We start from the raw sequence: 142092 nt of genomic DNA on the forward strand, positions 1-142092 counted from the left end.
GTCTCCCCGCCACCCTTATTATTCTATCCAATCCCCCTCTACAAGCTTTCTAAAGAAGGGGACTTAACTTCGGTTATAGATGTTTATAGTCATGGATTCTTTCCCTAGAAAATAAACACACATGCAACATGTTTTGAAAAAAGAAAAAAGCAATCAGTTTTCCAAGATCCTCTTCTCCAAATGAGAACTCCCCCTCTTCTGACCAAGGTACCATCCAGCCCCTTCTCCATGTGAATTCAGGGGTCAACACTGCTATCTCAGGTGTGGTGATGCCCCAGAATTCTGACCTGTCCTTGTTCTACACTAAAACCCAACCACCTGGGCTGCTTTGTAAAGCACTTCCACATCCACTATTCCATTGGCAGCCTCTGACACTTGGTTTGGTTGGTCATTCCCCTCTGAGGGGAGACCTGATTCACCTCTCCTATGCCCTGAGTGAGAACCCAGCTGGAACTCTTAATGGCAACTCTTGATTCCAGAGCCCTGTTCCATTCTCTGTACCTGAAGCTGATTTTTAAATTCTCCTAAATTTAATCCCGCAGGGCTGGGCACTTAAAATGTGATTATAATCTAGATTTTTGTACAAGAATTTGAGAACCCAGGGAGTTTCACCTTCAGGGTGAAAATCACTTTAAAAAAATAATTCAAAGCATTCTTTGGCATTTCACAGCATAACAATAAATACTTTCAGAGTACACACCCTTCTCTGTAGGCAGGTTTTAGAAAAATGTGAACTTTGACATTCCAATAGGAGGTGGCTTAGTGTACCCTTCAACATCCCCTGAATTGCTGCTCACCTGTGGTTATTCTGCCTCTAGAAACAGGATGTCCCAAAGGCCTAAACTTCAGGCAGGCAGGAACACTGTGTACCATGTTAGCAATTGGAAGTTAACTAGCAAGTTGCAAAGTTAAATCTCTGGTTTGTTCTTTTTACAATATTTGTAAGAAAGCAACTTCAAATAAATCACTTCATCTCTCTAGAATGTTTTCTCCATGTATATAATGAGCATGACTAAAGAAGAGGTGTGGGGATGATAGAGTTCTTCAAAGGTGTACAAAATTTCTGAGCTCCTGGGTGATGGAGTGTGTATCAGGGCCCCAGGGCTGCTGTAACAAAATGGCACAACCCAAATGGCTTAAATAAGAGAAACTTACTCTTTCATGGTTCTGGAGGCTAGAAATCCAGGATCAAAGTTCTACTCCCTCTGTATACACCATGGAAGTACTGACCTACCCCAGGGTTCTCACCCAGCCTCTGGTCATTTCTTGGTTTGAGGCAGCCTAACTCCAATCTTTAAGTAGAGTTCTCCCTGTGTGCATGTCTGTCTCTTCAAATAGCTATTTGAAATAAGCCATATTGAATTGGGGTCCATCCTATCACAGTGTAACCTTATGTTAACTAATTGCATCTGAGCTTATTTAACTATTTTACTATTTCCAAATGTAATCCCATTCTTTAGTACTCAGGGTTAGGACTTCAACATGAAATTTAAAGGGATGTAGTTCAACAGTGAGCAACACTGTGGTTGTCCACAGAGGTGATCCTGTATCTGTACATATCTGAAAACAGAATCAACTGTATGGGCTTATACTAACTCAGATTCCATATTAGGTGAAAAAACGAAAATTGTCATGTAGACTATGTGTGTGTTTGTGGACCTGTTGACATTAGAGTAGGCATCAGAGAACATGTCATGCCAAGTTTCAAGGCACATACCCATGTGCAGCTTTACCAGACTCTTGATTCTGTTGGCTGCTGACCAACAGAACCCAGGGCAGCACAAGCTGAGGTTTACAGAGGCACCCAGAGAGGGCTTGAGAGGTGACTAAGGGTGATCACCAGTGGCCCTCAGCAACTGTCCATGTTCAGAGGCTTCCTCCCCACCCCTAAGGTTCTCAGCTAGGAGAGGCTGACCCAACTAACACCCAAGTATTCAAATCCAAGCTCCAACTGGTTCATTTCTACTGAGGGATTATTTCTTCCCTTGATAAAAATGCCTTCAAAGGCTTGGGACACATCTAGGATGTGTCATGAACATGCAGGAAGCCAGCTGAGGCCCCATGCATTCTTCTCATCTGGCCCACAATAATCAAGGCCTGTCCTGGAGGTGACCAGGCAGGGTGCCTTTCTCCTGTGGACATGCCACCTGAAATTGTCAACCTTTGCCTCTATCTTGTATTGGCTGGGCCCCAGCTGACCACACTCTTTTCTCCACAAAGGCCATAAGGAAATCTCATGAGATTTCACCTGCATGTCCCAGAGGGAGTCAGGGAAAGAGGGGGAATGGTGGTCATTTCTAATCTTAATAGAACTAGGGAAGGGTTTCTCCTATGTGTTTGAAGAAATGAAAAAATCCTAGGACCATCTCCCAGTAGTCCCAGACCCTGTTAGCAAACCCATCTCAGGGGATCCTTTGCTCACCCTAAGAATGACCACAGCTGCTGGTCCAATATCAGGGAAATTCAAGGGACCACCTGAGATAAGACTACAACACCTTCTTCCTTCCCAGCTAAGCTCGCGCACACACACACACACACACACACACACACACACACTACTACCACACAGAAACATAGACATCACAAAAACACACCACACACAAAACCCACAAATACTATACACACTACACACAGACACACCAAACACACACACACACACACACACACACACACAAATACACCACACACACACATCAAATGCACACACTCAATCACATACAATAAACAAAACACCTGCATTCAAATGAGACAGAGACATACATGGGTTGTCCTCTGCTTCCACGCTAAGGTTTTGGAGCCCCCTCAGTCTGACATCAAGATCATTTTCCAGAAAGTTTCGACCTGCTAAGATTTGGAAGAACACAAAAAATTAATTTAATGATTCTACTTCTGAGATCATACTTTTAGAATATAATTGCATATTCACATACATACACAACATGCATACAAAGGTGGGCATTAGAACTTTTCTATTATTATTATTATTATTATTATTATTATTATTATTATTATTATTATTATCATTATCATCATCATCATTTTACTGGGGAGTGAACCAAGGGGTGCTTTACCACTGAGCTATGTTGACAGCCCTTTTTATTTTTTATTTTGAGATAGGGGGTTGCTAAGTTGCTGAGGCTGGCCTGGAACTTGTGATCCTCCTCCCTCAGTCATTGGGATTCCAGGTGACACCACTGTACCTGGTGGAACTTTTTTTTTTACAATAGGAAAAGTTAAAAATGATCTAAGTACCTAGCATTAGGAAATGCTTAAATAATTTAAATCTTATCCACACCATGAAATATGAATTGGCTGATTTATTAAAAAGATATGATTTTGCATATATTACAATGTCCTTGGAAAATGCTCACAAAATGATTGTTAAGAGGGAAAATAAAGCAGGATATAAAACTATAATCAGATGATGAACTTCTCTAAAAGGCTAATAGTGCATACCCTTTAATGGTGGTATTGAGTGTTTTAAATTACTTTGTTAGACTTTTCTGCATTTTTCTAAGATGTCCATGATGAACATATGTTACATTCGAAATGAGGAAAAAATAAAAATAATAGATGCACAGGAGGGGCCCATGGCTCTTTCCTTCCTACACCGTCACACTTCTATCTCGGTCCTCCTGCAATAGGACATCAATTTCTTTTTCCTCTGCCTACTCCAAATTAAACAGTGCTGGATCCCAAAGCCAGCACAGGTCAAACTTGCTTTTCTTCAATAAGAGATTGATACCAGGCACCATCAACTCACATGTAATCTCAGCTATTCAAGAGACTGAGGCAGAAGGATTGCAAGTTTAAGACCAACTTAAGCAAATTCAGAGAGAATCTATATCAAAATTTAAAAATTAAAAGGGCTGGAGATGTATCTTAGTGGTAGAACACTTGCCTAGTGTGCGTCAGGCCCTGCCAAAAGAGAGAACAGAGGGAGAGAGGAAAAAGTAGATTCTGTGGTCAAACTCCTCTCCTCTTTCTCCTGTTGCCCCCATGCTCCTAATTTCAACACAGAGCCTCTGCACGCAGCAACTCCATCCTTCCCTAAACCAGGGCCCTCGAAGGTCCAGACTATCTTAGCCAGAGTTTAATTTCAACAGAGAGGGGTAGAGAATTCCATCTGGGACTCAGGCCTCCTGGATGGAGTCCCTTCAATTCAGGCAGTAAGGACCAAGAAATAAGGGCCCTTCCCACGTGTTTGGAAGCCTGGCCCCGAGCCCTGAACTGTGCATTCCATTATCCTTTTTGTGGGCTGAACAGATGAAATTGCTTTAGCTGAAGGAAGTGGCACGAATTTACTTATTTATTAGATTCGCAGGATGCATCCATCACTCCGACCTCTGGATCAACCCAACCCGTGAGACAAATGCACACCAGGGCAGACAACAGTGCAGACAGATGTGCGTGTGCTTCTAGCCAGCAGGGTGGGCAGCAGCGGCCATAGTCAGTGCCAGATTGGTGCAGAGCATCTCCCCTTCCTAGATGTATGGTTAATTGTTTAAAGACGTAGGTGAGATCATACAGCTAAAAAGAAGGAAAGCTGGCTTTTATGACTCAAATTTCCACCTTCCCAGGCCTTTCTTCCCACTACCGCTAGACAGGGAGTTAAGGCTGCTGCCAAAGGTTCTAGCAACCTCGAATCTCTAGCCAAGTGTACGGTGTGAGACTCAAGTGCACAGGGTGAGACTCAAGTGCACCTATCTAGGGCACTTCTTTTTATTCTTCTGTTTCTTATTTTTCTTGCAAAGCCCAGCATCACTTCTTAGCCTCCTCCTACAGACAATAAACCATTAAACACAGAACATGGCTCTGTTCCACTCCTCACCTATTCTAATACGTCTGGGGCCGAAATGCCAAAGGGCTGTCTCCGCTGAATACTAACATGAAGCATCTCTCCCTCCCAGAAGCAATCTCTCCTTTCAATCCTCAGAAGCCAGTCTCCCCTCCCCCACCTGGCTGCTCCCCTCTTTCCTTCCCACACCCCCACAGGTTTCCTTTCCTCCCTTGCCTACCTCCTTTCCCAGACAGAGGCAACATGTCCCCACCTGAGACAAAGAAAGGAGGCTTTGTTATACCTGCAAGATCCTAAATATTATCATCATTTAATTACTGCCATTCTCCCAGGCTAACTTCTTGGCAACGACTCCTCTCTAGTTAAACAGGCTTTTAAGTTTTCCCAGGAAGGCGGCATCTGAGATAATTTGTGAATGGAGACTAATTTGGGGTGTTACTGCTGGTATAAAGAGGTGACTTCGAGGTAACTGAGCCTTAGAAGACAAACTAGGAGAAAGGTTATGTGCTTCTTTCAGGCATAGATCATCTTTTGGAAATGGATACAAGATTCAATGTCTTGGGCACAAACCAGTGGACTGCATTATTAACTGGCCCATGTTCAATTCTTCTCTCTCTCTCTCTCTCTCTCTCTCTCTCTCTCTCTCTCTCTTTTCTTTTCTAACACAAGGAGAGTAGGGTCACATTCACGATGCTGTTGGTTTCCAGGAATTGTTCTCTCGGTTGTGTGTTCAGGCAAAAGGACAGCTTGACTTCAATCTTCTGGAATGTTCCTTAGCCAGGAGTGCCCAGTTGACCCACAAAGGTGTCAGAAACGTTCAGATTTTGAAATCCTGCTTTCATCTGTAGAAATGAGCAACATATAACACACCTGAAGTGACAGCATTGCTGGCACAAGTGGTCGGTTCCCAGCCTTTGCAGAAATTCTGATCCACTACATTTGCTAAATCCATCTCAGGTTATCCAGATGTTTCCAGCTTTACCTGCTAGGATCATAACCTTCCATTTCCTTACGATGTTCTCATGGCAAGTGCCTGGATTCCTTTCATGCTCCCAGATATAGTGGTTTTTCCGTCACACTCAATTTTGGCCACTGAGATCCGGTGGTGTTTTAGTCAGCTCTTTCCACCACTGTGACCAAAAGACCTGACAAAAACAATTTTAGGGAAGGATAAGTTTATTGGGGGCTCACGGTTTCAGAGGTCTCAGTCCATAGGCAGCTGACTCCCTTCCTTGGGGCTCCAGGTGAGGCAGGACATCATGGCAGAAAAGGGTGGGGGAAGAAAGCCGCTCAGGACGTCATACCAGGAAGGGGGGAGACAGAGAGAGAGAGAGAGAGAGAGAGAGAGAGAGAGAGAGAGAGAGAGAGAGAGAGAGAGAGAGAGAGGGAGAGCGCTCTATTTAACAAGGACAAAAATATAAACCCCAAAGACACACCCCCAAATCCTACCTCCTCCAGCCACAGGCACCACCCAGTTAATCCCTGTCCAGGGAATTAGTGTGCTGGTTAGCATAAGTCTCTCATAACCCAATCATTTCACGTCATCTAAACTATCTTGCTTTGTGAGCTTTTGAGGGAAACGTCACATCTAAACCAAAATGGGAGGAAAATCAATTCATTCCATTTACTGTTCTCCACATTAAAGGACTGTAGAGATTTAACACCCAGAAGCCCACCTTCTCTCTCTCTCTCTCTCTCTCTCTCTCTCTCTCTCTCTCTGTCTTTCTGTGTGTGTGTGTGTATGTTTTCTAAACATGATATAGAATTAAGGAAAATTGTATCTTGCAAGTTCCAAAATTAGAAATTACTTTTAGGGTATTAATTGGTTTTAAACTCTAGAACAGCTAATGAGATCGTAGCAACAACCAAGAAAATGCTGTCACCTCACTTTTGGTGGTGTCAGGGGAAGTGGTCAAATCTGAACTCTGCAGATAGAAATTAATGACAACATGGCCAAACAAGAAATTTTAAAAAGGTGGCAGGGGAGGAAACAGATCATGTGGCCCTGTAGCAGCATAACTTTATCTTTGAAAAAGAGAAATTATCTGTTATCACACTATTTTTTATCTCTTTAAGGTATCTCTCAAAGAAATCATTTGTCCCATGCATTTTTCTACTATCAGCTCCAAAATGATCATAATTTGTAAACATTTGTGTTAAATATGCAAAAGGTGCTTGCTTGGCAGCCAGTGCTCCTTTGGAATCTATGTTCATAAGAGAGTTTGAGGATTATAGAGAACAGAGGTAAAAGACTCAAGAAAGAGACTTCCTGGGTGTTTGGGACATTACCAGAAATAGTACTCCAAGAGGCACAGAAGAGAAAGGTGAAGTGGGAGACGAGGGCTGCCTGCTGGGAGAATTGCTCCCCTCTGGATTCTTTAGAATTTATTTTACTTTCCAATAGTTCATCTTGACCTTACCGTCTTTGTTTTGGTATTGAAAACACCATATGGACCTTATGGAAGAACTCTTCACACTATGCTCAGTGAGCCCATATGTATGGGTGTGTTTAATGAAGCTTTCTGATCCTGGTGTGTCTGGGTCAGAATCTGCTGAGAGCCTGAAGTCATCCTCTCTCCTCTCCTTGAGCAGGCTCACAGCTCCTGGATGGCAGTGCCACAGTTCTGCCTCTCTGGGCCATGCAGGTGACCCTTTCTTAAGGAAATCCATGTGGTTTAGATATGACACATCCTCCAAAGGCTCACATGTTGAAGGCTTGGTCCCCAATGCAGCCATGTTCAGAGGTGGGGCTCTGAGGAAGTAGATGGACCATGAGGGCTCTGGCCTCATCAGTAAATTAATAATTTGATAGCATTATTGAGAGGTGATGGAAAGTGTAGGCAGTGGGGCCCAGCTGAAGGAATGAGCTCTTGGGGATGTGCCCCCAGGGATTATATCTTGTCCCTTCCTGGCCACCATGAGGTGAGCAGCTCTGTTCCACTACATCTTCTCCACCACAATGCTCCACCTCACCACAGACCCCTAGTGGTGGAGTTAGCTGATCAGCTGTGAAGCTGTAAGCCAAAATAAATCTTTCCTTTTCCAAGTTGTTTTTTTCTGGTATTTTGTCACCATGATGCCAAGCTAACTAACACAGCATCATAGCCCATCTTCTGCTGCTGTAAAGAATACCTGAGCCTGGATGCTTTATAGTGGATGGACATTTTCTCATAGTTCCAGTGACTGAGAAGTCCATGATCAAGGTTCTAGTAGGTTTAATAGCCTGGTGAGGGCACATTTGCTGAATTCTATGTGAGTCCTCTTTTATTTGGTCCTTCATGGTCATTCTCCTCACATAAAAAATAATCCATTATTTGACCACTTGCTTACTGCCAACTAACGGGGCTGGTGACCTAGGCTGGGTTCACAAAATCTGGCTACATCAATAACTGAGAAAACGAAGAAGAAAGCACGCAAGCACACAGAAATACCTTTTCAAAATCCAGGATGGCTCTCAACCTTACGAGTCTGTTGGAAATCGAGAGCTTGCATCTGGATTCTTTATTTTTAGGGGGGTCCACACAAAGGCAAGTTCGATGGAATGTTCTTTCCAAAGAAGGCAAGGAAGGTGTCAAGTTTCAGGGGGATGAGTCTAGCTTTGTCATGCCTTGTGGTAGTAGATTGATTGACATCTTGGCAAGTCACACCCATCTCAGGTGTTGTGTGGGAACACAGGCAGAGGGAGAGGAAAGTACACACATGTGTTGCATGGCCCAAAGAGCACACAACCCCAAGCCAGTCCTCTCATATGCTCAAATGCACACAGCTTCCACGCACAGTCCATGGCTAGCCTGCGACACTTGCTATTTGCCAAAAGCTAGGCTCTCTTAAATTTACTAGAATGTATCGTTATCGTTTAATGTGTTTAATCCATCTTGCCAGTTAGGTATTATTACTACTCTCATTTTACCAATAAGGAAGGCATCTCTAAAATTTAAAAAACAAAACAAATATATACCTAATTGTAAGGTCACTGTTAAGAAGTAGCAGATTTGGTGCCATGCTTTTCTGGGTCCAAAGCAACACTCTTAAATAAAAGCAATAACGACTACTTAGCTTATAAATTCCTTAACTTCCCCTTAGAGGGGAGGTTTCAGTTCCTTTCTGTAGTTCAATCCAATATGTTAAGTGAAGTTCTCTTAAGCATTAAAAATATTCTGCCACATTTGCCCCAACCACAAAAGACTCCTAAGGACCCCCCCAAAATAATTCAGTAAATAATATTTGTACCTTGGAATAATTTCAAATAACTGAATATGCTACTCCTACATATGTTAACAAAGCCATGTGCTAGAAAGAAGTCAACAAGGGAGGTGGTTACCCTCTGGAGAGATTAAGAATTGGACTGGCACAAAATCTCTCAACAACTGGGAGCCAGAAGATAATGGAGCAAAGCCTTCAAATTTCTGAGGGAAAGTGATTTCCATATCCAGCCAAATTATTAATTGTGAAAGTGCATTCAAAATATTCTCAGACACACAAGATCATTAAGGGTTTACCCTCCTTTTATCTTTCTTGGGAAGCTACTGAGAGCTCTTGAAAGGTAGATACAACAGAAATATACCCAGAAAAGGGTAGACATGAGGCCCAAGCCTTAGAGGAACCAAGAGAAGAGAGAAGCAATGACAAGCCCAACATGATGGCCAAGAGAGAGGTGACAGGTAGGTGGAAAAACTAGAGGGTTGGAAACCCAGATTGGCACAGGTTGGAAGGCTCTGAGGGGAAGACTTCAAGAATATGAACTGATAGACAGCAGATTTATACCATTGGGGCACATTTAGGATTGGATATTATTCACAGTCATGCATGACTTAAAAATGGGGATACATGGTGAGAAATGCAATATGAGGTGATTTTGTCATTGTATGAAACTTATAGAGTGATTCACACAAACCTAGCAGGAACAGCCTGTGACACTCCTGGGCTCTGTGGTATATACCATCATTTGTATGGTCCATCACTGACCAAAACATCATTATGAGGAGCATGATTATGAGACACCATGTGATTGTGTGTGTATATATGTTAATTGTATGTGTATACTATTATGACTAATGTATTTTGCATAGTTCAAGCATTAAAATATACATAAGGAAAGGATGCATAAAAAGAGATACTAATAAAAGCTCTAGAATATTCTTCTCTCACCCCAATGCATATTTGGTATGCCTTCTGCTTGCTCCACCACAGTACACCCACACTACAAGTGATAATTTCCTTATATTCATTGATCAGAGGAACCAGAGACATGAGATCTGAAGGAAAGGAGCTACATAAAGGATCAACGTGGACAACTGAAGGAGAAGCCATCATCCAATATGGTGGGTCGTATTGAGCACCATGAGGTGGGTCCTGGGAAGCTCAGACCAGCAAGAGGCCCTGGAACTTCAAAGTCCTAGAGGCTGGGATCAGAGAAGTATGAACTCTTAGGAAAAGCAAGTGCCTTCATGCCCATCTCAGTTATAGCTCTCATTTTACCAGTGAGAATAATTTCCACTTTAGAATCTTGTCTATGTCTAGTTCTACATCCACAGAACTTATTTTCTTTTGATGGTTGCCCAAATCAATGCATGAAATATAAATCATGGGACCTTGTTTAAGTTTAATTTCCTGTACCGATTGCTCTCCACTACGTACCCAATGCTGCTAACTTATTTGCTGCCTTCGGGATATAAACAATTCCTATCAGAGCTCTGAGCCAGATGGGGCAATTTCTTCAGAGAATATTCTCTGAAAGACTTTCAAGAGCTTCACAGAGTCTTTATCTGATAGATATGCCAAAGCAGAATGCAGGCATATTCCTTTTTTGTTGTTGTTGTTCTATCAAAGGAAAATAAAGATGAAAAGCCTTTTATAAGTACTTATGCCTTATTAGGAAAATTTTTAAAGTAAATAGCTTTAGTCATAGGTGTTAGAGGCAGTCTTCCTAAAACAGAGGGAGATGTATATTTAAGTGGCCACATTTAATAAATTCTAACTTACAAATTGAGGTCTTTGACCATAATTGCTTGCAATATTGAGCACAAAGCACAGAGATGAGCATAATTATGATCATAACTGCTATTAGCACTTATAATGTAATTATATTCAAGTAATGTCATGCTGGAAAGACTACTGAAATTTCTCTCTTGAGAACATGAGAGGTGTGTATCTTTCCACTAGGAGATAGCATTAAAAGCAGAAGCTGGACTGGGACTGAGGAGAGGCCCCTCAGTGTCTCCGTGTCTCACTTTCCCATTGGAAAAGGTGGGGTAACAGGGACAGGTTTTTTCCTTTTGTCTGAAACATACACACTCATGCACCCAGCAATGTGTATGAAACAAGCCGGGTGTGGTGGCTCACACCTGTAATCCCAACAGCTCAGGAGGCTGAGACAGGAGGATCATGAGTTCAAAGCCAGCCTCAGCAAAAGCCAGGCACTAAGCAACTCAGTGAGACCTTGTCTCTAAATAAAATACAAAACAGGGCTGGGGATGTGGCTCAGTGGTTGAGTGCCCCTGAGTTCAATCCCTGGTGCCAAAAAAAAGTGTATGAAACAACAATTTTCCAGACATTTTCCAGACCATGGAAGACAGCAAATGTTTGGTAGGTGAGAAACAAATTAGGGGAGCCTTACTCTTATCCAGGAAGGGGGTACCCAGGCAGAGAGCAGGAGAATCCCTGAGGCAAAAATGGAAATACAAGTCCCAGAACAACAAGGCAGCTAGAGTTTACAGAACGGAGACCACTGCACAAAGAGAACCCTGGGGTCAGGAAGGGTTTCCTCAACTCTTCATCAGAGGGCTGCTATTACCCGTCTGTGAAGGTGCTACTCAGTGCCAGAGGTGGGGGAGGGTATCTCAAAAAAATATTTTAGATAATACCCCATTGTTCACGAGGGCCATGAAGATAGCTTGTCCCCTCTCAGTAGCCTGCCTGAAAAAAGTCAAAATTTGGGGGACACTGGGGGGAATATTGATGAAAGTCAGTGGGAAATAATTAACCCCAGACCAGTCACTGCTTCTGATTTACCTCACAAGTCAGAAAATCTCAACTTGAAGGGCTCAAACTAATTTTAAGTAACTTAATTGCATCCTAGAACAAAGCTCAAGAATGTCTATAGAAAAACAAAGTACCCAACATTCAAAGAGGACAACAATCACCATGGCTTGAGTCCAATCAAGATCACCAGTCAATCAAAATACAAAAAAAAAGAAATATATATATATATATATATATATATATATATATATATATATATATATATATAGTATTTTATATGTATGTTATATATAAAATCCACATGGGGAGAATAATCAACTAATCAAAATTTACTCAGAATTGATATTGACACAGATGTTAGAATTAATAACAGGCACATTAACATAGTTGTTATAACTGTATTCAAATATTTAAAAGGCTAAGTACAGAAATTTTTTAAAAAAATGTTTTTTATAAAACACCCAAATTGAACTTCTACAGATGAAAAACAACATCTGAAATGAAAAACTAAATGAATGGGATTAATAGTAGATTAAACACTGAATAAGAATAGATCTGTAAATTTAAATAGATCTGCAAATCTCAGAATTGATATTGACACAGATGTTAGAATTAATAACAGGCACATTAACATAGTTGTTATAACTGTATTCAAATATTTAAAAGGCTAAGTACAGAAATTTAAAAAAAATGTTTTTTATAAAACACCCAAATTGAACTTCTACAGATGAAAAACAACATCTGAAATGAAAAACTAAATGAATGGGATTAATAGTAGATTAAACACTGAATAAGAATAGATCTGTAAATTTAAATAGATCTGCAAATCTCCTAAAACACATTTTTTTTTTAATTTAAAAAGTATCAACGAATTTTGAGATAACTTCAAGTGGCCTAACATATGTACAATGGTTTTGCCAAAGAAGAGGACAGAGATGACAGGATGAATATTTTAGAAATAATGGGTGAAAATACTTCAAACTTCATTAAATCTGTAAACCCACAATCCAAAAAGCTCAGTAAGCCTCTAAGCAAAAGAATCATGAAGCAAACGACACCAGGCTTATCATAATCAAATTGCTGAAGAAACCAACACAAAATCTTACAATAGCTAGAGGGGGAAGAAAAAGATGTTACATAAAGAAAAACAAAGACAAAGAGGAGAATGGATTTTTTATAGGAAACAAAGGAACTGAGAAGACATCTTTAAAATACTTAAAGGCAAAAACTGTCAAACAGAAGTTTATATGAAACAAGACTATCTTTCAAAAACAAAGATAAAATGCAGATGTTTCCAAACATACAGAAACTGAATTGATTCACCAGTAAACCCCTATTAGAAGATGTTTTAAAGCAGAAATAAAAATAAAACCAGATGGAAATCCAAATCCATGCAAATGAATAAAGAACACAAAAAATAGTGAATACATGTGTTTTTTTTTCCTTACTAGATATTTTTATAAGATAATCTATTTAAACAAAAGTAATAACAATATTGTGGAATTTATAATACATGTCTAAGTAAAGTATATGAGAATAGCACAAACAACCAGCATAATTAAGGAAATATTTTAAGATTTTTGTACTATCTATAAGGTAATAGATTATCACTTAAAGAGGACAATGACAAATTTAAGTTATATCCTACATGTTATACACAATATACACTACAGCTTTCCACTAAAATATCAAAATGAAGATGTATAGGTAATAAGTCAACAAACAATAGAGAATAAATGAAATAATTTTTAAAGTCATTTAATCCAAAACATGATGAAAAAGAATAGAAAAAAATGAAAAAGAACAGCGTTTAAAAATCAAATACAGTAATTCCCCCTTATCCATGGCAGGTACATCCCCAGAGGATGCCCGAAACTGCAGAGAGAACCAAAAAAATCTGGTTTTTCCTATACTTCTCTACTTATGATAAAGTTTAATTTGTAAGATAAGCAAAGTAAGAGGTAAATAATAACTAATAATAAAATAAATCAATGGAAGTGTAACTGATGTGATAAAGCAATCTGTATACGGGGTAAAAATGGGAGTTCATAACCCACTTGAATCAAACTGTGAAATATGATATATTAAGAACTATGTAATGTTTTGAACGACCAACAATAAAAAAAAAGAAAAAAAAAATAAAACAATTATGACAATTTGCTGTGATAACACTGCCAACATCACCAGTCTTTCCTTCTAGGGCCATGATTAAGTCAATTAAGGGTTACCTGAGGGCTGGGGATGTGGCTCAAGCAGTGGTGCGATTGCCTGGCATGCATGCGGCCCAGGATCGATCCTCAGCACCACATACAAAACAAAGATGTTTGTCCGCTGAGAACTAAAAAATAAATATTAAAATTCTCTCTCTCTCTCTCTCTTTCTCTCTCTCTCTCTCTCTCTCTCTCTCTCTCTTTCTTTCTCTCTTTCTCTCCTCTCTCTTAAAAAAAGGGGTTACCTGAACCCACACACTGCGATACCATGACCATCTCGATCTGATAACCTGGATGGCTACTAAGAAACGAAAAGGCAGATAGCAGATACAGTGTGGCATGAGGATTCCTCAAGCTATGTAGAACAGTGTAAACTTTAAAATGTAAAAATTGTTTACTTCTAGAATTTTCCATATGATATTTTTGGATTGCTGTTGACTGCAGGCAACTGTAAACTCAGCAAGTGAAACCCCACATAAGAGGGTACTGTTGTAGCAAGATAATGAGCTCAAATCAATTATCACATTAGCTGTAAATAATCTAAATACTCTGGACTAACAAGCAGAGATTAGAAGAGTGGATTAAAAAAATCAAGACCCAAATGTACACTATTAGAAATGCTCTTTAAAATTTAAAACAAAAGAAGCCAGGAGTGGTGGGGCACGCCCATAATCTCAGGACTCAGGAGGATCGAGAATTCAAAGCCTGCCTCAGCAATGTAGTGAGGCACTTGCAACTCAATGGGACCCTATGTCTAAATAAAATATTAAAAAGGGCTGGGGATGTGTCTCAGTGGTTAAGCACCCCTGGGTAAAAGTCCCAGTACCAAAAAAAAATTAAAACAAATATTTCAAAATTAAAGGGATAAAAGTAATAGATAATACTAATACAACTAATCAAAAGAAAGCTTCAGTGGCAATAGTAACCACAAAGGGGCACCTAATAGAACTTCCAACCACAGGAAGCAAACATCTATAGAACAACAAAGAGCATCAACAAATCCAAAATCACACTTTGCTGTTTTCATAATTGTCTCTAATAAGTGCTTGAACCTGTGAAAAGAAAATCAGCAAGTTTGTCAAAGATTTGAAAATCACTGCTATCCAACTGATATGATTGACATTTATAAAATACTCCCTTATAGTAAAGCAAACATTATGGTCAAATGCACCCGAAGCATTTACCAAAATAGATCATATTCTGAACTATAAAATAAGGTATACAATAAATCTAAAAGCATTCAAGTCATTCAAAGTATATAATCTAACTAAAGTGCCATTTAACTAAAACTCAACTATGAAAACATCCCTGGGAAATCCTAATGTCTGAGTAATGGAAACCAAATAATATGCTTGTAAATACCAAACAGATTAATGAAAAATTAGAAACATTTTCAAATGAATGAAAATGAGCATATCAAATCTGCAGGATGCTGTTAAAGCAGAACTTAGAAGAAATTTATAGCACTAAATGCCTAGACTGGAAAAAGGAAAGTTCTTAAATCAGTTTCCTCAACTTGCACCCTAAAATGGTAGGGGGAAAAAAGACCAAATTAAATCCAAAGCTACAAGAGTTTTTGAGCCTGCTCATTTAAGTACTTTTTAAATAGCTGCTTTAACTATGGAACATTCTAGTATGTGTATCATCTAATTATTGTTGTCTATTGATTGTCTTTTCCCATGTAAGTAGAGGTGCTTGTCTCTTCGTGTAACAAGTAATCTTAGTTTTGTATCTTGGACAATTTGAATAGTGTGCCGTGATACTGGGTCTTCTTTAGATTGCTGGTTTACAGTACTTGAATTTTGGTGCTCTTCCTTGACTTACATGCTGATGTTTCTTTTGCAGAGATCTCAAAGAGGCATCCTTATGTTCTGTCTAGATTTTTTTTTATTTTTCCATTTTGTTTTGCTTTGCTTTTTGTGGTGCTGGGTGGGGATTGAATTCACTTGCACTGGGAAAGTAATTTGCTCCACCACGAGCTACATCCCCAGCCCTGTCCCAGATTCATAGTTGAGTTTAGTGGGTGCCGAACAGAAGTGTGGGTTTACTTCATATGGTAGACAGAATTTTAAGATGTGTCCCAAGATTCCTGCCCTCTTGTTTAAGTGCCCTTTATAATCCTCTGCAGGATTTGTAAATTCTGCTAGAATGTCACTCCCATGATCTTGTTACTTTATAAGGCAGAAGAGATCTTGCAGATATAATTAAGAACCCTAATCAGTTGACTTTAAATTAATAATAATAAAAAGAGTTATCCGAGATAGAACTAATCTAATCTGATGAGTGCTTAAAAGAAGTCTGAGAAATTCAAAGCCAGATAGACTGCATCCTTGAAGAGGCAGTCTCCATGAGCTCTGCAGTGCATGGGAAGGGATTCTGCCGATGGCCTCGTGATTGAGGAAGAACACTGAGTCTCATGTGAGATCCCAACCTGAGCTGATCCCTTGACCGAAGTCTTGTGAGAATCTGAGCAGAAGAGGTTGCTGAGCCCTGCCTGGACTTCCGACTTACAGCAATTGGCCCATTCAATGATGTTGTGTAAGTTTGTATGTTAGCAGTAATTTGTTGTACTGCAAAAATCTACTATCCTTTATCTTACCTGGAGCCTGTGTAAGGAAGGAAGGAAGGAAGGAAGGAAGGAAGGAAGGAAGGAAGGAAGGGAGGGAGGGAGGGAGGGAGGGAAAGCAAACAAGCCTAAGCACTCTATTTTTTAGTAAATGTGGTCCCAAAAGTGACAAGATTTTTTTTTTCCTCCCTGAGGTTTTAAATTAACCTCAATCTAATTCTAATCAAAAGAATACTGCAGTGGCAATATTAATAGCAGAATGGCATAAACCACAGGAAATAAAAACATAAAGAACTATAAAGAGAGAATGAAACAAATCCAGTGTCATCTAACATGGAACTTCGTTAATTTTTTTTTCCCTCTGAATTCTCAATATAGTATTGGGAAAAAATCTCAAAGTTTCAAATTGGTTAGCATCAACTCCCCAGCAGTATTGAATCCCATGACTCATCTCTGCAATTATAAGCTACTCGATCACTTCTTTGTCCTTTGTCCCTCTTGGTTCATCAAGCTCAACCTTTTTATGGAGGAAGGGTTAATCTTGCTATGTTATTGCATTAGTTATCACCAAGTGAATCACTCAACAGGAACGAAAAGCAAGCCTGGTCTAATTAGTAAACTAGAAGAAGTATTCATTTATAGCCACCCATCAGAGAGGCCAAATTAAAGTCACCATGAAATGACAGGTTGTTTCCCCCCCAAATCTGACAGTTGTCAAAAGAAAGTGTGATCTCCATGTGAGACATACAAGGTATCATATCCATCTAATCCACATGTAGGGACACAGGACACTTTGAAACAAAGCAGCATATCTCTGGAGATAATCCTTAAGGGAAAAACTAGCTGTAATCAGACTGTTTGAACAATATTAAATATAAATGGACCTCTCTTAGAGATTCATAGTGCTTGAATGTGACCCAAGTTTGTGCAATTAAAAAAAAAGAATTTAACTTAGTTCATCTCAGAGTTTCTGAAATTTATTTGGTATGTATTCTGTCCAAATTTTATAGTTGAGTTCAGTGTGGTAAAAGAAGGTGTCTGTTTACTTACTTTACATGATAGGTAGAATCACTTTTGGGATACACCTGATAAGATTCTTGGAAGAATAGAGCTCAGACTCAAATAAATAAATAGATAAATAATAAGGAGAGAGAAACACCCAATTGCCCTGATTTGATTAGTGCATGCTCTCAATACTGCACCCCACTAATATGTACAATTATTACATGTTAATAAAAATTTTAGAAGACATACGTTATGATTTATTTCTGGAAGGTCCCCAAAGTCTCATTGTCAAAGACTGGATCCCCAATGCTAGGGGCGGAGCTTCTGGAAAGTAGTTAGATCATGAGGGCTTTGACCTCATCAGTGGATTAATCCATTGACAAATTCATAATTTAATGGCATTATCGGGAGGTGCTAGAAACTGCAGGATGTGGGGCCTATTGGAGAAAGCGGGTCATGGGACATGACCTCGAAGGGTACATCTTGTACCCAGCCCCTTTCTTGCTTTTTCTCTCTCTGCTTCTTGGCCAGTAATATCACCTGGAAGATTTTTGGTGGTGGGTTTTTTTGTTTGTTTGTTTTGTTTTGTTGGTGGTGCTGGGGATTGAACCCAGGGCCTTGTGCATGCCTGGCAAGCACTCTACCAGCTGAGCTGTATCCCCAGCCCCTCACCTGGAAGATTTTTATCTGAGCAGCTTTGCTCCTCTACACCATTCTGCCATGATGTTCTGCCTCACCACAGGCCCAGAAACAATGGAGTCAACGGATCATGTCCTGAAACCTCTGCAACTATGAGCTGAAATAAATCTTTCCTCCACTAAGTTGATTTTTCCGGGTGTTTTGTCATAGTGATGAAAAGTTGACTAATACAATAAACAAAAATGTGAAAGGATAATACTCTTTTTAATCAAACTGTTTTCGTTTTGGAAAAGAAAAAGTTATATCTGAAAGTAAAATGGTTGCCAGGGACTGGAGGGAAGGGCAAACAAAGAGCTGTTGTTTAGTGAGTATAATTTCAGTTTTAGGAGAGGAGAAAATTTATGGAGGTGGATGGAGTTGATGGTTGCATTATATTATGAATTTATTTAATACTACTGAACAGTGTACTTAAAATGGCTACAATGGTAAATTATATATATATATATATATATATTTCTTAAAATATTTTTTTAGTTACTGATAGACTTTTATTTTATTTATTTACTTATTTATATGTAGTGCTGAGAATTGAACCCAGTGCCTCACACATGCCAGGCAAGTGTGCTACTGCTGAGCCCCAGCCTCAGCCCTTAAAACAATGGGAAAAAAATCTCTACGTGGAAAATATTTTAGGAAATGTGGCGCTATGATTTAAATTCCTACATGTTTATTTATCTTGTCCCTTCTTTCTGATGCTATTGCACTCTAGGTCAAGAGTTGACAATATGTCCAGCGGTAAGAAAAATTCCCAGCATAACTAATGGAAATTGCCACCCCAACCTTACCCCAGCTGATGTGAGGCACTAATGCCTCACACAGCCACTTCAGATAAAATGCGTTCTCAGTAACTCAGTCATTTCAGGCCTTACTGATCAGTTGTGGCTTATCTCTCCAAAATGTTCAACAGATATTTTTAATGCTTCTATCTTGTGCTAGGCTCAATTCATTACTAACTAGCAGGCATCCCAGCCAGGATGGTTTTACAAGCTCCCAGAAGTGTAGTCATGCCATAGAGGAATCCAGGAAGAATTATAACTTGTGAGCTTCTGAGAAAGATGAGTGCCCAGGCCTAGAGGGGGGACAGGCAGCTCCAGGAGAGAGACCCTTAAACAACAAGATCACTGGGAATAAGAGCTGCCCTGATTTCTCAGAGTCCCAGGATCTGGGTGGGACCCGATGGGCAGAGAATTCATCCTCCAAAAACACCCATCCAAATTGCAGCAGCTATTCAGTTTAATCAGTCCCTGCAGGAAATCTCTTCACGCTGAGAACAAAGCCAAAAGTAGGAAAGGGAGAAATATAAGGAACTGAAAGAATAAATTAATTTTCATTTTGCATCGATTCTAAGATGCACATTTTTTTTTCCCACCTCAACATCTCTGAACTCTCTAAAACTGCAATATATCTTGTGATCAAAGCGTCTTGCAACTGCCGTCCTTCGGGCATCCACGTGACATCCTTGTCATTGCTTGCATGTGCGAAGCTCACAGCTGTTGCTGTTGTCATCACTTCAACAAAATTATGTGCGTCGTTAGTACTCCGTGTGCTGGGCTTAATTGCCATGTAAAATGTCTTCAGAAAGATTATGCAGCGATTCAGCACTGAAAGGAAAACTCACAGCACACTCCCGGGGAGAGGCGAGGAGACAAAGCAGGGGGGCCCACATTTGTTATTGGTATAGTGAATATTCATTGGATGAGAAGTGAGTATAATTCCGTATTTTCTTTCAAAACAAATCAACTGCTTTACAGCCTTGCTACTTGAAGGGTACGTGGTCCAGGAGACATAATGTCACCTGGAAGATTGTTAGTAATGCAGAATCTCAGACAAGGCCCTGAGCCTAAGGATTCAAGATTTGCATTTGGGGCAAAATCCCCAGGTGATTCCTACGTAGGTTAAAAGTGGTGAGCAGGACCTTAGAGAATATATAGTGGAGGCAAGTCATGTCAAATGATTGAGGTATCTGAAGGAGACGCTCATCACACCAACAGTGCAGGTGAAGGGAGGGTGGGTTGTGAAGACCTTCGCAGCAGATGAAAGAAATCGCATGGCGATGAGAGGTCGGTGTGACCAATCCACGCATCAGGCAGGGCTGTCATTAAGACACTGTGCCACAGTCTCACTGGCAGAGGCTCTTCCTATCTTTGTGTATAAACTAATGATGAGACTTAAAAATGAGGGACATTTTAGATTCAATTAAATATGGGGTATCATAAGAAATAAAAATAAAGCATCTCCTTCAGTGAGGGGGGCTGAAGGGTAGCAAAACAGCAGAACAGAGATGAGGTCGCTGCAGTATAAATGGGAAAAACAAGGACAAAAAGAAGTGGCCAGGGCAAGGGAGGGACAGAGAGGGGCCGGAGGTTCAAGAGGTGTTACTGGTTGTGGGCCATCGTGGCTGGATACTGCTATAGCTGAGGGTTGTACGGTTACATAGGAGCCCCCAAATAATAATAACATAATTTCTAATTTTTCTCAATTTTTTTTTGCATTGCTGGGGAATGAACCCATGACCTCACACATGCTATGCAAGCATTCCACCACTGAGTGATACTCCCAGCCCTCCAATAATTTTCACAGGCATTACTTTGTATTCTTTTCCTTAATAACTGTTAGGTTTTAGCCCCGTACCATTGAGACTCACAACAAACCCCAGGGAGAAGCAGCATGAACTGATGGCTGAAGTTTAGGTGATGTTATTTCTTCTATAGAGATGAGGAAAATGTGCCCACAAGTATCGGCAGTAGACGGCAGAATCAGGATTGGAACCCCAGGCTTCTGGCTGTATGCTGAAGTTCTAAGTAGGCAAGCAGGTATCATTGGCAGCATTCTATGCAAGCCAAAATAGAGGCTCAGAAAACTCAAAAGTGTCCGAATTGGGGTTATACTATAAGGCAGTTATTCTGGCATGAATTCACTGTTCTTTCTTTGACTCCCAACTCCTTGGTAAAAATTTACAGAGCTATTAATGTTTTGAAGAGCTTTAAGCTGGTGCAGCTTTCAAATAAATGATTTAATGATTATGTTTACTTTATTAAAGAGCATACAGATTATGTGAAAATAATGAGGGTGACCAGGGAGGCGAACCACCCCCGGGGCTCCTCATAAGACTCCATGTGAGGAGTGTAGCCAGCAGACAGTGTACCCCTGTCACAGCTTGGCTCCAAAGCAGATTTCATGTCAAAACTGCATTGCCAGGGGGCGCTGGGGTAGAGCGCTCGCCTAGCATGTGTGAGCACCATATATAAATAAATAAAATAAAGGTATTGTGTCCACCTACAACAACAATGACGACAAAAATGCATCGCTCCCAGTCGGTGTGGAGTTAGGCTAAAGTGCAAATCCTCTGATGATTGGTCTTTACTCTGGGGCTCCCCAACAACCTGGCCAAGACTTTCTCAGAGCTACAGCACAGAGTGAATCATACTCCCCACCCCACTTTCCTTCTCTCCTCCCCTGGCTGTTAGACCTGCCCTAGGCTCTGAAGTTCTCTGCCCTTCCTGCTTCCCCCACGTTTCTCCTCCCCATCTCTTTCCTCCAATAAATCTGTTTCACGTATAATCACAGGAAAGTTATTGGAGTGCAGCCATGCCCATCTCTTTTCTGTCATCCGAAGTGGCTTCACTTCTATGTGGCAGAGTTGAGTAGTCGGAAGAAATGTCTGTCAAACCCTCTTCCATTGCATACTCCTTCCTGAGTTGCAGATCTTGGTGGTCTCTCTGGATTCCTTTCTGTTTCATTACAGCAACATCCCACACCCTACACTTCTGCCACCTGCATCTGCTGAGCCAGGCAGGTCCTCAAAACTCTGAACACATCCTCTACCTGTTTGGAGGTCTAGGAGAGATGATGTCAGAACCTCTGCTCAAGTAACCTGACTTCCCCCCACATGTCTGGCAACAAATGACAAATTCTCTGATTTCCTTTTTAGTAGGTGAAAAATAGTCCCCCAAAGATATCAGGTCCTAATCTGTGAGATCTGTGTTCCTTTACATGATGACGCCTTTCACAGGTGTGATTAAGTTAAGGGTCTTGAGATGTGGAGATGATCCTGGGTTCCCTAGATGTGCCCTGAGTGTCATCAACATACCACATAAGAGCTCCAACACAGAAGGGGAGAGGCCACAGGATGGAGATAAGAGAGCCACCAGCCAAGGAACGCCAGCAGGCTCCAGTAGTTGGAAGAACCAGTCAACAGAGGTTCACCAGAGCCTCAAAGAGAGAACAGTTCTACAGATTTCAGACTTCCAGCCTCCACAACTGTGAGAGAATACATTTCTGTTGTTTTTTAGCCACTGAATTTTCAGTAAAATATAGAAAACTAACAGTCCTTCTTTTCATTCCAACTCCGATAGGGTCAGACACCTTCTCAAGAACTACCCAGGGCAACAGGTGATGGGAGGGGAGGGGAGGGGAGTGGGGGATAGGAAGGGCAGCAGAATACAATAGACACTAGTATGGCCCTATGTAGAAATGTGGCTGTATAACCAATGTGATCTTGCAATCTGTACACGTTGAAAAATAAGATTACGTACCCCATCTGAATCAAATGTATGATATGTCAAGATCATTGTAATGTTTTGAGCAACTAATAAAAAAAATTTTAAAAAATTAGCCTCAGGGGGAAAAAAAAAGAACTACCCAAGGCAAGACAAGACTCAACTTGGAAGGAACAAATCTTTGCTCAGTTCCCCTGCTTTTACCACCTGAGAAGAGAGTTTCTAGGGGGTGAGCTGTATCTTAGGTCACTGCACCAAAGAGACTGTCCGAGGATGCTCCAAAAGACCATATACTTAGAAGCACCAAGAACCTTCCTGAAAACCAAGAATGTTATGTACCTTATTTACCCGAAATTATTTGGATCTATTTGCACATAGGCTGTCCATCAACTTTTTAATATAAATTGGGCTGGTGTCAACTGAAGAAGCAAGAAGAGGCAGTATCCAGTGATGTCTCTCATCAAAAATTATTCACTAATGCTCTATACTTCCAAAGAGCACCAGAGAAGTTCATAAGGAAAGGTAACATATTCTCTCATACTTCATCCTGAGAAGTTGGTACAGTTTTGTTCTTGTTTTTGCAGGTGAATCATCTGTGGTTCAGAGTGTAAGCCATTTCAGTAGCAAAAGTGACAAAGTACCCGAAAGACAGACATTGGTATTCAGACCGGAGTTCAAGGGGTTTCTCAGGGTGACACTGCCTCTTTTAAGGAAGCCCAAGAAAACTCTGATGTGGGCATCATTTGTAAATCACTGTAGATTTTCTTGGTCATTCTCCTGCTCACCCCAGCCCCAACGTAGTGACAGAAGCCTGCATCTCGTGGGGGTGTATTTTACTCTCTGGCATGTGCTGACACCTGCTGACACATGTAAGGACAGCACTCACGGAAGCCGGTTCCATAAAAGGCTTTTGTGCTGCTCCTGGGCAGTGGCAGCTCTCAGTAGCCAATCGGAACTTCGCTAAGGATGAGGATGAAGAGGAAGACAGGGAGCGTTAGAGCAGATCTGAGCACATCGCGGCCTGAGACCACGCAGCTGGATGCTCGGGACTCCCGGTTATGCCACACAGACCTCTATGGCCTGAGCAAGACCTTCGACAACCTGTGTTCTGCGCAACAAGCCTGTAATGGGTGATTAATTTGCACCTAACAATGCAAACAATAAAATTATCAGTCGGTAATCCTCCTGCTTCAACTTCCTTGTAGTATTCATCTGGGACATATTCTTATTAATGCAACGTATGTTTAAGTTAATAAAAATAAACATAAAAATCCATAATCCCTTTTACTGAAAACAATTGGATTTAGAAAGGCAATCGATTTCGGGGGAATTTAAAAGGATGCAGTACCTACCACCTGGGTCCATTAGGTGGCGCCAAAGGATCAGGCCTGGATCATAGTGCTGCTCCGCCAGGCTGGGGGCGGGGGCTGCCAGTCTTTCTGCAGAACCCCTCCACCTGCCCCCGCCCCTGCTGGTCGTCCTTAAACTTTAAATTGGCTGGGATTAGCGTGCAAGGTAGTAGGGCCTCTTTCTATGCCCCACACATTTTCCATCCTCTATTCCTAAGGCATCCTTCCACCACAATCACCGTGTTGTGTGTAGATGACACTCTGACTTCCAACACTTCCTCTGCTTCTTAACCAGGCAACCGCCTGTCTCTAATCTCTCTCCAATCTCAGGCCTATAAGTGGGCATCAAAATGCCAAAAATGCTCCACCTCACAGAGCCAGCTAACAAAAAGGGAAAGAAACTAACATCTATTGACTACCTGGTATATTTGAGGCATTTTTGCATGTCACTTGATTCTAGTTACAGTGGTAATAATATTGTGTTTGTTGAGCAGTTACATAGGTCAAGTGCTAGACTGAGTACTCATTTAATTCCTAAGATCACTGTATGGGGGGCTATTAGAGAAGAAGAAGGGAAAGCAAGGGTAATGGAAGGGCAGATATGTTCAAATTATATGCATGTTCAAATGCACCATAATGAAACCCAATATTCTGTGTAATTAAAATGCACTTATTTATTTAAAAATTAACTGTGAAATTATGTCTTTATTCCTACTTCATCACTTTGGAATCTGAAATTCAGAGAGGTTAATAAGCACAAGAGAGCCCAGCTGACTGGGATGTGACTTGGTGGTAGAGTGCTTGACTAGCATGTAGAAGGCACTGGGTTTGAGTCTCAGCACCACATGAAAATAAATAAACAACTAATAAAAATATTTTAAAAAATCCCACCTGGAAGGCACATCAGGATTCCCTTACATTTCATAAGCCCCTCCATCTCACCTGTGCTCCTATCCAGTCTCTCACCTGTACCAGGGTATCAACTTCTGGAACCACAAAAGTAAGACACTAAGAATCAATTTTCTGGGAATATAGGTGTGAGGGAAGTTGGTGGTAAAGGGAAAGAGAGAGGGAAGAAGATTGTAACTCCTTCCCCTATTAGGGCCGAAATGTTCAGGGGTCCCTGGTCTACAGCTTAAAGCTGTTCCCATGGCAACAGGTTTTTTTCTTTGTTCATTTTTTGTTTGTTCATTTTTTTGTTTGTTGGAGGCTATAATCCTGCTGATAACATTATTCAATTACTCTATAGGTTAAATAGTATTTCTCAACTATACCGGAAACTAATCTTCATCTATAATACTACTTTAATAGAAAAATATTGTTGAGCTTTGTGTAAAAGTCTTTTAACTTTTTAGATTGCCAAATTATAGACCACATAATGCTACAAGTATGAGAACAGAGTTTGCAATTATTTTCTTTAGAACTTAAATGAGGGCTGGTGATAATAGCTCAGTTGGTAGATTGCTTGCCTTGCAAGCAAGGCCCTGGGTTCAATCCCCCAGAGTACAAAAAGAAAAAAAAAAACTTAAATGGATGGATGGGTAGATGGATGAATGGGTAGATAGATATACGGATGGATGGATGGATGGATGGATGGGTGATGGATATGTGTATAGGTAGATGGCACTTTGGGCAATAAACAGAATAATATTAAATGTGGTGCCACAGGGACTTGGTCTCATGTAAACCAGTCAATGTCATTAGTTCTTGGAGCACTTTATACCTATAGTTACTCAACCAGCTATCTCAGAAAGGGTTCCATTAGTTACCAAGAGAATTACGTAAGCATATATAGAGTAGAATAAATAATATCTGTCATTACCAAATAGCTGAAAATGTGTGCCCCATTGTGATGGATCAATAGAATCTCTTCACATTCTAGTTCTTAGACATTCCATAGCAGCCAGTTCGATTCTCTTTTATTTCATCCACAGCACAATATGAATATCAGCCTTTTCTTGTCCCCTCCACAACTACTAGAATGGCTATTGCAACAAATACGAAAAGAAGCCAGTGTTGGTTAGAACTGGAGAAACTGGGATTATTGTTCATTGCTGGTTGGACTATAAAATAGTGTCTCCTCTATTGAAGAAAACAGTTGGCTCCTCAAAAAGTTAATCATTAAACTACCCAGAAATTCTACTCCTTTTCACATATCCAAGAGAGTTGAAAGCAGGGTCTTTGATAGATAACTGCATACCCATGTTTACAGCACCATTATTCACAAGAGCCAAAAGATGGAAACAATCCATGTGTCCATCAAAAGGTGAACAGATAAATTTGATATATACATGTAATGTATTTATTACTCAGCCATAAAAATGAATGAAATTTTGGCATATGCTACAACACAGTTGAACCTTAAAAATATTATACTTAGTGAAATAAGCCAGATGCAGAACAAATATTATATGATTCCACTTATATGAGGCAAATTCATAGAGACAGAAAGTAGAATAGAGGTCATCATGGACTATGGGAAGAGGAAAGACAGAGTTTATGTTGATGTTGAAGAAATTTTTGTGTGAAGAAAATAGTGATGATTGTGCAACATTCTTAATGTACTTAATGCCACTGAATTGTACACTTACAAATGGCTAAAATGATAAAGAATATATATATATATATATATATATATATATATATATATATTTGATCACTATTTTTTTAAAAAATCTATTTTTCTATTTTAGTCACTAGATTACAACTTCCAAAGGACCAGATCTTGTTCATTTTGGTATTCTCAACTTTAAGTACAGAACCTAACACACCATGATAAAGGGTTTCATATTAAGAACATACAAAGAGCCAGGCACAGTGCTATAATCCCTGTGGCTTGAGAAGCTGAGACAAGAGGATTGCAAGTTCAAAGCCACCCTCAGCAACTCAGCAAGGCCTTAAGCAATTCAGTGAGACCCTGTCTCAAAATAAAAATGCAAAAAAGGTCTGGGGATGTGGCTCAGTGGTTAAGTTTTCCTGGGTTCAATCCCTGTACCAAAACAAACAAACAAAAACATACAAAGAGAAATAGTAGATTTTAAATTACACACACATACACACACACACATACACACACACACAGACAGAAACCAAATCTGTTAGATGCTTTGCTGTTAGCATTTTAAAAATTTCACTCAATCTACACATAGCTAATGAGCATGTCCTCTCTGTAAGGCACTGGAAACTTATATCAGTGAAGAAGGCAAAGTCTCTGTCTACAGATGTGAGGCATACCACTGACACATGAAGAGATAATATCTGGGTGAGGTGGAGCTAGGTTCTATGGGGCAATGGGAAAGTGTTGGGTGGGGCGGAACACTCCACCAAGGAAAGTCTCCAGGAAGCTAGTATCTGAGCCCTGAATAATGAGAAGGAACCAGAGTATAACAATCTCAGGGAGCAAATACCTGGAAGAGGGAGGAGCAAGCACAAAGATGTTATGGAAGGAGCACATGTTGGAGACAGGAAAATGGTCACTGAGAATGGACCACGATGGACAACAAGAAAGATAGAATCATAATATTGGAGAGCAAGTTGGGGCAGATCCCAATGGAATTGAAGCCGGGCTGAGGAAGTTGTATTCTAAAGGCATTAAGAGTTTCTGAGGGTTTTCAAGCATGATCTGATTTATGCTTTTGGAAGATAATCTAGCTTCTCTTTGGATAATGGGCCACTAGGGTACAAGAGACCAATAGGAATCCTGGCGAATGATGGTGGTGGCGTGGATTGCCAATAATATTAGTGCCATGCAGACGGTAAAAGTGGTTGGATTCAAGATACATTTAGGAAGCTTCGCAGAAATAATCGGATGGATTGTTTATGGAAAGGAAAAGAAAGGAGTCAAGGATGATTTCTGGATTTTTGTCTGGGCAACTCACGGAAGATGGGCCCAGGGAGGAAAAAGAAGATTGGTCAAGAGGTGGAGTGGGATGAAGGCTGGGGGAGCTTGGCAAGGATGATAATTTCAGTTCTTATAGTATCACACAATGCTATGGTTGTCTTTAACATGTGAGAAAATTAAAAACAGAAGAGTTCATTTCTCACACATCAAAATGTTTAAAAATTAACCAACAGCAAATGCAAATATCATACAAGACCTGAATGATTTCCAATAGACTCCTTCTGTTTCCTCTTTCAACTAACACACAAAAGCAGAAGCTAAGTACTTTTGTTTTCCTGCTTAAGGAAATGACACATTTGTATAATGGCCTTATTTTTATCTTCATGTTACTTGATGACTTAGAATCTTTAATTAAACACAGGAAGCTTCTCGTCACTTTTAGTCATTATTCAGCCAGCATACCTCCTACTAGCTGTACCTCTCAAATCTTACAAAATGACTATTTTAGGTTGCTATTGCTGCTCTAAGTTTTGTTTTGTTTTTGTGGTTCTGTACATCAAACCCAGGGCCTCACGCATGCTGTCCATACTCTCTATCACCGAGCTATATCCCTGCTCTGCCCTGCTTTAACTCTTAGAATTGTTCACCTTACTGCTACACAAGATTTCAAGACCTAGCAAGGCTGGCACAGTCTAATAAAAAGTCAAAATTTGTCTTTAACTGTGACAGATTGCCCTTTGAAAGGGATATACTCAGATCCATTAAGATAGATATTTATTAAGCGATCTCTCTGTGCCAGGAATTACTCTTATAGAGGCAGAATGGTGGGCACGAAGTCTCCAAGGCTCTAGCTGTGTGGTTCCCATGGAGAACCTATGAGAATGAGCCAAGAGAAACCCTGCCAAGGCAGCAGTGGCACCAACTGTAACCTACTTGTCATGGACTGAGAAGACTCTTCTTGAATCTGTTTACAAAGCAATCAGTTCATTTTATACACTGAGGATAATGGCATTCTCATTCATTTGGAATTATTCTAGAATTATAGTTTTTTAAAAAAAAAAACTTATTGAAAGTTTTTATAACTATTTTATATTAAATACTACATGTATTATTATATGTACCGTTTAGAATACAATGTACATATCACATACTATAGCTATATTAGTTTTAAATTTAGATAAAATATGTTAAATTATGTATAATATGTAAATATACAACATATAAAAACAACATGTTCATTAGTTTAAGTTTTAGATAATGAACCTAGTCAGTTATTCTTGGAGAATGCACTCTGCCACAAATTCTTTTTTTTTTTAATATTTATTTTTTAGTTCTCGGCGGACACAACATCTTTGTTGGTATGTGGTGCTGAGGATCGAACACGGGCCGCACGCATGCAGGGTGAGCGTGCTACCGCTTGAGCCACATCCCCAGCCCAATCTGCCACAAATTCTTGGTGCTAGAATTGCAGTTGGTTGTGGATGCCAGATTTCCCTTGGCTGGTTTCTGGATGAGAACACAGTTTCATTTTGTTTGTTTTTGGTACTGGGAATTGAACTCAGGGGCACTTAACCACTGAGCCACATCCCCAGCCCTTTTTTGTATTTTATTTAAAGACAGAGCCTCACTGAGTTGCTTAGGGGCTCGCTAAATTGCTGAAGTTGGCTTTGAAGTCATGATCCTCCTGCCTCAGCCTCCTGAGCCACTGGGATTGAGAACACAGTTCTAACTGCTTTGTTTAGCTTTCTGGTGTGCATCTCAGTAGTAGTCTTCAGGGGTTGACAGCCAGGAGTACTTTTATGCAGCTCGAACTTAAAGAATGGTCAGGACCACTTTGCTATTTCTCTAAGAAGCAATGCAGAGAGAGCCAAGGCGATCCACGACATTTTTCTAACATATTCCCACAGCAGTAGCATGGGACAACTTCCTCTCGATCATTTCTGCTCCTTTCTCTCTTTCTCCACATGCCCTATCCTGAAATTCTTTCCACTCAAGTGAAATTGTCAATATTTAAAAAGTAAAGGTTCTAGAAGAGGGAACTGTCAAACAACTCTGGGCTAGCGATATTTGACCTATCTTGTATGGATGGATGTGTGAAATTCCTCATGTCCCAGTGGAGAGATTTGAGAATACCAGGTTGTTGAGTGGTGGAAATGGTCCCAAATCTCATTGAAAAAAGAAGACAGACTTCAAAGGTAATCTTAGCTTTCTTTATGAAAGTGCCTTTTGGAGGTGTGGGGCTTCTGCTTCCAGGTAGATGGAAATACAATTGTTGTTAAGAGTTGAAATATGTCCCCTTCAAAAAACACAAATATTGAAATGCTAATTCCCAGGGCCTCAGAATGTGAACTCATTTGGAAATAGGTTCCCTGCAGATATAATTAACTAAGTTAAGATAATGTTATAATGGAGTAGGGTGGGTTCTTAATCCAGTATGACCACTGTTCTTCTAAAAATAGGAATTCAGAGACAGATAGAGAGGGTGATATAACCATGGAAAGAGAGATTGGAATGAAATTGCCACAAGCCAGAGAATGCCTGAGCCCACAAGGAGCTGTAGAGTCAAGGAAGGATCCTTCCCTTGAGCCTTTGGAGAATGCAGGCTCTGATGACAGCTGGGTTTCTGACTTCTGGCCTCCACAACCGTTAGAGAACCGATATCTGTTGCACTAAGCTACCCAGTTTATGTCACTCTGGTGGACAGCAGCCCTAGTAAATTAATATGAGTGTCAACCAAAAAATCAACTAGCTCCAAAGGCCAACATTACACAAGATCCATGCAAGAAGAAAAGGTAACTAATGTTTTAAGCTTCATACTACCTTTGTATGTCTTATTCTCCAAAGATTTTAATAGTAGGGTCATTCCCCACTTTCTGCACTAACCCTATTTATCTATTCAGATGGGAAAATAGATTTTGGAGAGTGTGGGTTATTCTGAATCTTTGTTCCAAATTCTGGGAATCAGAAAGGTCCATATAACCTTGGGTTTTATAAGAAATAGAACTTCAGCCTTAACCGTGAATCACAGGCCAGGCCAGGTGTGAAGCGGGTGTGAAGCTGTGTTCTGGAACATGGTTTCCCATTACAGCAAAAAACTGCTGACTGAGCCCAAGTCATATCTCCCTTCCCTCCCCCTCAACACTTTGTAAACTCACTGGAGTCTGAAATGATGAAAAGGCAATTAAGCAGAATTCCCTTTCATTATGGGTTGGTCCTACAAACTTGGACAGCCTATTGAATCTTTCTGAGGGTCAGTTTCAATATTTGTAAAAAGAAAATAGTAACTCCTCAATCCACCGGTTAACTTAAGAAGCCAAGGACCCCGAAACTGAGAACCAGAAGTATCAAGTACCTCACGTTCCCAATCAGGCTGTCGGCCATTTCTGCAAGACCTGAAGAGTTATTCCCAAACCCAATTGCCAATGTTACCCTGTTACTCCACCACTCTCCTCAAAATTCAGAAGAGGAAGTCAAAAGTTCACTAGAGAGCCTGGTAGAGAGTTATGGGGTGCTACGCAATCCCCTTCAGCCGGAAGGGGAAAAGGGCTTCCTCCTCTACAACTCACCAGCTTCAGACCAAATGGGAGAGAGAGAACCAAGAAACTATTAGAAAACCCGAAGCACAAAGACTGGCACCCACCCCTGCTTATTTTATCAAAGGACTAAAAGTCTGAGCCTGTGGTTGAGCTTCCTGAAGGCAGAGGGAGGACAGGAAGGGCCTACAGTGGAAGCCGGGGGCACTGCATGGAAGGCATCACGGGGGTGGTGGCTCCCGAGGCCCAGAGGGTACCCAGTGGAAGGGCACCAACCTTGGTTTCAGCTGAAAGAAAGAATGAGACTATACCCAAGAAGACCACCTGGGGAGGAATGGACAGTGGCTGCAGCAATCCTGAGCTCAGGGAGTTCCAGTGGGTAGGAGTCAGAAGGGGCCACTATTGGCTATGCCTATTGGCTGTCTCCACCATTCCCACAAGAGGACCCCAAAAGACAAATAATTAGCTACCTCTTGTGCTTAAGCCAGTAAATTATAAATGTCTCAGTTGGATAAATCCTTTCAACCCCTCAATTCTTCTCCCCATCTTTTCTTGAGTCCCAAAGAAACATGGGAGTAGGAAAAAAAATAGAGAAGCAAGATGTCACTGTAGCCTAGCCACACTGTTGGGCCCCTAGCTGAGGGCAGGAAGAACCTAAGAAAGAATGTCGTAAGGCCAGTATGTTGGCATTGTGATATTGGACCATCTGGGCCTTTTTTGATATCTGGAAGGGACAAGAAATGCTATGAACTCAATCAGAACTATATGCAAGGACAGAGAAGAACAATTCTATAGAAAAGTAGATGAGGCAGAGTTGATAAAGAACCCAAATTGCATTCTACTTGAGGGAGTCCCTTAAAGTCCAACTTGCATGCAGGGCCTTGGGAAGGGGGACTCACCAGTGGAGGAGGAGCAGGTACATTGGAAGGAATCTGCTCTGCCCACCACTTCTTAAGGAATTTTTCCACTTTCTCCTAGGGAACTTTGGAGGTGAGTGATGGGCCAGGATGGTGGTGGAAGAACTGGTTCTGCATAGATGGTCTGGCTCCTGCTGTTCTCAAGAGATGAAGCCTGTGCCAAACACGGACGGTACAGGAAAAGTCACATTTCACATCCTGGTACAAAAGAACAGAAGCAAATGTGAGCTAGGTATGTTGCACAATGGCTGTCACCTCGTAGGTGCCCAGTTGATGGTAGCAACTAGTGTTTCCTCCTGAAAGATGCAGCAGCCTCATTCCATCATGGGCAGAATGATGGCTAAAATCCACCCCAAACCTTTAACTGTACCTACAACCTGAAACTCCACTCTCAACCATAAAATTGGCTTTAAGATGGTGGTTTTTCATTATGGGAACAAAACTAAATAGTGAATAAGAAACTCCAGTTCATCCCCAGTCCGAGGAGCATCCACTGCGTTTTGCTCCTGCAGTGGTTTTCTATCCAAATGGCTTTTTCATTTGACAGGATCTTAACTCAGAAAGAAACGGTTGTCAGGTCCCCGTCATTGGGTAGTGGAAATCTGGAAAGTTCATCAAGGGGAAATAATGTAGACAAACTTTAATCTGCCTCAGGTGTATTGATCTGATGCCTAACCACAAACAGGTAACCTGATTCACTTGAATCTCATTAAAATAACATTGAGGGGCAGGAGTGCAGCTTAGTGGTTAGAGCAATTGCCTAGCATCTAGCATGCACAAGGCGCTGGGTTCCATCCTCAGAACTGGCAAACAAACAAACAAAACACAATGAAAAACATCATCACAGCATTGTAAGAAATAGCTAACAATCATGTCACTATGTAGAAATTCCAATCTTTGTATTGTATGCAAGTAATACACACTAATTACAAAAAGTACCTCCAACAGTCCTATCCACTGAACGTAGATGAAATATTATTAGAATCTATTTTAATGAGCATGTGTTTTCTGGCTTGAGGTATTCTCTGTGAGGACTTCTTTAATTTTGGCTGTGATACTCAAAATATCTGTGAGTCATCACGAACTTTCAGCATGGTACAAATTAGTTTGGAAATCAAGACTGACATGATTATTTTGTTGCAACAGTGGTTTGTAATGAAAAGGAGGAGTCATGGAATTGAGAAATACTTTTTAATAATTTAGATATAATCCATTCAACACGTATTCATGGAGACCTATTATGTACCCACAGGTAAGTGCTGCAATAGGAAGCAGGATTTTTTTACTCGGAAGGTGTTTTCTGACATCTTTGGCTAAGGTATTCCTGGGATACTTTCGTTACTGACATCTTTGGCTAAGGTATTCCTGGGATATTTTCATGTATCTCTCTGGTTCAAACTCTGAGAGTGGGACTGTCATTAATTGCAGTGCCCAAGGATTTCAAGGAGTTGTTGGGGAGAGGCAGAGTTAATTTCCTCCATCACTGCCTCCTAGGTAGATGGTAGGTAATTGACCATGCTAAATACACAACCAATGCTCTGAAGATGACCAGGGAAAAGGTCAGAATAGTCACTGCTTCACTCTAAATGGGAAAAGAATATTGGAACAGAAGATGGGAGTGGATAAACTATGACATATAGTTATAGAGACAAAAACAGAGCAAGAGAGATAGGCAAATAGGGGGAATGACAGCCATACTTTCTTGGTAAAAATATTCTATGACAGATGGTCTGTTTTATTTTCAAGTGGGTTGACCTGACATCCTGTTCACTTTCACTTTAAACATGGGATGAGTACATTCCAACCAAAAGAAGAAGAGGAAAAAAGCAATGTGAAATTGTCATTGTTGTAGGTGGAAAGCGACACTGAATCAAGGGGAGGAAAGAGCACCCAGGTGGGTGGAGGAGAGTCTGTAAATGTGAGCAGACCCAAGAAGCAACCCAGCAAAAGACATCAGATCTACCAGATCTCATCCATGGAGTGCTTCTCTCTGATTTCTCCAAACCATCAAAGTCAAGGTCATCCACTCCCATCCACCAACACCCCTCTTCTCACCCTCTCGCTCTGAGCTATGGTTTCTGCCATTCACCCAGTCACCAGGCTGATCCACCCCTTCACTCACCACGTCCACTTTGCTCTTCTCCAAGACTACACTTGATGGTCCCCAATGGTTTGGGTCCATTGAGGATTAAACCACTGACCCTCCATGATTTTTCTCCTACTCTCCTCCACCTGGATCCCTTCTCTATCTACTTGGTAGAGGCTCATTAACTGGCATCTCCTGTACTCCCTTCTTTCCAGGAAGAGGGCTTCCCCACTGTGGCTAGCCGTATTCCTCCCAAGGGTCCAGCAAATACCGGGCAGTATAACTATGTGTGTCTGAAGGGGAGGGCGGGTTATGCAACTCAAAAATCAAAGAGAGCAGGGGTATAATTTTAAAGGCATACAAATGAAACTGAACTAAAAAGAAGTATGAAAATAATCATCGACTTGAGAAGAACGAAGCATGTCACAAAACAAGGAGATAAGATTGTTTTAGGTCCTGTTTTACTTTCAAGTGACTTGACCTGACATTCCATTCGATTTTGCCTTGAGCACCGAAAACACTACAGTCCATTCTTTTTTTAAAAAAGAGATATTTATATCCACATTCACCAAGAGCAAAGTGTTTTGAAAAGAACTTGATTTTCTTAATATTGTCAACAGTGCAACCTCTGAAAGAGGATGTGAGCTAGTAAAAATAATATACCTTTTTTTTCTATTTACCTCCAAGGATAAAAAAAAATAGCCAGATGATGGATTGGAATGTTAAAACTCTCAAAAAAAAAAAACAAAAACAAAACAAAACAAAAACAAAAAACCCCCACCTTTCTTTGGTTACATAGACAGATAATGAAGAGCACTCAATTCTGAGCCAAATTGTAATAAATGATATTCCGATGTGCCATAAGGAAGTGAAATGGTCTATTTTAAGGGCAAAGGGTATGTGGTGAAGGAAACCAGTTATAAACTAGTAGGATTTTCTTATTGCATCTTCTACCAGGAAGGGAGATCCTTCAGTTCATGTCACTAGTATAGGCCCCTTCACCCAGATGTCACCTGGAGAGTTGTGGGAACCTATTTGGATAAAACTAATCTGCAGTGACACTAAGGACATATTACAGAGAGAACAGCAGAAAGGAGACCAAGGGAAAATCCTGAATTTGTCATTTTCAACTTAATAGTTCCCAGTTGGAATTTCTGGGGGAAAAAAGGTTGTGTGAAGAGGTAGCTGAAATCAGGATTCTGTAGAGGAAAGCATTCATGAGTGGATTTTCAGAACAAAGTCCACAAAAGACAAAAGTCAAATCAAATCAATTCCTCCCATAGCCTGGCTGCTCCAGAGCTCCAACAATTTCCCAGACTTGACTTACATGCAAGCATTCCTGAGCCCCTTCGTCTCTGCCTCAAAAATCTTGCTAATCCTTTATGACCCAGTATAAATCTTCTCAACCTTCTCTGACTCAAAAAAACATCTTGCTAATCCTTTATGACCCAGTATAAATATCACTTCTGTGACCTTCTCATTTTGGTCCTGTGTCCCTGGAAATAGCACCCTGCACATACTTTTATTGTAGTGTTTATCTCTTGGTATCGTGACTGTATTTAAAATGTCTGTCTCCCCCTCTAAACTGAGCCAGTTTCCTTTCTGTCACCTGCCCTAAGCTCAGTGAGTGCTTAAGTTATGCTCAGTGAAAGAACTCATACATCATTGCACAGATGGAGGCCAACTCTGGACATCCTGGATTGGTCAGCCCTCAATTACCCTCTCTGCTCCTAGTTTCCAGTATCTGTTACAAGAAATCACTATTGGATGATTTCTAAAAGATTGATGACAACTCTAGGATTCTAAAGCAGTTTACTTGTGTATCAGTTAATTATTGCTGCATGACAACTCCCAAGAATGGGTAGCTGGCTGATATTTTTTTCTTCATAGAAAAGACTAGCATGCCCCCGCTAGTCTTGTCCAGGCACTTGGGTGTGATTATACTCAGTTGGCTGAGATGGAAGGTTCAGGATGAACTTGGCACCTGCCAGAGGACTTGGCACAAGTTGTCAGCTGGGTACTTTTGTTCTCTTCCAAGAGTCCTCTCTTCCTCTGGACACAAGACAAGCTTACTTACTTGGACAAACTCCTGTACACAGGCAACTATCAAGTTTCTGCTTATGTCACACGTGTGAGATTCCCATTGGCCACAGTTAGTTAATGAGGGAGGAAATTAGACTCTACCTCTTGCAAACAAAGGAGTAAAGAACATGTAGTCGTTTTTAATCTGCCACAACTTCACATACACTCTAGAATTTAATTTTGTTGCCGCTGCTCCTGTGAATGGGACTTCTTTTTTTATTATTATTATTTTTGGTTTTGCCTCTTTCTGCCAATATGTTTACACTTAATTATATGTTCTCATCTAATTGCATGGCTTGGCCCTTCTTGGTGAATATTAAAACATAGTTCTGAACTTACTAGGAATGGTTTTGCTGTTTCACCACTTCAAATGTTGAGTATTGATTTAAGCAGATATTCTTTACCACTGAGGAAATATCCTTCAATAGTCATGAGCCACGTAATGGCATTTGTGTCAGAGACAAACCACATGTATGACAATGATCACATTAGATTATGTAGCCTAGTGACATCATAGGTGTTTTGTTTGGTGTGAGTACACTCTGTGAAGTTGACACAATGATGAAATTGCCTAATGATATATCCCTCAGATCTTCTCCCCAGTGTTAATGTTGAATGACTGTATTTTATTTCACTACAGGTTTGGGTGGTGGTTGTTGTTTGTTTCAATCAGTAATTCATGTTGAATGCTAACCAAAAAAAAGGGATATTTTAGAATGAGTATTTGTTTCCATTTGATTTATTAATATAGTGGTTTATATTTATCAATTTCCTACCACTGAGTGTTCATTCTATTTCTTATACAAAGCACCCTCCTCCACCTCCCATTCTCTACTGCCAGATGGATAGTCCCAGGGGGGAGGGAGCGACTGTTCTGCATAGTTCATCAATGAGTTCCATTTCTCTTTCTTCCTCACCTGTTAGCATCTTGATATGTGTTGCTCAACACACTGGCGACTAGTCACATGAAGCTACTGAATGTCCAGAGTGTGGCAAGTCTGAATTGATGTGTGTACTAAGTGTAAAATACATTAGTTTTTAAAGACTGAGTACAAAAATATGCAAAATCTCTCATCAATAATTTTTATATTGAGTATATGTTGAGAAGATACTCCTTGGGATATATTGGATTAAATAAAATATAGTACTACAATTAAATTCACATGTTTCTTTTCACCTTTTTAAATGTGGCTACAAAGAAATTTTACATTAGAGTTATAAACTATTATACTATATACTATACTATATACTGTGTCCATCTTGTGTTTCTATAACAAAATACCTGAGGCTGCATACTTATACAGAAAAGTTTTTTTTAGCTTCCAGATTTGGTGGTCCACAGCCTTTACACCAGCACCTGCTCAGCCCTGGTGAGGACCTGCTGTCTACATCACAGTATGGGAGTTGGCCTCATGGTGAACATGAGCAGGAGCAGAAGAGAAAAAATATTACATGATGAGTCAGGAAGCAAGAGATCAGGGAGGAGCCAGGCTCTCCCTTCCCTTCCCTTCCTTTGTAGATATGGCCCAGGTTGTCTCAAAGGTGTCAGTCAATCAATCTTCCTGCTGCAGCTTCCCAAGTGCTAGGACTGCAAGCTCATCCCACCATACCTGACTAGGTTCATTTTTTCTTTTATATATATATTTATATTTATATTTTCAAATGGTCTTTGGAGAAAGGAGGCCTAGGGTTTGAACCCAGGACTTCATACATACTAGGCAAGAACTCTTACCACTGAGCTTCATCTGCCCCAGTCTAACAACTCACTCTCATGAGAACAATCCACTCTGTGAGATCAGCATTAATAATCCCTTCTTTGAGAATGTTCGCAAAGGTCTAATCATTTTGCACTCGGCCCCACCTCTTAAAGAGCTAAAAAGGGCAATGTTCTCAAAGATCTAATCATTTTGCACTAGGCCCCACCTCTTAAAGAGTCTACCATCTCAACACCACCACACTGGGACCAAGCTTCCAGCACATGAAGATTAGGGGGACTCACTCAAACCACATCCAAACCACAGCACATATGTAACGACACATACCTCCATTCAGCAGCACTCATCTACATGAATTCTACTCTTTGGTTGTACACATTCCTAAGAAATATTGGTATTTCTATTCAAAGATAGTTAAACATCCTTTTGATGAACAGTAGCAATAATAGCCCAAATTTGTTCTCATCTCTTTCTGTCCATGCCCTGGATAGTCCCCCAATCCCCACTCATTCTGGATTTAGCAAATGTGTCCAGAAGATTTAAAAGTGCCTATGCAACAGCCCTCTCTTGCTGCTGGAACCCTGAAACACAAGCAAACTGCCAGGCCAGACCCCTAGAGGATGAAAGGACACAAGGAAAGAGAGGCTGTGCCATCTGACACATCGCAGCTCAATTGCCACTTAGTCTCAGCCGCAAGACCAAGCCTCAGCAAGACCCACAGAAGCCCTACCCAGCCAAGCCACAAAATCAAAAGTAATAGTTATCATTTTAAGTGATAAAATTTTGATATAACTTTTATTTAGAGGGTTGGTTACCTGGAAAACTGGTAGAAAAAAGCCAATGGATTGAATACTTTTTGCCCTTTTTTTTAATATTTATTTTTTAGTTGGTCACAATATTTTTATTTATTTATTTTTATGTGGTGCTGAGGATGGAACCCAGGGCCTCACACGTGCTAGGTGAGCACTCTACTGCTGAGCCACAACCCCAGCCCCAACTTTTTGCCTTTCATAGAAATTATGGCATATATATATATATATATATATATATATATATATATATATATATATGTAAATGAGGATTGGCTAAACTCAGTTTAATTAGTAAAACCATTCTGTATTCTCTACTGTCCCTTGCAATAGGATATTTAACTAGCTACAACTGTCACCTGCATGTCACCCTTACTCTCACCTGCTTATCATACAGTTCAAAATTCACATATGCTAGGTTTCTCTCAAGAAACTTCCTCCTCCCCTAACCATTTATAGATAAGGACTCTTGCCTCCGTGAGGTAGGTTTTATTGCCTGTACAATCAGTAACTTTTCACAGGTAATGTGACTAACGTCATTCCTTCTCCTGAGAGTTTTCCAGCTAACTAACCCTCTAAATCCAGCCAACCTCCTCCCTGTGGGATCAGCAGATGTTCTCTGCACAAGAGAGGGAACCACATCTTCCAATTATTTAAAGCTGTTATTTAGGAGGTCAGCAGTCAAGAAGCACTGTGACCATAATTGGTCATGAACTGTATTCCAATAAAAGCAATTGTCCAAGAGATTTTAAATATTTAAATCAAAACACAAGTAACATTTGGCACAGAGTGTCAACTGGCCACCCTTTAGGAGAGATTCCAAATCCTAATATATTCACTTATGATTTTCTGTCTTCCTCCTTCTACCCACTGAACTTTGTATGCCCTTAACAGTATCATTTTATTACCCCAATTTGACATTTTGCATTCATGTTTTTCAATTAAATACAAATACTAGAATTCAGGAATTTTGAATTCTATTTTGAATGACTGAGAAAAAAATTAAATTAGTTTTAGACTTCTATATCAAAGCTGGCCAGTACCAACTTCCAAGGTTAATATAAATCCTTCTATAAAACTAACTCAATTTAAAAAGTGCCCAGGCTTTCAACACTTGAACTTGATTTTGAAGAATAAATAACTCAGGTCTAGACACAAAAGGAACGAGAGCTAAAATCCAGGTTATTGATAATAATCCCTGTTCCATATTAGTTAGTGAACTGGAAACACTGGTTTTAAAGCCAATCATATGTTGGCTCTTTATCTTATCTCCTACAGCAACACAAAACTAGATAGATATGAATACTGGCTATAATTGCAAATCACTAACCACATCATCAATATGAACACATTATTCTCAACTATACTCTTGAGAATTATAGGCTGCCATATTTAACCTACAATTGTTTTATTATAAGTTTTAGAAACAGTAGCTGAAGTGTTTAATGAGGTTGAAATTCAAGATTGCTTAAATATAGATTAATTCAGTTTTAAAAATATTAATAAAAGTACAATTGGAAGGGCTTACTCTGTTTTACATATTTAATAAGAGTTATCTCACCTATCCCTATAGCAATCCTACTGAAGAGAAACTGCTCCATTTTACACTTGAAGAAAAAAGATTCCAAGAGTTTGATTTGCCCAAAGGTAAACAGCAAGTGGCAGAGCCCTGTTCATGCCCAGGTCTGCTCCATGCCAGAGCTGGCACTAATCACATCCACTTCATCAGTCTGAAAATTGCTTTCCCTCTCCATATCTCAGAACTCACATCAGGAAAATAAGAAGGTGAGCTTACAACTTCTCTGAGCTTCTTCCACCTCCACCATTTGTTTATCTGAACATTCCCATTCTCTATTATTGGGTATTTGGGGTTTGTCCTAGTTTTTTTGACGAGGAACAGTCAGGAACCTGAGGATACCTGGCCAATTGTTCATACTGTGGGTTGCTATGGCTCCAAGTGAACCAAAAAACTGATAAAATGCCTTGCCGATGGCATCAGGTTTCACAAACAAGGGCCAAGCTGTGCAAGTTTAACAGGTTCCTTTTCAAATGGCTTTGGTAATGTGGAGGGGGCAGAGAAGGCTGCACTGATGAGAAAATGGGTTTTCTCAGAAACTTTTGCTTGGAAATTTCTCTATTTTACAAGATTTGCTTTTCACTTATTACATTTTAAACAATTCTCTTGCCAACCATAAAGTGAGCAATATACATTTCTGCATATATCAGTATGATGTGGTTTTAAAATCACTATGTAAGTGTTAATCATGGGTACCTTCTCTATTCAGGACAATTCGTCCCCATTTCTGTCTGGGAGAAACTTAAGTGAGAATAGCAGCAAGACAGGAAAAGAGCTTTCCAGCACAGATCCACACTGTTTCCCACTCTTATCAATGGGCCATACTGAATAAACCTGTCGTGCTACTCAGGGGTACAACAAGGGTACTATTGTCCAGGAAGGGAGTATTATCGTGATCTAAAAATAAGGACATAGACACTTGCTTTTGTACTCCTTTTTCGTTCCCAATCTGAAGAATTTATCCATCAAAGCTGCTTATTAATTTTATGAATTTTCACTTCATCCAAAATAACTAGATTTCACAGGATGAAGCAATAGTTCCTTTCAAAGCCACTATAGCTCTATTCCTTTAGGCTAAAATTTGCACCTTTAATCTACTTTAAACTGCTTACTAAAGATTATGGACTAGCCATATACCTCTTTTGCCTATGTTACTAGGCTCAGTGCATCTCTTTCTCACACATATTCAGAATTCACATAGCATGACATTGTAAACATAACATTAGGTCATTCATAGGATTGTCTTATCTGCATAGCAACCATAGGAAAGGGTATCCAGAGTTCCAGGAAGAAAAATGAGAAAATATGTTTCCTAATATTTCTCAGTACACTGTCCTCACCAGAATTACAAACATAATAATATAAAAAATAACGAGCAGAACAAAAAATAATAAAAAATGAGAAATCAGAACATGTGGCTATTCTACTTACCAGTCTACAGTACAATTGCCAAATACATTCTTAAAGTTTAAAATAAATGCCAGATCTGAGTTTTGTGTTTCATGACTGATTTATATGTTGAATCTCACAATTGCTGTGTTTTCATGTCATCCATACACATGACAAAATTTAGAATTATAGAAAATGCCACCTTATTTTTTCCTAGAATATATGCATATCATTTATTGTACATGCATTTCTGTGACTGCCTTGATGTTACATCAAAATAGAATTTAGCACTTATAATTTTTCACAATATCTGGCCTAGTTATGAACATAAAAATTGAATATCCATAATTATGGAAGAAAAATTTGTGTCATAAGAATGTGAGATTTTACTCCAAAGAAGTGGAGAAGCTTCACTTAAAAATGATATTCTTCCTTTTTTAAGTTTTAGAGAAAGAAAATGTGTATAATGCAAATAAAAATTGACTATAAATCCTATCACTCTAAAAGAACCAGAGCTAACATTTTGGTATATTTCTTTTTAATATTTTTCTATACATATATATTCTTTTAACCTAATTCACTTCATACTACAACACTGTTTTTTTTTTTTTAATAAAGGGTATTGTGAACAAGACCTTCATAAATCTTTCCATATATTCTGTTTATTGAAACAAAATATCTTACAAGTAAATTGAGAAATTAAAGGGAAGTCACAGTTAAGAGGTTCTTTTTTTTTAATTGTATAATCACCTCTGAAATAATGCACTATTTATTCTACTTCCAGCAGTAATATATGAAAGGAAAGCGGGGAACTGGGAAATGGGCCAACAAGAAATGAAAGATGGAGATCAGGCAGAGATACACATGAGAGAGTTTATTTGTCAGAACTGACAAATAAAGGCACATCTCTCCATAGACTGAGAGGCAATACAGATTTGGGATTGGAGACTTTTATGGGGGTGGCTCAGGGATTAGAGCCAGGTGGGTCCTAATGTGGGTGGTTTAAGGGTGGGAATGGTATGAAGGAGTGGTGAGCCTTTCCTGGGCAGGAAAATGGTGGCTGTCACTTAAGATGGCTGCCCAGATGCTAAGCAAGGACATTACAATTTTATCCCTTTGTCCCCCACCATGTCTGCCCAAAAGAGGTATATTTTTTTCCCTTTAAATACTCCAACTTAAGAATAAAAAAGTATCCTCAGTTTTATTTTATACTTAGGTGAATAAAACAGTCATCTAACATATTGCCTTTAAGCATGTTTATTAGATATTTATTTTCTTCTGTGATTATGCACATTCTTTGTTTTTCATGGTGATGCTAAATTTTCTAGTTGATTTGCCAAATGAGTGAATAAGAAATACTAAACTCTTTTCTGACACATAAACTAAGAAGATTTGCCCTAATTTTGTTTAGGGCATTTTGAAACCAAAAGATTTTAAACTTACATATATTTATACGTTAATCAACTATTTTTTTCTCTACAATTATCATCTTTGATATTTTGCTCAGAAAACTGTTCCATATTCTATTGATTTATCTTCATTTCCTCTTCCAATTCTTTCAGTAATTTATTTCTTATGTCACTATACCATTGTGTTAATCAGATTTCTGTTGCTATAACAAAATATCTTATAAAATTCACTTATTTCAGAAAAGGTTTATTTCAGCTTATGGCTTTGGAAGTTCAACTCCATGAACTATTGATCCTGTTGCTTTGGGCCTGTGGTGAGGTCACACATGAAAATAAGAGTCAACAGTGTGGGAGCATGTGAAAGAGATAAACCACCTACTGATAAACCACCCACCGAATGTCCAGGAAGCCAAAGAGAAGATGAGAAAGGGGCCAGGGTCCTATCTCCTAAAGTTTCCACCATCTGCCATTAGCACCACTCTGGGGCCAAGTCTATATAATACACGGACCTTTGAGAGACATCCAAGATCCAAACTAGAGCAGCAATTCACCTAGACCTGGGGCTGACACATTTCATGATGTATGGACTGACATTTCTGCTTCTCCCCAAGCTAACAATTGCCACAACAATACTGGATTTTCATGCTTTTCTCCATGATTCAAAATCCCATTCTTATCATAACTTTGTACATAAGCAGAGTTCACTTCTTTACCTTTCTAGTCTAGTGCTAATATCATGCCATTTAAATGATTATAGCAACGAAAATATGCATACCCTCCCAGGACTGTATTTTTAAAAAACAGTTTCTTGATTTGTTTTCACTCGTTCATTTATCCTGCTGAACTTTGAAATCACCTCCGCAATCCTAGTTTCAATTTTTATTTTTATGGAGTTGAATCTATACATTTATTTGGAAAGCATGAGTTTTTCCATTAGGATTTTACCCAGTGGTTGACAGAGTAGTTTGTTTAGTTCATACCAGAGATTGAACCCAGGGGTGCTTAACCACTGAGCAACATCCCCAGCCCTTTTTATATTTTATTTAGTGACAGAGTTTCACTGAGTTGCTTAGTGTCTCACTAGATTGCTGAGGCTGGCTTTGAACTCACAATCCTCCTGCCTCAGCCTCCCAAATGTCTGGGATTATATGCCTATACCACTGTGCCCAGCTTAACCATGAAATTTTTTAAAAAAGATAAATTGTGACAAACGGAAATGCTTGTGTTTTTTTTAAAAATATCATATTATAGATGAAAAGTATCTCAAAGACCTAAAGGAACTGATCTATGGCATGATAAATATTTTTGTCCCTCAGTAGACAGGATTGATGGAGTTGAAGATAAGCAGAAAGGTGAGCCAGTAACAGTAACTGGCCCCTGACAGCAGCCCCATCCCACCTTATATCCCCACCTTTGCCAAGGAGGCAACTGTGATGTCAAAGCTGAGAAGAGGTGGGAGTCTCCAGAAATTAAAACTTGAACATATGTTTTAAGGTGGCATGTATGAGAGGGATGGCAAATTGATTCTTGCTTTAGATAGCCAACCACCTCACAAGAAAATGAAATACAAAAGGTAAAAAAAATGACATATGCTATCATAGCAGCATTATTCACAGTAGCCAAAAGGTAGATTGATGATAGACTGAATATTGATGATAGACTGGATAAACCAAGTGTGGTACATAGACAGAATGGAATTATTCATCCCTAAAAAGAAAAGAAATTCTGAAATATGCTGCAACATAGATGATACTTGAATACATTATTTTAAGTGAAGTAAACCAGTCACAAAGAGATCAATATTGCATAATTTTGCTTATATAAGGTGTCTAGAGTAGTCACTTTCATAGCAATGGAAAGTAAAGAGGTGGTTGTCAGGGTTTGGAGGAGGGTGGAGAGGGGAGTTAAATAAAGTGTAGATAGACTTTCAGTTTTGCAGGATAGAAAGAGTTTTGGACAGTAGAATAAATCAGACATAACTTTCCTATATTCATGTATAAATACATGACCAATGAAACTCCACATCATGTACAACTGCAAGAATGGGATGCTAATCAAAATAAGTTACGTTCTATGTATATATAATATGTCAACATACACTCTATTGTCATGTATATCTAAGAAGAACACATTTTTAAAAAAGAAAAACAAGAGTTTTGGACATTAGAATAACAATCTGAATGAGCTTAGCATTACTGTACGCTTAAAATGACTTAAGATGATGCATTTTAAATTACATGTATTTTAGTACATTTAAAAAAATGTATGCTAGCTCCTCCTTTTGTGTTATTATGTAGGAATTTTACAGAACTTCTTTCATTTACTTGACAACTATTTCTTGAGTACCTGCTAAGAGCTAGGTACTAGTCTAAGGGCTGAGATGTGGCCACAAACAGAAGCGGTAAGGTATCTAGTCCTTAGGACATACAGTGCACAGGAGGAAACAAAATAAATGTTTTGTAATGACAAGTATTATGAAGAAAACAAATTAGAATGGATGTAACACTGAGCTAATTGGAGGCAACTTTTAATTGGGTGTCAAAGGTTATTGCAGTATTAGGTACGTGTGACTGAGAAAACAGCCGATTAGCCATACGCCAACAAGAAAGTAAAAGCTATTTTGAAGCACTCTTCAATTCAGGCTGCTTCAGTGCGATTTAAAAATACACAACAACCATAGTTTAATTTTTTTCATGGTCTAACTTTTAATACTTACTGAACTAGATTTTTCATAGGAAGAATAGTGGTAGTATTCAGGGCTTTATTCTCTGAAGAGAGTAAAACACAAAGGCCTGGGAAAGGGACCCTGGTGGGTCCCCCCTGTTGACTTGCCAAAGGTTATAGTGTGACTTTTTAAGATGAAACCGTTGCCAATGATTGCAGCTCTGTGCACAGCAGTACCTGGGGCCCAGTGTGGGCAGGTTAACAGGACTCCATTTGTCTCTTTAAAATTAGTTGCTGGAGGCCCTGAATCCAACTAGAGCAAGGCCAACTGACTCTTGCACTACCTCCACTTCCCTCTTCATAAAAGAAAGCTGTTCTGGGATCTAAGGATCCGCTTACAAAGGCACGGATCTCAGCAATCACTTGTCTTTGCCCCATTAGATCTCATGCTCTGTTTCTCAATCAGCCTTACCATGAACTTGGAGCCCTGGAAAGAAGAGGCCAGTTCTAAAATCAGAGGCCTTTCTTAGATGCCATAGAAGGAGATCTCTGCACAGCCTGCACTTCTTTATCATTAATTTCTGAACTTAAACCGTACTTCATTATCTAGTATGCTGAGAAAACAAACATGCTCATGGAGGTGTGTGTAACAATCTACCAGGAGCACAGGACAGAAAGGGATAAAATTGATATATTGAGGGGCCCAGACACTAGAACACGTTTTGGGAAGAAAAACAGAATAGGATGAACCTGATCCCTGCCCTCAGACTGGCTAGAACACAAAATGAATCAAGCACTAAGGAATCGTGGCAGGTAGTCTGCAAGAAGAGGGGTTATAGAACTACAAAACAGGAAACGTTACCTTAAGGAATGAGGGAAAACTTCCAGAGAAAATGGCATGCAAGCAGAGATCTGAAGTGTTCCTTGAGGCTGGGAGTGGCAGGCAGGGCATAACCCATTCAGGTATAGAGTGTGAGGAGGTGGTGGGAGGGGAAGGTGAGACCAGGCTGAATGCAGGTTGGGGCTAAATTTTACAACATATTTATTCATTTAGTAGCAAGCAGACACAAATACAGTCCTTCAGTCTGTAAATCTGATAAAAATGTCCTTTATCCATTAGATGCTCCAACAACCAGTAAAAGTATACCTCTGTTTTCTCCATTCTTTCTGAAAATGTCTGGATAAAACTAAGGAAAACATCACCATTCCAGTCCTCATCCTTTGCATCAAAATAAAGATCAAAAGACATTTTGAAAAGTTCTTTACAAAAAAGAAATACGAATTCAGTGAATATACATTCAAAACAAAGGTAGTCAGAGGAATTGGAACATTTGTGCACTGTTGTGGGAATGAAAAACGATGCAGCTGCTATGGAAAGTATAGTGGCCCCTCAAAAAAAAATTAAAATAGAATTACCACATAATCCAACAACTCCACTTCTAGGCATATACCAAAAAAAGAAAAGACTAAATGTACGGCATCAAAAAGATTTTAGTGCAATCATGTTCATAGCAGCATTATTCATAAGAGCCAAAAATTGGAAACAACCCAACCTTGAGATGTGACTGAAGAAACACAAGTAATATATACATAGTGTAAATATTATATGGTTAAGAAACAAGGAAACACTGAGACATGCTATAGCACTGATGAGGACATTATGCTAAGTTAATAAGCCAGAAATAATACTGTATGATTCCACTTAGATAAGTACCTAGAGTAGTCAAATTCATGGAGATAAAGAATCATGGTTGAGAAGGACTACAGGGTTAGAGAAGAATGCAAAGTTCACACTTAATTGATAGAGTTTCCATTTGGGAATGTTTTAATCGGCTTTTTTTTTTTTTGCTGCTGCAACCAACTTTACTTGGTCTGGTCATAACCTTCCATTTCCTTACAATGTTCTCGTGGCAAGTGTCTGCTTATGGATTCCTTTCACACTCCATGATGTAGTGGTTTTTCGGTCACACTCAATTTTGATCCCTGAGATTTGGAAGTGTTTTAGTCAATTTTTTTTTTTAGCCACTGTGAACAAAATACCTGAAAAGAACAATTTTAGATGAGGAAAAGTTTATTTTGGGGTTCACAGTTTCAGAGATCTCAGTCCATAGAAGGTTGACCTCATTGTTTGAGACAGAGTATCATGGCAGAAGGGTGTGGTGGAGGAAAGCAGCTCAGGACATGACATCAGGAAGTAGCATCAGGAAGCAAAGAGACTGTTGCCCTGGGCAGGGACAAAATATAAACCCCAAAGGCACACCCCCAAATGACCACTTCCTCCAGTCACACCCTACCTGCCTACAGTTACCACCTAGCTAATTCCCATCAGGGGATTAACACCCTGATTAGGTTAAGGCTCTCATAACCCAATCATTTCACCTCTAAACTTTCTTGCATTGTCTCACACATGAGCTTTTGAGGGACACCTCATATGTAAATCATAACAAGGAAGATGAAAAGATTCTGGAGATGGATGGTAGTGGCGGTTACACGCCAACTTAAATACACTTTAAAATTGTTAAGATGGTAAATTTTATAATATCTGTACTTATCACAATTTTTTTAATCTTTTTTTTAGAGTGAGAGAGGAGGGAGAGAGAGAGAGAGAGAGAGAGAGAGAGAGAGAGAGAGAGAGAATTTTTAATATTTATTTTTTTTAGTTCTCGGGGGACACAACATCTCTGTTGGTATGTGGTGCTGAGGATCGAACCCTGGCCGCACGCATGCCAGGCGAGCGCGCTACCACTTGAGCCACATCCCCAGCCCACAATTTTTTTAAGTTAAAAAAGAAATCGCAAAGCTTGTAATTCCCATCCCTGGGATTGTTCCCTTCAGAATATCCAAAATTATTTCAAAGCACCTCTGAATTAATTTTGACTTTTAGAAATAGTTTTTTTTACTTTTAAAATATCAATTATTTCAATTACTTTTGAAACAAAAATTCCAAATATTTTTAAACTTTGAACTTGACCTCTATAATAGACACATACCATACATGATTGCCAAACCTTTTAATATAATTTCCTACATTTAGAGTGCCACTTTACCAAAATACAATTCCCACACTTCCTTCCTTTCTAGGTTGAAGGCGTGTAAAAACTAGTTTCCACCTATCAGACCCACCCTTGTGAGACTTGGATAGTGAAGTGTGCAGTGTGAGGTGGGAACCATTATGTGGACATCAATATTCCTTTTTTTTTTTTTTGCTTGTGTGTGTATGTTTTGTTTATTTTTATAATATTGGGATTGAATCCAGGGGTACTCTACCAAGGTTTTTTAAAATAATTATTTCTTAGTTTTAAGTGGACACAATATCTTTATTTTACATTTATGTGGTGCTGAGGATCAAACCCAGTGCCTCCTGCATGGTAGGCAAGCACTCTACCACTGAGCCACAATCCCAGCGCCTAGAAACAGTTTTATAATTCTAACAAATTATAAGGACAATACATTTCCATGGTCCATAATATGAGACGTACAGAAAAAAAAATTGTTAGAGAATAATTTATAAAGTAAAAATCATGAGTTTCACTCAAACATAAACTGTGCATGTGTCAAATATTTTAATTCAATATTTAAGGGGAAAAATACTATGATGTTAAAAGCAGTTCAAAAGGACAACGCAAAGAACACATACCTAAGGCAAACAGCAATGCTAACATGTTAACTAGTCAGTATCCATTGGGCAATGATCAATGATATTCCATCTGGACAAACTCATTTGCATACTATGGACAAAAATAATTTGAACTATTACAGGTTTTCTACAATTTACAGAGATGGAAATAGACAAAGCCAAGGAAAGGCCACAGGACGCTCTGGGGTTAGATAAACCTGCAAAGTGCGCCATAAAGGACACTCAATAATCCGTCCCGCCCCGCCCCGCTGCTTTTTCCCACCTCGAAGTCTTCCACGATGCTGAAACACCCTGGCTTTGATCCTTTTGAGTTAAACTTAGTCGGGAAGGCGGAGCATTTACTAAACAACTTGATTGCAACATTTTGGGGCGCGCTTCTCGCCCAGGGCTTCTTTGGCGCACACCTGTCCCGCGCATCCCAGGCAGCTGGGCGCGTGCGGTGCCGCACACTCTGCAGCTAGTGGCCGCAAGTCGACTGCGCAGAACTAGGGGATCATCGGATAGCAGCTGAGAGTGCAGGGAGAAGCTAATCTGCAGGGGCCAAGCAGTGACCAAAGAAAACTCTGAGAACTGAGATCCGCTGAAAACCCGGGAAACTGCGCAGCAACCAAGACCCGTGGGGCTACCCGGCGTCACCGCCTCTTTCCTTCCCCGCCCATGGCCTGCCAGGCCCCAGCCAGGAGCCAGGGGCGGGGCGACCTTTGCTCAGTCCAGGAGCCATCACAGCCGGGCGGGTTCAAGCGGTCTAGCTGAGGGCTGGGTGTCCGAATCTCCCCGAGTCCGAGGTCTCAGAGTGCCAGGTGGCTCCGGAGCTTCTCGAGCTCACCTCCTGCTCCTCCCACCCAGACTGGGTTTGGCCACCCAGTCCCGCACCTGGATCCGCGGTTTCGGTCAGACCCGCCCGCGAACTGGTTTCGATTAGGGACAGAAGCGGGGCGGGAGGGCGGAGCGGCCAGGATGCGAGGAGGCGACTAGGGCGAGCCACGGAGTGGGGACAGACCCGTGCGGGAGACAAAGAGCGGCCGGAGAGAGCGGGGCGCAACGCCGCGGCCCAAGGAGCGCCCGAGCTGACTTCGGGGGTCAGAAGCCGGAGGAGCTTCAATACAGAAGGCAGCAGAGAGCCGTCGTGCGGCGGGTCTCCCCGGGATGCCGACGCCGGTGGTGATGACGCTGGGCATGGTGCTCACGCCCTGCGGGCTGCTGCTCAACCTGATCAGCACACTGGCCCCCGGCTGGCGACTGGTGAAGGGCTTCCTCGACCAGCCGGTGGACGTGGTGCTGTACCAGGGCCTGTGGGACATATGCCGTGAGCAGAGCAGCCGTGAGCGCGAATGTGGCCAGCCGGACCAGTGGAGCTACTTCGAGGCCCAGCCGGTGCTGGTGGCGCGGGGACTCATGATCACGTCGCTGGCCACCACCGCCGTCGGGCTGCTGCTGGCGTCGCTCGGCGTGCGCTGCTGGCAGGAGGAGCCCCAATTCCTGCTGGCGGGCCTCTCGGGCGTAGTGCTCTTTGCCGCGGGCCTCTTCAGCCTCATCCCGGTCTCCTGGTACAATCACTTCTTGGGGGACCGCGAAGTCCTGCCCGCCCCGGCCCAACCGGTCACTGTAGAGGTTAGCTATAGCCTGGTGCTGGGCTACATGGCCAGCTGCCTATTGCTGTTGGGAGGCTTCTCGTTAGCGCTCAGCTTCGCGCCTTGGTGCGAGGAGAATTGTCACAGCTGTCGCAAGGCGCCCCCAGCCGGGCCGCGCCGCAGCAGCATCAGCACAGTCTACGTGGACTGGCCAGAGCCCACACTTACACCGGCCATCAAGTACTACAGCGAGGGCCAGCACCGGCCGCCACCCACCGAATATGGTGCCACTCGCAAGCCCAAGGTCGGTTTTCCCATGCCGCATCCGCTGCCCAAGGCTTACACCAACCCGGTGGACGTGCTCGACGGGGAGGGGGGAAAGGCAGCCACCTCCCAGGGGGCATCCTCGCGCAGCACCCGGCCCTGTCACAGCTTGCTGCCCTGCGATTCTGATCTGTAGACCTCACCTCCTCCTTCCACCTGCACGGCGAAGACCCCGGGCTTGGGAATGCCTGCACCGTTCTACCTTGAACTTGCCAGCTGAGAAGCAGTCTGACTGGGGATTGGAACCCCCTCACCTTCCTGAAACTGGTTGGAAGGGCGATCTTCCTTTACTGTGACCAAACTAGGCTCTTTGGCTCTTTGGACGTTTAGTTCAGGTTAGGACAGTTTTTTGTTTGTTTGTGTGTGTGTTTGTTTTTAGAATTTCATTTTTCTTTGCTGAAGGAGAGAAAGGTATTGTTTGTGTTAACAACCAGGGACAGTAAACAACAAGAAAAAGTTGAAATCAACAAAAAAAGAGGCTCAAAACTGGTTTAAGTGTAACTTGACACTATAGTATTCTAACACTAATGAATCTTGGATCAGTATAATCATTGCATTTTATTTTTCCTTTGCTTTTTAACTTCTTGTCATGCCAACTCTGGAAAGGCCAGTGTATTTCTGGTTGTATATGAACCCAGGCTCTTCAAGAGTCATGAAAATACCAGCAGCTTTAGTGGCTTTTATTGAACAAATAATCTGGTTAACTCATGCATACGTCTCTTCTTGTGTAGATAGGATTTATCTTTTTTATCACTTGTTTTGGTGTGAAAGGTCATTCAAGAGCTTCTCTTCCAGAAGCAAGGTAAATGAAGGCATGCACACAATACTGTTTTCTTCCTTGAATACCTCACCCTGGACACAGAAGACTCTAGATTTAATATTTTTTTACAAAATGGAACCTCATAGCCAGATATGTATATATCTTTTATTTATAAATAAAAAATTTAAACATCAGTTTCAGTAGGCCATGAAAGCTTTCTATATCTCCAGTACCACTTTCGATAGTTGCAGCATTCTTGACTAACCATTTCCTGGCTACCTAGGCACTGCTTCTGAAATCTAGCAGTCAGACCTTTGCACCTCTCTGCATTAGATTACAAAAAGAACACCCCCACCCTCCTCAATCCCTGATTGCTTTTGTTTCCAGGTTTGTGCAGCATTCTGTACCAAGCCAAGGCTATTGTTGAAAAAACTAGAAGCACAGGTTTCCACTTGAAGTGAGAGAAATCTTTTCCTCTTCTTGAAGTGGTGCTTAAAGTCACAGGTAGGAAGTTCTGTGTTCCACTAAGGGGACTAAATCTCCAGGAGGGCTGGCTTTCATTCCAAGTGGTTGATTTAAAGGTACCTTTCACTGAACTGAATCTCTTTTTTAAAACATGCAGTTTAAAAGCGGGAACCATCAGTTCAGTAAGCACTGACTATACCGAGAGCTATGATGGAACCAATAAAAACATAGCTGCTTGTGCAGTGGACACAGACATGCCTTGACATCCCTTGTGATTCTGTAGGGGAATCACCTGGGTTTTTGTTTGTTTGAGACCCAACTTGAAGGATGGGTAGCCCTATCACTTTGGGATCCTTTTCAAATTCAGATTCTGATACTATAGGTCTGGGGACCCTGAAACTGATTTCCCAAGTGGCTTCTAGGAGATGTCAAGGCTGATGGTTCACGGACCCACTTGGAGTTGCCAGGTTTTAGTTAGGACTTTGCCTCAAATTAAGTTTCAGTCACTGCTGGCTGTTCATAGACCTTTGAGCACCTGCCCAGGTGCATTTGGGGACTTGCTGTGGGAGCTGAATCAAAATGGAGCAAAGGCAGCTGCTCTTTTCAGCTAACACTTCAAAAGGCAGTCATTATTGCCTCTGGGAAATCAGGACCTTGCATACAACATAGAGAGCCCGGATTTCTGGCAAGTACTGAATCTCACCTGCATCCTAATTCCAAACATTTCTAAGGAAACCTTCGTAAAAGCAAAACTGGTGCTTTGTATGTTTCACTTTCCCTCCTCTCTCAATTATTCCCTACTGGCTTATATGTGAAACACCCTTTCTCTGATGATTAGGATTTGATTACTGAAGAGTTAAAATTCTATGTTTGCCCTATCAACAGAAACAAGTCCAAAACTCCATTTTAAAAAAATGAAAACTTTTGGATATTGTCATAAAAGTGTTCAGGATGGCACGGAGAGAGGCTCCTGCATCCTGCTGGGATCTGTTTTTGGACTGAAGGTCATTCTCTGCCAGAGCAGCACACACTTGACAGGGGCTTTAGACAAGGTGTGGGAGGAGGTGGAGTCTCAGGAGTCCTGCTGTGGGTGAGACTAGAACTTGAACTTGGTACTGGCTGACCTAGCAACTGCATGGCAGTGACCAACTAGTGTAGAGTAGCACTGTCTCTCACCCAAGCTCTTCACACCTGTTTGTGATGTGCCATCACAGCTCATTTTTAACCCCCTCAATCAGTATACCAAGCACGTGTCCCCACTTAATGCCTATAGGCTTTCCAGGATTACTTACATTATGCCTAGAGGACCAAGAGATCTGGGCAAGTGGAGCAGAAACTGCTTTAAACCAGCTCCTGTTCTTCCTGTCCTCCAGTCTGCTCTCCTGTGAATGCCCACATCCTCATTAAGAAGGGCTGTGGGTGGTGCTGTCTGGGTGCTTCAGCAACCACCCTCCTCTTCTTTTTTTTTTTTTTAAAGAGAGAGATTTTTTTTAAAAGAGAGAGTGAGAAAGAGAGAATTTTTTAATATTTATTTTTTAGTTTTTGGCGGACACAACATCTTTGTATGTGGTGCTGAGGATCGAACCCGGGCCGCACGCATGCCAGGCGAGCGTGCTACCGCTTGAGCCACATCCCCAGCCCAACCACCCTCCTCTTCGTTGCATAGATCACTCACCCAGTAAGTTTTGGGGACACCTGACATTTTGCCAGCACATTTGTGGGCACCATGGAAAACAACTATTTCAGGTCCTGTGGTATTCTAGCATGAGAGGTATTGTACAAGTGAAAGGAAAAGTGGAAAACAGGGTCCAGAGATGGAGGAGAAAGGATGATAGGTTAGGAAAAGTGTTGAGGGAGGAGGTGAGATGGGAGATGGGAGCAGAAAACTGTTGAGAAGAGAATGGGGAGCCTTCTAGGCAGAAAGTGCAGCAAACCCCAAGTTCCCACATAAAGTACGAGTAAAACACAATGCTTTGCTCATACTTCATTCTATAATAGTGTGGTAAAAACGGGAAAAAAAACCAATGGAACAATTGAGTAAGACTGAATAAATAAAAAATTCACCCTTTACCAGATTAGTTTCTGTAGAAGTAAATACAGTCTGAACGATTTCTGAAAATGCTCCAGAATCAAATATAAACAATTGATGTGAGAGTAGCTGATGGAATCCTCTGTTCATCAGGGTATAGACAGCCCCACAATCCAGTTGACAGGTAAGTAATTAGAACCTGAGAGCCTCAATCACATTCTCAGGGGTGCTGGAAAAGTTTTTCAACCAGGGTCTCTCTCAAAAACCCACCCATCTTCAGTCTGACCTTCCTAAAGTGAAGTCTTTGTCATTCATCTCTTTAAAGCCTTCAGGATCTCCCTTAAGTGCCATTCACTTAGCTCAAACTACTTGACTTGGCTGAGGCCTGAGTTTTCACCCTGGTTACCTTCCTGAATCAGTTCACATTCAAAAGGACTCCCTTCCCCCATCAGCTTAGAGGTGTCATATTTGAACATATCATTTACATGTGGCTTAACCTTTGGTGCTTTTTTGGGTTTTACCTCTAAATTGAAGGTAAAAGCATGAATAGTTCCCATTTATCTCAGTGTCTATGAGCAATGTATGAGGGTTACCTCTTAAAGCGTTTTCTGTACACAAGAGCTTCCTCCTCTCATACACACCTTGCCACACAGGTGCAAAGTGATATATAGCCCAAGGCCACTGGCCCCAAAACCTAAGGGTGGAGTCACTACCGATGAGGTCGGTCTCCCCTGGTGGGAAAGAAGGAAAATAAGGGACTCAATTATTACTTCTTGTAAAACCTTGTTTGAAATTCTCACCCAGATGTCCCAACAACCTCCACCCACATTCCTCGATCTGGTCACAGGCACAGTAGAATGACCTCCTCCCACCATTCTTCATTAAGGACTGAAGACACGGAAACAAGGTTGAATTTGCTCAAATCAAGGAAAACATACACAAGACTAGGCATGGGGCTAGTGATGAGTAGGGGACTTGATTCTTCAGTGGGGCGCATGGAGAGAATGGCTTCAGACTTAATTACGTCTTTACAATTCTTGTCCAACTGGTCTGCCCAAGTTACACAGACTGACAAGGAGGTGAGCCAGCAGGCAGTCTCACTTAGAAACCAGAGTGACTCTAAGATGGAGAGAAAGCCTACAAGGGTACGTGTGTACATTTCACACACTAAGCATATTTGTGATTCCTATGGCAAATGTCCCTGTCACCTCCCTTCTTAAACCACCATGAGCACCACTCATGCCAGTGGCTGCATCCATCATTAGGCTGAAGGAGGCTAAAGGAGGTTATTTAGATGTTCCCAGAGTTTAAATGACATATGCCTTTAATGTAAACCTTGCTCTTTCTGGATTTTCCCTTCGTATCTAGTACTGGACTGAATTAGATATCATCAGAGGGCTTCTCTAACTTCAATACTCTGAAGGTGACCATTAAAAATTAGATGAGGCCAGAAGAGAAATGAAATTTGAACAGTGGAGGCTGGGGAAGCTGATTGACGTACATAATTCTGTTGTCGGTCTGAAAGCAACAAACTCCATATTCTAGTTCTTGATTTGTCTGAATTCCATAAGCCCCCCCAGGAGTTAAAAATAGTAGAGACTTAATATACACCCTCCCACCATGACCTCTTCCCCCTTGTGTCCTAAGAAGAATTAGTATAAGTTCTTGGTTTAACTCTTAATTGCTAGCAGCAGACATAAAAAGTTTTGTGTAGGGCTCTTTGAACCAATTAGCATTTATAATTCTAAAAAATTCTTATTTTTTTCCAGAAGAAAACCAAAACCTATCACTGTGTTAGACAAGTTGAGTTTCTAGAAGGAAATTTGGATTTTACATCTGCCATAGGCTTACTGCTCCACCTATTAGGTGTAGATAAATTAAGAAATTAAGAGAGATCATCATAAGAGAAGGCTCTTGTAGTTGATAGCATGCCTGCCATTTCTACAAACATAGAAGATAAAGTGATGAAATTGGCATGCTAAAACCAGTTCAGGGAATGGGAATGGCTAGGAATTATTAAGTATAAAATCTGGAGTATTCATTGATAAGATTAAATCTTTTCATGAACTATTCAGAATGTTCTGTAAATTCTTGAATGGGGAAACAGAATGTCAAACTAGATTCAGGTGAGATAATACACTCACAGGAGATCAAAGATAAGAATAGGTATAAATAGACCAGGGTGGGGCAGGGAGGAAAGGTGATACCTGCTATACTTGGAAGATTTGGCTGCCTGCAGTCAGCTCCATTTTTCCCAAGAGGAGGAAATGGCAGGTGTTTCTGGGTCCCAGACTGGAAAGGGAGCCTGCAGAGTGGGGCTGAGAATAGCATTCCAGCTCAGAGCCTACAGAAGCAGGCTGAGCCAGGTGGAACACACACCAATTGATGTAGGACTTAAGGTCCAAAGGAGACCAAGGCAGCAACTCAAACCCGTGCAGAGAAAGAGGTAATACTGTTGTACATGCTTTTGAGTTTGATCCTTTCATGTCATTTTTATGTACAGGAAAAAGGCAAAGACTTGCCAACCACAAAACTGACGGCGAGACTGACTTTTGGAACAGGGATAGTAAGAAAAATCTAATTTTCTCCATTCCTGAGAAGGGCTGAGAGTGCTGTGGTGCTGAAAGTCTTTCTCAGGCACAGCTGAGCACCAGCCAGAGACTCAGCCTAGTCTCAGCAGGAAAGGGGGTTCCTGGGCATTTGTTGTTCAGGTCAAATTGATCTTTACTTCAAATTTTTTATGTTTCATTGAGAACACAGTTTATATATTACCCAGAGTAATATATATAAAATATAAAATTATACTTGGGGATCTACATGAATTTATTCACCAAGACACTAAATATGAAAAATCTAGATCCAAGCAAGAAAAATTTGCCAGATAAAGCTGTTTATTACAATTTAGACTCGTGTTATTGGGTAAAAGTGCTATGCTGTGTACAGACCTTTTCATTTTCACTCCATGTTCAATTAGCCTATTGATACAGGTTCTTGTAATCCCAATTTCAGCACTGGAAACTGGTTCAGGACTAAGTAATTTGTCCAAGGCTGCTACTATCCAATTTTAGACAATACCCCATCTCCCATCATGGATTCAGTACCCTTGGATTCCTCACATGGGTGTGGAGTCAGTAATAACCCAAGAAGACAAACAGAGGTGTTAGCAGTCCAAGTACCTGCATGTTCCCCCAGCAGGTAAGAGCTAGTTGAGATGAATCCTGGGGCACAGCTATACTCTGTTGCTGACTACAGTCTCCATCCACTTTAATTTAAATAAGCCTTGGACAAATCATGTGTCTGAGCTACTACATCTGTAAGTATATTAACCTGTTCTAGTATTAGTTTCAGAATTGAATAAAAGCACAATAAAAACAACTTTTATAAATCTTAAACAAAAATGAGTAATCACTTAACAAAAAATTTATCTGAAAGAAGAAGTGGTAGTAAACTATCATTTGAGCATTTGCTATTCTGCAGAAACTTGGCCTTTATCCTAAAAGGCAAAGAGATCACTATCTCTGGTAAAACGGGAAACAAGCCAGAGGATTAACTAGAAAAATCCTTTAAATCAGTGTTAGAGCCAAGATTCCAATGCAGAACTTCTGACTAGTACTGGGCCAGATGCTGTGGGATTCAAAAGGCTCTGTGTTTCTAAAACATATTAACAAAACCAGACAACTTTTTCTAATTTAAGAAGCAGTTATTTTAATAAGTCATTATGATTTACCATAAGCTGTTAAGGAGGTTAAAACAGTACACAACAAAATGTATAAATGATTTTCACTGGAATGTTTCAGTTCCATTTTTATAAGGTCAGTCAGTTTGTAAAGAGGTGAGCAATTCCTAGGGGAAAGGAGAGTTGGAGTTAGATAATATACATTGCAAGAGCCCAAAGCAAAGATCAAGAAGGTTAAACTAGGCAGAAGTCAGCAGAGATTACAAGGGGACCTAAGTTTTAAGGGTAATGCAAACCCTCATAACATCCTACCCCACCCCATCATGTGGAAGTCCACTAAAAGCTATTTTTTTATTATTATTACATTTATGTTTCACCTTGTTCAAGCTGTAAGTTCTTTTTTAAAAAATATTTTTATTTTATTAAACATTTTTTTTCATTATCAGGGGTTGAACCTGGGGGCACTCAAACACTGAGCTACGTTCCCAGTGTTTTTTGTTTTTTGGGTTTTTTTTTTTGTATTTTATTAGAGCAAGGTCTTCTGAGTTGCTTAGGGCCTCATAACTTGATGAAGCTGGCTTTGAACTCTCGATCCTCCTGCCTCAACCTCCCAAGCTGCTGGGATTACAGGTGTTCGTCACTGTGCCCAGCTCAACCTGTAGTTCTCTAAACCAGAGTCTAAGGACAATAGAGCCAACAGACAATAGCTTGAAACATAACAGCAACATTCACCAAAACCAAGAATCCCTTTAAATGGACATTAACTACTTTCACTGAACAGGAATTTTTTCAAAAGGACATTTCTTTAACCACATTTCACAATCCATTAGAAAGAGACTTCCCAGCCTTCCTCAGCATACCTGTTCATCGTAGGCTTCATTGACAAAAATCTCACTATTCATTAGATTTTCTTCTTCCTGGTCATTTTCTTTATTGTAGGTCAAATTTCTTGATGATGCTGTGCTAGTTCTAGAAATCAAAGAAGCAAAGTTGAAAGAGCTGTTCCTTGAGATAGAAGCTGAGATCGGGGTATGATTAGAAAAGGCCGCTTATCCCCTATCAAAGATTGTTGCTATAGAAACTATGCCTCATTTTAATTGAATGCCCACTTAAAAGTAAATGATCAGGAGTGCGCAATACTTCAATTTTGCCTTGTTACAGGCATGCCCTTAGCTTCAAAAATGGCATCTCTGCTCAACTGAGAGAAGCCACGTGATTGAAGTCAACCAGAACTGGATGCAAGGACAGGCACATGGTAGGTGACAACAGTGAATGAGAAAGCAGGTGAATGCAGCAGAAAGACCTGAGGTGACAATCAAGAAGCCCGAGGGTTACATCTCAGGTCGGTGATGTTAACCAGTTAGCCATTAACCAGTGTTGCTTTGGGCGATGGCCTTCTCAGTCTGCACAAGGAAGGCAGGACAGAGAGGTAGCTTTTAAAGCTTCCATCATATTCACATTTTTTCATCTGTAGGTCTTTTTTTTAATATTTATTTTTTAGTTGTAGTTGGCCACAACACCTTTATTTTATTTATTTATTTTTTATGTGGTGTTAAGAATCGAACCCAGGGCCTCGCACGTGCTAGGTGAGCACTCTACCGCTGAGCCACAACCCCAGCCTCTGTATGTTCTTCAGTGTCCCTTTCTCAATGTGTTTAGTCAGTGCCTTCCATCACATCTTTTCTACTCTTACTTTTTCTGAAACCTCATTTTTTTTATTCCTGCTGTATCTTCAATGACTTTCATGCTTTGGGCCCAAACTTAGCACTTGTGCTTTAAATAATTCCTGAGTTTATTTCACCTCTAGTTATGGACTAAATGGCGATCCCCCAAGTGCCCAGCATCCATATGTTGAAGTCCTAACTCCAAGTAACCCAGAATATGACTGTGGGGTCTTTAAGGAGGTAATTAAGTTAAATAAGACCACAAGGGTGAACCCTAATCCAGTATGGCAGATGTCTTTGTAAGAAAAAGAGATTAGGACACAAACACACAGAGGGGAAGACATGAGAAGACACAGGGAGGAACTGGTCATCCATCTGCCAGAAGAAAAGCCACAGAAGAAACCAATCCTGCTGACACCTTGATCTTGGGACTTCCAGCCTCCAGAATGATGAGAAATTAAATTTCTGCTGTTTAAGATACCCAGTCTCCGGTATTGTGTTATGGCAGCCCTAGCAAACTAGTACACAAATATTACCTCCAATCACTGGCACTGACCTTACTGCCTCACTGAAGGGGAATTTTATCACTTAATTTCTCAGACTCTGCCACTGACCATGGTTAAGACAGATTTTTAACTGCATAAATACCTCAGACCTCATACAGTAGTGCTTACCTCAGGTCTCAAAGACATGGTCCCAATTATTGTTTCTCCAGGGTATCTATAGGTAAGGCTTCCTTACCACCCTAAGTCCTTCCTCAAAAGACAAATTTCTAGTGTGGACTTACGTCTTCAACTCCATTAATATCAGAAGCTAATACAATTCTCCCGTGGAAACATGAGCTGATACTTACCGTTTTAATTTGTGTTCTCTTCTGAAATGTAGAAAAGCTCCCAGTGCTACCAGAACAACTGATAAGGCAGTGGTTACGCTGAATGCTATGTAGCCAGGGGTGGGTCCGTGAACTGCCTCCTCGCAAAACTCTCCACCATATTCCCTCAGACAGCTGCATTTTCTCAACTTTCCTTCTGTTGTACAGATTCCCCTCCCATTACAGAAATCACGGCTGCAGGGCACATGTTTTGCCTTCTGAGAGTCCTCGGACTGAACAGAAGCCCCTCTTTCCTTAGTTTCCGGGGTCTTGCTCTCTCTGGCAGGCATCAGAGTGGTTAGTGGGTTTGTGACATGATCTCTCATTCTTTCTGGGCCTGGGTATCCAGGTGTGTTGGACTTGGTAGCCTGGGGAGGTCGGGAAGCTTTTGGGGTCAACCTTTTGCCTGCTTCTGACTTTGTAGGTATTGATGTTGAATGAGCTTTACCTGGCTCAGTACCTGTAAACACAAGAGGTATGTGATATGGGTAGAGTTTACACACACACACACACACACACACACACACACACACACACAAGTGCCCTTTTATTTCTTGTGGCAGGGACTCATTACATTGCTTAGGGCCTCACAAAGTTGTTGAGGCTGGCTTTGAACTTGCTATCCTCCTGCCTCAGCCTCCTGAGCCACTGGGATTACAGATATGTGCCATAGCATCGGGCCTACCATTGCTTTTGATTAAACAAAACACTGTAAAGTCATACAGATATAGAGCTATGAGGTGTTCCCCCAAAAGCTCCTATGTTAATGAAGAAATATTTGGAGGTAAAATGATTTGACGGTGAGAACTTTAACCTGATCAGCCCATCCTAGTTTGAATGGACTAACTGAGTGGTGATCGTAGGCAGGGTAGGGCACAGCTAGAGGAAGTGACCACAAGGGGACATGCTCTGGAAGGGTTCATCTTCCTTGTAGCCCCTTCCCCTTCCTCTCCCTCTGCTTCCTAGCTGTCACGAGGAAAGAGGTTTCCTCTACCACGTCCTTTGAGCATGATGTTCTTCCTTACTTTGGGCCCAAAGCTATGAAGTCAGCTCTCTGTAGACTCAGACCTCAAATAAAATTTTCCTCCTCTAAGTTATTCTTGTCAGGTATTTTGATGAAAGCTGACAAAAAGCTAATGGTAGAATCAACTCTGGGAATCAAAATTCATTTTCTTTCCTATTTAAGAGAAAGTGACTAGGGTTAAAATAGCTATTTGTTCTTCCAGATAGTCAGGTTTTAAGAAGTGAATTTAGATTGAGAAGTGAGTGAGAACTCTTCACTGTAAGATTCCTGATTCCATTTCCAAATCTTTTTCATTAGTGGTTATGACCAGTTTCAGTAGATCACTCACTTCCCTTCAATTCTGTAGATTATGGGGCTTAGATACCACTGAAACAGTAGCTATGGAATGTCAGGATGGTGATTACAGAATTATACGTATTATGGTCACTCAGCTAACTGGCCATGGCCTTTCCATGAAGACACTATTTGAGATCCATCTACAGTTAGTATTTAAGTACCAACATGACAGTACTGAGCACCAGCAAGACAGATTTATGTAAGTTCTCTTGCATTTCTTAATAAACCTATGAGCTAAAAATAAAGTTGTTACCACTTTAAAAGAGGGAAACCAAAGACAGGTCAAATAGTTTTTTTCTCAACCTCCCTCCACTAGGCTATGGTTACCATGTCATCAATTTAAATCGACTGAATCAAATCTAGGTTAAATAAGGGCCCTTTTAGACGACATAACTTGCCCTTTGAAGTTCCCTATCATGTTGCTGTCCTGTTGTCAAATCAGATTTATGCAAGAAATACAGAATAATCTATATGCAATTGCCCATAGGTAGAAATTTCATATTGTTCAAGTTTCAAGAATCAGGTGATAAGAAGGTAACAATGTAGAGGATAAAAACTTGAGGAGTCCTATACAATGAGATGTAATTGAAAGTCATGTAGGCTGATGCATAATAAGTCTTGGTCTGTAGTTAACTCACAGTCCATCTCATCGGATCCATCCAGACAATCAGCATGACCATCACAAACTTGCTCCGTGGAAATGCATTTCTCACCATCCTTACAAGATTTTGATGACTCCGAGCATCTGGCAGACTCAAAGCATTTGTTTGCATCAGCCAAGTAGTACCCACTGGGACACTTGCAAGTCTGTCCCTCAGGATTTGGTAGACAGATATGGCTACATCCTCCATTGTCCTTTGAGCAGCTGTTACTACCTGAGGATCCACCCCACCCCCAAACATATTGAGTTAGATTAGGTTTCAGAAGAATCTGTGGTTAATGAATTGAGCCCACATTGTTGACATTAATCTCTTAATTTTCTCTTCTTACTTTATTAAACCCATGATCACCCTCCCAAAGTATTCAGTTAGGTATTCCAATTGTGTCTATGAGATAGGTAGAGAAAAACACATGAGCATTCTCTTGTTGAAATTTCAAGTCTCAGTTAACATGAAAAATAGATACTAGTGTCAAAGAATAGAATGAAGACTAGCTCCACGTTTGAGTTAAAGTGGTATTTCAATTATCTTGTTGTTGTTGTAACCCAGTGCACAATAATAAAATTAAATAGAACCCAAGTACTATCATTTGGGTCACAAGTGTCCCCTAAATGTTTCTAAGGTAAAGGCCTAGTAAAGGCCAAAATCCACAGTGTGACACTATTGAAAGAGATGGTGGAAATTTTCAGGGGAGTTATTTAGCTTTCTGGAGACATTCCTTTTAAGGAGACTGTGGGACCCTGGTTTCTTCCTCTTCCTCTGTTGCCTCCAGGCCATAAAATGAACAGTGTTGCCTTGCCACATGTTCCTGCCATGATGTATTGCCTTGCCACAGGCCCAGAAGTAATGAGACCAAACCAACCATGGACTGAAACTTCTAAAACTATAAGCCAAAATAAACCTTTTATCTTTATAAGTTGATTATCTCAGGGATTTGTTATAGCAATGAAAAGCTGACTAACACACTAATTCTACCAGTGCTCAGGCTAGTGAGTTTACTACTTGATTGTGAATGCTACATAAGTAATGGGACTAATTATGTACCTTAACCAGTTTGTATAGAAGTGCATAAAGATAAGAGATTTACACAGATCTACAGGAATTTGCCATAGAAACATATTAACATTTAATGGGAAACACAAAGATATTTCCGAGAGATATGGGATGATGGAGTATTTCAAAGTATTTCAGTAGATTACAGCACTGTCATAGTCACTGCAAGTTTACCTACCTTGTTGACTAAATTTACTGTAAACTTTTAAGTCCACAATCTTCTGGTCTACTTGGAACCACCGATTTTCTGAAAGTTCTGTTTTGCTGTACCAAACTTTAGTGATTTGGGCTGAAACAAAATCCAATGAATAATCATTAACAAAAACAAAATTTTATCTTAAGGCAACTTCCTGGGCAAAGAACATGGTTCAGCATGAATACTTTCATTCATTGGCCTAAATTCCAGTTGAGTAACAATAATTTTACAAAACAGACACGTATTTTTCTAAACCTTATTTCTGGAAGAGAATAAAAACCACTACAATACTTTCCTCCTAATAAATGTTTGTAAGCATGACCATAATATCCATATGTGTCCCAAGAGAAAGTGAGGATATGTGATCCATGTGATCCATGCAATTAATGAGTGATGATTTTGAATACTATTCTAGAACAACATTTCCAGAAATGGCTTATCTGCAACAAGAGTTACCATGGGATCTTAAAATAAGATGGCAAAGGTTTCATGATGTACCTAATTATATAGCAAAGGTCTCACAATGTACCTAATAAATTAGCAACTCTCAGGTAGGAGCTGAAAACATTTTTTCCCCTTCCATTTCTGATGTGACTAGTCCAACTAGCCAATGGACTAGCATTTGAAAATATAAAGAGAAAGATTTATCGTAAACAGATTTTTACAGTTTCTTTAGACATGAGTCAGAAATTTATACACCAAAATCTAGCATATATAAAAACAATACACTAGAACACTGATTTAGTATAATTCCTTTGAAATATGAGAAATTCCATGTTAGAATGCTTGTTAATTTATTAGTACTTTCAAGAGTACTTAATCAACCAAGGGAAGTACTGTCTTCATTTTATAGGTAAGATATTAGAACGACTGATAGCAGGCATACTATCTAGTTCTAATTCCAGGCCCAGTTCTCTGTGTACTATATCACGGCTATAGATTGGATAAATGTTATCCAAAGGTCCACGTGTTGAGGTGAGATCCTTAGCCTGTAGCTCTGTTGAGAGGTGTTAGAACCTTAGGAGGTGAAGCCTAGTAGAAGGAAGTTATATCATTAGGGGTGTGCCCTAGAGAAGGGGATATTGAGACCCTGGGCCCTCCTGCTCCTCTGTTTCCCCCTCCATGAGTGAGAAACCTTCTCTACCATATGCTCCTACCTTGATGTTCTGACTCACCACAGGCCCCAAAGCAACAGGGTCAAGTAATCATAAACAGAAACCTAAGAGACCATAAATCAAAATTTATTCCTCTTCTAAGTTGATTAACTAAGGTATTTTGTCTCAGTGATAGAAAATTACCATAACCATGGTATCATCAAAAGCAGAGAGCCTCATATGAAAGTCAGGAATTTCAGGAAGAAAGGAACTAAGCTTATTCATAGGAACAATAACCAAATAAGTAGATGTTCTCCCCAAGTCACAGAATCACTGTTACAGTATCCTTTTCCAGATTGGTTTTTCTTCCAAAGGACAGATACTGCCAAAGACTGGTGCTAACCCCTAGTAGCAGATACTCTCTGGATATCCAGGAGTAGATTCAGATCACAAAGATAATTGGATGGAGAATCAAGACCTACCATCATCAGTTGTTGTCCAGAACATCATGCCTTGACCAAACGTAAAGAGGTTAAGGCCCAGAATTCCTTGGCGGTCTACTCTGTGTCTAGAGCCATCTTGTTGAATACTTTCTATGAGTCCTCTTCCTAGGAAGAGAGGTTCAGTTAATTTCATTTGGCCCAAACACCTGTCCTATATCCTGTAGCTCCATCTGCTATGTCTTGCCTCCCTTCCTGTCTGCCATGACTTCTCTAAAGTCAGGTCTTCCTCATTCATTCCTCTTTAACAGTGAGACAAATAGTTACACATGCAGATTTCTTAAGTTCTCAATTTTATTCCACGAGAGGAACTGCATGACTCTGTGGGCTATGCCATGCTACTTAGGACGGGAGAAGATTGTTTAGGATATGTTGGTAGAAAATGTTCATGCAGAACAAAAAAGCTGATTGAAATTGTGGCTGAAGACAAGAGAGCCAGAATTGCATTATTTCACTCTGGCTTCAAGGTTTAGGGTGCCATTAGCAACTGCTTACCAGTATCAGCCCAGTACAGGTGGGTCCCTGAATCAGAAAAGGCCAATCCCACAGGCACCTGGGATTTCCGCCATAGCATCTTCCTCCTGCTGCCATCCATGGAGGCACATTCAATGCTGGAACCACGCTTCCTATCATCTAGGGAACCCAGGTCCACAAAGCACATGACTGCAGTAGGTGGGTGGAGCACAACAGACACTGGGCGGTAAAGATTTTCACTGAGCAAGACAATGGGATACTGGGATTTTAAGGAACCTACATTAATATGGGGCTGTTCACTGCCAATCCAATATATGTTTCCACTCAGCCAGTCCACAGCAAGGTCAACCACAGTCCCCTTCACAGAAGTGATTTTCCTCCATGCAAGTGTGCCAGGATCTTTAAGCCTCAGCAGCCTGATATCACCATGATTCAATTCTGAGAGGTAGAGAGTTTTTTCCTGGACGATATAATCCATTGATGCAAGCTGGTCCACATTGGTAAAAGGAAGCATTCTATGTTCTGGTAAAGTTCCTTGTCCTGGGAAAGCTTTTAGATTTTTCAGATAGACCTATGGGGGAAAAAAATTAGGACTGTAGAACCGAATCGGTCTAGTCTCACTCTTCATTGATTTTGCATTAACATTAGGGTTCCTAAGTTTCAGATTTTCAGATATTCTACCTTCTGAAAGCAGAGAAAAGTTCTTTGGCTCGCTTCCTGGAGCTTCAAGGACTAAAACTTCCTAGAATCTATGTGTTTTGAAGATTTGTACATCTCTTGAATGTCTTCCTCTTTAAATGAGATTCTACTAGTGAATTTCCAAAACCAATCTTCCACCCCAAAATTTATTTTATAATTTTAAAATACCAAAGTTGACAAGTCCTCTGAATGGAAGAGGTTAGGGGTGACTTGTTTGTTATGACTATCTACTCCTATAATAATTTTTTTTTGTATCAGGGATTGAACTCAGGGGCATTCAACTCTGAATCACATCCCTAGGCCAATTTTGAATTTTGTTTAGAGACATTGTCTCAAAGAATTACTTAGTGCCTCGCTTTTGCTGAGGATGGCTTTGAACTCAGATCCTCCTGTCTCAGCCTCTTGAGCCACTGGGATTACAGTCAGGCACCACCGCCAGGCTCTCCTTCTGTAATTTAAAACAAGTTTCTTCATTAGATGAGCTTCCTCCCCAGGCTAGAACCTGCTGAGCTGCTTGTATGTGGAGTGTCTCTACATCATCAACCAGGTCCTTGGACAACTAAACAAAGGTAAGCCCACTCTCGGATCTCTACCCTCACTGTGTTCTGATGTACTAAGAACTTCTTCAGGGAATTTTAAGTAGGCACGGTCTTCATTCAAGTATTTTGGAATACTTTATTTTGGTCATCATGGCAAGCAACACATACCGAGTACTGAAATTTAAGTTGTAGGTGAAGAATATTCCAAGGGAAAGGGCCCCTCCCATTGACACCTGTATGTGGAGAATTCAAACACCCACAGTCTGAAACAGTCTGTTTCAGATATGTAAGGAAAAGCTTGGGAACAGTACCTGCATGATAACTGTGGGTAGTACAAGAAACACAAACGCAGACTCCTTGAGTGGGACACAGGTGGTTCCATCATCTGCAAGCAGGAGCCCCACTGGACAATGACAGTTCCCCTTGGATCGTGGGCTCAGAAGGCACAAGTGAGAACATCCAGTGTCCAGACAAGGATTAGAAGACCTGGGCTGTAGCACCTCATGCATTATCTGGAAGAAAATAGCCAGTTGCTGCTATGTATTACCGAATTCTTAAAAACAGAAAAACAACGTGAGTAAATTCTTCTTTCACTTATTTATTTATTTATTTATTATTTATTTATTAAAGATAGAGTGAGAGAGAATTTTTTAATATTTATTTTTAATATTAATTAAAATATTAATTTTTTTAATATTTATTTTTTAGGTTTTTTTTTGGCGGACACAATATCTTTTGTTTGTACATGGTGCTGAGGATAGAACTCGGGCCGCACTCATGCCAGGTGAGCGCGCTACTGCTTGAGCCACATCCCCAGCCCCGTTTATTTATTTTTATAAATAAATATTTATCTACTTATTTTAAATAAATAATTTTTTTTCCTAGGCTGGGAAAATAAATCTGGGTTCAATCCCCAGAGCTTCATGGATGCTAAGTACACACTCTACCACCGAGGTACACTCCAATCCCTAGTTTTTTTTTTTTTTTAGTTGTAGATGGACACAATACCTTTATTTATTTATTTTATGTGGTGCTGAGACTTGAACCCAGTACCTCACACATGCTAGGCAAGCACTTTGCCACTAAGCTACAGTCCCAGCCCCTAAATTTTGCTTTTTAATCATTATAGATGTATGTCACTAAGTTTGGTATTTAGGCAGTTCTTATAACTCATACATACAGCCTTTCTGGGGAGAACTAGGGGGATAACTGAAAGAGCATACTGTATACCTTGAGTCCATAGGGCTGTCCAGAACGCTTGATGAGGACAGCCCTGTTCTTGACTGTCATCTTCTGCACACGCTGCACTGTTCTTGTCTTCAACTCCAACCAGAAGACTTCATCTTCAAACACAGCAACTGAAAAGGGGTTCTTGATTTGTGTTAGCTGCAACATCTAAAATGGTGAAGGTGACCTTTCTAGGGTGAGTTTTACATACGAGACACATGACATTTCAAACAAGCCTAATGTCAAAAGGACACTTACACTAATGCCAGTACCATCTAGGTTGGCAGAACCAATGCAGTGAAATTTGTCATCAGACCAGAATATCTTCCAACTTAACTGGTCAAGGGCTATGCTAGTTGGCCGTCCAAGACCTTGACTGATGAGTATTTTCCTGTCGCTGCCATCCATTCCAGCTCGCTCTATTTGAGGTTCTTCTCCAATTTCAGACCAGTACATTAATCTGTGCAAATAAAAGTCAACTTTAAGATAATGTATTGCCTTGCCTTATAGAATATAATGTCAATGCATTCCTTAAAACACTGTTTTACAGCTCAGTTATTTTTTCCTTCAGCGTTAATTGGGTCTAAGTGCACTTGTGAAATATTAAAGTACACTTTTCTTTGACATTTCATGGTGATTGTTTAGACATCATTGGAGGGTAAAGTATCTATCACAACAGTGGTACATGAATTCTGAGAGTACATTAGTGCCTAGCCTGGAAATATCCAGGGAACCTGCCAATCTTTCCTTGGCTAAAAAGTAGGATAGTTTCATGGGCATATGCATGCCTTAGACTTCATTCTTAACCATAGGTTATTAGATGCATTGAAAACTACTGCCCATTTCTGGAGGACCATGTTGATAGATTCCTGGTTAAAAGTATTAAAAAGGTAAGAAGGAAGAGAGAGGGTACCCAATCTGGGTTACCTTTGGATCTTATTTCTTATATCTTTTTCTTATATTTGCTATCCAAAGGCCATCCCAGTGAGGAGATGGGAGTGTTAACTTTAAATTCTTTGCTTTTGCAGAAGGAAAAAAGACTCTATATGGAATAAACCAAGCTTGCCAAAAACTCATATTATTGTAAATTTCACATTTGTCCTAGGTTCCACGCTTACTCATCATTTTAAAGTCATAAAGGTCCAGAGGTATATATGTTTATCTGAGCAGAAGAAACTACAGGTGAGCCACTGAGTGAAAAATACTTTCATCTCATTTTACTGAAATTAGATCTTTTTTCCAGAGTTTCTAAGATTACTTTTGGATAGTTGACCCACATCACTATAGATCTAAAGTTTAGTAAGTTTTCTATTCATTCTGTGATAGGGAACACAGACAACCTAGAACTAAGGAGGAATAACCAATCTCTAGGTCTTGACCAGTCATTCTGATACCTGGACTCACCCATTTAGGGGATCCAATGCCAAAGATTGGGGCTGAGTCAAGTTATCATCCAGGACAACTGTATACTCAGATTTCCCTCTCCAAATGGCAGTCAACCAAATGGCCAAAATCTGACCAGCTGTCCCATCAGTCCAGTAGAGATTCCTCCCAATCCAGTCAACCGTTAGACAGTTTGACTTTATCCCTGAAGAGAAGAAATAATTTAACATGAGAACACATGTTGAATGGTAATTTTTACTAGGTTTGAGTTCAAGGGTTCTGGAATTGTTCATTAATTTTCCATCTCCTATATGCATCTCCAATGCAGCAAATCTTTAAAATTCTTCCCCTCCTATAGTAGATGACCATTAGAGATGATGGTCACCAGCTGATATTTTGGCAGACTTCCATGACTACTGAGAACACCATGCACCTTTCCATTTCCTACCAACCAGCAAGCCTTGGCCTCTTGTAGCAAAGGAAATATGATCAAACTCATGTTTAGAATGTAAACAGCCACTCGTTTTATTTTTTATGTGTATTTGATAAGCATGGAATGGAAGCCTTAAAGGGTGCAATACCTTTTACCACAGTCCCTTTCTTTTTAGTGTCCATACTTATCCACTTTATACTTTCTGCATTAAGGTCTGCCCAGAAGACCTTTTGATCCACTAAATCATAGTCAACAGAGAAAATAATCAGGTTCTTGTCTGTGGTTGATAGAATATCTTCTTTCAAGCTTCTCAATCCATAGAGGAATAGGTTAAACTGAATTGCAACAAGCAGGACTGGTTCAGCACCTGTCAAATAAGAATTGCTTTCAACATAGCCGTAAAGGAATTTGAACAGTAAAAGCTAGCACTGACTAATGAATTAGAGGACAAAGTAGGCTCTTGCCTTCTCCCTGACAGGGCTAAGATGCCAACAAGATGAGTAGTTCTTCAGTATGTAATGGTTAGAATAATAACCATAGTGAAAGATACTTAGACATTTTTTTTTCCATTTTAATTCTCTTCTAACTAAGTATTTGGGAGTAGGTGGACCAGAAAAATATGCTCGACTGTACAGGTAAGGTTGAGCCATGGTTACAAATGCCAGAATTATGGTTCTGTTACAGTGACATCTTATTAGCAGATAGTTTCAGATTAATTCAGTGTGAAATGCAAGGTTTGAAGGGACAGCTGTGGGGAGTTACTTGGATTTTTCTGAAGAAAAACAAGAAGGAGCATTTAGGATCTAAGAAAGACAGATTTACATTGGGATTCCTGGAAGATTTAGGAACTTAAAGCTCACAATCCAGGGCTCTGAAGATATTTGCAGCTCCAGTGTACCTGTCGCTTTACAGGTGTGGCCATCAGGCTCCAGCAAGTAGCCAGGACGACAGATACAGATGTAGGAGCCCTGGGTATTGACACAGGTCTGACTACAAGGCCTACTACCCGACTCCTGGCACTCATTCACATCCTGGCAGATCCGACCACGGCTCTCCAGCTGAAAGCCTTGCTCACAAGCACATATCTGAAAGAGACGAGAAGACATTAAAAATTCCTGAAGAAAGAACAACACTGAAAAATGGCATCAACCTTGGTATGAAATGTGTACGGGGCTGTGTTGAATTCTGACAACTCAAACTGTTCTCAGAACCAACTTTATATTTAATATAGTCAATTCTCTTTGCCTTATCAACCATGCCACACCCCTTATACCCTTTTTACCATCATGGGTCCAAGTTCAGCCCAGGACACCCAGAGCCTAAGCAGGATCACTGCAAGGAGAGGCATGCAGACTTATCTAGCTGGCTGTCTACCAACAAAGATGCCAGTACAATCCAATACCAGAACAGTTTTCCCTGACTTGTCCATTACAATCAAGTTCACTGTGTTCTGCCAACCAACTATACTAACTAGAGCCCAGACAGTTCACCATTTAAGGGCAGGTCAGATTCCAAATACTCACATGGATGCAACTGTTTAGAAGCAGGTAGACAACTTCCTATAGCATGAGGGGACTGTTTGGCTCTTAGGACAATCCACAACAGTTCCCACTTAGCCCTCCATGTCATTTAGAGCTCAGACGGTCATAGTTTCTACAAGCTGAGTGGCAAGGTTCCAGGAGATTCAAGGTAGGAAAGGAGCCAAAAAAGGTCTCACCAGGAGCCAGAAGGCTCAGGCAGATCAGTGGATGGTAAGACAGCTCTGCTATGTAAGACTTAAGAGGTCAAGGAGCAGTCAGGGACAACCTGAACGAGATCACTGTCTACTTTCCCTAGACCAGGTTTATAGCTGCTCAAGAACAGAAGCAACTCACGGGCCCGGCTGGGGACGGGTAGCAGGTGTGGGAGCAATGTCCTGGGCTGCAGGCTGCCAGCGAGCACGCTCCACCTTCATCAGAGCCGTCAGAACAGTCTGCCTTCCCATCACACACCTCGCTGAGGCTCAGGCAGGCATCGGTGCCGCATTGGAACTCAGAACCCAGGCACTTCTGAGGGGGGCCTGCAAGGGATGGCTTCTTACTTAAGAGTTGTTTTCTGGCCCCCAGGGATCCCTCCCTCATCATGGTCTCCCTGTGTATAATCAAGATGTCTCTGTTTTGAGAACAGATTTCTGGTTCTGTAGCATTTGCTTGTGAGCTGGTTGCTCACTCCCACAGTTAGGGGGCCCTTGAAAGCCAATGACCTCTGCATCCCTGTCCCACCCACATAAAGGGCTCCTTGTACTTACATCCAGCCTCGTCACTGCTGTCCCTGCAGTCACTATGCCCGTCACAGTGCCAGGAGTCAGGCACACACTGGTCTCTACTGGCACAGCTCCACTGGGTCGGGCCACACTGAAGCACCTCAGGGTCACAGTCCTGAGGAGACAGTGATGTAGTCAGCAGCTCTGGCATCCAGAGCCCAGAAAGGGAGCTTGGGGAAAGGAGGCCTGGGTTAGGAGACTGCTCTCAAGCCCGCACTTTAAGGAGGCCAGATGGAGTCCAAAATCTCAGAAGTGACATGAATTATGAGAAAGTCTTTTTGTAGCTGGAGTTTAGGATATCAAGTAGTGGGAAACAACGTCTTATTTTTGACACACTGACCGATTGGGAAGCCTTAACTTAATTTGGAAACAAAAGCAAAGGAATTTGTTCTAGAAACACTGATGTAGAATTCTGCCTGCCCTGGCTAACACATACCCCAGCAAATTAACACTGAGCATATTTTTGTACCTACTCTGACTTGGATACTCGAAGGGAGAGGGACATCTATGCACCTGCTAGTCCCTGGAGCCTTTAAATTCATTCTCAGCCCCTCTGCAGGACAAGATGTATCCTAAATCCACAGTTTCTGAAGAGGAAATCGAACACTTAGGAATAATTCCTTGCTTGAGGTCACATGCAAGCAGTAGAATTTGAGTTCAAGCTGCATCTATACCATGCTGGAGCTTTAGTAAAATTCATAGTGTCAATTAAGTAGAGCTAGTGACAGGGTTGTTCAGTCCTTCATACCACATATCTAGGTAGGACATTTATGTCATGGTTATCACATTCTACCACTTGCAAATCTCGTACAACACAAATATGTCTCTTGAAAGTATGAATTTCAACAGCTTCCTGTTAACATTTGGGACACTTTGATGTAGCTAGGAGTGGCTTTCTGGGGAGTAATTATGGTGACTTCTCTGGTCTTGCATTTTCCCATATTTTCTACAGAAATCATGTACTATGCTGTGATTAGAAATCCACAGTTGGCCCTCCGTATCTATGGGTTCTTTGTCCATGGATTCCACTAACCAAGACCCCAAATATTTGCAAAAGAAATAGTGTTTGTACTAAATATATACATTTTTCCTTGATATTATTCCTTAAACAATAAACTATAACAACTATTTATATAACATTTAACTTTGCATTAGGTATTATAATTAATCTAGAAATGATCTAAAGAATCTTGCAGGATGTGCTCAGGTTATAAGCAAATACTATACCATTTTATACAAGGAACTTGAGCCTCTGTGAATATTTGAATTTCCATGAGGTGGTCCTGGAGCCAATCCCCCACAGATTCTGATGGGTGACTAAACTCCCCTTTTCCTGAAACAAGAGTGTCCTACCTTCTCATCACTTCCATCTTTGCAGTCCAGGTCATGGTCACATATCCATTCTGCCAGCACACATTCTCCACTCCTCCTGCACTTCACCTCCCCTGGTGGGCACCTCAGGGGCCAGGCAACAGGGCAGTCTTCTTCATCTGAGTGGTCCAGGCAGTCTCGGTTCCCATCACAATGCAGAGAGAAAGTGATGCACTGGCCATTTTCACATCTAAATTCAGATGGGCTACATTTCTCATGAACTGAAAAAATAAAAGCTTTAGGTGAGAATTAAACCACATATGAAGCAATTCAATGACAGATAAAATGGTTAGAAGATCCCTCAGTTTAGTGCTATCACTTCATTTTAGGAACTAGCCCAAACAAGTGTTAGAGCAGGAAGATGGTTCTAGTCCAAAGTTGGGTCAGAAAGGGCCTAATAAGGAGCTCAAGCCCCAACCAGAAGCTAGCCCTGAAAATCTGCTATTTGTCCTAGAAATCAAGGTTTCAGGGACAGGGGTGGGAGGATGTGTAGGACACTGGGATAGGCACAGTAAGGACACCCCTCTGGGCCCTTTATTTATCTATCAAAAAAAAAAAAAACGCTTCCACAACATGCAAAATATTCTATAATTTACATTCTTAAACTCAATACGTATACATAGATGTTACTTGATAAACATCTAAGAGAAAGAATCAAGCCTAGGAAAAACTATAATAGGTGTTAAAAAAGTAAATCATACCTTGAGTATGATTTACCTTCCTTCCTGTATCTCTTACCTCCTGATATTGTCATGGATCCAAATGCAGTCATAGCCTCTGGCTATGCAGTCTCCTCCACATTCAAATCTATCATGGTACCTGTTATGGCTGGGATCTGGAACTTCGTCTGAAAAGTTCACGTATTGGAAGCATAGCAAGGTGCAGAGATGGAGCTTTCAGAAATAATTAGGTCTCTGACCTCTTCAGTGGATTAATCCATTTGTAGATAATTCACTGACAGCTGAATGGACTACTGGGTGATGACTAAAGGTGGGTGGGATGTGGTTAGAGGTGTGACCTGGCCCCTTCCTCTTTCTCTCTCTGCCTCCTGACTGCCACAAGCTGAGCAGCTCTTCTCCACCACATCCTTCTACCATGATGTTGGCAGAAGCCTTACCTCATGCTCAGAGCCATGGAGGCAGCCATGTACTGAGATCTCTGAAATCATGAGCCCCAAATAAACATTTCTTCTCTAAGTTGTTCTTTGTCCAGTAGCTTGGTCACAAGGACAGAAGGCTGACTAACGTAGTAACTTGCCCAGCTTCCCTCCTCCCACTTAGATTCTCCCAATTTTCTCTGCTACACTGATCCCACAAGGTGGAAGCTGAGACGAAAATTTAAATCTTCAAGGAGGTAGAGTCTAACTCAACATAAAGGAACTTTGGAGCATTGATGGATTTCCCACTATATGGTCTTGTAATAGAGGGGAGCATTGGGGCTGATCTCCAAATCCCTCTCCCTCAAGACCTTTTATCTCAGTCTGTTACATCTGTAGAAAAGAGAGTCAATGATCCTCATTTTTGGATTCAGTGTTTACACATTCAACTACGTCCTTTCTTTGTAACCTCAGGTCAGTACTTCCGTACTCTCATGTCATCTGCAGACACATGCATAGTGGCAAGAAATTTGAGTCACTCAATGTGCAAGTTCCCAGCAGAGGTCAAACAGACGCACTGGGGCATTCTCATGTTGGCTCTTAAATTATAAGTGTACTTTTTGCAATCTATTTAGTCTCATTTTGGTGATTTTTCTACTGAATGGCCTCCTAGCACAGGACTGAAATGCTGTCTAATGTTCCTGAGCACAAGACAGCTGTGACGTGCCTTAAGGAGAAATACCTGTATTAGGTAAGCTGCGTTAAGGGCTGAATGGCAGTGTTGTGAGCTCAATGCTGATGAATCAACAATAGATATCATGACACCTTTCAACAGAAATACATATGCAACGAGGCTAAGTATCAGTCAGTTGATAAAAACACTGTGACCAGAGGCTCCATAGGTACCCAACCTGGCATTACTTCCAGGAGTGAGGATGGTTCCATATCTGCTCATTTAGAACCTACCTACTATAAAAAAGCAGCAGCAACTGCAATACTATTTAAAATACTTTCAGGAAGCCCCTTGAAACCTACCACATCCTTGTTCATCTCTCTTGTCAGAACAGTCTGGGTTCCCATCACATAGCCAGCTCTTAGGGATACAGCGAGTCTTGTTGTCACACCGCAGAGAACACTCTTCGACAGGCTTCCAGCAGCTGAGCTCATCAGACCCATCCAAGCAGTGCTGAGCCCCATCGCAGTGGTATTTCTCCTCTATGCACCTTCTTCCATCCAGACACTGGAAGACTCCTTAAATGGAAAATGCCAGAGCTAGCACGGTCAGACAGAAGGTCCAAACTGAGACGAACTCACTCTCATTCTGGAATCTGAGGTGTAAACAGACTGCATCTTGTTTAATCTGAGTTCTAATATCGAATTGATTCATAACGTGCTCAGGTCAACTAAACCAGGGAGCTAAGCTAGGTCATTAAATAAAGCCTCATGTTTGGTTACTCTGATGACTTGTAAGACCACCTCTGGTAAAAAGTGGGCCATTTAGGTCAGATTGGAACAACTAGCAAATTTGAAGCAGCAAGGAAGTAATAGTCTAGTACGTGGCTTAAATGTGGTAAGATGGGCACTCACAGAATCAGAATCCTGACAGGCTGTGGCTTTCATCTATGCAAATCTGCCTAGGGAAAGTCAGCAGGACTCCGATCAAGTCAACACTCTGACAACTCATGGCACTTTCAAAGCCAACTCAGAGTACCTGGCACAAAACACTGAGGACAGGAGAGGGTGACAGACCTGGTTTGTGGCAGAGCTGGGAACAGTTCTCTTCATCGGAGCCATCCTGACAGTCACGCTGGCCGTCACAGAGGGACTCCGGAGAAATGCATTCCTTCCCATCCCGACAGAGGACAGAGGACCGGGTGCAAAGTAGAGGTGGTGGAGGAGGAAGAGTAGGAGGGACCATTGTGGCTCCTTCAATCTCAGGATCTAGAGCAAATCACTGCTTCAGCAAGTCAGGCTGGTATGGCTCAGCACTGGGGGCCTGCTCCTATTGTCCCCCTCTTCCAGAAAGACATGTCATGGCTGAGTACCAACATTTTTCTACTTCATAAGAATAAAAAGTGAAACTGCCTCCATCTTACATCCTTAGATTAAGAGTGGGACATTAGATCATTATCTACTGGCTTTGAATTTGGGCAAATTGTTTTCTTCTTGCCGCTCTAAAAACTTTAACCTTAATTTTTTTCACTATCTGCTACTCTATTCCAGTCTGAGGAATAAAAAGTACAGTTATGTGTAGTATGATTGACATTTCAGTCAACAACAGTCTCACTTATGACAATAATCTCATAAGATTAAAATGAAGCTGAAAAATTCCTAGTATTCCGTGATGTCACTAACATCATATAAAGTTGAGGCTGTTCTCATGTCAAGCACAATGAATTACTCATGTGTTACAATACCGGTGTTAAAAATTACAATACCGGTGTTAAAAAAAAAAAAGACTATGCTGCCAGTCATATAAAAGTCTAGCACAGCTGGGCACTGGGTACATGCCTATAATCCCAGTGGCTCTGAAGGCTGAGGCAGGAGGATGGCAAGTTCAAAGCCAGCCTCAGCAATTAGTGAGACCCTAAGCAACTCAGTGACACCCTGTCTCTAAATAAAAAAGGACTGTGGATGTGGGCTCATTGGTTAAGTGCCTTGGGTTAAAAAAAAAAACAAAGTCTAGCACATACAAATATGTACAGTAGGTGTATATGGTCTACTCCATCTGGGCTTGTGGGCTTGCGTAGGTACATTATATGATGTTGATATAGTGACGACATCACTAACATTACACATTCTCAGAAGATACCCCTATCATTAAGTGAGGCATAACTGTCCTTATGCTTTCCTGCTATAGCATCCTGTGGTCTTGAATAAGGGCCAGCATAGAATGGGTCCTCATTTGCTGAAAAGCATTAATTACAGTCCTAAAAGTTATCATTAGTGCTCTTCAGCAACCATTGTAGCAACTGAACAGATTTGTTAGAATAATCAAGATTGGATTTGTTACAGAAAATCAATTTTACTGGCATACTTCACCACCTAAAAAAATCTGTCCCTATGCCTAATGCTTCTAACTCTTAAGATCAGGCGTAACCAACCAGTGAGTCAAAAAGTACGGCAGTTCGGTGGCTGGGGTGGTGGCTTAATGATAGAGCACTTGCCTAGCATGTGTGAGGCACTGGGTTCAATTCTGAGCACCACATATAAATAAATGTATAAAATAAAGGTCCATCGACATCTTAAAAAAAAAAAGTAAGGCAGTTTGGACAGAGGAGGGGAATGGGAGGACAGAATGAGATGGGGTATACAGAAGGAATGCCTCTGTCCTTTGTGTTTCCACTTCAAGACATCCAACTACATCTGCTAACAATGACAACGATGCCTGTGATATGAATTCCCTCTTTTCCTGCCTTGTGATTCAAGATCAGATTTTTTTTTGTGGCGGGGGATGGGGGAGGCTCTGTGGCAACAACATATATGAAAAGAAAAAGAAAGGAAAGCCAGCCTTAAACAGATTCATTCAAATAACCCTGACACAACTTCAATAAAAGCAAGAGCACTGTTTTTCCTGGTACAAGTTAAACATGCTAAATCCAAAAATCTGAAGTCCAAAATGTTTCAAAATCTACAACTCTGTAAGCGCCAACACAATGCCACAAGTCCTCATGTGACAGGCCATAGTCATAATGCAGGAGCAAGCACTAAACATATTGTATAAAATTACCTTCAGGCTATGTGCATAAGATGTATAGAAAACATAAGTGGATTTTGTGTTTAGACTTGGGTACCCTCCCAAAATATTAGGTAGACTCAAACATTATAAAACTCCAAAAAACTCCAAATCTGTCTCAAGTATTTCAGACAAGGAAAACTCAACGTGCATCCACAACCTTAAAGGAGTGTCACAGAGGGTCCCCTTCAAGATACTACTTAGCCAGGCATGGTGGCACACCCCTGTAATCCCAGAAGCTCTGGAAGCTGAGGCAGGAGGATTGCCAGTTTAAAGCCAGCCTCAGCAACTTAGTGAGAGACACTGTGTCAAAATAAAACAATTAAAAAGGGCTGGGGATGTGACTCAGTGATTAAGGGTGCCTGGGTTCAGTTCCATGAGGGGGAAAAATGGTTTCTTTGATTAATCAGTTTGGGAAACTGGTTTACAGCAAATTAAATGGATTTTTTTAAACTGCCAAAAAGGCTTGACTATGCTGATGTGCAAGATGATTTCCAAAATGGACGATGGCCTGCACCCTTCTTTGAATATGGCTAAGAGACTTATGTCATTAAGGAACTTGAAGAAATGGGGTGGATTCTTGTGTTTCCAACACAGAGAGCCCTTAGGGAGACAGCCTGCTGAACTGTGGCTGGAGACAACTGCCCGTGCAAACGTACAGGCACCCAGGATCGGATCCTAGAAAAGCACAACAATGAGAAGGGTCCAGTGAAGCGGAATCAAAGAATAACCAAACCAAAGAAGGACTCACCTGGCACTTCCTGGTTCTCTGCCAAGATGATCATTTTCTTTACGTATGATTCTTTCAGCACTGAGAAGGGCTCCAGCGTCTTCCTGTTCCACAGCACAAGAGCTGCCTGGTCCACCGTCACCAGGTAGGGCTTATGGGCCGCAATGAGCCCATCACTCCAGGACTTGTTCAAAGAGTACGTTCTATTTTTTAGGAGACTCAGACTTTGCAACCCTAAGGAAGAGCCAAGGTCTTAGAAGCAGATGATGAACAAGTGACCTGCCACCACAGAATGCTTGGGTGGGGTGTACAAGTGCTGTCAGATTGAGGTTCAAAAACCCCAAATATAAAGAAGCACATACTCTTCCTATCACATTTTCTAGATTTTAATTTTATATGTAAAGATAGCCTAATGAGGTGCTTTAAGCTCCCAGAAAGCGAGGGGCTTTGTCCTGCCATGAGGGAACGTCAGATGTGACTTTGCTGCTTCCATGTATACTAAAAACTCCTGGCCATCAGCATGTAGCTGACCTCACGGACAGACTCCGGGGGAAGAAAATGAGCAAACTCAGCTACAGAGATATAACCTGTACTTGTTTCCAAGTGACAGCTGCAACCCTTGGCCCTCATTGGCAATAGGAATTTGGTTTCATTACTTCTACTTAATGAAGTAGAAGTGAATCCTGGACACGACAAACAGCTATTCAAAGTATATTTTAAAAGTTATTAAGTATGTCATTTCTGAGGTTTTCCATATTCTAAATCCCCAAGCTACACTTTTAGAACAAAGGCAAATTTGAGGTGACTATCCATGCTTTAACTGTCAAACTTCTAGTCAAATCCTATGTCTACCTAGTTCTTGAAATAACTGGGATGGCTAGGAGAGAGGACTTCAAGTGTTCTCCCCACAAAGAAACAATAAATGTTCCAGGTGACAGATGCACCCTGATTTGATCACTGCATATTGTACACATGTGTCAGAACGTCACACTGCACTCCATAAATATGTCTACAATTATTGTGTGTCAATTAAAAACAAAAAAGAATTTCCCCAGCACAGACAAAAACAAATTTTAATTAAAAAAAATTGAAAACAAATGTGAAAGAATGACTAGAGGCATTATACTAAAGATAGGACTGTCTAGAGCTCACTGTCCCCTGGTTCTTCCTCACATGCATTGGCAGTACAAGGGCTTACCTGACCCTTTGGTAGTCCAGAGAATGCTAGCAGAGCCCAGGTCTAAGGCCATCTGGGTGTCTGCTGTCCAGGTGCCTCTCCAGACCTCCTGTCTGATTTTGCCATCCAGGGTTAGACTCTGCAAGTGTTTCCCGCTTTCCACCCAATAGAGCACCCTCCTGGGCCAGTCAAGAAGCAGCTGCAGTATGATGCTGCTGGTGCTGTAGAGGGTATGTGTGTCGGCTCCAGGAATGCTGGTCTTCTGGATAGCACCTCTGTCGCAAGGCAGCCAGAACAGGTGCCCTGTTGATATGTCCACATTTGCTGAGCAGACTGCAGGAGGAATAGGAACTCTATTATACAGGGCTTTCAACCCTTTCATGTGCTGACTCAAACTCTGGGTCAAGGAAAGAAAGGAGACAAGAGTTGGGGATGTGAGGGTCCCTCACAGACTGACAGCGCTCATTTCCATGATGAGCCTTATCACACATGCTCTGGTTCCAGCACCTTGTCACATGAGTTCCTTTGATCCCTGTAGCCACCTAGCAAGGGAGGCATTCATTATACTTTTGTAGGTTTGATGTCCAAGCGGCAAAGCCTACATTTAAATGCAGGTCTGCGACTTGAGATGCACATTCTTTCCTCCTCAGAGGTTAATATGAAAATCAGTCCACTGCATGCCAAGTCCACAGAACTGAAACTTCTAGAGGAAAGCAGAGATTGTGATACCCCTACAGTGGTATGGAAGGTCACTGATGGAGTGCATGGATAATGAGGAAATTTACAACTAGAAGGCACAGTTATGCTAGGGACCAAGTCTACAAAAGCCACAAAATGTCTGCTTTTAGATGTGAAGAGCTGAGTTAGGCACTAGCCTGCAAAGCACTCTCACTACTCCTACCCACACCCACCATAGTGTTATCCAACCGGGTCTCAGCTAGGTATTTAGCTATGCCAGGATGCCATCTAGCATACAGTGTGAGAGCAATATCAGGCTAGCAAGTCAGATCGCTTCATTCAAAACCCTGTTCCATTTTGGTGGTGTGCACCTGTAATCCCAATGATTCAGGAGGCTGAGACAGGAGGATTCCCAAATTTAAAGCCAGCCTCAATAAGTTAGTGAGGCCCTATCTTAAAATAAAAACATAAATAAAAGTACTACTAAGCTCAATGGCAAAGCCTTCCTGGGTTCAATCCCTAGGACGAAAACCAAAAACACACTGTTCTTTCACATGATGTCAGTTAACTTCTATGCCTTGGTTTCCTTAAATGTGTAATAGGGTGTTTTTGGTAGGGGTGTTATGATAATTAGGGTTAAAACAAATCAAATCGAAAGGTTAGGATAGTGTCTGTCATTTTACAGAAGGTAACAAAGCTGATTTGCACAAGCTTACAATAGCCAATTATTAAATTTTTAAAAATCCTTTAAGCTGATTATTCAATATTAACAATTAAATGAATTATACTGATTTATTGAAAGCAACAACTACCCATTACTTTCTGTTATCCTACAGTTCACTATTATAAGCTGAGTATCCAAATTTTATCCAAAATGCTTAGGACCAAATGTTTTGGATTTTGGAATATTTTCTTACAATGATGAGGTACTTTGGGGATGGGACCCTAGTCTCCAAACACAGAATTCATTGATGTTTCATGTACGCCTTACACATGTAGCCTAAAAGGTAATTCTTATACAGTATTTTTGGTGCATCTGAACTTTGATGACAACTCACCACAAATGCCAGGCATAATAAAATCAAGAATCAACCAATGGGATGATATCAAACTAAAAACTTCACAGCAAAGCAAACAAGAATATGAAGAGAGAGACTACAGAACAGGAGAAAATCTTTGCCACCTGCACCTCAGAGCATTAATCTCTAGGATATATAAAGGACTCAAAAAAGAACACCAAACAAACAGATAACCCAATCAATAAACAGGCAAAGGAAATGAACAGCCACTTCACAGAAGAAGAAATACGACCGGTCAACAAAAATGCAAATTAAAACTACACTGAGATTTCATCTCACTCCAATCATAATGGCAGCTATCAAGAATACAAGTAACAATAAATGTTGGTGAGGATGTGGGGGGAAAGGTATACTCATACACTGACAGTGGGGCTGCAAATTGGTGCAACTATGCTGGAAAGCAGTATGGAGGTTCCTCAGAAAACTTGAAATGGAACCATCATTTTGACCCAGCTATCCCACTCCTCAGTTTAACCCAAAGGACTTAAAATCAGCATAATACAGTGACACAGTCACATCAATGTTTATAGCAGCTAATTCAGGATGACTAAGCTATGGAACCAACCTAGCTGCCCTTCAACAGGTGAATGGATAAAGAAAATGTATACATATACACTAGGGAACATTACTTAACCAGAAAGAAGAATGAAATTGTGGCACTTGCCAGTGAATGGAAAGGAACTAAAGACTGTCATGCTAAGTGAAATAAGCCAGTCCCCAAAAACCAAAGGCCAAATGTTCTAGTAGGTGGATGTTAACACACAATAAGGGGTGGGGAGGGAAGAATAAAAGATCATTGGATTAGACAAAGGGGAATGAAGGGAAAGAAGAAAGGATGGGAACAGGAAAAACATAATGAATCAGAAATAACTTTCCTATGTTCATATATGAATACACAACCAGTGAAACTCCACATCATGCACAACCACAAGAATGAGATCCTAATTAGAATAAATTATGTATGTATAATATGTCAAAATACCTTCTACTGTCATGTATATTTAAAAAGAATAAATTAAAAATTTTTTTTCAACTGACAGACCAGCTATGGAAGTTTCCATTTATTCCATTTTGTGAGAACTCAACAACTTTCACATTTTATCACATTCTGGATTTTAGATCTTTGTATTGGGGCCACTCAACTTGTATCTATTCTCTTGTATGTTTATGTCAATTGTACCCATATGGTGGAGATACTAAATAAAGGTTTGCTCATACATCTCTTCCCAACTCCACATTTAATAATGTGTCACATTGTAGCTTGAAATCTGCCATCGTGGGAGTATTTACATGGTGAAAATTGTAAATACTACAAACCAGGGCTTGACTGTTTTCCATTCCCTGGTCTACAAAACAAAATTTAAAAATTTTAAAAAATAAAAACAATTGCCCTTGGGCCAAGTCGGCCTCCTTGGTTGGTTTTGTAGATACAAGTTTTAGTGGAATGTTGCTGATCATTCACACTCTGTCTATGACTACTTCAGTGCTATAACAAGAGAGAGCCCATTAAACCTAAAATATGTACAATCTGGCCTTCTTACACAAAACATTTGCCAGTTCTAGTCTAAATCTAAGAAAGTAATAAAATGTAAATGATTATAAGATTCATCTTGCATGTGTCATATCTATAGCCATTATACTTTAAATAACCCCCAAAGTTAAGGAAACATTTTTTCTAGTATTTTAAATTTATTATTCAATTCAGCAAAGAAGTCATTTATGTCACCGGATGAACTGATTCCAAGTCTTTATCACTTCACTATGGAAACAGAAGCATCAAACTCCGTTCAAGTTGAAACTACACTCCTTCAAAAATATCATTGACTAATCAGATAGTAGCAAGCATTTATTCAAAGATTATTAAAACTTAGTTGAATTGTAACTAACAGAATTGCTTTTGATCCAAGACTTTACCGTAAAAAAAGCATTCTGTGAAAATCAGTCAAAATAACCACGAAAAAAGTTTACAACAAAGAAATCGTGTGTTTTTTTAACATTTGTAGGTTGATATCCTTTACATCAGTACATTTTATTTTAAACATATGTAAGTATATATGTGCACTTGTCCTTGAAGAGCTGGGGGTTATCATTTTCAGCACACCCCTGGGTATCACAGGAAGAACTCCAATGTTAACCACCAGAGAAGAAGACCAACAGGCGAGGAATGAGGGTGGGCTACGGGGCAGAAGAGGGAAGCCAGAATGCAAAGGGCCAATGGGCTATAGGTCATTCCTAGTACTGGGCCTTAGTGGGGGAGCATTTCTTGACTATTCCTCACATTGTCATAAGGAGGAACTTACACATCTGAGTTCTCCCCATAACCACCAAGTTACTCTGCCTGCAAAAGGAGAAATGACTTAAGGTTGACAAATCAGTAAGAACAGACTGGCCATCCTAGATGTAGATGCTGTCTTCCCTTTGTTGGGTTATATTGTATCCAGAGAATATTGACTTCTCTTCTGGAATTATAGACTCAAACTTGGCCCTCTGTAGATTCTGTTGAGAGCCCAATTATCAGGGTCAGTGAATTTCTTTTGAGCCATGCTACACTACTTCGTGTATGTGTGAGTGTGTGAGTGTGTGTGTGTGTGTGTGTGTGTGTGTGTGTGTTGCTGGGAATTGAACCCAGCACACTGTGAATGGTAGGCAAGTGATCTGTCACTAAGCTTTATTCCCTGGCTCCTATAGACAGGTACTGTATTTCTAAAACAGAATCTTTGAGCTTTTTTTTTTTTTTTTTTTTTTTACCAAGGATCAAACCTAAGGGAGCTTCAGCCCCTGAGCCACATCCCCAGGCCCCCAGCCATTTTTTATTTTTAAATTTTGAGACAGGGTCTTATTAATATAATTTGGATCTTGAATGTCACCCAAAGACCCATTTATTAAAGGCTTGGTCTTGAGTTTGTGGTGCTATTGAGAGTTGGTGGAACCTTTAAGAGGTGGGGCCTAGTGAGAGGACTTTAGGTCAGTCAGGGTGTGTCTGGATGTGAATCATGGATCCCCAGCCTCTTTCTTTTGCTCTCTTTTGTTGCTTGGTCACAAGTAGAACAGTTTTTCTCCACCATGCACTCCCTACCATTGCCATCCATCATCCCCACCAGAGGCCTAAAAGCAATGAATCTGCCTGAATGGGACTTCTAAATCCATGATCCAAAAGAAATCCTTCCTCTTTTCTTTATTTAATTTTTTTTTCTTTGTAAGTTGATTATCTCAGGTGTTGTTTACAGTAACAAAAGATTATTACAGACACAAGGACTCAGCACTTGACATTAGAAACCCCTCAAACGAAATTGTTACTCTCTTGTAAACCCTGAACATCACTGGGGAGCTGCTGCCAGTAATTGTGGTCACCCAACAGTGCTTTCTGATAAGGTATACTGCCCCAAAGGATGACTCTGAGATATGTATTTCAATACAGCACCTCTTGCATTAAAGCCTGTCCTTAGCACTTGGCAGAGACCCAAGGGACAGATATTCTGAAATCTAGTTCTAATCACAGAACTCAAGTCTCAGTTCTCCCTTATAAAGTAGATGTTTACATGGAACTTGGGGATGGGGTGTGGCATTTAGGAGTGTGGGAGGGGGAAGAAAGTATATATACCATATTAAGAAAATATCTTGCTAGTTCACTCTGAGATCTGCATTGCAAATTACTTCTAAATTAGTATAAGAAAAATTTGCAATGCAAAAATTGAAGAATGAAAGGTCCATTTCTATCCTCCCCTGATTTAAGGCCAGAAATGTAAAAATTTAAAAACCTTATTACTACAGCTCTAGGATTCCCTGAGTCATAGTAGCTTTCTGACAATCTGCACATAGCTCCTAAGAGCAAGAATAAATCAGATATAGTTAACACTTCAATAAATAAAGAGTTGGTCTTCACCTTCTGGTGCTATTGAGAGGTGATAAAACTTTCAAGAAGTGGAGATTTTCCACTGGCATGAAGATTTATTTAAATCAGTACTTGATAAGATTTTTTTTTTGGTCCTAGTTATTTGAGAAGCAAAAAATAAAAGCAGAGAGGAAAACAAGATGCCCTCCCCAACTTACCAGTACGCTGTGTCCAGATCTCTAGCTTTTGTCCAGAATACCCAGTTGAGTAGACTAGATGTCCCTGAGCATTCGTCCAATAGATGAGGTTCCTTTTCCAGTCAATATCCAATAAATAGATGTTCCCAGAATGTTCTTCAACTAGAGTTCTCTCTATGGCAGATCCCATAGAGCCAACTTTCAACAAGTACAGACGTTTGCCAGAAGAAAACACAAGTTTTAACTCTATGAAAGAAAAAGAGATTTGCTATTTGACCATTTGTCAGGTGAGCCCAGGGTCTCTTCTGCAGCAGTGCCCCCAACTCAAGCTTAGGTACCGATGTCTGCTTCTGAAGCACATATCCAACATGTGTACCGTAGCTTCTACAGAAGAAGGTCATTTGGGCAAATGGCAGTGTTGCTCAGTGTGCCCAAGACACTGGGTCTTCTGTGGGAAAACTTGGGAAAATTGTGAGAATGTGGGCAGGAGTACTGCTCTGCTTCATTTAATGATCTCTCACTACTAAAGGATTTTAAACACTGTGTTACTCAGGTAATTGAGTATAACAGTATATAATGTATAAGGCTTCAAATGAAATTCAGGCTGATGAGTTTGCCACTACAGCTTATTACACATGATGTCTTTCAGAGCTGTCCCTGTAACAGCATTTTTTAAACTTAGTTAGAATAAATAAATAAAATAAAACTTATGTAATTTATCCTTAAAACCTCAATATTCTTTAGGAAAAAAAACAGAGTAAATTGGATAGAGAAGTTCAATGGATTTTATGTCACCTTTAATATTTTGAAGAGGAAACAGCAACCTGGAGAACTTATGTTGACAATGTTTAAGTAAAACAATAATGCGGTAGAGACTACTTATAAATATGAGTCAGAAATGGAATTGTCATAAGATTATCAAGGATTTCTTAGATCACCTCTTTTGCAAGTTTTCATGTAAAGCTTGATTTAAAGCTTATCAAATCTAATTGTCCAACAACAGATGGAAAAATAAATGAAATATGGTATGTACACACACTGGAACATCATCCAACTTTTAGAAAGAATGTACACTTGCTACACTGTGAATGAAACACTTATAGTAACTAGTGAAAGATGGCAGACCCAAAAGATAAATATACCGTAATTTCACTTAATGTGATACCTAAAATAGGCAAATTCATACAGACAGAAAACAGAATGGTAGTTGAAAGGAACTGTTATGGAGAGGAGAATGGGGACATCTAGTGGGTTAAGGGTTTTCAGTTCAGGAAGATGAAGTAGTTCTGGAGGTGGACGGTGGTGATGGTTGTACTTCATGCCACTTAGAAATGGCTAAAATGCTAAGTTCTCTATTCTGGATATTTTTTAGCACAATCGAAAGGAAAAAAAAAATGAATCAAGTTGTTTTGATAACAAAGTAGTCATCAAAGAAGGTTATCAAGGACAAAAGCAACTGATAAATCAGTACTTGATAAGATTTTTTTTTTGGTCCTAGTTATTTGAGAAGCAAAAAATAAAAGCAGAGAGGAAAACAAGATGCCCTCCCCAACTTACCAGTATGCTGTGTCCAGATCTCTAGCTTTTGTCCAGAATACCCAGTTGAGTATTGGAAGAAATACTCAATTCCATTGAGAAATGGAAGCTACCTTATTTCCAGGCTACCATGGAGGATGCCTCCTTAAGCTGAGCCCATGTTACCCAATGTACTTACCACTGCATGTGCCAGAAGGTGAAAGAAACATTCCTTCAGGACAAACACACTTATAGCCCTTGGGGTGGACAGGAGACAGAAGGCATAAGTGGCTGCAGGCACCTGGAGCACAAGCTGGGTGTCTGCCTGCTGTAAAACAGGAACCTGAGAGATGGTTTCAGATGTCCTCATCCACACTAGATCAAAACTTAATAAGGAAGAAGAGTTAAGCCACTTTTGTCTTAAGAGGAACTCAGATATACTAGTTACCTTAGAATTGGGTGTGCTGACCTTTGAACTCCACTGATCTCTTGATGGTCTTTCAGATAGTGACAGTCACTTATCTATCTGAGGCTGGGACCTGAGGCTTCCGCCAGCAGCATCTCCTCCCTTGGAGTCAAGGCAACATGTCTGTCTGCCTTGCTTACTGCCAGACTCCCTGAGTGGCCTAGGCTCTACTTTGGCTAGCTTCTCAGATCCATTTAAGAAGCATTCTCTCAGTTGACTTTTCCTATTATCAGGTTATCAGGATTTATACAATTTTCTGTTTTATTCAAAGACCTGTGAGTAAGCCATCCCAGCCCTCTGTGAACAACTTATTATCCTTTTTTTCTACATTTCATGTCTTTAAAAATCTAGCTAATGCTTTGGACAGGCACAGGACACATACTTGGACTGACTTCCCCAATAGATAACTGGTGTTTGGTTCATCTTCCTTAGAAGTCCTATGTAAGGAAGTCTGGAAGGACACCCAGAACATTTCCCTGCCTCCAAATACTGAGTTCCAACAACCACCATCTAGCACTATTAGGTGGTTTCACTCTTATGTATTCTGATTCCTCAGCATTTCTACAGCAAGCCATTTACTTACCCTTAGGCTGCTGGGACTTGTGGAGGACCAAGAAAGCAGATACGGAGGCATCCAGTAACACCTCTCTCTCCTTTGGGCTGCGGGGTGAGGTATGAAACAGCCGTGTCTTATTTGCCCAGAAGAAAGAGTTCTCAAAGACAGCTAGTCCTACTAGGTTTTCATCTTCCAGGAAGATCTCAGGAAAGGTGTACCTCCCGCTTCCGTCCACTTTCACTGTCTCTATGGACTAGAGGAAGCATTAGAATCTCATGAGAACATGGTAGCATTACCAGTGCTGACAATGTTAGTGTCACCAGTTTTTTGGACACTGATTAAACATGCCTAGGTAACATCAGCTTGACAGAGAAGAGATCGTTGAAGGATTCATGGAGAATAATGCCAGTCAGCAGACTGGATTGCTTCTTGTACAAACTGGGGCCACAGTAACAAACAGTTGGGCCTCCAGTGAAATTTTTAACCCAGTTTCCAGAGAACTTCCAGTTCCCCAGGGGCGTTGGAGAGGGGGTTCCACTTTGCCCCAAGCCAGAGCTTATTGTCCAAACTGACACTGTACCAAACTCTTTCAACTCTACTGTGTGCTGCCTGCTGAGTAGGAATCCTCTCTCTTTTCAGCGAGGGCCATGTATGGGAAGCCATCCGTGAAATACATGAGGACCTTCTCTTGGCGTGGTAGCCAGGGACAGATAGGCCTGGCATTGGGAACTTTCCGTGGCTCTTTCATGGCAATAGGTTGCCCAATGCACATGACCTTCCCTCCGCTCTGCTGGGAAGGTTTCTAATCGTAACTCCAGGATGGGTGTAACCCATTGGGAGCTGAACAGCCCACCTTTACCCTTTTTTGGAGAAGAACCTTCCATGGAAGGCCTTTGATGTCTCCCGATATAAATAAAGCAGGCGCAGGCTGCATTTTGCCGGAACCTCGATCTGTCTAATTGGCTTGCCCATCCTGCCCCTGCTTTTGAAACTACTTTCTGTGTTCTGTGGGGGGGGGTGGTTAGCCATTCTATTTTTTCCTAGCTTTTATTTCTCAGCCAGCCCATTCCAGTGAGGGGAACCCCATTTCCACCACCTGTGTGGGACGTGGGCAGGGGCCATGGGAGCACAAAGAGGCACCATAATTAACCAAAATCACAGGTAGGAAATAATAGGACTAAAAACTTGACTGGTCTTTTAGTTTGGCATTTCTAAAACTGGGAAACTATGAACTGCAATATAGAAAGTACTAGAAATCTAAGTATGAAACACAAGTAGCTCAGAACTGTATGCTTCCAAGGATGTAGTCAGCAATCCTAAAAAATCCTGTGTGCTGGCTACAACATAGAACAGGACCAGTGCTTCCAGAAAATTCCAATAGCATTTGACTATAGAGTTGAAGAAAATTACCTCTATCCCCCAAGTCATGTTGATATAGTCTTTTCCACCCAAAGGTGCTGTGCATCTGGCTCTTCTCAGTTTTTGTGGCTAGAAGGTACTTCATAGAGTTGATGCAAGACTTAAAGAGAATTTTGTACTTACCTGTGGAGTCAAACCAAGTTCCCATCAAAAGTTTACCTTTCTCTCTGGACCTAAGTGTGGTACCTTTTTGTGTTCACTGATCCAGTAGAGCCTGACAGTCACATGGTCCAGCGTCAGTCCGAAAGGCTCCTCTGTGGTTAGGACAGTGAGCACCTTCCTGTCAGAGCCATCCATGCCTGCAGACTCAACAGCCCTCACGCCTGTCCCACCTAGATTCACCCAGTACAAGTACCTGCGAACAGGGGTGCATGGTGTTAGGGCCCCTTCACTTGCACACATGCGTACTTAACTCTATACAGCCTGGCTCGCATAGCTTTCTTTAATATTTATTTATTTATTTATTTTTAGTTCTCGGCGGACACAACATCTTTGTTGGTATGTGGTGCTGAGGATCGAACCCGGGCCGCATGCATGCCAGGCGAGCGCGCTACAACTTGAGCCACATCCCCAGCCCTCGCATAGCTTTCTTGTACTGGTCTCTCATCATTCTACTGCTGATGATGGTGGAGATTTCTGCCCCAAACTCACTGGACTTTGAAAACTTTGGCTCCATAAAATTCAATTTAGGATTCAAAATTAGGAATTGGGAGGAGCCACTGAAATCCAAGTTGAAAAAGACTGACATGTTCCCTTATTAACTTAAATATCCCAAGTCATCAGTGATTTAGAATATACTTCCAAAGAAACACTACTTACTTCTTTTCAGGAAACACAACCAGCTGCTCTGGCACATGATCCTTTTCCAAAATTTTCACGTAGCCTCTGCCATCACTTAAGCCAGCACAGATGACCCTTGCAAAGCTGCTAGCCCAATACAACTGTCCTGTGGACCAGTCCAAGGAGATGCTATTCACCGCTGTGAGCTCTGGGGACAGAGGAGACAGCTTTATGTTCCTACATTCTACACCCGTCTTACCTTGCAGACACTTGGACACACGTTACTATGTTTTCTGATTTTGAATTATACAGTGAGGCAAATAGATGGCAAGGATCAAGGGCCAGGGATGAGCCAAGGTGCTTCCCACATGCAGGGGTGGCAGGGAAGGAGGAGGACCAGAGCAGAAGCTTAACTAAGAAATCCGAGAGCCTGTAAGTGACCTCAGTTTAGGCAAAAGTTCTTGCACAAGTGTCAGGCAAGTTGTTACAAATGCTACCTCTGAATTGCTCCCAGACCATTTCTGTATCCCTAGCATTACACCAAGCCCTCTTCACATGCATTGTCTAATTTAATTCCCAAACTTACCCAGTGAGGCAAGTAGTAGCACCCTCATCTTATGGAAAGCAATCAAAGGAGTTAAGAACTTGCCCAAGGTGACATACCTAGTGTTGGGGCCCGAGACTAACTGTGGCCTGAGGCAACATTCCAATTCATGTTGCAAGTTACATTCTATGATGCTCCTATGGACTTAAACCACAGCAGCCTTATCTGAAACCAGACTATTATATATTATATGCTTCACAACAGGTGTCTCGCAGGTGGTGGTACAGATGGATACGCATACTTCTTACACTAGGGGGTAGGGCTACAGTTGGGATCTGGGATGTCCCTCAAAGGCCCATGTGTTAAAGGCTTGGTCCCCAGCCTGTGGCACTGTTGGAAGGCAATGGAAACAGGTAAGAGGTGGGCACTAGTGGGAGGTTTAAGTCATGGAGCATAACCTTGAGGGGATAGTGGGATGCTAGTCTTTTCTCATCTCCCTTTACTTCCTGGTACCATGAGGTAAAAGTTTCCCCCACCACCCACGTACTCTCACTATATAATGAGTCACCTCAGATCCAAAAGCAATGGGACCAATTAACCATAGACTGAAATCTCCAAAAGTGGAAACCATAATAAAACTTTCCTCTTTTTAAACTAATTATCTCAGGTATTTTGTTACAATAATGCAAAGTTAACTAACACAAGTAGCTTTAAGAAGTTAAGGCTCTTAATGCCAAAAAGTATACCTGGGGGCTGGAGCTGTAGCTCAGTGGCAGAGAGCTTGCCTCCTTTGTGTGAGGCACTGGGTTCAATCCTTAGCACCATATAAAAAAATAAACAAATAAAATAAAGGCATTCTGTCCATCTACAACTACAAAAAAAATTAGAAAAAAAAATATATATATACCTGGGTAAAGGGGAACAGAGTTTGGTTTCCCAAGGACAAACACATTTAGGACTTCATCTACCCAGAAATATGTGCTTCTCTCAAGGTCATATGCAAGAGAAATGGGCCTTGATTTTACAGGTATCAGAGTCTCATAGTTGCCTGTTCTTCGATCCAGGAAACCAAGCTCTTGATCTCTTGCTATAAGAATTTTAATACCATCATCTGCGAACAAAAGACAATAGAGGTAAAGCTTTTTGCCTCACACATTTCCCTTTAAAGATTTATCCCATCTCTCATGCCCCAAATCTACCTATTCCTAAACTCCGGACTAAGTATTTAGAGATCTACTGGGTGCTCCCTCCCTCCTCTGAACTCTAATACATTGAAACTAACCTTGAGAACTTCACTGCCTTATTGGATTTCAGGTTCAGTTCCTCTTCTCTTCTCCTAGAAGAACTGTCCAAGTCTGGTATATAGTAGTCAAATGTAACTGAGTGTTTTATCTCTAAAGAACTGGGCAAGTCAAGACGATGTGTTGGGTCTGTAGAATACTCCACAGTAGACTGTGGAGTAACCAAGTTAGTTAATACAATTGACACTCAGGTTGGGGAATGAATGTTATAATGGTAGTTCCTTTATGGAAATAATGGAGTCATCTCTAGTACTAGACTCTATGTCACTTTCCTCTGCAATTACTGCTAGGAATAGCACAGGAGCTAGGCTTTGCTTCTGGTATTGAAACTCACCTGTAACTCGACATTCAGTCCCATTGTTGAGTTGGTAACCTTGAATACAGTCACAGGAGTAAGAGCCTGGTGTATTGTGACATAGCTGGCCACAAGGGCTGAACACCATAGAGCATTCATCTATATCTGATGACAGAGGGTCATAAGTTAGAGGCAATCCAGGAACAAGCTCTGCAGTATTTTTGCCCTTTGGAGCCAGTTTCCAGATGCTACCTGGATGGGCATTTTATGGAAATCATTGTTCCAGGCTCTGGAATAGTCCGAGCAGGCCACCAATGAATTCCCACTCACATTAATACAATTTAGGAGAAATTTCAACATTGGGACCGCAGACGTTTGACTACAGAATACTGTTATCCTAGCAATGTTCCTGAGGTACCATTTGAGAATGACAAGTGTTACATCCTAGAGTTCACTGCTAGCACCATGGGAAATGCTTAAGCCTCACAGGTCTAACTGGCGAGATTTAGTTATGGTGCAATAGTATCTCAACGCCTAATGGCTGGGACCCATTAGAGCTGAAGTCACAAAATCAGGAGAGATTCATTTCTTTATTTTGTAAGCAAGAAGGAAAATGGTTCCTTAGCAGAATTGATGGGAAACCATTATTCCTCCAAACCCACAGGGTCCCAAAGTAGAAATGCTTTCCCATCATGCCCAGAAGAATAAGCAACAGTCAGGCTCAGGGGTCCAGCCAAGTCCTATAGTGGGTTGGAAACCCAAGAAGGGTGCTCCAGGGGTCGGGGTTGGGGGCACAAAACCCAGACACTTCTAAGAGCCATGACCAGATGCTGATTTCATATTTCTAATGATGAATCAATACATTAAATTATCTCCTGAATTAGTAAATTGAATTTAATGATTAAATTTTAACATTAATAAATTGAAAATCTAATAGATTGATAACAATCATGAATGAATCGCTAATACAAAAGCCTTTGTACTCTCTAAAAAATACTATTTGATACTAATAAACCAGTCTTTTCTCTTGTAGCCTTCCCAAGTGGGTAGAACTACAGGCAGGTACAGCCATGGAGAGAGGGCACTATTGAGTAGGGATCATTGACCAGGTTTAGGGTGGAAGGGTTGATTAACCCCTCAGGCCAGAGCACCAAAACAATAGATCCTCTACCCTCCAATCACATTTTATCCTAAAGCGTTATCTTTATTTTTGTAGACAAGTGCTATAGGGTAATAGTCATAATCTTTTAAATTATTACTGAATAATGAAGGTATATGAAATTTATTTTAGCCATTGTGACACCATAATCCCATTTATAAAGAGGAGAAATGAGTCTCCTCCAGTGACTTGGAGAAGGTCAGCCAGCAGGAACAAGCAAGGGTAAATATACAATGGGCTCGAATTCCAGATTCTGTCCTGCCACTCATGATATGGACCTTAGGCATGACTGTAAAATGACAAGCATATATATTCTGTGACAGAAATCCTCTAAGCTCCACAGGGAAAGAACACTAAGTTTAACACTTTCTTGTTTGGCAACAGTTGCCCTGCAATTCCCACAGAAGAGGATGTTAACAAGCACTGGCAAGACCGTGGAGAAACTGGAGCCCCGTGCACTACTGGTGCAAATGTTAAGTGGTGCAACCACTGTGGAAAAACAGTTTGATGACTCCTCAAAAAATCAAACAAGTATACATGATCCAGTTATAGTCCACTCTCTGGTATATACCCAGCAAATGGAATTATCACACAGATATTTGTGTATCACATTCATACCATTATTCTTTGCAACAGTCAAAAGGAAGAAACAACTAGTGGTGAATATCCACCAGTAGATGGATACCGTATGTAGTATATGTGTATTCAGCCTTAAAAAGGACAGATATCCTGATGCATGCTATTGACATATGTTATAACATGAATGAACCCTGAAGTCATTATGCTCCACGGGATAAGACAAACACAAAAGCACGATTACTATATGATTCTCCCTACGAGAGGTGTCTAGAATGGACAAATTAGGTATCTAGAATGGACAAGTTAGTTACCAGGGAATAGTGGGAGGGGAGTTGTTGTTTAGTGGGGATGGTTTCTACTGGGAATGATAAGTAGCTCCAGAAATCCGAGATGGTAATGGTTGCACAACATGGTGCACATATACAACGGCATATGTTTGAAAATCACATGGTACATTTAAGAATAGTTAAAATGGCAAAATTTACATTAAATGCATTTTACTGCATTAAAAGATGTTCTAAAAAGTTGAGTCAAACCAGTTCTGACCTCCACAGCTCTGCCGGTCAGGCTGCAAACTCCATCCTGCCCTGCAGGAACACCGGACACCCCAGTGTGTGTCACTGCACTGGCCTTCACAGCCACCATTCACCACAGAGCAGTTTTTACCTGGTGGAGACAGTAAGTAGTTCAAACAGTTGAATGCTGAGCCAATATTTATAAACTGTGTTGTGCACATACCTTGTAGGCCTGGGTGAGCCAGTGATGACCAGTTGTGACTGACCTTTGACCCTGCCCTCTGACCCTGCCCTCTGGCCTAGGAACATGGAGCTTCCGGGGAGGAGTGTGGAAGAGCGAAACAGGAATCCCAGGAGCCAGGGAGCAGGAATTTCTTTCCAGGCCAACAATGTGAATGATTTCAAGTGCTGATGTTATTTATTATTCTTGCTCAGGGAACCAGAGACCTCTTACCTATGATTTTTTTTGGAATTCAGGAGTCCGTGAGACCCCTACCTTAGGAAGTGATATATACTGGCTTATGAATCCTATTGAATTATCATCCATGTACAACCAGAAGCCTATACTTTGTCCCATTGTTTATGCTTTTAGCACCTTTTAAAATTTATTGGTTCTTTTTAGTTATACATGATAGTAGAACTCATTTTGATGCAATTATGCAAGCATGGATTAGATCTCATTCTAGTTAGGACCCCATTCTCGTAGATGTACATTTTGGTGGGATCCGCTGTGACGTTTTCATATATGTGATAGGAAAATCATGTCAGATCCATTCCACTTTCCTGTCCCTATTCTCCCTCCTTTCCCTCCGTTATCCGTTGTCTAATCTACTGGACTTCTCCCCCGCCTGAAACATCTCTAAACCATTTTCCTTTAGTACAAAATTTCTTTGGCAGCATTTTATAGTACTAAAGAGGTTTTGTCATATATATGTAAGACCATATTTGGGGAGTAACTAGGAGACAGATGACAAAAAGACTTGGAGAGAGACTCCCACATTCTCCTTTCCCTGGGAACCTGAACCACAGTGATTCTTGTGGTGAGAACCAGGACTTGTTCTCAAGTCAAAGCTGCTTCTCAGTAGCCACAGGAGTCCAGTCTCCATTAAATCCCTAGAGAATTTTATGTTTTTGTCATAAACAAAATGATCTGGTTCTCAATAAGCATGACATGTGTCAAATGGTTAACCTGTCTTCTACTGGTTTGTCATTTTCTTTGTACTCAATTTGCAAAGTTGATTTGAGTCTTAAAAAATCCCTAAGCATAAAAAAACTGGACTAGTTGATTATATACAAAGAGTTGTGTGCCCTGGGGTCTTCCAGGGAGGGGTCCTTGTAGCAGAATCTCTGCATCAGTCTGGTTTGAGAACACTGCTATAGATATTTAAGCCTAAATTGAATGTGTGGGCCTTGTTCTCATAACAAAGCTACAGACATTCAAAGACATAATCTTGGCTTTCTACCAGAATTTCAAAAGCAATACAGTTAGAAGTGTTTAGCTAAAGCTACAAAATGAGAATTAGCCCTCAAAGTTTGATAGCTTAGATAATATATGCTCACACTTGAAAGACCAAAGCCAGGGGCTATGACTGATAAAAGGATCCATCCTTGATATGTGTGAGATTTAGTCCAAGCAGCCTCTCAAAGAGTAGACCTCCATGGTAACTATCGCAGGTCCGCTGTTTAAGCCTATTTCCCACCTCCCACCTTAAGCTAAGCAACTGGTTTCTTACCACATGTGGTGGGTTCATCGGTGCCATCTGCACAGTCTGCTTCCCCATCACACATCAGAGATTCTGGGATGCATCTCCCTTCATCACATCCAACCAGGCCTTCTGGACAGGAAGCTGTGTAGGAAGTGAAACATATTTTTTCATTGATACAGGGAATGGTAGAAACAGACAATTCTTTCATGGGTAAAGGGGTAACATTTCTATAACCTAAGACAATTCTAGATAAGAAAGTTTTATCTTTGCAAACAGAATTTTTTTCTATTTAAATAGAATTAAATCTTTAGATTTCATCATGAAGATGTTAAGACACCTGGACAGTAGATGGAATTAGCATTAAACTGATTATCCTAGTTTTAAATAGTTACAAATGAAGTAGTGTTAGAGTTGGTCAACACTTGACCTAAAAAAAGTATTCTATTTATGAGATTGATTTACACTTTATCATAAAAATGTTAGAATATATTAGATATTAGAGTATATTAGATATATAAATATTATAGGTTTAACACTAGAAAAAAATTAACTGGGATTGTGGTTCACCAAGAAGTCAGGAACAACTACTATGTGTATGTGAGGTCCAAAAGAGAAATGTAGTACTTGTCTTTGGGGATTTACCACCCTTAAGGAGGAATTTTTCCCTTCTACATTGGCTGCACAAGGCTGAGAGTCATCTGTCAGCTTTCCATGGGTTGGGCCATAACTGAATAGTGAGAATATTCTAGGCAATGCTCAGAGCATCCCTCACAAAAGTTTCTATTCCAGCGCTGTTTTACATTTCCGCAGAAAACTACATGTTGGTTACTGCTAGGAAGAAGCATCCTGATTTTAGATATAGGATGCAGCCTCAGTTGTAGGGATTAAAATACAATTTGCATAAAGCAACCCACATAGTACATCTGTCCTTGAGACACACGTGGGGAAGCAAGGCTCACCACCGACGTGCTCATCTGAGGAGTCGCCACACTGGTCGATGCCATCGCACCTCCAGCTGTCCATCACACACACCTTGTTCTGGCACTGCCACTGCCCAGCCAGACAATGGCTCTGGGGGCAGTGTGCTCTGTCGGGCCCTTCTGCACAGTCCTGATGGAGATCACAGAGTTCCCCAGCATCCAGGCACTGAGACTTTCCTGGACACTGGACTTTATGGTCTGGACATGCTGTCACCTTCGTGTCTGAAAGGCAGGAGTTGGCTTGGTGAGGCCGAACCAGTGTACTATGGATCTGCTTCTCGATCAGTACCTATGGCCTGCTCATAGGACTTGGTCTACAGAACTCTGAGAACTAAAAGAGACGCCAACCATTGGAGACACAGTCACAATTTTGTACAACTGAAGTTTCACCCCAAAGAAGTTTTCAAAATATCAATGAAGCTCATAATCACTTTCATTTTGAAAAAAAAAATAGAGACTCAGGTTAAAAATTCTCTTATAATACCAGAGACAATATCTATATTTAGCACATATGGCATACAGATGTTTAACGACTTCTTTATTTCATTTAATACTATATCAATAAATACTGCTAATGAACAGAGAAGATGAGGGAACATTAAAACTGTGTTCTACCTACCACAATCAACCTCATCGGAGCCATCCAAGCAGTCCCCAGCACCATCACAAAGCAAACTGACAGAAATGCACCTCCCATCGTCACACTGCCAGGCTTGTGGATGTCCACGGCATGCTTCCTCTGCGACCAGGGGTGGTGTTCAAGAAGGGGTGCAAAGGAAGATGAGTTGGTCAAGATACTGGCAGTTTTTAAATTGGGGTTTCATGGTGAGCAGCCCAGCCTAAGTCCTTAGCCCACATCCTTAGCTTGAGTCCTTGCCAGAAAAAAATAACATCAGCAAAATAGAAGTACAGGGAAGATTGACCTGAAATTGTATAATTCTACCCTGACTCCACCTCTTGTTCAGCCCCACATTACCATACCTCTATAAATATTAACACCCAGACCACAGGGCTGTTGTCTCTCCCTCTGGGGACAGCCAGCATTCTCCATTGAAGGTGTGCTCATTGCTTTACTCTGAGATAGCCTGCATTCTCCCCTAAATGTGCCTCTGCTTTCCTAAACAAACCCGTCTGCGGTCTGTCTGGTGTGTGCTGAAATTCTTTTTCTGCCATGTATACCAAAGACCCTATTCATCGAGAACCCCCCTACAGTGATATAAGGATCCCCAACCCTCAAGGGACGTGGTAGTATATGCCTGTAATCCCAGTGGACTTGGAAAGCTGTGGCAAGAGGATTCAAGTTCAAGGCCAGCCTCAGCAACTTAGCAAGGACTTAGTAAGACCCTGTTTCAAAAAATAAAAGGGCTGGGTATGTAGCTCAGAGGTAAAGTGCCCCTGGGTTCAATCCCCAGTCCCCAAAAAACCAACCAACCAAAACCCCCAACCCTCTTCTGCCCTTCTGGGTTCTCAGACCCAGAGATTCAACGCCCTCTGGTTCCCTCTCCTCTTCCCTGGTTGCCTCCTCCTCTTTCTGTGCTGTGGCTCCATACCGCTATCTCTGAAGCACTCCCACAGTGAGGGACTCACTTTTTGCATGTAGCCTGTACCGCACCACCCCACAAAAATGCATTGCTACTGAGAAAAATAAACAAATTTGGGTTTCATATCATTATTAAATTAGAGAAGGAATAATTACCAATTTGCCACTGGAGTCAACCCTGAATTTGCTTGTCCTTTTTTCCCCAAGATATGCTTGTCCCTTACCAACAACTGCCCAGCAAACTAATAAGGTTTATCCTTCACACCATCCTGCTAGAACACAGTTGCCCAGCAAATCTTTCAGTGACAATGGAAAGATTTTGTGTCTATTCTGTCACATGTCACTAGTCACATGTGACTACTGGGCACTTGAAATGCACAAGTGGGCTGTGGGTATGGCTTAGTGGCAGAGAATGTGCAAGGCCCTGGGTTCCCTCCCCAATACTGAAAAGAAAGTGGCTAATATAATACAATTGAGTTTCATTTAAATTTTGTACATTTTAATAAATTTAAGTCCCCATAGATGGCTAGTGGCCAGCGCAGATAAAGACCTAAGAAAATCTAGAAACTGTTGGTTCCTTCAAATATTTCCATCTAAGTATGCCTACTGGCAGCAAGTAAACCTAGAGAGTTAAGGTAAAATTAAAAAGCATGGTGGGGCATAGAACAAGGCATTTCTGTAAGCCAAAAAGTTTCTTTCTATCAGTAATATTATGTGGTTGTTAGCTGTTCTGTTTTGGGGGAGATATTTTTGTTGTTGTGTTATTATGCATGTGGTATTAAGGATTGAACTCAGAGCTTTGCACAACTCAGAGCTTTGCACATGCTAAACTCACTCTATTACTGAGCTAGATTGCTAATATCAAATATGCATGTTAAGTTAGCTATAGTAACTGACCAGGAATATGCAGGCAGGGTAAAGAAAAGGGATGTAGTACTCACCAAGTACCTTGGAGTTTTTATTTTTTTCCTGAGGACTTTTTTCCCTTCCACAATCACAACACAAGGATGTATATAAGTCACCTACTAAGAAGTTTCCCACATATACTGTTGTTTAGGTGACCCTTCTGGAGCTTTGAGCACTTTGAACACAGAATACTTGAGCTTCATTTCAGCATGATATTTGCAAAATGGCTGATGTGACTATTGGTTTTGTAGTTTTCTTTATGGTCAATTTGCAAAGTGGCTTTTTCATTGAACAAAGTCTCTAAACTTAGAAAGTTGAACTAATTGATTATATTCCAAACAAATTATGTGTCCCAGGGTCTTCAAGGGTTTCCTAAAGATAAACCACAGGATTACTCTAACTTTTATATATGGTTAAGTCTAAGTTGAAGGTGTGAACCTTGTTCTGACAATCTCAAGACACATCCCAGGCTCTCCTTGGAGAGCCTACAACAACCCAAAGAATTCACCATGTCTGCCTACCCTTTGAGATGCTGAAAACCATGAGAATGGACACTTGTCAATCTAGTACAAATTGAGTATCCTTTATCTGAAATGCTTTGAACTAGAAGTGTTTCAGATTTTGGATTTTTAAAAAATCTTAAGAATATTTACATAATAATAGATATGCATAACAATATGCATAATAATAGATCTTGGAAGTGGGACCCAAATCTAAACACAAAATTCATTTATGTTTCATATACACTTCATACGTATAATCTGAAGATTATTATACACAGTTATTTTTAGGGCCTCTGCATTTTGACTATGAACCACAATACAAAGTCAGGTGTAGAATTTTCCACTTACAGTGTTGTGTTTGTGCTCAAGAAGTTCTAGATTCTGGAGCATTTTGGGGTTTTCACATTAAGGATATACAACCTGCACTTGGCAATCAGGGTCAAGTTCACAATTGAGTCTTGAGAAAGAAGTACTTACCACACTGTTCGTCAGTTCCATCCATGCACTCTTGCTCACCATTGCAGAGCCAGGCCACAGGAATGCACTTTCCACCACATGCAGCTTGTCACATATTGTTACACTCTGCTTCATCTGCATTAGATGATCAAGAAAAAGAGCCACGAGAGTTTCTGGCTCCCTTGGGTACAAGAGTGCACCTTGTCATGATAAAAAGCAGTAAGGGGTCATTTGGGAAGGTCTTCCTTCAACTCATTTTCAGGAAAACACCAGGGGAACTTAGTACCCCAAAGCCCCATGTGGGTTCACCAGTGACCTTCCAGGGAACCAGCTCTTTTTGGGGTCATGGAGTTGTTGCTGGAGACTTTCTGTGTGCCTCCTTATTTCCCTGTTAGAAAGAGGTGACTCACATTTGTGCACCCAGAGACATGAGGATGGTGCTTTCAGCTCTGGTCGAATCCCAAAGCCTTGGAGAAAGAATACTTACTAGTTTAGGCTCCAAGTATTTGAGATATACAGACACATCTTAAAATAACATTAGAATTTTTGATCCTACATAATATCTTTAGCATGCCTCTAATAGCCAGAATATACATATTCATAGTTTTCAGTTATTTGCAAGAGAATGATTCATATTGTTTTATTCAAGCCATGAACCTGTGTTTTTTTTTACCTTTTCAAATGATTAATGTTAAAAATAAGCCAGATACTGAGAGTCCTCAAGGCGAAGCAATAGGAAACCTAACTGTACTTCATTTACTACAGTGATCTAAGTTTCAGAGAGGAAAATCAATCAATTCCTATAAAGTATAATCCAAATCCTGTACTAGAAGTGTCTGCACCATGTGGAGAAGGCCCAGCCAGTCCTACTCTGGTGACGACTGCACACAGCTATGCCATGGAAGTGGACCACAAAAGGCTCCTGTGCAGATTACTCTTCTTGGGAAGGGACAACGTCCCAGTTCTGACTGGTGTCCCTTTGAGGTAGTGATTTCCATATAGTTATTCCACATTTGATTTTTAAAGTCTGGAGTATAAAAAGACTAAAAATAAAATGCTGAGTAAATATCACTTATCAGTGGATAGCATCTTCTCCACCACCTACTCACACTTCATCCAGCTATCTGGCTTAACTCAAGAACAAAACTATGAAATTCAGACCAGTCGATGTCAGCAACTGCTGCCAAGGGGACACAGCTAAGTCACCAGGTCACCTGGGTTAGAGTTTTGGTTAGATCACCTATTTAATGTGACCGTGGGAGAGTTAATTCCTCTCTTTGGACCTCAGTTTTAATATCTATACAATAAGTACAATAAGGCTAGTAAATAAGTAATCCTAAGAGGAAGATGTAAGGATTAAATGAGCACAAAGCTGCTTGGCACCCAGTACATACCACGTGCTCATAAAGCATTAATTGTTTTGCTACCTCTTCCAATAGATCTTTCCAGAAGGATCTCAATTAGGGTTGCAATCAACCCTCCAAGACTACCCATCACAGGAGTCAGAACTTGAACAGTATTTTGTCCTGGTGATTCTCAATCTGGGAAACAAAAGTGCATAAGGATTCTACCCACTATCTGCAGAATGGTCTCAAACCTTACTTTTATCTACATGGGGGTTTGCTGTGATTGCATAAGAAATTTACTTAATACATTTATTTATACATTAAATTCGCCATAGCTTTCTCAGTCAATATATTAAGTACTATGATTACATGCTGTTCTAAAACAGATAATAAAGATGCCTTCATAGTAGGTTACGTTGGAAATCACTGTTGTGTTTTTTTTTTTTAAAGACAAATTAACTTTAAATCCTGTTTCAGAAGAGTGCAAGCAGATAAGCCACAGCAGAGATACTGGACCATTTTAACAACAAATTCTGAGGGTTTGAACCTTCCTAGGAGAAAAACAACTGTTGTAAAGTGACACCTCCTCCAAGCTGTCAACAGTACCTTGACCCTGTAAATTAAAATAACTAAATCTGCCTTTCATTCATGGTGGACAATCAGGAGCACCTGTCCTATGGCATTAACAATCCCATAGGGCAGATGGTTTCATAAATGCTGAACATCTCCTACAGCTGACCACATCATCAGCCACTAGTTTGACCCTTGGGGAACAACGGCATGTCTCTGCCACCCTGGACCCTCCACTCAGCCTACACCTAAGAGACATCAACAAGTACAGCAAGAAATGCACTCCTAAGGCACTTCAGGCCCCATCACCCTTTTCCCTGGGCTGGGTTTTTTTTTTTCTTTTTGGCGTGAAGCAGCTCTTCACGAGGTCCTGAACTCCAAAAAGCTGTATTTGCTGCCTGTCACGCTAGGGCGGCAGGTAAACGGGAGATCAGGGCCAGAAAGTGAATCCCACCCAGAAGCAAAAGTGCCCACGGCACCCCCAGGGTGGAGAGAGCTCCTTTTCCCACCTGCTAGGGGACACCTTTGGAAAAAGACACCGACTTCGCTGGCTGAGCCCACCTCCCCTCTCACCCACCTGCAGGTTTGTAAAGGGCCCTGCGACTCATCCAGGAGACAACTCCTGAGGCTTAGCCTTGCCCACCTAAGACCTCCTCCATAACTCGCCGCCACCGCACAACGGGGCACCCAGCACCCTACGCTAGGTGCCCCAAGTTCTCTGCTTCCAATTCCTTCAACATCCATCCCCCAAAGCACGGGACACCTGTACCCTGCGCGGACGGTCCCTTCTGAGGGCAGCCCCGCCCAAGAACCTCACTCACCGGCCTCGCTGTCCATCGCGATTAGCACCAGTGAAAGCAGAAAAAGAAGCGTAGGGCTCCCCATGGCTGGGCAGGAGAGGGGCGCCTCCGGGCTGGAGCGGCGCTCACGGGTGAAAAGAACGGGCAGGGAGGTGGAGGGAGGCGCGTGGCTGCGCCTGGGGCGAGCTCCAGTTCCCGCGCCCGCTGCTCATTGGAACGACTGGGGAGGAGCCGCGGAAGGATGGAGCTGGGAATCGGCGGCACTGCCGGGGAACACCTGCCCGGGGAGGACGTGGGTTGCTCGGGAGAACTGCTGCACCCTCACATTGGTCTCTGTAGCTTTTTAGCGCTGAGGAGCGGCTGGAACTCCGTGTCCCCCACCTGCAACAGGAAAGCCTATTCAGGTCCTGGCTCCTGACAGACTTAGGGGCAAGGAAAGGGAGGGTCAGCGATATTTAGGTACATATGAATTACCTGGGAATCTTAAAGTGCGCAAGATCTGTAACAGGACTTTAGATTCTAAACCCATCGCCCTCACAAGTGCTGTCTTTGTTGCTGGTCCTCTCATTTCATGGAAAAGCAAGGGCTTAGTAACTCCAAACCGGAGACATCACTGTGGTTGCAGGTCTCTGGCGCTGTTCTCTTGGAAATAATACCCTCTTCCCCCAATCCCCTTCCCAGGGCATCTAGGGAGAATCAGACCTTCCATGACCCAGTGTTTGTGATGACACCTGCCAGAGGCAGCAACCCTGTTTGGTTATTGGTCAACCAACCAAGAGTACAACACAAAAGCCCTGGAGAACGCCATTCTGCTTTCAGTCTGTATGGCTGAGAGAAGTGGGATGCTTCCACACACTTGAAGGTGGACTGGAAGATCACATTTGATCAGTCTCAGAGTCAGGCAAAATCCCATAGGGACATAAACTGTAGGGCTAGAAGGACCCTGAGGTCATCTTATTCAAACACTACTATTTATGAACGAGATAAGGGATAATTTTCATGGGCACTGCCCAACCTGTCCCCCTCACAAAGCTAAGCTGTGACACTCCATCTTTCCAGTATGCCAGGAGAGGTGAATGTCAGTTTCTTGGAAAGAACCTGATGGAATTAGAATTTATTATGTTAAATTGGCAAGGAATATTTATATTTTTGGGGAATGAGAGGCTGCAATAAAATACTAGGAAAAAATAGAAACAGAAAACTGAATTGCAAAGTGCCTCCTTAGATTTTATTTGCAACACTGTAGCCCAACAGCTTTCTTTAAAATCATACCTCCTCTTCATTTGCACTGTGGCTCCATCAAACTGCACTTGAAGACTTCAGAATGCCATATGCTCTGAAGTTTCCTTTAAATTCATTGTATGCTCTAATTGCATACACCAATTTAAAAGACCTTCTGGTTTTAGCATGATTTGTACTGAAATGTTGATGCTTTGAAGCCAGATTATTATAGATGCCTAATAGCATTCAGTAACATGATAAGAGTCATCAAGAATAATAAGAATGTTAGACCTGTTCTCTTCATATGAAGGCATAAAACTAGTGAAGCAATTAGCTGAGTTCCATAGACCTGGATCAAATCTTAACTAAATGAGATTATATACTGTCTTTGTCAGTTTGGGCTGCCATAACAAATGACTTAACCAACAAATGTTTACTTCCTCAGTTTGGGACATTGGAAAGTCTAAGATTAAGGTTTTAGGTAGATTCAGGTTCTGAGAGTTTACTTCTTGGTTCTCAAATGGCTGTCATCTTACCATGTTCTCACATGGCAGGTGATGGGAGTGGAGCAGAAGGAAGGTAACCAAGCTTGCTCTCATGCCTCCAAGGGCACTAGTCCCATAGTAAAGTCTCCACCCTTATGTTATAATTACATCACAAAGTCCCCACTTCCTAATACCATCCTATCAGGGGTTAGTGTTTCAACATCAGAATTGTGTGGGAAGGAGGTGAACATGCAGTCTATACCTATGTCCATCTATATGGCAGCCTTGTTATTATTATAAATAGCATTGTCTCTTAATAGCTGTACCAGCTCAAAACGTCACAGACAAGTGATATAACACAAATAATATTTATATTTGTCTTTAAATTACCATATTCTTGGACCTCATTCATTTAAGTCACATGTGTTCTCCTCTTCTTGTCTCTCTTCACATTCCACATTTCATCTTTTAAACAGATGTCTGTCTGTGGTAAGCAGAATGTCCCCTGCCCCACTTCTGTCCATTCTAATACCCAGAACCCGTGAATAAGTTGCTTTACATGGGAATGACACTTTGTAAACATGTTTAAATTAAGGATCTTAAAATGGGGAGATTACACTGGATTATTGTGGGGAGGGGGCCACAGCTCAAGCTATTCAGAAGAATTCTTATATGGGAAAGGGGACACAGGAGGGCCAGAGAAGGAAAGGTGATAATGGAGGCAGAGATTGGAGTGGTGTAATTGCTGGCTGGATGTGATGAGGCAAAGAATGTGGCAAATTTCTAGAAGCTAGAAAAGGCAAAGAAATGAATTCTCTTCTATAAGACTTCAGAAGACACATAACACTCTGGTGACTGAAGCCTTGATTCTAATACCCAATTCAGACTTCTAACTTCCATAACATTAAGATAATAAATTTGTGTTGCATTAAGCCCCTAAGTCTATAGAAGACTGTTATAGCAGCAACAAACTAATACAGATCCCCAGTGACCTTGTTCTTGTTCTTTTCCTAACTTTACCGTCCTTTCATTGTATCCACCACTAATTGCCCTGATTGTCTCTGTCCTCTAACCCAAAAGATACTCCCTAAGCAAGTGTGGGTGGTTAGGAGAGGCAAGAAGAGAAGAGGCAGTTCAGAATGATCCTCCTGCTTTTGCACAGACCACTAAACCTCACAGTGCTTAACAACCTGGCTCCTGTTATCTCTTCCAAGCTCACCCCCCCCAACAGAGACTTCATCAATGGCAATATGTTATTCATCTCAGCACTTAACTAGACTTGGCCTTGATGATCTTGAAATTCATCTGTTGATTTCTTTCCTGAAATTGTTTGATTGCAGTGACTGTTGATTTGAATTTGTTTGCGTTACTTGATTTCTCTTCCTTAAAAGTTTTAATGCAAGTTCCCTGTGGATAAGCATAGAAATTCACATCTTTGAATTCACTGAACATTACCAATCACCTAGTATATTCCAAACATCATTCTGAATACTGGGGATGCACCAATGAGCAAAGTCAATATATATATATTTTTTAAATCTACCTTCATTCTAATATAAGTGGCTGGCAGGAGAGAGGAAAACAGTAAGTTCAAATATTTTGTAGTTCGTTATAGAGTGAGAAACTCTTATGGAGAAAATGAATTGGGTAAAAGGAATATGGAGTGTTGATTGGGGGGAGGGATTTTGGAAGTCTAAAGAACATTGCCATGAGAGCGCTCACTGAGAAAGTGTCATTTGAACAAATAAACAAGATAAACTTCTCACTCCAACCATGAGAAACTAAAGACTTTGGATATACACATCCACCACAAACCTCTAGAAAATTAAATAAAACATAAGACACAATTATTTTCAGACACACTGAACAACAGGGAGTTCAGAACTGTGATCACTGAAAGAAACAGACGTCTTACCCCAGCCCAGGCTTCCTGCTGAAAACGGAGTTTTGAGGCAAACTCATCCTCCTCTTCTGCAGGCAGATGACATGGGTCTGCCTAAGTTGCAAGCCTCTGTAGCCATAAAGCACGCTGCAGCTCTCAATGATGGATTGGGTCTTTCAATGTTGCAACAAACCCCAGCACCTCAATTTCTTCTGAGTTCTTGTCTCGAATTCAGAATATGAAGTCCTGAAAGACCAGGATGAGCAATTCAAATGTGCCCAGAAACCAAACTCCAATAGCACGAAAGTGAACCTAAAGGGATTATAGTTTATAGTGTTTATAGTGTTTATAGTGTTAGTCTAGGGGTTTATATAGCACTTGGTCCAATGCTATTGGTTCAAACTTATGCTAATCAGGGCTTGAAAAAGTACCGACACTACTGGTCCAAAATCATGCTAATTAGATTTTGGAAAAATACTAATGCCATTGGTCCAAAATCATGCTAATTAACATTTGGAAACGTACTAATGCGAATCCCAGTGGATTTCCCTTGCTTCCATTTTCTCTACACTTCTCAGGAAGCTGAAGGTTGAGGTTCATGAATTGCGCGTGCTTGGGCGGAAGAGCTGGATCTGGAGCTGCAAGACCACGTGGAGCTGGTGTCTGTGCTAGGATGGCAGGTCAATGTGCCTCGGCTCACTGGTAGTTGGTCTGTTCCTCTTATGCCCAAGCAGGCATGGCGGGGTCCATGCAGCCTCGGCTCAAGCTTGTTGCCTGTTGTCCAGCCCGCCCAAGTTGTTGCTCCACCACTCCACCACTGCTCTGCTGCCACTTGTCTGCAGGGACCAGTGGGCCAGCTGAGGAGCATGACAGCTGGGGAGCCCTATCAGTACCTGGAGGCAATATCCAGACTAGATCCCGGGGAGAGGAACTCCAGACAGATCTGGGGGTCTCAGTAAGTTAAGGAGGCAGAAATCAGAGTTAAAGGAGGCTGAGGATGCTAGAATTTTCAGGTCAGGGTTCCAAAGTGAAGGAATCTATATAAAGAGCTTCAGAAATCTGCATAGGAAGGCTGAACTTGTTTGTGAGGGCATAAGGTGAAACTCCATGAAAATTCAAGGACAGGAAGGAGAAAAGGTATTGGGAAGTTGTAACTAATCTACAAATTTTTTAAAAGGTTAGTAAACATTTAGGTCCCCTCCAACAAGAGTAAAAAGACTTCAGTAAATGTAAAATCAATCGGTAGCAACTCCAGAGGTCAGTGGCTTACATATGGGGCAGAAATAGCCCTATAATACTTGATACTCTAGACCTTCCTTAAAATAACTCTTAAAATAATGAAATGAACCTGTAAATGACAGCCTGTCATAGAAAAGTTCAGTGCTTTTTAAAGTAATAAACATAATTTGAGAATTCAACAATGTAAAATTCAAATCATCTGATAGTTGATAAAAATCGATAGACATCAAAAAGCAGGAGAAAAAGGCATAAGATAAGCAATCGATGAGAAAGACACAGAAGATGAAATTAACAGAAGAATTCTAGAGTAGTTATTATGAATGTGTTCCACACGCTAAAAGATGTAAAAGAAAACTTTGGTTTAATGAGTAAAGAAAAAGAAATTGTTGAACAGAAACAAATGGAACTTCTAGATATGGCAGACTTCATTGCATGGGCTTTATAATTGATCATACAAAAGTGAAAGTTATTGAATCTGAACACAGAATAGAATGTATTCAGAATGAAGCACCAGGGAAAAGAAAAATGAAATGAAGAGTCTCAGCGACTGTGGAACAATATCAAGCTATGCAACATATCTGCAATTAGTCACAGAAAAGGGGGGTGCAGGATGTTTGAAGAAATAATAGCTGAAAAATTTTTAAATTAGGTAAAAAGTATAAACTTAATTATCCAAAAAGTTCAACAACTCAATCAGAATAAATTAAAAATACTGCATGATGCCTCTTCATAAACAAATAACAGAAAACCAATGATGAAGAGAAAAATTCTAAAAAGCTGCCGAGCAAAGAGATGCATGTGCAGTGGAAAGAACAAAGATAAGAATAACGGCAGACTTTTGTGAGAAACTATGCAAGCCAGGAGACTGTGAAACAACATCTTTTGGTGGGAGGGGAAATGCTTATGCTTCATTCTTTTTCTTCCCACATTTTTGGTTGGTGCATTATAATAGTACATCATGGCAGGATTTATTGTTGCATATTTATACATGCATGTAATATAACAATAAAATTTAGCCAATATCACTCTCCAGCATTTGTCCCAATACAACATTTTTAAAGTGCTAAGAGAAAAAAAAAAGTAACAAATGTCAATGTAGAAATAGTGAACAAGCAAAATGAGAGCAGAATGAAAAATTTATCAGATGAACAAAAGTTGAAGAGAGAATTTGACACCAGCAGTCCTGTACTATGAGAAATGTTAAAGAAATTTTTATGATGGACAAAAAAAAATGATACCAGATGAAACCTAGAATCTTCATAAAGAACAAAGCAGCTTTCAACTAGTTAGTAACAGAGACTAGTAGCTAAATATCCCAGGTCCTTCACCCTGTAATAGAATAACTCCAAAGAGCACATTCTACAAGGATTCTCCATTTTTCTAGTTGATTTCCATTTGGCCAAAGTGGCAAATAGACTATATTTAGGCTCCTTTTCTCACTAGAAGTGTCAAAAATTAAGGTAAATAAAAAATGTTAATTATCATTTTTAATTTTCTTTTTTTAAATAGTTGACTGTTGAAAGCACAAAATAATTGGAATGTACTTTAGGATGCATAATATATATTTCATTGCCATAAAATATATGACAATAGTAACTCAAAGGACAGGAAGGAAAAATGGAAGTATACTGTTGTAAATGATTGTATGTACACTACTATTGGGATATAATATGATTTGAGGTTAGACTGTGATAAATTTAAGATGAATGTTGTAAATACCAAAGCTCCAATAAAAATATAAAACAAAGAGGTCAATGAGCCGGGCGCAATGGTGCATGCCTATAATCCTAGCAGCTTGGGAGACTGAGGCAGAAGGATCACAAGTTCAAAGCCAGCCTCAGCAAAGGTGAGGCACTAAGAAACTCAGTGAAACTCTGTCTCTAAATTAAAAAAAAATTAAGTACAAAATAGGGCTGGGGATGTGGCTCAGTGCTTGAATGCCACTGAGTTCAATCCCTGGTATACAAAAAAAAAAAAAAAAAAAAAAAAAAAAAGGTCAATGAGCCAGTAAACCAATAAGCCAATAGTAGAGATTAAATTAAAAAAAAAAAACTTAATAAACCCCAAAACAGAAAGAGAAAGTGAAAAAAAAAAATGAAGCAAAGAACAGATGAGACAAACATAAAACAAACAGTAGGATGGTAGGCTTAAATGCATAGATTTAAATAAATAAGCACATGAAATGTAAATGTTCTGAGCACTGCAATTAAAGGAACTAAGGGACTGAGCCATGATACTATTTAAAGAAAGAACATTAACGACAGAGGAAGCAAGTACAGGACTCCTATTCAGGAGCAGACCTTCATGTTCATGGTGCAGGAGGAAGACCAGGCAGCAATGGAGAGTGGGCCAGAGGAATGTGGAGAAGAGGAGGTCAGAGATGTGGAAGGGGTTGGGGTCAACAGATTGCCTGGGGCCTTGCCTGACATTGCATTGCAGAATTTGTTTTTAATCTGATTGCTCTGGGAAGCCTTTGGAACTGTCCCTCCTAATAAGTTAGCCTGTATCCACATGCATCCCACAGCCACATGTGCTCAGCAGCTCTGTGGTGAGTGGCTACCATATTGGATAGTACAGACATAGAATACTTCCATCCTCACAGAAAGTTCTACTGGTCATCACTGGAAGGTTTTAGAGGAGATGAACAGCATGGTTTTATATTTTAACAGGACTCTTTGGCTCCAGTGTTGAAGGCAGACTGCTTGGGGCAAGGGTAAAAGGAATAATAGCATGTTTTCGTATTTAATCTGAAATGTCAAAAATAAAGAAAAACTATGGCTAAATCCAAAATAATCAATAGTGAGTTAGGAAAATAATATTTTGATATTAAAATATAAATATTGTTTTAAACTTCAAAAATGTTGTAACAGCACACTACTTGGCATAAGTATTTTCAACTTAAGCGTTTAGAACGTAACAGAGATTGCTTTCATCTTTGGATCTACTGTTGTGCATTACATCAAATTGCACACACCACTCTCCAACTAAACTGTTGTGTGTAGTAGAAGCTGGTTTTGCCTCACTCATATATTCTCATCCAGTACCATTTCTGTATACACCAGCTAAATCCAGAAGCCAGGTTCCCTTTGCCTGAGCATGTTTTGTGGCCTCTGTAACTCACCGGACCTGCTTAGGTAAAATATCAGAAACACCAGGGAGTTAATACTGTCAACCAGTGACTGACAGAAACCTGAAGCTCAATTCCACAGTTGCTTTATCCAATAGTAGAATAACTCTGAAGAGCATGTTCTACCTGGAGTCTCAGTTCTCTAGCTGGCCACAGTGGTAGGTAGACTATATTGGGGCTTCTTTTTCTTCTCTGTTCAATTTCTTTACTTCCCTACCAGTGTCTGGGATCTCATTCCAAATCAAACTATTCCACTAAAATATTTATCTGCTTCGCTGAAATACATACTAAGAAACTGTCCTCAGTTCTTCCTTTCCTGCTGTAGAATGAGGTGCCTTTGGGGCATCTTATTTATAGCACAGAGGTGGTTAAGTGATTTGGTTTCAAAAGCAAATTGAACTGGACATATCGATACAAGAAATATAAGTTTTATTTGATGCTGTTAAGAGTAATTGCTTCTAATCAGAAGTATAATCTGAGACCAGTTAAGAAATTCAGAAGGTTGGAAAGATGAAGTAAGTTGTAACTTCATAAAAGGCATAAGTCACAATGACTGGTGGAAAATCAACCCTACACCTGCATACAACTGGAAAATTGATCAAATTATTTGAAACATTTGTTTTCAGAAATCTGCAAAATACATCAAAGGGAATTGATCCCTAAGAGAAAGGAAACAGTGAGTCTTGCAGTCTCTGGACTTTCCACCTGGGTCCTTTACTAAGGCTAGCAGCAAACGGGGAACAATAGGATCTCAGAACTGGAGACAGAGATCAGAGTTCTGGGAGCCTGAGAGGGCTACAATGTGAGAGGCAGAGTGCTGGAGAGCAGGGAGCTCTTTTGGAAAAGGAATGTCCAAATCTGTAGGAGTTCATTTGAGACCTTGGCTAAATTCTTAGTTATACATGTATAGGGTGTGATTCCAAGAAGAAGACAAAGAAAAACTAGTGCAAATTTAGTGCAGAGAATTCTGAACAGTTATTCAATACATAGTATTTAATAGCCTAAAAGACTAATCCTAAAGTAAAGGCTTAAAAATTACTAAGGATCCCTCCTCCTCAAAATATTTTGTCTATCAATATTTGCTATATCACAAATTAAAACAAAGATTTTTAAAGAATATTTATTAATTCCATTAAAAGAACAATGATGAACCTATTATGTGTAAGCATAACATTTTCACAAAACAATCATATTTTCTAAAAAAAAAACTTTATGAGAACAGTAGCACTGTTTTACATTTTCAAAATCTCTTTAATGACATTAATAGAAGACAGCTGTAGTTCTCATATATGCTTTTGCTTTCAATCTGTTATGATATGTTGTTTTGGTTTCAGTATATGAAGAAAATCTGGCCTTGCACAGATATATGGTTGGCTATGAGAAAAGTATTACCTTTTTGGAGAATTATCCTTATTCTTCTTTGTTATAATTATGGATTGGATTATGTCTTCTCAAAATAATACATTGAAATCCCTATTTATGGCATCTCAGAATATGACCTTATTTGGCAGTAGATTATTTACAGATTGAAACAAGTTCAGATGAGGTCATTAGAGTGGGCCCAAAGCCAATACAATTCCCTTACAAAAACGGGAAGTTTGAACAAAGACATATATGTTGGGAGACTGAACAATGGGAAGAGAACAGGGAAAATGCCAGGTACAGATGGAGGCAAAGGTAGGAATTATTCTGTCACGAACCAAGGTCTGAGGCTACCAGGAGCTGGAAGAGGAGGATCCTTCCCTAGAGATTCAAAGGGAGCCTGGCCCTGCTGACACCTTGATTTCAGAATTGTGAGACAATAATTTCTGTTCTTCTAAACTGTTCCCCCCGACTCTTTTTTGATGACATTTATTTTATTCATTTATTTATATGCAGTACTGAGAATCAAACCCAGTGCCTCATACATGCTAGGCAAGTGCTCTACCACTAAGCCCCTAAACCGCCCAATTTAAGGTATTTTGTTATGTTGTTCCTAGGAAAGTAACATAGATTGCTAACACCAAAATTGAAGGAGTGATACTTTCTTAAAAGTTAGGATATTTGGCATTTACCACCATACCTTTGCAATTAGAATCATTTATGCAGGGGTAGATGGAACAGTAAAAAATTTCCTGCTAAATGTTTCCATGTTCAAAAAAAATTGATATTTTGTGAAAGGCACCCAGTATGTTGGTAACCAGTGTCTTGCAGAGAGGAAATACACAATAAATAGCAAATCAAGTGGAACTACATTTAAAGCTTCTTCTGTTTGTTTTTCTTCTTTTTAATTTAATGTCTCAGCCTTTGATAAGCTCTAGAGAAGAAGGTTCATTGTCAAATCTAAAAGATGCTTAATGGATTTGGTTGATCTGAAGCTAATCTTAAAAATCTTAAAAAGTACTGTTATTATCATCATCTTCAATAATAATAAAACTGCAATCACTTTCAGCTCTGGTTGATTTAAAGAAAAAGCAATATTAAGACATTTATTCTCCTCTCTAGGCAGTAGGGACTTAGGTAACTTTATGAAGTGCACTAGAGATAGTTACTCTGATGTGTGAACTTGACTGGGTAATGGGATGCCCAGTTGTTTTGGAAGTGTGTCTGTGAGGATGTTTCTGGAAAACATTAGCAACTGAATCAGTAGAATGAGTAATGAAAATCCATGCTGGTGGGTATCATTCAACCCATTGAGGACCTGCATAGAACAAAATGTAGCTGGAAAATCTTGAGGAGGCATCAGAATAGTCATTTTGGAAGGCCATTAATTTATTTGAATGATGGTTCCATATCTTAAAATATTTGTGGAATTTTAAATTTTTCTGCAGGGCAAATTATGTCACAAAAGAAAAAATAGCAGCAGAATAGCAAAGTCACTCTGCTTCAGAAATCCATCATCTGCTCTCAAATATCGTGGTGCTCCTGATTCTCAGATCTTTAGACTCAGTTTGGAACTGACACTACCAGCCCCACCACCACCAGCCCCAGTTTTGGGGTCTTCAGACTTGACCCAGATCTTATACCATCAGTTTTCCTTTTGGTTTGATCTTTGGGTTTAATCTAGAACCACATCACCAGATTCCTTGGTCCTCCAACATGTAGACAACAGGTCATGGGACTCCTCAACCTCCATAATCATACGAGCCAATCCTTCATTATAAATCTCTTCTATTCATCTGTATCTAAGTCTATATCTATATCTGTGTCTTTATCTTCATTTTGTTTCTCTGGAGAACTCTAATACAGTACCATACAATTTAGGGCAGTGGAAACCAAGGAAACCAATAATTGTCCTGATTCTGCAGGACAGTGTGATCGCCCTGGTCAAAAAATTCTCAGGGTATGTCATGGAAGCAAAGATGAGAAGACAGAAATGGATCTGTGAGAGGCACAATCGGGAGGAGCTTCAGCCAGGGCATGACACTGAGGTGATTTTTGATAGTCACCCTTGTGAAGAACGTTCCAACAAACAGAGTAGAAAATATGAGGGAACACAGGTGTGTCCTAAGAACCTGCTGTTAGTGCAGAATCCCTGGAACAAAAGATTTTCACAGGGGTTTGTAGAATATGAGGCAGAACAGATAGAGGTCCTGGAGCAGGAAGTACTGGATGAGCTAAGCTAAATCCTGCAAATTTTTGAGAAATTTTTAGTGGGGAAGAAATCCAGCTAAATTCACATTTTCAAAGGATCGGTTTGACAATATTCAAGTTATAATTATAAAGACTTTTTTTTTCTTTTGTGACATAATTTGCTCTGCAGAAAAATTTAAAACTCCACCAATGTTTTAAGATATGGAACCATCATTAAAATAAATTAATGGCCTTCCAAAATGACTATTCTGATGCCTCCTCAAGATTTTCCAGCTACAGTTTGAAGATAATTTCTTGCCCATCTATCTCCATAGCATATTGGGGGACAGAAGCTAATCAAGGCTAAGGAGGAGGAGGAAGGAGAGAATCGTGAGGATGGTAGCTTGGTTGATGACAAGCTGGCCTTCTGAAGCCAATTTACACAAAGATTCAAGCTATGTCCAGCCTGAGCATTAACAAGAAAAAAGAAGATCCAGATGGTGAGAAGGTGTAGAAAGTAGAGCACAGTTATTCTAGAAGTTCTAACTAAATGGGTTCACGGATTACCAAATGAAGATAAATCAGCTGGGCACATAGAGCTGGCTCTTCCCGCAGTAGAAGGGAAGAGCCACCGTAAATGAGACCTGCTGGGAAAGGAATGGTTTGTGGGCAAGAACAGGATACAACCTTTACATCCAAATCCATGAACCACAGGTCTTTAATAACATTCATGTTCAGAATTAGGATCTTTTTTTTTTTTTTTAAAGAGAGAGAGAGAGAGAGAATTTTTTTAATATTTATTTTTTAGTTTTTTCGGTGGACACAACATCTTTATTTTTATGTGGTGCTGAGGATCGAACCCAGCACCCTGAGCATGCCAGGCGAGCGCGCTACCGCTTGAGCCACATCCCCAGCCCTAAGAATTAGGATCTTAAAAAAAATATATCTGAACAATCAAAGATAAATTAAAATATTCTGACATGGCAAAAGCCAAGCTACTTGGAAAGAGAAGATTGAAATGTTACTGTAAAGCAATTATTGGTTGACTTTTTGGCCATTTGGGATCCTAGCCCCTATCTAAGAGCACCCAAATTTCTTTTGGAAGGGTTGTATCCTCCCTGTTGTGACTGGTCCTTGCCTCCTGCCAAATGAGCATGGCTAGAGCCTTTCTCCTCTCAGAAATAGTGAATAGCAGGCATGTAACTCAAGTTTGGCTTTTGGGCCTCCCCTGGGATTTCTGTTTAGCAATAACAGAAGCAGTAACATTTCTGGTCTTGAGGGAAAGCATTTTCCCTCGTGTGAGATGTTAGCATGATTTATTTTTTCACAGATGCCATTTACCAGATTGAGAAAGTTCCTTCCATTTCTACTTTGTTCAGTGTTTTTATCACAAAAGGACATTAGATTTTGTCAAATGATTTTTTCTGCATCTATAAAGATAATCATGAAATTTGTATCCCTTTTCTGTTAATATGCTATGTCATGTTGATTTACTTTCAGGTATTAAACCAACCTTACATTCCTGGAACGAATCCATCTCACTAGATGATAAACATAAATTTATACTAAAGAAGTTCAGTGTCGTTCATGGAGTAATACACAACAATATTGACTCATGAAAATGAGAGCATGTCATTAGCATAGTACATATATCTACACATCACAATGAATCTGTGATCATTGTAAATGCAATGTGACCCTTCAAAGTGTACTGACAGAAATTTCGAAGTCACAACTAAGAATAAAATAGGGAAAATTGCTATCAAAACTTTTCACAAATGATAGTTACTAAAATTATTTGGCATTATATGAATTCCATCCTCTAACTGAAATTTTGTAACTTGTTTATGATAAGCATAGTAAATCTCTATCAACAATTTGATTTGATTCACAAAGACATTTTTTTTCTTTAATGCTGCAAAACTAAGGACTGTGTGGGTGTCCGTGTGTGCATCACACAACTGAAGGGAATAAATGTTGAAAGATGATGTGCCAGGAAATAATAGTCTGAAAAAAAATTTCATGAAAGAGATGAAACTTTAGCAGCAATTGGAAGGAAAAAGAAAATATACCACAGAAGATCATTTATGAAGTCAAATCTGTGTGAATTTTTTTCAGCCATGTATTTAGCAATGTGGCAAACTAAGTCACTTTGAAAGAACCCATCTGTTTGAGTATAAATACCCGAGAATCGTCTTCCCTGAGCCTCCCTTGCTGGTGGTGTCCATTTGTGTCATGTAATTAACGGGTAGCTAACATAATAGCAGTCGGAAACTGCTGTTTGCTCCCATTTTAGTGACAATCTGTTTCTTTGCTAGTGACTTTGGCCACATTTACTTGGGATGTGCATGCCATCGTCCATTTGATTTTCACTTCCTTCTTAAAATTGTGTCATTTATTATTTCAATGTAAAATGCTGCCCTATCCATTTCTAACAAGTTATTAAAATGTTACCACTGGTTAAAAAATATATATATATGAGCTCACTCTTTTTAACTTCTTTTGCTTTCTTTTTCTTTTGTTTTCCCTGTTTACTCCTTTTCCTATACTTCTCCAAAGAACATGAGCTGGGTTTTAACATGTGTTTCTGAGTTAAAGATCTTGAAGTTATAGGACAGGAAAAAATAGCACCTCCTTGGCATTTCATTTATAGCATCATTATTTTTTAGTTTAGTACAGTAGCGGCCAAAATTTATTGCTAGCTGGTGGGACTGAAAATTGGTGCAACCACTCTGGAAAGCAGTTTGGAGATTCCTCAGAAATTTTGGAATGGAACCACCATTTGACCCGGTTATTCTAGTCCTCAGAATATACCCAAAGGACTTAAAATTGGCATACTAAAGTGATGCAGCCACATCAATATTTATAGCAGCTCAATTCACAATAGCTTAGCTATGGAACCAACCTCGGTGCCCTTCTACAGACGAATGGATAAAGAAAATGTGATGTATATACATGAGGTAATATTATTCAGTCATAAAGAAGAATGAAATTATGGCATTTGTTGGTAAATGGATGGAACTGGAGATTATCTTGCTAAGTGAAATAAGCCAGTCCCCCCCAGAAAAAGGCTGGATGTTCTCTGTGGTACGTGGATACTAAAACACAATAAGGGGTGGGGAAACAATAGCAGATCATTGGATTAGACAAAGAGGAATGAAGGGAAGGGAGGGAGATGGGAATGGGAAAGACAGTAGAATGAATCAGACATAACTTTCCCCTGTTCCTGTATGAATACATGACCAGTGTAATTCCATATCATGTACAACCACAAGAATGGGAAGTTGTACTCCTTGTATGTATAATATGTCAAAATAAACTCTACTGTCATGTATAACTAAAAAGAACAAATAAAAAATTTAAAAAACAATATTGGCAAATTTTATCACACATCTTGGTCCCTTTGGGCTGTTACAACAAAATACCATAAACTGGGATAGTTAGGAAGAACGGAAATTTATTTCTCATAGTTCTGAGATTGGAAAGTCCAAGATCAAGGCTTTGGAAGTTCAGGGTCTAGTGAGGGTTCACTTCCTGGCTCACAGATGGCACCTTGTCACTGTGTCCTTACATGACAGAAGGGACAAGATTTTTCTAAACTGGGCCTCTATTCTCATTCATGAGGGTTATTCATGACCTCTCTCCCTTCCAAGACACCCCTCCTTATAATATAATCACTTCATAATTAGGTATTGTGAAATTTGGAGGGTTGGGGGGGTCATAAATATTTAGACCATAGCAGTATGGAGTTATCATAAGTATGGGGAAAAAAGGTACAGATAACGACTCTAGAGCTGCATCCAGATGTTTGGGGACAGTGTTCAGGCAGTGGGTTTTACTTCCATAATAAATTTCTAACAACAAAACCCAGTATCTATTGAGTTTTGTCCTGCACTGACCCTGGCATTGTTCGGTCAGCCTGGTGTGCACTGGGTCCTCTATTGCCACCAATTCTACCTCTTCCCTCTTTCACATCTGCCCCATCCTTAGGAATCAACCAAGTCCAACCCTCCATGCCTCTCAAATGCCCTTCTCAGCTGTTTTGCCCAGTTTCTGTGCTCAGTGTCAGTATTTCCGAGATATTTATTTCTCTTCAGTAGGCTGCTCTCCGACAGGGCCATAGCTGTTTCACATTCTCTTGAAGATTAAAGAGAGCTCTTCCTCTATGTAGCAATTTCCTTTTTTCTGCTTCTTTTTATCAAATACTACAAGATCATGACTAAGAGAAAGAATTGTCCTGTTTTGAATGTGTGACTCGATACATTTATCAGAGTCTCTCTCTCTCTCTCTCTCTCTCTCTCTCTCTCTCTCTTAAATTTCCTTTTATTTGTTTTTTTTTTTTGTTTTGTTTTGTTTTGAGTCTTGCTTTTGTTGCCATTTCAAGGTAGACCTGGTCTAGGTCCATCCTGCTGATATCTGAAGATCGGTACACATTTGTTTATGAAATAACAACAAAAATCGCTGCCCAACAAGATCCAAGAAGTGAAATAGGAAAAGAAATGAATGGCCTAGAATTGGAGAGAGCTGAATTCTGTCCTTTGCTGTGCTGCTGATTGGCTATCTGGCTTTTATTAAGGTTCTTAGCCTATTGGCCTTCGTATATGAAAACAAATGGAGGGAGTCAGTCCTCTTTCAGATATGTTTAAACTTTAACATTCTTTAAATCTAAAACTATGTGGTTACAAACATCTAGTAACACTCTTGAAAACCTATGGAAGAGAATCTGAGAAAAAATCAGGTTCGGCCTACATTTCCGGACCTTCGATCTTCCCACCTTGCTATGGTTTAGACATGGTGTGTTTCCCAAAAGTGTCTTGTGCTTGAAGCTTGGTCCCAGCATACAGGGTTGAGGTGGGGAAATCTTTAAGAGGTGGGGCCCAGTGGAAGGTGACTAGGTCGTGGGGACACCCCCCACTTATGACTGGATTACGTGGTCCAGAAGGAGTGCTATCTCTCGTGGGCCTATTGGCATGAAAAAGCAAGGTCACTCCACATTTTTCACCCCTTTGCATTACACTAGTTACCTTTATGCTTTTGTGCATTTATGATGTGGCCAGAGGTGTGTGTTAGGACACCAATGCCATACTGTTTGATCCTAGCAGCCATTGAAATTTCGGAGTCAAATAACCTCTTTTCTTTATACATTATCTAATATCAAGCATTTTTTATAGCAACATAAAATAGACTAAGGCACACCTCCTTGTTATACCACCTAAAAACCAAGAAAAGAAAGATATGTCCACAAGTGTTCATGGCTGAGGGCAGTGACCAGGGCTTGCTTTTTTATGCTTTAATATGCATGTAAATTATGAGGTATCTTATTTTTGTGCACATTCCTCTTCAATAGATTCGGAGTGTATTTCTAACAAAACTCCAACATAAGGCTGAGGTTACTGGTATGTGGATCCCTTTGTGAGCATCACAAGTTTCTCAGGAGTACTTGAGCCCATCTGAAGACTGAATTCTCCAGAGGATGGGACAGATGCAGAAAGTTGCTGGCATGCCATGCAGACAGCAGAGGGCCAGGCTGGTGGATCCACTGCCTCTCCAGTATGGAGGCTGCAGGGTACAGATAGCAGATGCTGAGACTGTCAGAAGAAGCCCAATCAACAAACTCCGTTGGATCTCATTTTGTGCTCTGCATTTGTGGTCTTTTGGGAAACTAAAGGACCTAATCTGAACTGCATGAGGAGTGAACTGCTCCTGAGCTTCACCATCATAAGAGCTTTTTCTCCTCCCTCTTGAGCCCCCCCCCACTTTTTCCTCTTCCCTTCCTCAAAATATTAAAACCTCCCCTCATCCACCGTAAACCTGGTTTGCCCCTTCATGCACCACTCCCTGACAGTTTGTCCCTTGCTGTGTTATTTGGTGCCCGACTTCTGGGGCTGAGGGACCTCACTGTCATGAACAGGCAATCACTGAGGAAGGACGGGCAGCCTGGCCCAAAGGACAAGGGAAAGGGGTTGCTACCCAAGCAGAACCCCCTGATGGGACAGGAGAGAACTGTCATCAAAAACTTCAGAAGAACTTTTAGGAGATGCCATGGAGCAAAAGGACATTCAGGGATTCCAAACATGACTTCTGCATTTAGAAATTCGATAGAGGATGCGAGCAATACAGGAGTCACTGCTGAGAAGCAAACTGGAATTTGAAAAGAAATGGAAGAAATAGCTGACGACACCAACTAATGCAAGAAAATAGAAAACATGAGTGAGAAGACAGGAAAGGAGACCTCAGCCCAGAATTTTGTGAGTAGTCAGAGGTTTTAGAGGGAGAAAAAGCATCTGTTGAAGGAAAATCAATGTTAACACAAATATAAAGAAAACATGCCTGGGATGAAGAAAGACATTATCTGTTTTTCCCAGGCAAAATTAATGAGAACGGACACACACCAGGTCAGGCCTCATGAAAATTTCCAAATACCATGGATGGAGAAGATACAACATTTTGGATGGAGGAAAAAAAATGCTTGAACAGAATCCAAGCTAGTGCCAAACTTCTCATTTGCAGATTTTTGATAGAATTTTGAGCTGGGAATCCTATATGAGCACCTAATACTCCAATGTGAGGGAAAAGAAGGATAATTTTGGAAACTCAAGAACTCAGAAGCTCATCACCATTGTTTGTACCATTACTAAGGAAATTATAGAATATCCTAAAGAAAAAAAGTAAAAAATTAATTCAAAGCTAAGACCTAATGACAGGTGAAAAACACGTTAAGAATACAAACCAAAAATCATGATGGAAATATATATTCTTATAAAATGTCTAATTTAAGTAGATGCTGCAAATTAGTGCAAAGGCCTCCTTCTGTCCTCTCTGCTCTGGAAGATTGATCAAACATAATCTCTTTTATGGGCTCCTTTGTCCTTTGACTACCATTTGGGTTCAACTGGCAGGAGACTTGGGGAAGGGAAGAGAGTGAGGTCAGAGTGTTTATCCCACATGTGACACAGTCCTCTGGGCTGGCTGTCCCTCTAAGGAAGGGACTTATTTCAAAGCAGACTATTCCACACTATTCTCCCTCCCACAGCAAGACAGCCTCCTTCCATCCATCTGGTGGGGGTGAGGGGTGCTCTGTGTAACTCACCTGAACTTCTGCACTCTTCTTTGTAACTCTCCTGCCTCCCACACTATTGTTGATAGTCTCTGAAAAGAAACCCTGCTTGGATGATCTGATTTTTTTTTCTTTTTTGGATAACAGATTGAACCCGGGGGTGCTTAATCACTGAATTACATCCCGGCCCTTTTTATTTTTTATTTTGAGACAGGCTCTCATTCAGTTGCTTAGGATCTTGCTAAGTTGCTGAGGCTGGCCTTGAACTTGAGACCTTCCTGCCTCAGCCTCCCAAATGCCTGGGGTTAGAGGTGTGGGCCACCAAACCTGACAGGTTAACCAAATTTGAAGTTTCCATCTGTACCCCATTGGGGTCCTAACTAATAGAATTATAAATTCTAAGTGTTAATAAGTGCTTTTGAATCAGGAGGAAAAAAACTGCAAGAGAAACCTTAAGATGAGCTGAAATAGGTGATAACTGAGGGGGGGGGAGTACATATGTGAATGTAGCTCAGTAGTACAGCACTTGCCTAGCATGTTCAAGTTTAAGGACCTTGGTTCAATCCCAATACTATTAAAAAAAAAGAGCATATATTTTACAAGGCGTGGATGGAGTGGGAAATGGGAAGGGACCAGGGAGGAGATAGCACTATTCTAAGGGTATTGTGTGTGAGTGTGTGTGTGTGTGTGTGTGTGTGTGTGTGTGTGTGAGAGAGAGAGAGAGAGAGAGAGAGAGAGAGAGAGAGAGAGAGAGAGAGAGACTGGGAGTTAAACCTAGGGCCACTCTACCACTGAGCCACATCCCCAGCCCTTATTTATTTTTATTTTGAGACAGAGTCTCTAAACTACCCAGGCTGGCCTTGAACATGAGATCCTCCAGCCTCAGCCTCCTGAATCACTAGGATCATAGGTCTGCATGCCCAGATTCTAAGTGTACTATTTTCTGTAGGTATTTCTTTTGAAAGCATGTTGACATGTTCAAGTGTAAAATCAGTAAGAGCAGGAAGGAAGTTTCCAGTTCCTGATGAGATGAAGGACACCCACAATACCCTATCATTTCCACACATTACAACTAAAAACCCCCAGACATGACAAAGCCATTACCTGGGGACTTTGAAAAGCAAATTATTTATGATGACTAGGGGCCAGGTTGAGGGTTCAATCATCCTGCAGCCACCAGAGAAAGTGATTTTATTCTAAACTTGCCTAGATGTGGGACAGGAGGAAGAGTCAGAGGGGAGTTTAAAGTGGGTCCACAAACATCCAAAACTAGATTTATGCTTCACCTTGTTGAGGGCAGAGTATCTACCAAGCCATTCTAATCTGTTTATTTGTTTTATTGAAGCATTTACTTACATCAATACAAACTCATAGCTATTTACTTGATGCTTTTGTTATAACCCAGTACTACTTTTTGAAGTTTATGTTGCTCGAATTGTTCCACCCTGACCTTGGGGGCTCTTATGTCTGTCTTCTGTGATCTCTTGACGTATTCACATCAGTGTTGAGGTCATGGTTTTTGAGGGCCTCCTCACTTCCTGGCACTGCAAGATGCCCTAGGCTCATCTAGTCTACTTGCAGCTCCAGATGAGCCCTCTCTCCAGGAGCCCTAGTTCCTACCAGAGAATTGTATTAGAGGTCAAGATCTGGACGCTAAGTGTGCACATCGCCACTGGGGGTTATTGCTTCTGGGCTCTCTCAGCCGATACAGCAAGAAAATATATGTGTGTACACCAGCTATGTGCACACCAATAGCTATAAATATTTCTGTCGATAACGTTCTGTATCTAAATGAAATTAAAATTAGTTCATACTGATGTTACATCTCCAACTTCAGTCTATTACCATATGCATCATTCTAGCATCTTCCCTTGCTTATCTGTAACCTCCTACTCCAACAGTGAGAAAACCGGCTTCCACCATCTGCTGTGCATTTACATAACTGTTCAATTACAGGGGGCATGTATAGTGGAGGAATTATCAACTCATACCCCTATGAGTTTTTTTTTCTTTTTTTCAGAGAAAACAAATAATGAAATGGTAGATCTAGACGGAACCATATAAATAATAAAAATTCAATTGCAGTGATCTGCTTTGGGTTGAATGTTTGCATCTCCACCTAATTCATTGGTTGTACCCTTATCACTAATGATATAGTTCTAGGAGGTGGGGCCATTAGAAACTGATTCAGTCATGAAAGTGCAGCTTCCTGAATGGGATTAGTGCCCTTTTAAAAGAATCCCGTAGGAGCTGCCTTGTCCCTTCAGTCATATAAGCCAGACATACTGAATCTTACTGGCACCTTGATCTTGGCCTTTCCAACCTCCAGAACTGTGGGGGTAAATGTGTTATTTATAAGCCAGCCAGATCATGGTATTTTGTCATAGCATCTCTAAGATGTGATCTAATCACACTAATGAAAAGACAGAGATTGATGAAATCTGATTTTTAAAATACCCAGTTATATATTCTCCATAAAAAAATCCACTTTAAATACAATGGAATTGATGCTAACCTTTCTGTTTATCCCTGATAATTTTCATTGTTCTGATACCTTTCTTATCTAATAAACATAAAGCCATTTGTGCTTTAATTAGTACTCACATGATTACCTTTTTCAATCCTTTTAATTTTAACCTATGAACAGTTCTGAATGTATATGCACTTAACAAAGCTTCTAAATATATGAGCCAAAACCTGCAAGAACTAGAAAGAAAAATCCACAATTAGTTGGAGATTCAAACACCCCTCTATCAACAATTTATAACAGGTAGCCAGATAATCGGTTAATGTATAGAAAACTTGAGCACATTATAAACCACCTTTATAAAGTTGACATTTGTAGAATATGCCACTCAACAGCAGCAGGATATATATTCTATCAGGTGTACTTTGGAACACTGACTAAAATAAACCCCTAATGTCTATGCTGGGCAATAAACCAAATCATAACAAATGTAAAATAATTCAAGTCATACCAACTTTTCTCTCTGATCACACAGAAATTAAATTAACAAATCTTATAACAGGTGGATATCTGAAAACAGTATGTGCCCATATCTAGAAACTAAATAGTACACAGGATAGTTGCATGGTATGAGGCAAATCACTCCAGACTGCTAACTCCTTGCAAAGGAGAAAAATAAAACCATGATTGTAGAGTGGAGAAATCAGATAACAACTTACGTAGGTGCTCAAATGTCACATCACCAATGAAGGATGGCAGATATTGCATGCCCACAGACGGGGTATCTTGAAGAAGATACAAGTTTCTCAATGAGAATGAGCTGGGGATGCAGAACCTGAATCTAATCACAATGGAGGAATCAGAAAAGCACAGAAGAAACTCATTCTGTTTTTTAAAATACCGTGGAGGACTGTCCTCTCCAGATTAAAGGAGTTAAAGAGACATGACAACTGATGAGGATAACTAGGATGCTTACCCCAGCACTCAATCCTGCACTGGAGAGAGGTGGCCAATGCTGTGATAGACATTATTAGGCCATTTGACCAAACATGGGGACCATCATAAGTTATATCAGTATAAATTTATGAACTAGATCACTGTGCTGTGGATATGTAAGATAAGATCATTCTTCTTTAGAAGTACACACTGAAACATTTAGGGATAAGAGCCACATATATATAGTTTACTCCCAAATGGCTCCAAAAACAATTATACAACTGTGTGTATGTGTGTGTGTGTGTGTGTAAGAAAGAAAGCAATGACTATATCAAATGGAAGAAAATGTTAATCATTGGTAAATCTAAGAGTACTATGCATATTTTTAAACTATTTTATTTTCCCTAATTATAAAATTGTTTTCAAAAAGTTATACAAACTATCCATGATGATGAATTATTAATTTTATTAACACAATCTAGAGGTTAGGAATGGGAAAACAGGTCGGAAGACCAAAGCATTCTAAGTGACTCGGCTGGTGAAGGTGGTAGGGATGATGTTATTAAGGACTTAGGGAGTCACAGTGACAGTTAGATTTTAGTATATACATAGAGGATTCTAGCTTTAAGTGCAACTTAAAATATGGAAGGAACAGTTGTGGTTGCTTATGCCTGTAATTCCAGTAACTCAGGAGGCTGAGGCAAGAGGATCATGAGTTCAAAGCCAGCCTCAGCACTCAGCAAGGGCTTACACAACTTAGCAAGATCCTGTCTCAAAATAAAAAATGAAAAGGTCTAGGGATATGGCTCAGTGGTTAAGCACCTTTGAGTTTTATCCCTGGTGACACGCGCACGCGCGCACACACACACACACACACACACACATCCCTGAGATATAGCCTGAAATTTGTATTGTTTGATAGGACACAGGGCAAGGGAACTTTAAAATGAATGCCCTGTTTAAGCCAAAACAAATTTGAAAACAAGAAAACCACAGACAACAACAGATACAATAAGTAGCAAAATAAAAAGGAGAAAGATATGAAATCAAATCTATCGGATACTGTGAGAAGTAGGAATGGGCGGAACACCAGTATCGAATAACAAGGACTCTCAGATTGGGTTAAGGGAAATGTCAGACTATGCTTTCTACAGAAAACAGGCTTATTTTCATAGAAAATTTGGAATTTAAGGGATAGGGAAAGATAAATCAAAAATATGCAAATCAAGTAATATTAAATAAACTGAAACTCAAAAGCAATAACGTGATATTGTTTAACAGTTGTGAGCCAGGGTGGGTTTATAAGTGGTGAGATACTATGTGATACCCCCGTCTTTTTCCCCAAACCCAAGGATATGATTGCTTCCTTACCAACCCAGTCAAAAAGGATGCATTTGTTCCAGCATAAATAACACTGATGATGGCTGTCATAAGCCATCTGGAGGCTATCCCTCATTAACTGAGCCTAATAATAACTGATTGCCAAATCCTGGTTGTTTTTTTTTTAATATATTAAAAAATGAATACATGGTATTTGAAGTTAGTACTAATGACTTAGGATATCTTCAATCACACCAAAGAAAGGATTGGATTGCCTTAAGTGGTGTGTTGAATCCAATAAATTCACAGCTGCTTAAAACTTCCAGGTCTTTCCTGTTGAGACACCAAAGGGAGTGATAGAGAACACCTGTCCAGCCTGTTAGCTGCTTTTCCCATGACTGAGTTTTTGCTGCCACCTACAGGCTGACTCTTGACACAGCACTTCTCTCATATACTAAAGGGTCCCTTCAATATTGTATGCAATGCGTGTTGCACATGCAGCAAAGTGAGGGTCCAGTCTCCATGCAATGAGACTGCATGTGGGTCCATAAAAGGCAGAAGGCATCTCCATACAGTAACTGTGGACACACATCAACACATGTGAGAGCAGTGAAATGATTAATTCACTCCAGGAGCACCTCTGGCCAGGCCCTGAATCTCAGGATCACACAATCTTCCGAGTCTGGAAGTGCAGCACATAAACTCAGTCAACTCTGCTCCTCCCTCCTGAATTCTCAAGGTCCAAAAATGCACCCTTACAGCTCACACTGGAGAATAAGATGTTATTTCCATGTGAAAAAATAATAGTGATAATCACAATAAATGCAGTGTCTACTTCACACTTCCTATGGGCCAGGAATCTTTTACCCATGCATTATCTCATTTACTCTTCACAACAATATTCTGGGCAGTGATTCTCATCCCCTTTCTTACAAATAAACAAACTAAGGTTCGGAGAAATCAAATAGCTTCTCCAAAAAAGAATGCAACTAATCAGTAGTAGGTTCTAGGCTTACACCTAAATCTGTTCAAAGTTGACCGTGCTTTGCAGTATGGCATGCTTGACTTTAAGTCCTTGTGTTATGGTTTGGATATGAGGTGTCCCCCAGAAGCTCCTGTGTTAATTCAGGAGTGTTTCTGGGTTGTGACAGCTGTAACCTCATCAGTCCATTCTAGCTGGAATAAACTGGATGCTAACTGTAGGCAGGTGGGGTATGGCTAGAGAAGGTGGGTCACTGGGTTGTGTGCCCTGGAAGGTTGCATCTTCCTTGTGGCTCCTCCCCTTCCCCCAGTCCCCAAGCCACTTCCTGGCTACCTTGAGTAGAGCAGCCTTCTTCCATCATGCCCTTCCACCATGATGTTCTGCCTTGGGCCCAGAGAAATGGATTCCACTGATCATGGACTAAATTTCAGGAACTGTGAGCCAAAATAAACTTCTGCCCCTCTTAGTTGTTCTTGTCAAATATTTTGGTCATGGAAATGAACAACTGACTAGCACATGGGAAAATCAACTCGACAGCAAAACAACTTTGACAGCCTCCCCACTAGAAGAATAAAATGTGTTACTTCATGGCAATACTTACCGGTATTGTTTTTCCTGATGGTGTCAATGTCCGATCTCAAAAACTCTAGAGCCACTGGCCATATGAAACCGCTAAATTCTTGGGAAGAAAAATTAGTAGGATAGTCATACTAGCTTCAGTGAGCCTTTTTCTGGGGAACTTCCATCCATCCATTTGTTCGTTCATTCATTCATTATTCCCAACGTGCTCTTGGAACTACTAACCACGTAAACCAAACCACAATGCAATGTGGTGGCTGCATCAGTGGAGTATGAAGTGCACCTAGCAAGCAATGTATGTTGTCACCTACATTGCTAATCTGAAGTTGTTTTTTTTTCTTCTTCTTCATCAAAACCCTTTTTCACCAAAATGACAAAGTACATACCCATGTTGATACAAACCTTTTTATTGCTATTTGTGTTTGTTTCAAAGTTTGTTTTCTTTTCTTTCTTTCTTTCTTTCTTTTTTTAGTTGTTTTTCTCTTTCTAAGCTTTTATTGTCAAAGTTTGTTTTCTTGTTTTCCATTTAAATTATATTACTTTACTGCATTAATCTAATCATTACATGCATAACTGGGAATTTTCAGTGCCGTTTTCTTCTTGATACATGTTTCAAGTATTTTATTTTGTGTTATATGTTGCTTATGCAATGACTTGCAGCATATAAACTATATACACATTTGGGGAGGGAAGCCACAAGAAAACCCTCTTTCTGTGTGTACCTATGCAGTTTTCAAGACTGTCATTTGATTGTTATCTCTTGGCCACTTAGCATCCACAGACTTAGCTGGAAGGACCCAGAGCTCACTTGATTCAACCTCTGCCTCATGGCAAGAAACTGACAAAGCCTCCAAGTCAGACTACACTCTTCAAGGGTAGCAAAAAAGATGTGTGGTGGTGGTTGTGGTGGTGTGTGCGTGTGTTGGTTCATTTTTCCTTTCTGTACCAGAGATTGAACCCAGAGATGCTCTACTACTAAGCCATATCCCCAGCTCTTTTTATTTTGAGACAGGTTCTTGCTAAGTTGCTTAGGGTCTCTTTAAGTGGCTGAGGCTGGCTTTGAACTTGCAATTCTCCTGCCTCAGCCTCCCCAGCTGCTGTGATTACAGACATGAGCCACCACACCCAGCCAAAGATGTTTTCTCAATTCTAAAAACTGTCTCTAGCTTCTATTTAAACAAATTCTACAGGGCAAATGTTGGTTAGATCTTATATTCCTAAAATCTGTAAAGGTTATGAAGATTCCAGGAGCAAACTGGATTCTGATCAAGGGCATCCAAATCCCAGCTCTGTGCCTGCAGGCTGTGCATTGATGGGCAAGCTGGTTACCTCTCTGAACCTCCATCTATATTATAAACTTCTTAATGTAAGAATTGAGATAATACATGCAAAGCACTTGGCAAAAAACAAAATATGGCATAAATAACAGATTTTAGGAACATACTGTGGATCCAGTTTTGTACTCCAGAAGAGATGATTATCTTGGCTGGACAGAGAAAAGGCAAAAGACAATCAACCATTATATGTGACTGAGTGAGCCAGAGCCTGGGACTCTGAGCCCACAGCCCATTCTGTTTGAATATATTGGTAGAATAGAACACTCAGACAAACCAAGGCTTCTACAAACAGGAGTAGCCTATGCCTTACCTCCTGGGTGGTCCCCTGGGAAAGCAGCAGGACCCAGTTTAGGGGAGGGAGATGCCACAGGGGTGAGGCAGAAATGGCAGCATAGAGTCACTAAGAGGGTACCTGGGACAGCTCTCAAGGTTCTCCAGACCCAGTGGCACAGGTGGGCATCAAGACAGGCACAGAGGTGCTGAGAAGCCATCAGTTCCAGAGGCCTTGAGGTGCAAATAGGGGCAGGCAGATCAACTTTGGGAATCTTCCAGGCACTCATGGGCATAGATGCAGATGGGCCATTGGGAACCAGGACTCAGCAGGAGGTGCAAGAACTGAGTACAGATACTGTGTTCCATGCTTTGACACTAACTCTGTCCTTTTTGCAATGCCAAAGAGATAAGAACTCCTATTAACTGGAGAAAACCTGAATTGGCTAAGATTACATTTCCACTATCTGGAAAACATGGGCCCAAAATATAAATTCAGGTATAAAAAATAATCTCTAAAGTTCATGTTTGAGACCTAAGAAATTGATATCTGTTACACATGGAACCTAGCACAGCACCTGATATATAGCAAATTTTCCATAAACATTGATGATTATCATCAATAACCAACAAGCTTAAATACATACAATTCAGTGAGGTAAGGGTGTCACAAGTGGTGAATGGTTGCAAAGCCTGACAGCCGTAGCGATGCACAGCCCTGGCCTCTGCTGCAGAGAACTAGGTGGCTGATGGTCCCAGCAGCTCCTTCCTATAGAGTGATGCCAACCCATTCCTGCAGTCTGGGATTCTTCTGTGGGCCCCTTGGCTCAGGAACGCCTCTCCAGCCCAGCCAGGATGCCCCTGCTGCACTGCTGTTCAAATTCTGCCCTGACCTTACTCCTTCCTGCTCTCTCCCAGAGCAGCCAGCCTGCATTTCCTGACCATCTCCTTCATCCTTCACAGGGATCCTCCCTGACCCCATCAATCTCTTGCACATCTAATCCCATATGGGTATCATCTTCACAGAGGACCAGGTTCTATAAGAGTCCTCGACCTGGCAGTCCCTGTGGGACCAAAAGGACCCAGTCAGCTTTAGTGGAGAAGTCCAAAGGGGGACAAAAGGTCTTACAGGTGGCTGAGCTGAGAGGTGTGGACACTGGCTCTGATCTGTTCGCCCAAGGTAGGGATCGAATTGCAGAAGATTATTGAGGCCAGGCTCCATGGAGCAGGCGTTGGGAGCCTGTGGAAGGGCTTTTGTCAGAAGAATGACAGGGAGTGAAGGTGATGACAGCAGCTCAGGAATTTGCTCTTGAAGCCTGATCCCCCACTGTGGAATGCAGAGCCTTGTCTTCTGTCAAATGAATTGCAAGCTTTGGCAAGTACCCAAGGCTAGCTGTTGCCTTCCTAATATCACACCATGCACTCCAGGGCTAGAAACACAGAAGACAGGGTATGATTATGGCAGAGATGCCCTTAAAAACACCTGTGTTGTCAAAAGAATGTAAGATTTAATTGTGAGGAAAAATCAACTTACTTTTACCACTCTGAACCTTACTTCTCTGCAAACGAGAGGAAAGGAAATCACACAGATTCTAGCGTCCACTGTAGCTCTCCTAACCTATCATTTTAAGAGTTATTGAAGAGCCAGGCATGCTGGTACACACCTGTAATCCACAGGGCGCTGATGCAGGAGGATTGTAAGTTCAAGGCCAGCCTGGGCAACTTAGTGAAATCCTTTCTCAAAATAAAAAAATAAAAAGGGCTGGGGAGGTAGCTCAGTAGTAGAGTGCCCCTATGTTCAATCCCCAGGAAACACACACACACACACACACACACACACACACACACACACGAGACCACAAGTGATCGAATCACTTCCAATTCTAATTTCAATAATCAGAAGATGCCAAGTCACTTTTATTTGCCAATGCTTGACATTGTGTCACTGCAAATGATTTCTAAACAATTTGTCTTTCTTCTGACACGAGACTTTCCGTTTCATTGGTTATAAATAATTGCTGTTGACAAGTGTTTAAGCAGTTGTAATATATTCATTTTATTGATTTTTTTTCTTATATATCATGACTGAATTTTACATATCTCTGAGGATAAATATTAATGGAGCAGTGTGATGGTTAATCTTGGTTGGCATCTTGACTGGACTGAGAGATGTGGAGGTAGTGGGTAAGCACATTCCTGGATGTGTCTGCAAGGGTGCTTCCAGAGAAGATTGGCAGGTGAGTAAGGCCCTCCCTGAATTTCGGCAGCAGCACCCAATAGGCTCGGGGCCCAGATGGAACAAAAGCAGGGGAAGGAGGAATCGCAGCACTGCAAGCCTTTCTTCTTGAGCAGGGACCCTTTTTGCTGCTGCTTTTGCTTATGAATATCAGACTCCAGCTTTCTCAGCTCTTCACGTGGACTCACACCTGCATCTATTAGCCTTAAAGAACAGGGGCAAGGGCTCAGGAGGCTGAGGCAGGAGGACTGAGAGTTCAAAGCCAGCCTCAGCAAAAGTAAGGTGCTAAGCAAGCAATTCATTTTGAATAAAATCCAAAATAGGGCTGGGGATGTGGCTCAGTGAGTGCCCTGAGATCAATCCTTGGTACCAAAAAAAAGAACAAAGAGACAGTAAAACACCAGGTCCTTGAATACTCCCTTTCTATTCTTAAAGACTTAGAAGTTATGGAAAAATTGAAAGCGGGCCTGGGCCAGAAAGTCCAGATATATATTAACTTGAAGGACACTGGCTTTCTCTTATGCATATGGGAGATTAGGACAAGTTACTGTTACCTGTAGAAAACTGCTCTTTTGCATGGAGACTTGCACCTTGGAATGCTGGCCATGTAAGCAAGCTAATGCTCATGATGTCACTATTTCTGCAGCCTCAGATATAGGCTCCTCTCTGAATGGGGACTGGTGCAAAACTGAGGGCACTGTGAAAGGGTTACATGCCACTCACTCAACTGGCCACCACTGGACAGAGGTGCTACCTCTTTGGCCTATCACCACTAGACCCTCCCTCCAGGCATTTCTCCATATCCAGGCATTTTCTTTGGTCCCTTGGCAACCTGTCACACTGCCCTGGTACAACTGCACTGTGGCATGATGCAGCAACCCTCCTGGGAACTTCCAGGCCTTCAGCCTCAGGCTGGGGCTACACCACTGTTCCCTCTCATTCTGAGACTCCGGCTTCTTGGACTGAGCAGCTACTGGTTTCCGGAGCTCTCCATCCTGCAAATAGCCATTGTGGGACTAGGCAGCCTCCTATTGTGTAAGCCAATGTTTACCTCCCTGGTGCCCCACCAGAGAATCGAGTTCTATCTCTGATGCATACGTGAACTAAAAGTAGTGTAACCGAAAGCTCGGTTCTTGTCCCCAATGCCAATCAATGCCGATTTAATAATGGGGACATGGTTTTGAGAAAAAAAAACACAAAGGGAAAAGAAGTTTTATTGTGTTGCTAGCAAAAGAGAAACACAGGGGACTCCTGTCCCAAAGACTGTGACTCTCTGGATCAGGAGGGACAGGGGGCTTTTAAAAGAACTTCAAGGATTACATTCCAGGTGTGCTCTGGTAGAGAGCACCAGGGCACCCTGAGGGCACTTTAGGATTCACTTGTTAATTTGAGAGGTATTCACTCCCCAGATCCTCAGCAGGCATCTCCTTCCCCTAGTGGGTATATTCAAGGGCAATTAACTAGGGGGAAAAAATAACACTGTCTCCCTAATCTTGTTAGGAGAGGGGGAAAGGGGAGAAGAGAGGAAAACAAATTTTTGTTTGTTTGTTTGTTTAAATAAGCCTTAGAGGGCTGGGGTGGTGGCTCAGTGATAGAGCACCTGCCTAGCATGTGTGAGGCCTTGCATATAAATAAGTGAATAAAATAAAGGTTCATTAATTCTAAAAAAAATTAAATAAATACATAAGCCTTAGGGCAATGAGGCCTACATTCAGGAGGTGAAGGGACCACTTTCACAGTAGCAGAATTATGGGAGAAAAAAGGGATAACAATACAAACAAGCTGAGATTGATATTTCAATCAATGGAGTCAGCTGTCTATGAACTGAGACTTCTAAGGACTTCAGAAACATTAAGAACCACCCCTAGTTTCTTTAGAGATGAATATTAGGATCCCCCACCAGATCGAGTGAGATGTCAGATTAAAAATTATAGGGAGTGAGTGAAAGTCAACATTTTGACCAGCACCCAGCCCCTTCTTCTGCGCAGCTCAGTGACACCTGCACCAGGATGCACACCCCAGCCTGGAACCACTCATCTGGAACTTCAGGACGACAGGTTCCTGCTTGGAGCACAGCCTGCTAGAGGAAGCACTGTTTTGGGGGCAAGAGGCCAAAAGAACTTGGAAACCATCCACCTTCCTTGGTCTCTAAATGGGTTTCTTGGATCACCGGCTTCCAGGGCTTCCACTATTACCCACATGTTTACTTACTGTGCTTGTGATGAGGCCTTCCAGGTTCTGCCTTAGACCAACTGAACTAGAATCTTTAGGGAGAGAAACCTAGGAAACTGATCATGTATCAAGCAACTGGCTATGGCTTAGGTACTAGGTGTTCTCCAACAGCTCATGCCTGAGACCACGCACAGATGTTTAGAGGTAAAACGAGTGAGCTATGAGAAGTTTAATCTAATCAGTGCACTAATCCCCTGATAGGGATGAACTTGGTGGTAGCTACAAGCAGGGAGGGTGTGGCTGGAGGAGGTGCGGCCCTGGGGGCAGGCTTTTGGGGTGTTATCTGTGTCTGTGGTGAGGGGAGCTCTCTCTCTCTGCTTCCTGGTTCAATGTCCTGAGCTGCCTTCCTCCCCCACACACTTCTGTCCTGATGTCATGGTGCCTCAGTTTCACCTTTGGCCCAGAACAATGGAGTCAGCTGTCTATGAACTGAGACCTCTAAAATAATAAACCCCAAATAAACTCTTCCTCCTTAAAACTGTTCTTCTCAGATCTTTTGGTCAAAGCAGCAAAAAAGAGTGATGTAAACACAACCCATGTGTTGGTTTCTTTGCTTTTGGTTTTTTGTTTTGTTTTGGTTCTCTTGTTATTTTGTTTTGTTTGTTCATTTGTTTGTTTTGTACTGGAGATAGAACCCCGAGGTGCTTAACCACTCACCCATATCCCCAGTTCTTTTTATTTTTCATTTTGACACAGGGTCTTCTTACTAAAGTTTCTTAGGACCTCACTGAGTTGCTGAGTCTGGCCTTGAACTTGCAATCCTCCTGCCTCAGCCTCTGAAGTCACTGAGATTACTGAGGAGGGCCACAATGCCCAGCAACTTGTGTATTTCTTAAGCACACTTCAGAAATATTTGTTCTTGAAGATATTAGTTCTAATGTCTGGATCTAGATTGAACCATCAGAAGGATGAATGTTTCTCTATATCTTTTGGCCACTGTTACCTTTACTAAGTTTTCATCCTATGACCTAAGATTTTGTAAAAGTCATTATGAAACACAAGTATACATGACACAATTATTTTACCAGCTTATTAAAATGTCATAGTGTATTTTGCTATTTTTATTACTAAGTCTCCCCTATCATAATCCTAGCTAAATGATTTATTTTAGAAGGCAGGGCTTAGAAACACAGTATTTCCTTTGCAAATCTGCTATGAATCTCAGTTACACATTGTAATTAAAATTGAGCTGATCCTGGTTTTTCATTTTTCTCTAACTGCCAGAAGCTCTTAAGCTAATTTAATCGCAGCAATTATGTTAAACCTTATAATTAAAAGAGGCATAGTCTCATTTTTATCAATTCTGACTTTTTACTTCATTTTTTAATTTTATTGTTTGTACCTTAACTATATTTAAATCTAAATCTTTGATGAGAATTCCTATAAATTAGGCCAGAAGTCTGTCACTTCTTTTTCATATTTTATTACATTTAATATTTTGTTTATTAGAATATATTAATTATAAATAATGTTAAAATATTAATGTGATAATCATAAATAATATATTAAAATATGTTAATTTCATAAAATTTTAAGGATGCTTGATAAAGTATAAAGAATAAATCTAGGGCTGGGGATGTGGCTCAAGCGGTAGCGTGCTCGCCTGGCATGCGTGCAGCCCGGGTTCGATCCTCAGCTCCACATACAAACAAAGATGTTGTGTCCGCCGAAAACTAAAAAAAAAAAAAAAAAAAAGAAAAAGAATAAATCTATAATCTTACCATTCAGAAATAGCCACAGTTAAAATTTTAATATTTTGTTTCTTTTCTTCATTTTCTACTCATATGACGTTTCTTTATAAAACATACTAGTTTGAAATCATACTATACATTGAGAATCCTGGCAGCTTTTTTTTTTATTCGTCCATTGTAGTAGTACCTAATGGTGGGATTTGTTGTTACTTATTCAGATGGGCATGCAACATAACAATATCATTTGGCCAATATTTTCCTTTTCCCTCCACTCTCCTGTTATTATTTTTAACTTAATATGACTGTATCTATGAAAGCAGTTAACTATGTCATTAAATATTTTTGATAAACATGATTTTTTTAATCTATCCCTTCTTTTGGACATAATCAAAATTGATTGATCTTTCTAGTTTATTTTCTACTTTACAATACTGTAGTAAGCATATTATACACAGATTTTTTGCTTATCTGAGATTGTTTTCTGGATAAACTTCTAGGACAACAATTATAGAGCAATTGGTAAGAACATTTAAGTGATGTTTTGGTGATGTTTTACCAAATTCTGGAAATTTATGGATTTCCAAAAATCCTTTCTGTATGGGGGTGGGGCTGGGGTTGTGGCTCAGTGATAGAGTGCTTGCCTGGCATGCGTGGGGGCACTGGATTCAATCCTCAGCACTACATAAAAATAAATAAAATCAAGGTATTGTGTCTGTCTACAATTTAAAAATATTTTTTTTAAAAAAAGAAAGAAATTCTCTCTGAATTATTTTAAATTCACCAGTTCCTCAAACTCCACATCAACCAAAGCTATCAATTCTACTTCCAAAAATCTCTTTTCCTGCTGTTCTGTTTAGATGAAAGTCATCCTCCAGATGGGTTGTTCTTAGACCTTCCTGCCCACAGGTCCAGTTCTGCAATTCCTCAGACTGACTCTTCTCTCCCCATCCTCCTTCTCTTTACTCCTCTTCCTCCTCTTTAGTTAGGCTGATATTTTTCTTGTAATATTTTTGTTTCTCCATTTCTTATGCTACTTTTTCCTCCTTTTAAATGAGTGGCCACACTGGGCATGGTGGCACTCACATAGACTCCCAGTTCAAAGTCAGCCTCAGGAATCAAGGAAGGCCCTAAGAAACTCAGTGAGACCCTGTCTCAAAGTAAGATACAAAAACTTCCAGGGTTAGGTTAAGTGCTACTGGGTTCAAACCCTAGTACCAAAAAAAAAAAAAAAGAGTGACTGGTGATTTCATGAGCTGCACCTTCTTGGAACTGGTTACCATAGACAGCAACATTCTTTATCTCTCTCTCTCTCTCTCTTTTTTTTAATGCCCACCTTCTTATTATGATTTTGTGCAGATCCCAAATTGTTCCACATCTCTGGGTAGAAAACAAGCCCATGTTTGGCACAAGGGGCCCAACAAAGCCTTCATGGATAACTTCTTCAAGTGGACCCAACTCTCTTACTCCTTTGCTTAAAAATTCTGAAGAGCTAACCTTTTATTACTAACTGCAGGAAGGCCACACCTCTTGCCATCATAATCAAGACCATCCAAGACCTCTCCCTAGCCTACTTTCTAGTGTCATTTCTCCTTACATCTTCTTTATGGACCTTCCAGACAAAGTGTTCTAATGGTTCTGCTAAAAATTCTTTGATTTTTATTCCTTGGTTCATGTTTTCCTATATTCTGCTGTCTAAAGTTTATGTACACTTCAAGAAACTTTAACACCCCCTCCAAGAAGCCTTCCCAAACCTTCTAGTTAGAATCTTGCTTGGTCTGATGCTTTCAAATATATTTCCTAACCTCTTCTGCAAACATGCTGAGCCCTTCAAATGCAAGGTCTTGACCTGGGCCTTATCCATCTACCTGTCTGCATCTCCTAGTCAAGTGACCAGCCCAGCGTGTACCCAAGATATTTATGGTATGAATGAATCAGTACTTGGTAGGAGTTAAACAAACAAGGAAGATGTGAAGATGGGTTTAATACTCCCATTAAATACAGTATTAATCCTCAATTATAGGTACTAAAGAGAACATTAGTAATGTGAATTAGTATAATTAACAATTAAACTCCAATGTCATCTCTCCCTCTCACCTTAAAACTATGCAGTGAAGGAGGCTTTGTGATGGAATTGTAGGATTATGGGATAGAGGAGGCCTGGGTTATGCCTTCAGTTTTTGGAATTATGACATATCAACATGGAATAGTTGAAGAACTGCTGCTAAGAGCCTCTTAGGAAATAGTAATAAGAAAAGCTGGGCAGGGGTGATGCATGCTTGTAATCACAGCAGCTCGGGAGTCCAAGACAGGAAGATCAAAAGTTCAAAGCCAGTCTCAGCAACTTAGTAAGGCCCTAAGCAACTCAGTGAGACCCTGTCTCTAAATTAAATACAAAAAAGGGCTTGGGATGTGGCTTAGGGGTTAAGCATCTCTGGGTTCAATCCCCACTAATAAAATATTTTTTTAAAAAAATAGAGGGACTGGGGTTGTGGCTCAGCGGTAGAGCACTGAGGCTCTAGGTTCGATCCTCAGCACCACATAAAAGTAAAGAAATAAAAATAAAAGTATTGTGTCCAACTACAACTGAAAAATAAAAATTAAAAAATAAATAAGATTTTAAAAATAAATAAATAAAAAATAAAAGGAAAATAGTAACAAAATGAACTTGGGGATATTTGTTAGGATGATAGCTACTCTTGTTGGCCTTTCTGAGCTAAGCCTGGTGAGGCTCCCTACTACTGAGGAGTTGGGGTGCTGATCTCCATGGAGAAATTCTTTACTCAAGTGCCCTTTAGTTCAATGTTTGAGAATTTAAAGGACTTCATATTGTGGATTATAAAGTAAAAGAGTCCAATTATCCAGTGGAAGCTTCACTAGTAGCTAAAAATACTAGTGGGTAAAGAATGCTCAACATCTCTGTAAGAGACCTAACATGACAGCAGCAGGGACTTTAGCAATTGCAAATTATAGCCACCAGGTGGCAGAGTAGAATGCAAAACTCAAGAGCACCCCGACAAGGACATAATCTGGCTGTTTTGTCCCATGTTTGGTAACCCCAGAAGTTTGTCTGGAGGAGGGCTCAGTCATACACCATTGAGACTGTAAGCTGGAAACTTAATTTCACCTTGTTCCAATTTTGCACTTAAAAAGCCTTCCAGGAAATGAATTATTAGATGGGACGGGCTCTTAAGAGCCAATTGCTAAATTTCCAGAAATAATTTTTTAAAAATTAAATTGGAATGAAAATCTATCAACTGCACTTATATGATAAATAATTGACTAAATTATATTTAAAATAAAGGTAATCGATACTTGAGACTCATCATTCACTATTTTCTATGCTCTTGAGGCTGCGTGTGTGATATAAATACTACATAATGTTGCACATCTCAACTCCACATTCAGTGCCATCGAGTTGGTAACTTGGAATTGGCCATGGGAGGAATATCGACACCAAAGCAAATGGAAAATACTACAAATCAATTCTGAAGAGGGCTGGTTATTAAATCTTTCCTGAATATCACAGAGTGAGAAATATAGGAAGCTGACCAATAAATCATACTGGGAAACAAAAGGGAAAGTTTGGAACTTAAAATTTGCTTCTCATGCATGGCACAGTGGTGCACGCCTGTAATCCCAGAGGTTTGGGAGGCTGAGGCAGAGGATCACAAGTTCAAAGCCAGCTTCAGCAACTTACATGGCCCTGAGCAATTTAGCAAGATCATCTCTCAAAATAAAAACTAAAAAAGGACTGGGGATGTGGCTCAGTGGTAGAGCATATCTGGGTTCAATCCCTGATTAAAAAAAAAAAAGTCTCTCATAATAATTCAGACACAGCAAAATTCGGTGGCTAAAAACTTGGACTTCAGTCAGGACTTTGAATTTGAATCAATAATCTGTTATTTATTACTGTATATCTTAGGCAATCAACTTTCTGCACCTGTAAGGATATAGTATCTACTTCATTTAATCCTTACAATAAGGTTATTGTAAGGATTAAATGAATTAATACATATGTCACCTTAAATAGATACATATGTTAACTATTATTATTACTAAAAGGAAAAGGAATTATTAGCACCAGTAACTCAGAAGTCACAAATATGCAAATAGCAGGGACACATTTGAATTCTAAGACCCTAAACCCATATTCCAATCTTGTTATATTTTTACATTTAATTTCACATCATGATTTAAATTTATTTTCTGGAAAAAGACTAAAGACGGTGCTAGATTTATTATTCTGTATTAACAGAACAAAAAATGTTTGCTACCATATTTTACATTTCCAATATTTGGGAAGTAAATTAAGAATTTACAGGGTTTAGTTCTAATGACTTTAATTTTCTTTCCTTTAATATTTTTGTAAATATCAGTGAACTCTGAGAAGTGTTGTTTGAACATTTATTTATTTATTTATCTTTTTATTTATTGGTACTGGGGATTGAACTCAGGGGCACTCGACCACTGAGCCACATCCCAGCCCTATTTTGTATTTTATTTAGAGACTGGGTCTCAGTGAGTTGCTTAGTGCCTCACTCTTCTTGCTGAGGCTGGCTTGGAACTCGCTTTTTCTTTCAGGAACCATAACTAAAGGGAAAGG

At 40.6% G+C, this 142092-nt stretch overlaps 2 protein-coding genes across 2 annotated transcripts; one reads left to right on the plus strand and one right to left on the minus strand.

The window, feature by feature from the left end:
* Window positions 1-50911: 50911 nt before the first annotated feature.
* Window positions 50912-52339, plus strand: LOC308640403 (claudin-23-like; the record flags this gene model as incomplete). The annotated part of the gene is made up of 1 exon (XM_081312329.1): window positions 50912-52339. One exon carries the CDS (start codon window positions 50912-50914, stop codon window positions 51794-51796), a length of 885 nt encoding a protein of 294 aa, XP_081168455.1. The 3' UTR covers window positions 51797-52339.
* Window positions 52340-58700: 6361 nt separating this feature from the next.
* Window positions 58701-104913, minus strand: LOC308640405 (prolow-density lipoprotein receptor-related protein 1-like; the record flags this gene model as incomplete). Its single annotated transcript, XM_081312331.1, has 33 exons — window positions 58701-58757; window positions 59451-59559; window positions 61108-61585; window positions 63124-63356; window positions 64372-64486; window positions 65970-66095; window positions 66483-67032; window positions 68011-68211; window positions 68930-69094; window positions 69185-69386; window positions 70331-70514; window positions 70891-71109; window positions 71641-71827; window positions 72617-72801; window positions 73030-73159; window positions 74398-74636; window positions 76547-76762; window positions 77261-77452; window positions 79999-80211; window positions 81176-81487; window positions 86962-87186; window positions 88655-88780; window positions 89505-89730; window positions 91083-91251; window positions 91716-91884; window positions 93128-93331; window positions 93856-93981; window positions 96101-96220; window positions 97803-97916; window positions 98735-98977; window positions 99378-99494; window positions 102182-102265; window positions 104898-104913. 33 exons carry the CDS (start codon window positions 104911-104913, stop codon window positions 58728-58730), a joined length of 6225 nt encoding a protein of 2074 aa, XP_081168457.1. The 3' UTR covers window positions 58701-58727.
* Window positions 104914-142092: the final 37179 nt, after the last annotated feature.

The sequence above is a fragment of the Spermophilus citellus genome (assembly GCF_964194105.1).
Source record: "Spermophilus citellus genome assembly, contig: SCAFFOLD_161, whole genome shotgun sequence".
NCBI classification, from domain to species: domain Eukaryota; kingdom Metazoa; phylum Chordata; class Mammalia; order Rodentia; family Sciuridae; genus Spermophilus; species Spermophilus citellus.